This window comes from Blennius ocellaris, assembly GCF_963422515.1.
Source record: "Blennius ocellaris genome assembly, chromosome: 8".
In the NCBI taxonomy this organism is placed as follows: Eukaryota; Metazoa; Chordata; class Actinopteri; order Blenniiformes; family Blenniidae; genus Blennius; species Blennius ocellaris.
In genome coordinates, this window is record NC_137657.1 from 13126721 (window position 1) to 13268523 (window position 141803).

The 141803-nt window shown below is 42.7% G+C and overlaps 10 protein-coding genes across 15 annotated transcripts in view; 6 read left to right on the forward strand and 4 right to left on the reverse strand.

Annotated features, from left to right (window-relative positions):
- The window catches only part of atn1 (atrophin 1), a 12939-nt gene extending 7373 nt beyond the window's left edge, over window positions 1–5566 (forward strand). The window contains exons 7-10 of one of the 2 annotated variants that reach the window (XM_080500733.1): window positions 1–1316; window positions 2757–2924; window positions 3044–3224; window positions 4797–5566. The exon at window positions 1–1316 is cut by the window's left edge and continues 197 nt beyond it. In XM_080500733.1, coding sequence (XP_080356859.1) covers window positions 1–1316; window positions 2757–2924; window positions 3044–3224; window positions 4797–4830 — 1699 coding nt within the window. In that variant the 3' untranslated portion in view covers window positions 4831–5566. The remainder of the gene's footprint in view (window positions 1317–2756; window positions 2925–3043; window positions 3225–4796) is intronic. The other variant, XM_080500734.1, reaches the window with a different exon arrangement.
- Window positions 5567–15010: 9444 nt separating this feature from the next.
- On the reverse strand, window positions 15011–16280 carry LOC308133944 (uncharacterized protein). Its single transcript, XM_080501508.1, has 2 exons — window positions 16080–16280; window positions 15011–15948 (listed from the first exon to the last, which is right to left on the reverse strand). The coding sequence occupies exons 1-2, from the start codon at window positions 16240–16242 to the stop codon at window positions 15248–15250; spliced, it is 864 nt and encodes a 287-aa protein (XP_080357634.1). The 5' UTR covers window positions 16243–16280; the 3' UTR covers window positions 15011–15247.
- Window positions 16281–17885: 1605 nt separating this feature from the next.
- tpi1b (triosephosphate isomerase 1b) lies at window positions 17886–21655 on the reverse strand. The gene is made up of 7 exons (XM_080501182.1): window positions 21448–21655; window positions 19524–19647; window positions 19335–19419; window positions 19114–19246; window positions 18882–18967; window positions 18712–18799; window positions 17886–18612 (listed from the first exon to the last, which is right to left on the reverse strand). Exons 1-7 carry the CDS (start codon window positions 21554–21556, stop codon window positions 18494–18496), a joined length of 744 nt encoding a protein of 247 aa, XP_080357308.1. The 5' UTR covers window positions 21557–21655; the 3' UTR covers window positions 17886–18493.
- A 1963-nt stretch (window positions 21656–23618) lies between these two features.
- lpcat3 (lysophosphatidylcholine acyltransferase 3) lies at window positions 23619–40030 on the forward strand. 2 transcript variants are annotated; one of them, XM_080501465.1, is made up of 13 exons: window positions 23619–23952; window positions 28361–28468; window positions 30806–30912; window positions 31161–31254; window positions 31436–31473; window positions 32401–32579; window positions 32711–32819; window positions 32921–33007; window positions 33317–33480; window positions 35829–35976; window positions 36317–36472; window positions 38312–38456; window positions 38571–40030. In XM_080501465.1, the coding sequence occupies exons 1-12, from the start codon at window positions 23868–23870 to the stop codon at window positions 38429–38431; spliced, it is 1395 nt and encodes a 464-aa protein (XP_080357591.1). In that variant the 5' UTR covers window positions 23619–23867; the 3' UTR covers window positions 38432–38456; window positions 38571–40030. The 2 variants fall into 2 exon arrangements, with proteins under 2 accessions (XP_080357591.1, XP_080357592.1); XM_080501466.1 differs by lacking the exons at window positions 23619–23952; window positions 28361–28468 and adding an exon at window positions 30502–30588.
- A 2595-nt stretch (window positions 40031–42625) lies between these two features.
- clstn3 (calsyntenin 3) lies at window positions 42626–67749 on the forward strand. The gene is made up of 19 exons (XM_080501190.1): window positions 42626–42739; window positions 43683–43749; window positions 47032–47154; window positions 48677–48887; window positions 49078–49286; window positions 50416–50565; window positions 51289–51474; window positions 51576–51863; window positions 52902–53014; window positions 55017–55176; window positions 55912–55971; window positions 56108–56256; window positions 57395–57543; window positions 62488–62714; window positions 62860–63021; window positions 63643–63788; window positions 63969–64104; window positions 65414–65598; window positions 65708–67749. The coding sequence occupies exons 2-19, from the start codon at window positions 43683–43685 to the stop codon at window positions 65855–65857; spliced, it is 2871 nt and encodes a 956-aa protein (XP_080357316.1). The 5' UTR covers window positions 42626–42739; the 3' UTR covers window positions 65858–67749.
- A 1002-nt stretch (window positions 67750–68751) lies between these two features.
- Window positions 68752–79133, forward strand: pex5 (peroxisomal biogenesis factor 5). 2 transcript variants are annotated; one of them, XM_080501566.1, is made up of 16 exons: window positions 68752–68924; window positions 70673–70829; window positions 70945–70983; window positions 71289–71406; window positions 71525–71710; window positions 71897–71981; window positions 72335–72425; window positions 72722–72844; window positions 75011–75094; window positions 75652–75771; window positions 75960–76103; window positions 76283–76353; window positions 77104–77331; window positions 77429–77594; window positions 77693–77850; window positions 78798–79133. In XM_080501566.1, exons 2-16 carry the CDS (start codon window positions 70716–70718, stop codon window positions 79042–79044), a joined length of 1974 nt encoding a protein of 657 aa, XP_080357692.1. In that variant the 5' UTR covers window positions 68752–68924; window positions 70673–70715; the 3' UTR covers window positions 79045–79133. The 2 variants fall into 2 exon arrangements, with proteins under 2 accessions (XP_080357692.1, XP_080357693.1); XM_080501567.1 differs by lacking the exon at window positions 72722–72844.
- A 1797-nt stretch (window positions 79134–80930) lies between these two features.
- On the forward strand, window positions 80931–83376 carry cdca3 (cell division cycle associated 3). The gene is made up of 7 exons (XM_080500384.1): window positions 80931–80991; window positions 81312–81364; window positions 81468–81621; window positions 81721–81838; window positions 81951–82862; window positions 82949–83016; window positions 83144–83376. The coding sequence occupies exons 3-7, from the start codon at window positions 81487–81489 to the stop codon at window positions 83234–83236; spliced, it is 1326 nt and encodes a 441-aa protein (XP_080356510.1). The 5' UTR covers window positions 80931–80991; window positions 81312–81364; window positions 81468–81486; the 3' UTR covers window positions 83237–83376.
- Window positions 83377–85484: 2108 nt separating this feature from the next.
- Window positions 85485–87490, reverse strand: gnb3a (guanine nucleotide binding protein (G protein), beta polypeptide 3a; the record flags this gene model as incomplete). 2 transcript variants are annotated; one of them, XM_080501076.1, is made up of 8 exons in its annotated part: window positions 85485–85591; window positions 85695–85911; window positions 85992–86193; window positions 86292–86358; window positions 86453–86615; window positions 86814–86896; window positions 87111–87249; window positions 87434–87490. In XM_080501076.1, 8 exons carry the CDS (start codon window positions 87488–87490, stop codon window positions 85485–85487), a joined length of 1035 nt encoding a protein of 344 aa, XP_080357202.1. The 2 variants fall into 2 exon arrangements, with proteins under 2 accessions (XP_080357202.1, XP_080357203.1); XM_080501077.1 differs by having other exon boundaries at window positions 86814–86877; window positions 87101–87249.
- A 7170-nt stretch (window positions 87491–94660) lies between these two features.
- On the reverse strand, window positions 94661–104243 carry p3h3 (prolyl 3-hydroxylase 3; the record flags this gene model as incomplete). The annotated part of the gene is made up of 16 exons (XM_080500488.1): window positions 94661–95155; window positions 97017–97157; window positions 97278–97353; window positions 97903–98020; window positions 98112–98262; window positions 98337–98432; window positions 98509–98636; window positions 98730–98809; window positions 98898–98950; window positions 99028–99117; window positions 99509–99651; window positions 99740–99871; window positions 99953–100145; window positions 101186–101344; window positions 101488–101672; window positions 103955–104243. 16 exons carry the CDS (start codon window positions 104241–104243, stop codon window positions 94982–94984), a joined length of 2208 nt encoding a protein of 735 aa, XP_080356614.1. The 3' UTR covers window positions 94661–94981.
- Window positions 104244–106864: 2621 nt separating this feature from the next.
- Window positions 106865–120663, forward strand: usp5 (ubiquitin specific peptidase 5 (isopeptidase T)). 2 transcript variants are annotated; one of them, XM_080500668.1, is made up of 20 exons: window positions 106865–107090; window positions 108357–108485; window positions 108636–108702; window positions 109229–109356; window positions 110162–110307; window positions 110898–111082; window positions 111174–111268; window positions 112695–112888; window positions 113923–114009; window positions 114733–114820; window positions 114961–115086; window positions 115174–115327; window positions 116020–116182; window positions 116270–116358; window positions 116552–116737; window positions 117029–117172; window positions 117251–117393; window positions 118949–119099; window positions 119207–119291; window positions 119805–120663. In XM_080500668.1, the coding sequence occupies exons 1-20, from the start codon at window positions 106983–106985 to the stop codon at window positions 119896–119898; spliced, it is 2562 nt and encodes an 853-aa protein (XP_080356794.1). In that variant the 5' UTR covers window positions 106865–106982; the 3' UTR covers window positions 119899–120663. The 2 variants fall into 2 exon arrangements, with proteins under 2 accessions (XP_080356794.1, XP_080356795.1); XM_080500669.1 differs by having other exon boundaries at window positions 116552–116680.
- Window positions 120664–141803: the final 21140 nt, after the last annotated feature.

Below are 141803 nucleotides of genomic sequence, written 5' to 3' on the forward strand. Positions count from 1 at the left end.
GCACTCAATTCCCCACTCGCTCCTCATACCGTCCATGGGCGGGGCATCAGCAGTGGTTGGAGGCCACCAGGGGGCCCTGGGCATTGGTTTAGGAGGTCCATATTTGGGCCCCGACACCCCAGCGCTGAGAACTCTGAGTGAATATGCTCGTCCTCATACCATGTCTCCTCTCGGGGTGGCGAGTCGCGCACAGGCGCACCATCAACAAATGCATCACGGCCATCCTCACGTCCACCCGTCGTTCTTCCTCCCTCAGTTTCAGAATCACGCTTTAGCCCACCCACATCACCTTCCCACCGATGCGGCCACAGCGGCGGCCATATTGGGCTTTTTATATGGTGGCAGCCTCGAAGGTGGACCAGGCGTTGGTGGCCACCCTGGGATGGCAGGAGGCCACGTGCACGGAGGGATCGGGGGTGCGGGATTAGGGGGAGTCGGCTTTCCGCATGCCGTGGCCGCCCATCGAGATCGAATGAAGCAAGGGTTCGAATTTAAGAGTGACGAGCGGGTTTACCCGCCAGGGTCCATGCCCGATCCTGCAGCGCTCGCTCTTGCTCACTCTCACTCACACGCTCACGCGCACGCCAATGCCCATGCACACTCTCTGCTTCTTGGCGGCAGCGCAGCGGCAGCTAATGAGGTGTCACTCTATGGCACTCCCCCTCCTCCTGCTCCACCTGGCCCCCCGCACCTCCAGAACCCAGCCCTGGCCCAAATAACACGACCTCCCAACCCTCCTGCCCCACAGTCCCTGTCCAATCCGCCCCCTTCATCCCTCCTCCCATCTTCCCTCCCCTCTCACCCTTCATCTGCCCCGCCAGCTGCCCCGTCAGCCCCCGCGGCTCCTCCGCCAGCTCCTTCTCAGCCCGCTCCTCCGACCTCCAGTGCCGCCTCACTTCATCACCCGGTCCCCCATTCTTCTTTTCCCAGCTCCCTGTCCTCTCACCTGCCACCAGCCCCCGCTGCCGCCGCTCCCCCCGAGAACTACCCGACTCCCACTCGCTCCCCTGCCTCTTATGAACGAGAAAGGAGCGGAGAAAGAGAGCGGGAGAGGGAGCGGGACCGGGCAGCTCTGCCGGCCTTTGGGGAAAGAGAGCGGGAAAGAGAAAGAGAGCGAGAGAGAGAGAGGGGAGGAAGTGCTGGAGGTGGCGCAGGAGGAGGAAGTGGAGGCGGAACAAGTGGAGGAGGCGGAGGAGGAGGAGGTGGAGGAGGTGGAGGAGAGAACCTGGGGCGCCTTCAGATGTTGAACGTGACGCCCCATCATCACCAGCATTCACACATCCACTCACATCTTCACCTGCACCAGCAAGACACAGGTACCAACTGCTACTAACTATGGTGTCTTTGTCACCATTAACTCTCATAAATGTTGTGATTTCACATGCGTGTTAACCTCAACAAAGTCACAGACTCCTTTTCTAAGTTATAACATGTACACATTTACTCTTCAGAGCCGTAGAAACGCCTAAAAAGAATTGTGACCGAATTGCACTGCATGGCACGTTATTTCACTCGTGAGTCTACAATAAATGCCAACCTTCACATGTATATGCGTTCAAAAATAGCATTTTAAATAATTTATGTAATAGACAATATATTTAGTAATTCATGACAAAAAATAGCTCGCGGTACCACTGACAAGCATAAGGAATGAGACAATACTGAAATGAATGAACACACTTCATTCATCCTGACTCCAGTCTAATTATTATCTTGTGTGTTTTTATGTGGGGGTAGCTCAGCAAGATATAATATCACTGTGACTGCAGCTGATGCTGGTTATTGTTTAGTCATACATTCAGGCTTTTACAATGTCACGTTCATTTTTTTTTTTGAAATACTATTTTTATTAGACAAGAGAGCTTTTCGTGTTCCACGGTTTAAAATCTACACTTGTGTTATACAAGTCTTAATACAAATCATCAGTCTCAAACAAGATGAGCTCTCTCTATAATTATCAGGACATGATATCAGCTTAATTTTTTGTGATTTTTCTGTGCTGTGGTGCAGATGACTATATATTGCATTTGCACTCTTCCAAACCCAACATTTACATTAGTCAGATGTATTTTTAAGACAATCAACCAACCTTATGATTCCACTCTCTGGGCTCCAATACTGCAAGATTATCAGTTATAAGAAAGAAAAGAGCATTATCAAAAGCACAATAGGTCCGCTGCAAAGATATATTAAGAATTTTTTTTTTCTTTTCAAATCTTTTTATTATCATTTTCTCTCTCTCTCTCTCTCTTTTTTTAACAACAGAAGAAAAAGGTGTACAAGCGGATGGGTTGAAAAGTAAGAGGGTCATTCAAATGTAATGCATGTTGGGAACAAGACAAATAAAGACATAAAAGACATTATCAATTGAGCCCAATCTGCTTCTACAGCTGAAGTAAAGTCCATGATGGTCCCGTTATCTCTTCCCACCCTTTTGTGAAAACTGAATTCAAGACACAACTAAATAAGGAACACAAGTAAATAAAGAAACGATAACAGAATTTGACGGAAAAATGAAGACGGCAATAGTTAAGTCACAACTTGCAACATAAATTGCATTTATGTCGAGACAGAATAATTTTTTTTATTTTAAGAAGTGGTATTTTGAGCCTTATTGTGATAATTAGCTACTGTGGGAGAGACTTTGTGTTCCTCTATTGGCAAAAAGTCTCCCAAGAGGTTTTCTACATTGTTACAAGATGCTTGGACTCCTATTAAATAATTCCTGTATTTCCTATTACATCACTGGCATCTAGCGGCGGGCGGGGTTCACCCCCTGATGGACCCGTTGACGTCGGGGTCTCCTTTGGCACGCCTCCCCTACCCAGGAGCCACACTCGGCACTCCCATCCTGGCTCACCCCCTCACTGACAGCGAGGTGCTCCGCCAACAGCTGTTCGGTGAGGAGAAGGCTCCTCGTCCATGTACTCGTTCAGTTTTCTTCCTCTAAAAACAGAAAATGTTTATAATGACTCATTTTGACGCTGGTGATGATGACTAAACATAGTGCTCCTCCTTTCTCCCCCCCCCCACCCGACGGTAGGCGCTCCTTTCCGTGACCTGCCCCAGCCTTCCTCCCTCACTGGTCCCATGTCAGCAGCCCATCAGCTCCAGGCCATGCAGCAGGCCCAGAGCGCAGAGCTGCAGATCCAGAGACTGGCCCTGGAACAACAGTGGATCCACCACCATCACCACCACTCCCTCACCCAGGACGAGTATTACAGGTACAGAAATGAACTACTGTCCCAACCGTGTGTCCGTCATTGGAGACAATGAATGTTGCCCTACGTGTAATTGTGCCTCAATTTTTGTTTATCTGGTTGATTTTTCTAAAAAAATTAATGATATGTTCAACTTGGAAACTTGTAAACTCGTGTCCAATCAGATCTTCAGGAGGCTGTGGGTATTTATTATTTTTTTTTATTTCCTTTAATTATAATACACAAACAAACCTTGGAAAAGCATTTGAATGCACTTTATTGATTTTGAAATTTACTTGAATGCATCTAACAAAACCTTTGGCGATTTGTGTGTGGCTTATAAGGGAAAGTATCATTTCAATGCAACTTAGATTGGTTTTAGTTCTTTAGTTTTTTTGGTATTGCTCATTACAACAAAATTATGTCACACTGCTTTACATTCAAATAAATTATAGAACATAAAATCAACAGTGCCACAAATGACTTCTTAATTTCTTATGAGAACCTGTCTGCATTGACTTGTTGCGGTGAGGAGGCAGTAAAGAGAGAAACAAGCAGATCAGCCAGCAACAAACTGCAAAATGATTATCATGGGACAAGAAACCATGAATCCAAGCCTTTGAGTTTAGATTTTATGTTCTGGGTATTTTTGGTAGTATTGTGTGAAGACTTGTGCGTCTTCCTCAACCTGCCATAATCAAAAGCCAAGTTAATATTTTCTATGTAGCTTCATTTATAGGTATTCACTGGCTCCACTTGAGAAAATGGTGAATATTACATAAATACACATGAGGTAGGGAGGCTGTACAAATATTACCAGTGCCGAAAATGCCTGATATCACTTTCATAAATGAACCTGGAGGAAAACATTCAATCATGTAAATGGTTTGAGGCTTTAAAGCTTTTTCTTTTTTTATATATATATATAAACTATAGAGCAATGACTGTGAGCAAATATCATGGTGCTGCACCGTGAATGAGTGAACAGTTTTCGTGACATTTTGCAGCCCCTGGCCTCCCCAGAAGCATCATAATCAGGATCCGACATGCTATGGGTGATGAGTGGACAATGTGGACAGCGTGTCCCTACTTCTACTAAATTACCGTCGGGAGGATCCCCAGCAAATTGTCTTTTGAACTTATAAGTCAGGCAGGGCTTCCACCTCTCCTGCGTCAATAACTCTAATGCTTAACTCACTTTGCTACATATTAATGAGTTTATTTCACTTTCACAACAAACGGTATTGATGTGTAAAAATTCTTTCGCTATGAAAATTCCTTCATCTAAAGGCCCATAACGATCAGGTCTATTAATGCTACTTCAGATTTTTCATCATGTAATTTTGAATTACACAGAGTAATAAATTGTGCATTATATTTAAATAAAACGCCATTTAAAACTCTACTTATTCCCTATTTTTTTTTAGCCATGATTTATTCTTAAAATACTGGGAATAAAATGTCATAGGAAAACGTGTTTCATCTCAAGTCACATTCTGATGTTAACTTGTGTAAAATCACATCACTGACAGTAACCACAGCCTCGCCTGAAGTTTCGCCTCCACCTTAATGTGACTTTGTCCTTTAACTTTCCAGTCACCTGAAGAAAGAGAGTGACAAGAGCCTGTGAGGGAGGGGCACGACAAAGAGCGGCATGGAGAAAACCCACGAGGAGATAAGTGTGCAAACGAAGAAATAATTACAAAAAAACAAACAAGCAAACAAACAAACAAAAAAACTGCAGCAAAAACAAAAGCACTGAAAACAATGAAGGGAATAAAGACCTTTTACAAAAGCTGGACTAATGGACGGGGAATTTGTGGAGAAGGAAAACAAGAAGATTTTGAAGGATTAGCACGAAGAGGGAGGAGGGCGTGACAATGTTGCACACAGCCTCTGCTGACTGCACCAGACTCCGGCGCTTTCCTGCATAATGTTCTCCAAACTCCAGTCCTGTTTTTGTATTGTGCTCTGTACAGTATATTAGATGGGGGCGGCAATAGTGAAGTACGGTATGTGTAAAATACTCGATGCCAGAAGGAATGTGTACATGAGTCTCTTTTATGTCATTGCATGTAGCTATAGGCGCTTCTTCTGACCTGGTGGAACTTTTGGTTCTATTTTTAGTAATTGCCCCCTCGTTTGTATCTGAGGGGTGTTGTATATGCATGAGACCAGCAATTTAGTGTTCCGTTATGTTTTCTGATCAATAGTATTGTTATTATGATTAATGTCGTCTGTTTGTTGATAATGATATAATTATATATACAGCACATATTATTTGTATTATTTTTTTACATTTTCATGGTATGGCAGTCGGTTTTTATTTTTTATTTTCGATTTACCTTGTGAAACAAGATGCAAATGAAGGCAAAAAAATCCGGAAATAAATTATAATCTTTTTTTGCTAGTTACTTGACTCTTTATGTGTGCATAGCCCCCCCCCCCCACATACATTCGGGCTATTTTCCCTGTCTTTGTTTTATACAAGTCACTCATGCACAAAGCATATCAAATTCCTCTCTCTCTCTCTCTTTTCCCCCCTCCCCCTCTCTTTTTTTCTGACTCCCCTTCTTTCTCTCCATCGGGTCCCTCCCTCCCTCTCTGTCTTGGTGAGTGTAGCTAATAGGAGACACATGGGATGAGTGCGAGACATGGGAGTTGAGTCGCTCCAGTGAACACCAGCCACCCTGTAGAGCGAGCATTCCTCGCCACACTGTAAAAATGAAAAGAAAAGAAAACATAGATAGAAAGAGAGAGAAGGAGAAGCGGAAAAGAGGAAGAAAGGAGGAGCTGTGAGAGTGTGATTTACAGCCACTGCTGAGGGCTCAAGGCTCTGTGTGTGTGCGTGTGTGTGTGTGTGTGTGTGTGTGTGTGTGTGTGTGTGTGTGTGTGTGTGTGTGTGTGTGTGTGTGTGTGTGTGTGTGTGTGTGTGTGCCTGGCCAGAGGACTCGCCTTCAGACAGATATGGATCAGTGCATACGGCCCCTAACATTCAGAGACTTGCTCAGTCCTGGTTTCCAGATCCCGCTAAACAAACTTCATATCATTCCAGCTTTTTTAAATTTCTTTGATTTAATCCGGCTGAATTAATTATGTTTGCACCTCCCTCCGACCATGAAATAAAAACCAAAAATCCATACTTTGATCTGACACTGATTGATGGCGTTATAATTAGATATATAGTGCGGAGGACATGAGGTGGTATGTAGGTTGTGTGTCATTATAAGTCACCTTGAATAAGTATGCCAACATAATGTAAAGTATCTTCCAGCAGGACAAATCTGATTTCCGCTCTTGGTGACATCACATCTGGGGGTTATTCTTAGCACTCCATCAGTCGTTTTCTCAGGGAGAGACGAGAACATGTAGGAAGGTGTGGATGAAATACATGAGAGCTTTGTGTGAACACAGGTTTCTATTTGATACGGTTCATGGTTCCACATGTCTGGATATTTTGGACGTATTTAAAAAGGTTATTATTAGCAGCCGTTGTTTTTCAAATCTGGGACAAATAATGTTTATTCTTTCGCCGCGATCTACTTTTAGTTACGACGTGGAATGTCAGATAACGTTTATGTCACAGAGTTTTGAAGAGCGTCCACGTGGTTTCCGAAATTATTTTTCGTCACGATTATTGACAAGGACCGTATTGCAGTGGCACAGAGCTGAGGATACCAGCATCACTTGATAGTATATGTGATCTAACGCATTACACAAATAAACTGCTTAAAATTCATCCCTCACTACAGAAGGAAGCTGGAAGTCTAATGTACATTCATCCCAACTTCTTTAGGACTGGATCCAAGAGTCACAAGAAGCGAGAGCTGATCCCGGCTTACAGGCAGAAGGGTTCCGGTCACCAGGATATCACAGGGCAAACACCGAGGCAGACATTCACACGTATACTGACATTGACAGGCAACGTTCATTTTAGAGTTTAATGCAGACATGCATATTTCCAAAACCCATAACCTTCAATTTTTTGCAGCGAAAGCGTTTTTTTGTGTGTTTTTTTTTTTTACACCACACATGTTGTGTCATGGCATCTTGGATAGGTGTACAATAATTTCAAATATGTAAAAGACGGATCGGTTGCCAGTCCATCACAGTGCAACATTCAAACAAGACACCAATTTACCCAACTAAAATCTGATAAACGCTCAGATGTTCCACCAAGCAATCTCGACTTCTTTGTTTGAATCACTTGAAAGATTGTTCTCAATATTCATGTGTAAATCAATCAATCGGTCCAACTTACTGTGTATATTAGGACGATTGACCCGGTCATAACGAAACAAATCAATAAAGGATGAGACAAGCATGGAAAAAAAAAAAAAGAAATCTAAAATGTAAATCAAAAGTGATTATCACTTTATAAGAACTTTGGTAAACAAAAAAGGATCCAGATATGTTTGAGAAAACAAGTAAACACTATCAATTATTGAAAGCCAGCGACTCCACTCTGTCTCTCTGGCTTCTATCATTAGACACACATGTATAATCTAATGAGATCCAGGCCAACAGGACGGTCAAATCTTCTGCTTTTAACGGCGCTAATAAGCTTCTTTTTGCTTGAGATGAGGGGGGGGGGGGGAGATTTTGATTAAACTTTGTATTCATTTCTGAGCTTGTAGTTTGCAGAAGTGTTTGAGCTGGGCTGAATTATACTGAGGGTTTGGCAACCCCAATAACACACATGAGAGGAGCGGAATATTAGAAACGCCTTTCAGTATAATGCGATCCAGCAGAGAACAACCCCCCCCCCCCTGAAATGAGCGTCGTCTTAGAAGTCATATTCAGATGTCAAAAAACTTGGTGGAATATTTCATTTCCACATTGTCTGTGTTTCAGAATGTCAAAGGCAATTTTATTTAATTTTTTTCATATACCACACCCCAAAGTCACACTAATAAAGGGGAACTTCCACTTGAGCAAATCCTTCAACATCAAATTCATCTTCGGGAGCGTCGCTAAAAGCCTCCCGTTGCTGCAGACGCTGCACAATGGCCGGATGAGAAGTGACTGTTTTGGCTTTTTCACCTCGTCTCCCCTGAACAATCAATCTCCTCCAACCTCGTGCTCTCTCCAGTCTGGAGAAGACGATCCCAGTGGGCCACCTCAAGGTGTCGCGGAGCATCTTTAAGTGATTGTAAACAACAGACGGGGGTGATGAGAGAGCTGGACCCGGGCCTCGCGTCTCACTCCACCGCACATCCGCTTAGCAGCATCCTGCCACCGACAGCATGACTAAAAGGCCTCTTTAAATCAAGTGGCCTGATTCGTACAGTTGTGTAGCGGCACTGGTTTTGTTAGAAGGAAAACAGACTGGAAGTAATTATGGATTTAAAGTCGCACATTTATCCCCCCGACAACTGTGGAAGACAAAAGAACTGCAGCTACTGAAGTTAGGATGGCGTCGTGTTCACCATCACCCGACATGGAAGGTCTCGCCTTGAATGGGTCAAAATGACACAAAATGCACCCATACTCTTCGACTTACTTTGCCAACCTTTTTCTCCACAATCAAAAAACTCAATATGCATATTTTATTTCCATAGTCTTCCTGCTTGAATATACCTGAATCCTCTGCAATCATGTCAAGGCGGCCCTTTTCCAAACAGCGTGTGCACAATTGTTAGGCAAGTGAGTATTTTCACTCTATATCGTAATGTCTATGCATAATAAAGCAACTCCAAGCTGTATAAACCTGAATGTCTATTGGATTTAAGCAGACCATATGATGCCCAAGGAGATTAACACCCTGAAGCATGTGTGAATAATTATTAGGCAGTTTTTGTTTTTTTTCCTCGGGCCAAATGAGCCAGAACGGAGATCTAACAGACTCAAAAATTGTAAAAAAGTATTTTTAGGGGGATGCAGCACTCTTGAAATTGCCAAGAAATTGGGGCATGATCACAGAACCCTCAAATGTTTTGTTACAAATACCCAATGAGAACCATGTTGAGAGAAAAAGACACAAATTAGCTGCCAAAGGTTTGAGGAGCATCAAACAGGAAGCTTCCAGGAACTCATTATCCTCCCGTGCTGTCATATTCCAAAAACTGCAACCTGTCTGGAGTGTCCAGAAGTACAAGATGTTCAGTGATCAGAGACTTGGACAAAGTAAGGAAAGCTGAAGCCCGGTCATCTGGATCAGTTTGGGAGAAGATAAAGAATTGGAAGTGTTTCGTGTAGTGTGTTGAGACATACAAACTTATGAACTCGACATACGTCGCTACATTAGACACTGGAGACTCACATGAATGTAAAGCTGTGACACATTCAACCATATGAGACTTACATGGCAGCGAAAATAACTGCAGAGATCATCTTGAACATATTTCGTTCACTTGGAACTTGTAGAAACAACCAAACCACGAGTATGGAAGAAAAACAATCAGCTGTACAGAATAATATCTTGGTGACAGAATTGCCTGTATTCTAACCTGAGGGGAATCTGAAAAGCTCTGATGTAGCCACTGGTTTAAAGTAATTGAAAACACTCCTTTATTTAAATACAAATCATGTGGGAAAAACCTATTTGCTGTACACGAAATGTACTTTCCAGTTTACACAACATACCAGCAGGGGCAGGTTGTTTTAGTTGCAAATTTTAATGCAAGTTTTCTTTGATATGATGGATTACTGTGTAGTTTAATTATTATAAACATTCAATGTGCAGTGTGTTTCAACCTGCTGCCCTATATAACACGGAAGCAAAAGTTGTTGTTTTTTTAATTTGGTGTATTTATATATATATATATATATATATATTTTTTTTTTTTTTTTTTTTTTTCCAAACATTTGTGAAAATATATTAACCAAACTATATAAATGCAGTGACTCTTGTGTCTAATGATGTATTTTTTCCATCCCCTCCTGAGCTTGAAGTATTTCATGATCTTATTCATCAGTACCTCACCGAGGGCCACACTTATGAAGTAATAACTGATTTATTGTGTACAAGGCACAAAGTACTTGTTAGGCTCAGGGGAGCTTCTGTCAGACTCTGAAACAGTCTTCCTTCATTGTCAGAAGACATGATGTGACTTGCCTGATGAGAGCGCTGGATCCAACTGGAACCACTTGAGATGCAGATTTGTCCAAATACGCAACCATTTTTTTTTTTTTCCGGACTGAATGAAGTTTTGCATGTTGATAGATACGACAAACCAAACGAAAACCTTTTTAAAATCGCCAGAAGTGGCTGTATTGATGGTTCCTGAAGACGAAATTTGTGACTCAGCAAAAAAGAAAACGTATGTTTGGCATCTGAACAACCAACCACTGCATTGAGAGATGGTGGCCCTGCTTTAAAAAAAAAACAACCCAAATATATCCAGTTCATATCTTCATGTTTTTATTCAGGCCTTTTTGTCCCTCCATTTTGAACTGTATGTGACGACACAGTGCTCACTTGTTGTACCTACCTGATGCTGTTACACAACAAACAGTTTGTCATGATCCATATTAGTATAATACATTTAGAAAGACATCGGTTGTTTACAATAAAAGATACAACATTATACAAAAACGACTGTGTTCCTACAGGGACTCCATTCTCGATGGATCTATTTGAAGGAGAAGCATCTCTTCAATGGCAGCTATGATGACACAAGAGTCAGGCAAAAATAAACTGGATAATTACGAGCAATGTTATCATATAAAATCAGATTAAATCATTGTCATTTATTAAAACTAACAGAGATCATTAATCTGCCTTTTGCACAGGAGACGGTATATATCTGTTTGATTATTCTCCATGCTTTTTGTTACTTCTGACGCTAATGCACATCCCATTTTATTTAGTTTCTGCTTGTGGTGAATGAATATCATCCAGGTTGATGTGTCCGTCACGTCGGTCTCATATGGTTGAATGTCTCTGCAAAGCTTCACATCCGATGGCGATGCTGCTTCAGCAAAATCGTGCTATTGTGGCTACATCACAACTGTGATGAATACATAGCGATGCGTCGTGCACTTGCTTGCTTCACTTACTTCTCGGATGTCTTTTTGACTGACATTTTGAACTTCACCTTCTCTAAAACTGACTTGATCCATTGAAAGCAGCCTCATACAGTCATTTTTACTGTGACTTTTTTTTGCATTTGCACTTTTCTTTTGGCTGTTGTGTTGCTGCTCCTTTGGATTCACTCGGGGCTTTTGTATTGCTGTGACCTTCGAGGCGTTGTGCTGATGAGATAAGACTGACTCTTGGATCAGATGGATGGGCACTTGGCTGGATCAGTAATGGATATAGAGCTCAACTACGACTCAGATGCCAGCAAGGTGGAGGTGGGGCACTGGTATGGACTGGAATCATTCTGGTTTAAGATGAACTCAAACAAAAACCTGAACACTGCCGGTTTCTTGAAAAGACAAGTATGGATTAGACCGAAATGAAAAAAAAAAAAACCCTCCTCTCCAAAGTATCTTTGGTGTCTAAAGCTTCTCTCAGAGCAAATACGGTGTCGGGTTTGAAAAATTAGGTGAGCAGCATGTTGTTATTAAAGACGGAGTAGTTTGAAATCAAACATTTATGAAGTCGAACACATATTTTTTAATAGCACGGTTTACCACAGGATTGGTGGTGAAGACGAAGGCAGCGCAGAAGAAGAGTGAAAGCTTTTGATGCTGATAAATAATTTCACAGACGGTCTCGAATGAAAAACAATTTCCCTCTCATAAGGATGTTGGCAGCCGGAGGAATCACTAAAGACTTTAAATAAGAGCTACAAAACACTGTGGACTGACACCTTCCTCTGTGGTACTACAATCAGCTGCAGACAACACTTTTTTTTTTTTTCAAGATATGTGATCAAATAAAACTGTAGAATGAACCACAGAGGTCTGACATTTTCATTGTTAACCGGTGTCTTTTTGATTGTGTTCTAGCAGAAATGTTTGTGTCTTCAAAACATCTGATGCCACCAACATAAGGTAAGTTAGTCATTGACCGCAGGGTTAATTTGTATTTTTACATCGCTTTTTTGGTGATCCATGAAGATGTATTATTAATATATTCTGAAGGGAAAAAAGTTGAGAAAGGAAAACATAAAAAAAAAAAAAAAAAAGTCTCCCTTGTGGAATCAGGGTCGATCGCCTACAAAATCTTAATTTTACTCTTGAATACTCAATTGGTGCTTCGCAACGCAAAACACAAACTGAAAGTGCAATCCATTTATTAGAGTGTGCAATTTCAAAACGCTGTCAGTCAGGCCCTAAGTGTCAGGAAACTTTCTCATGGTTCAATTTACCTCTTCATCTTGCTTTCATCGGCGAAGCTAATCACTTCCCTTCGTGAAGAACACACACATGACCCCCCAATTTCCACGGTCAACATTATTGTTCAGTTCAAAATGTCCACTTGTTTACATTGAACCCTGCCACAACTGGCTTCTCGGCACGATTTCAGTATTGTCACTGACCAGATGGTCTGTTTTTTTGTTGTGTTTTTTTCAAAATCAGGATATATATCAACTTGTCATATATGCTTTCAAAATTATTCTAAGAATCATTGTCACCTAGAATATGCTGTTGGTCCAGTATAGAGGAAACTTGACTGCCATGAAAGCAGTCAAGTTTGGGTTTAAATCCAGCTGTGGTCATGATTATTTGTTGTTGTTGTTTTCATTGTGTCGCGTCATCCAGAGGTCTTGTTTGGACATTCATGTGACGTCCAGACAGGACATCCATGCAATGTTTGGGAAAAACATACAAAATAAACTTTCATTCTGGCTTCTCTGAAGACGTCCTTTGGAGGTGTGGAAATAAAAGAGGTCTTAAAGAGGTGATTTGGACCACTCTGGACAATAGATGCCTCTCCCAAACCGTTTTCATGTTTAACACTGTGCATCCCGGAGAATCGAAATTAAGATCTCAGCATCTTCATCACTGGTGAAAATGTAATCTCTTACACATGTGACAATTGTGTTGTGGTAAATTGAATCTGTGTAACATACATGTTAGAGGAATGAGTGACCAGGAGGTTAGAGAAGCTGACTTTTCATTAAAGCTGTGTTGTGCTTAAATACTTTAAAAAAATAAATAAAAAAAACATCAGTTAACAGCCAGAAGTGTATCTGCCAGGTCTACCTGTGAGTTTGGCCATTGCCATATGCACAATCAGCCAGGACAAACAGTGTGCTACCAGATCCCCGCCCAGAAGCCAAGCTTTAATTAATTCATACCACCCACTAATAGTCCCTCTTTAAGACCCATGGCCGTGAGTCAGTGGAGTACCATTGGCCACACAGATGTCCGTCCACACAGAAGGTGGGTGGAAAGGTAAAAGGTCCACCGACTGTCAAGGCCTGCTGGCACTCATACAATGACTCTGTTACTCTACATGCAGAATATCTGAATATCACAGTGATTCATCATATATGACTGTAAAGCTTTGTGTAATGTAGTCTTTAATAACCTTTAAGTGGAATTGCATCTTATTTTTCTGGTGTATTTGTATTCTTTTTACCTATTTACTTGTATAATACACATACATAATGGAACACATCCCGACACCAAAACAAATCAAGAGTAATTTATCATAGTAAACAAATAAATACTTGGGAGACAAACATCTTTTGTCTCAAGGCCTTGGTATGTCACAGTCATACATATTTAAATTTGGCGAGGGAACGAGTATGATTGTCAATACTCACATCAAAATCAACAACATTTTCACAGCAATATTTTATTCTTCAATGAATACCATCAAATGAAAAATTAGATGTATCAACGGCCCTAGAAATGATACTACATGTGTGGATTTTGCTTATACGCATAATTCTCCCATATTCGTCCAATGAACTAGTCCACTCGGTCTGGAGAGAAGCGGCACCGATTCTATTCTGGACGGTAAAACTCCTCCGCCTCAGTATTTGAAGCCTTCGAGATGAATGGGAGGAGCACGGACCAATCAGAGACCACCTCTCGCAAGGTATGTACCACGTGTCATCAATTCACCAATCCCATTGATTGTTACTTGGAGTGACGCTAAAACAGGAGGAATTTGGTGGAATTTTCATTCCAAGACGCTGTGAAATTATACATGCAGAATCCACACAGGTAGTATGATTTCTCATGATATAAATCATTTTTCATTTTCAAAATGTTGAAGAATGATAGGAAAGAAAGGATATAGGATGAATCAGCAAAAAATGCCATTCAGAAAAGGGAATACTGTCAAGAAGCAAAATCTAGTCATATGAAATAGTGTAGTATTTAGTCATCCAAGAATGCATTAGAATGCACCATTTAAGGTGTATTTCTTCTAAACCTTCCCAGAGGAAGCCTCCCCCTGGACCCCTCTGGCGCTGGTCGTTGCCTATATATATTTTGGACGCTCACGTTTTTGTGGATGGACTCCATCAACAAACCATGTTTCCAGCAACACCTACCACAGCCCCAGATGAGTGAATTCACACATTCATTTCGTATGTATAGGGACCACTTTGCATGATAAGCATTTCCATGCTTTAACTGAAAAAAAAAATTATTACGATAAGTTTATACAACATGTATTGAAATATTCACACGTGACTGCTAAAATCAACACTGGGAAACAGAATCACTTCACAGATGTATCCAAACACTGGGGAACCAAAACAGCCCGTCCGCACGTTACCAAACGAAGTGGATTGATGTGAAATTATGAATGAAAAGCTGTGACTGCCACCTATCGGCGAATTGTGCAACTTCCCTTTTTAATCCTCTTCTGCACCAGAAGGTTGAATAAATGAGCAAACGTTGTTTAGTCAAAGATTTTATTGTGAATGAATACATGTCACATAATGTGTCCATTACTTTAAAAAAAAAAATGTAGTCAAGTTTATTTGTTCATTTAGCAGCTGCTACTAGTGTTTGAGTACACAAGGCTTCATTAGGTCCATGCACATTTACAGTGGTACTTCATTACAAGACACGAGACACACTTAACTTCCTACTTCCACCTCATTGCAGTGAAAGTGTACATAAACATACAAGTGATCACGACACAACTTAAAACTACTGCAGAGTGAATGCATCGCCTCCCTTGCGAACACTCAGACAGAATCATTGTCCTTCTTGTGCACGATCCTGATGTGGCGGCCGAGAGACTCCATCCACTTGAAGGACTTACCGCAGTACGTGCAGACAAACTGCTTGCCCTCCGTGTGGATCGTCTGGTGTCTGTTCAGAGCGCTTGTGGTGACGAAGCTCTTCCTGCACAGCTCACACCTGTACGGCCTCTCGCCCGTGTGCGTCCTGATGTGAGCGGCCAGGTGGGAACAGTTACTGAAGCGCTTCTCGCACACGGAGCAGCAGTAGGGTTTGTCCCTGACCTCGTCGCCACCGTTGTGGTGGTAGGGATGGAAGATCAACGCCGGGTCGTGCAGGCCGGCCTTGAGCCCCACAGAAGACGGGATGAAGTCTTTCATGTCCGAGTCCAGGTCGTCCAGCTGCACCGCGTCGTTGGCCACCCAGAACTCCCTGTGGCCCTTCGTGGGCTCCTCCTTGACCTGCGAGGCCTCCGGGTGCTCCTGGTCCATACTGGTGCCCTCCTCCTCCTCCTCCTCCTCCTCGTGGACGACGTGGTCCTCGTTGACAATGTCGTCCTCGTCCTCCTCGTAGTGGCGGGCCTCGGGCGCGTCGTCCGCCGCAGAGGTGGCCTGATGGAGCAGCTGCTGCTGGGCAGGGGGGAGAGAGTGGTGGTGATGGGCGTGCTGCAGCAGCTGGGCTCCGATACAGCTCACCGACTGGGGTTCTGAGGCAAACACACACACACACCCACACAAAGGGAATTCCGCTTAAAAAATAAACAACAAAACAAAAAACAAAACACACAACCTGCACAGAAACCTGGCTCCAGAGAGGAATTTGATGGGAAACACTGACCGGCTTTGAGGATCTTGAGCTGCATCCTCAGACGAGTGATTTCTATGTCTTTGGAGCGACAAAGCTCCTCTTTGTAATCGATCATCGTCTTTTCGACCGCCGCGAAGATCTCCTCCGCGGCCGCAGACAGTCTCTCGCTCAGGAAGGCTTTCAGCGATAACATGTTTAGACTCTTTCGCAAGAGATGAAGTGGCTGCAGTTACGCTCGGAAACGTTTTTTTTTTTTTTTTTTTTTTCCGGCTCCGTCGAACGTCACGCTCCGCTTGTAAACACGGACGTGAGGCGGCAGCACGCAGAGAAGGCTTGAACGAAGAGCCGCTGCCGCCCCCTGCTGGACGGGAGGAACGACAGGAGGGGAAAAAAATAAATCTGAAGATTATCTTATGGGCAATGCAAGCTTATTGATATAGCACCATTCATACACATTTCATAAAACTTTACAATCTGGCAATATGTCTCGTGTCCTTTCCACATGTTTTATGTGGATAATGTGTTCAGTATTTATTCATATTCTCTCCCAATATATCGGCCTACTCTTAAATGTTCCCGCCATTTTGTTTTACTTTCCTTCATACCTGCTGCCCCCCCCCCCCCCCTCCATATTAGGTCAGTACTGTGGATGTTTCGACACAGCGAGAATGCAAAGAAGATAAAGAAATGAAGAAAAAAGCAAATATTTGGTTAAAAAGCAAAGGTTTACTCAAGATAGACAATCCGATTGCATGAAACCCACACTGAAATGTTGACCTTAACTTGAGGCTAAGCCGTCTGTTCAAGGAAGAGTCTGATAGCTCCGAGACATTCGGACAGAAAAGACAGAATTGCCTCATTTTTTACCAGAAAGAAAGAATGACTGTGGAATGAGCCCAGAGTACCCAGAGAAAACCCACACATGCATGGGGAGAACATGCAAACTCCACAGAACTACTGAACTTAAACCTGGAATATTCTCACTATGAGGTGAAAATGCTATCCGATACAGAACTTTGTGACCTACAATATTACCAGATGGAACAAAGGCCTTTAAACACCCATGGCAGCTTCCTCTCATGAGTTCTAATGCCTTTAGTTTGACTGACTCACACCTTGTAGTTTAAACATATAATGCAAGACTGTGCAGGTTGGATAACAAGGTGTCTTGAGTAACTCTACCAGCAGCTCGTCACAAAATTGTCATTCAAATTGCATAATGACAGTAGTGTTTATTGTGCTTTAGGTTATATTGATTTACATTAGATTAAAATACGACATATCATTTTTCAAAGTTTGATGAACAGATGGCAGTTAGATTGAAACCTTGGTACAGCCTAAAAGCTTTTTCTACTAGTAACCTTGTAATTGAAAAGATTACAATCCCCCCCCTCCAACTGCTAAATGTTTCTCTGCCCGTTTTAGTTCAGCGGCAGGATAAATATAGAAGTGGAGCACTTCAACTGCATGGCATTGTCTTAACAGAAGATCATGTCTGTAATGAGATATTCCTTTCCCGCCATCCGAGGAATCCCACTAGGATTACTTCTTTTTCCACAAGTGAAGACTGAAGAGCTGCTTCTAAAGACTTTAAACACTTTGCAGGTTGCAGTGCAAAAGGTGTTTTTCCACATTTGATTTTAGAATTTCACTTGAAGTCTTTTACCGATGTGCGTAATTATTTTACACAATTTTAAGTTATATGCCACAAGTGTATAAATCTGACAAATTAACAAAGTTTTCAATCATAATAAACTTTGAGCTGGACAAAAATGAGATTTGTGTTTTACCAGAAAAATTGAGAAGAAAAAAAGAAAAAGTCACCAGTCTCCGAGATAGTCTCTAATCAGTTTATTATAATGTTTCCTTCCAGCCTTCCTACCCGTACAACATTCGGCCATGACAATATGATTAACATGAACATGTAATCGACACATTCATCTCGGTTTAACGACTCGATGAGAGCAGATCATGCACGTCTACAGGGAGGTAAAAGCCACAGAACATCATAATAGCACAAAGAGACGTCGGTATAAAGGAAAAATAAACTCCTGATTGACATGAGCTGACGCCGGTTTACACAGAAGTTGGTAAATTTTTTCAAGTAAAGGTGCGGATTTGCCCGTCCGCCTCAAGATGGAACTCGTCAGTCTTTACAGCTTGAGCACTTGGTGTGGAAGTTGGTATGCACGAACCTTTCTCAGTGGACTTAACTCTTATCAGTGCAGTACAGTGCACGTGTCAGCCTGTCCCTTTTTCTTCATGACATAATATATCCCACAAAACTCAAAAGGAAAAAGGAGGGAATGACAGCAATACACAAATACTTTTGAATAAAAAGGGGGAGGAGAACTAAGTGCTGAGTGTAAGGGGGGGGGGGGCGATGGTCTGGGATCGTCTGAATGAGTCGGCCTGTCTTGGTCACGTTTGCAGCTCTCGGGCTTTTATGCCTTGGCGTTGATGATCTCGATGAACTCCGGCTTGAGGGAGGCGCCGCCCACCAGGAAGCCGTCAACGTCCTTCTGGGAGGCAAGTTCTTTACATGTACCTCCAGTCACGGAACCTGGGAAGAAAAGCAGAAGTCAGAAGAGGTACGGGTGGAGAGGCGGGACTTTGTTGCTGCTTCTCCCCCCCAAAAAAAAAGAAAAAAAAAGAAACTGACCTCCATAGATGATCCTCACAGAGTTGGCTACAGCCTCAGACACGTTGGTCTTCATCCACCCCCTCAGTTTTTCATGGACCTCCTGAGCCTGACGCGTCACACGAATAATGTGTCGGAGGCAGTATTCGTACGAGGAACAGGTGAAATATTAATGGATTACTGAGATTTACCTGCTGTGGGGTGGCGGTCTTGCCGGTGCCGATGGCCCACACGGGCTCATAAGCAAGCACCACCTTGCTCCAGTCCTTGACATTGTCTGTGAACGAGATGCGTGATAAGATTACATTTGGCAACACTTCCGATCCCCCCCCCCCCCCCTCCATCCCCGGGGGAGTGTTGCAACATTTCGACGTCATCCTGTGCACATGAACCTGAATAATGAGACACTGGGGAGCCGTGTACCTGCGATGACCTTGGTCTGAGCAAAGACGACCTTCTCAGTGATTCCTGCCTCCCTCTCGTCCAGCTTCTCGCCGATGCAGGCGATCACGCTGAGCCCGTTCTCCAGAGCGTGAGCCGTCTTCTGGCCGATCAGCTGAGGACAGAGAACAAAAAAAGTCAAGACGTTTTTAATTCTCAAATTCTCAAAACCGAGCGGTTTAAACGATACCGATGGGCACTACCTCATCGCTCTCTCCGAAGACGTGGCGTCTTTCGGAGTGTCCCAGGATCACCCAGTTCACGCCACAATCCTTGATCATGGCAGGGCTGAAGGAATATCAGACAGTACAAAAAACATTCCCATTAATCTGCTGCTCCATGAACCTCGACGCTATTCATATTTTAAGTGTTGGAACTAATGCATCACCCACCTGATCTCCCCAGTGAAGGCGCCTTTGGCTACTTTGTAGCAGTTCTGAGCCGCCACACCGAACTTGGCATCCAGCTTGGACCGGGCAAAGTCCAGGTAGATTGATGGAGCACCGCACACCACATCTATAAAAGAAAAAAGAAAAAGAAAAGCATGCTTAGATTACAATAAACAGCTTTCCAGTATTTTTCTAGATAAAAAATAATGACACTGTAACATTTGCTTTTTGCAACAACAACCATGAGAGAGGTGCAAATCTATCACTGTCCATTTCTGCACAATTTATGCTGGTCTGGTTTTTTATTTTTTTTCCCCGACAAATGAGAGTCCCTCGTTCTGTAGCTGAATGCAGTGAAAGCCATTGTTCAGCCGGCAGCCAAAACTAGAGCTTGAACAGGGGGTCCATTCTCCCACCAGACAACCATGTTGGATGACTGCCAAACAAGACTTCCCCCCCTCAGCACTGCACTAACCCTTCAGGGATTCAAAAAGCCCATAATTAGAATAGCCGATGTTAAAATAGATGATCCAGATGTCAAACTTGCAGTCAAATATAAAGAGGGAAAAAAACAACTAAAGTGCATCTTTTTTCGAAAGCAAACTCATAAATCTCAAAAAGGACGGCATATCTAAAGTTTAGTATTCTCAGGGGGAAAAAAACAAACAGTATACCATTATAATATGTGGTTACAATACATTAAATGTCCTAGGAAATCTAAAAAAAAAAAAAGTTTCTCCGTCAGCAGCAGTACAGTCTGCATGGGTCAAACACAGTAAAGTAAAGTTTAGACACTGACATTCACTATGTAACTATATCTTTGGGGTTATGAGAGTCTATATTAAACACGGGCCAGTAAAAGGTCATTTCTCCACGGCCACAGTGAGGTCCTCCTGCATTAAAGGTCTGAGTTCAGCGACTGAAAGGTCGCCTACATTCTGTAGAGGTCAAAGGCAAGTCATAAGTTCAGAGACTGTAAGAGGGAGTTTAAATATCCACCATTGGGAGAGAGAGGAAAAAAAACCACAGCTCGCCTTTGATTTTAGATTGGGCAGTGGGAAAAGCCTGCTGGAGCCTGGTGCTTTTAGTGGGTGGGATCCATTATTGGAGCAAGGTCCAAGGAGAGTCTTTAACAGTGACAGTCTGAAAAGATCAGGCCTGTGCACAAATTGTAGTCCTTAGATTAAGGCAGACTTCAAGACAGGAGAAACAGGCCTGGACACGCGTTGCATCTCGTCTGTGTTCAGTGCATCATGCACTGATTAAAAAAAAATGGGAGCAGTGTTTTCCTAAAGCTGCAGCAGCTGTCTGTTCAGGTCTGCAGTCTGTTCAGGTCTGCAGTCTGCAGACAGCAGCAGGGCCGCTGTCTCCTGCTGCATTCAGGACGCACTGGAATAAACACAAACTCTTCTTTTTTTTCTTACTCACGTGCAACTTAACTGCAAGCAAATCCATTCGGTGGTGTTTTTGCGGCATCCGGCATTATATATATAAAAAAAACCAAAAAACGTTCTTTAATCTTTGATCTCCGGGCTCCTCACCCCGTTAAAAAGTCATTAGTTACAAGCGATGACAGTTCAACGACGAGACGGACGTGAACGCATCACGGAGGCAGCGCAGCCTGCTGGGCTACGTGCGGCTGCAAACGCACACCCACCACCGACATGGAGAAAGGGAAGGAAAAAAAAACTGGATCGGATCGACTGTCATCTTTGTTCTTGCATTTCTGTCTGTACGAGCTCCCATTAGCTCTATTAAATTATATTAAAATCTATTAAAACAAACCACCTGTTTTAGTTAAATACGAAATTAAATGAAATGGGTGGGGGGGGGGGTGGACCAGTTAAATCGAGCTAAAACATTGCACAAACCCAAATAGGGGTGTATGAGTGTAGTAATACCAATAGAATGATTGAAATGCACCTACCGACGTTGGGGTCCACCTTGCCTCCGTTCATGGTCTGGATGAGCTCCCCCAGGCTCTTCTTGTCTCCGTTCATCTTCCAGTTTCCACCGACGAAGAATTTCCTGGACATGTTTGCAGGCGTTTTCGAGGGATTTAACTTGAGAAAACGGTGTCAAAAACAAAAAAAATGAGCACACTGGGGACCTTCACGTCTGGGGCAGGAGAGCGGACGTCAGGAAGGCGCTGTGGGTATTTATGAAACTAGAGAAGTTGACCCCTCCTCTCGCTCACCGCCATTGGTTTTGACGCGACACGCCCGTGAACGCGTCTCAGCATTTGAGGAAGGGGGAAGAGCGAAATGTCATGCTGCGTTCACGTGCAGTGCGTAAAAAAATTATGATAAAAAAAAAAAAAAGTTTCCCTGGAGGCAAACACACATCGATCCCTTTACATCAGGTGAAGGTGAACAATAATACCAGGATTAAATATAAGTAACGAGGGAAAGATAAGTATAAAAAAAAAAAAAAAAGATTTTTTTTTAAATCAAATATGTCAAATGAGAATAATGAAAAATTATACAACAGGTTACTTTTTAAAACTCAGGTCTCAGTTGTGAAAAAGAAGTGGTTGGATTGGCAAAAATGTATTGCCTCGCGTATGGTCAGAGACACTTGAGAGACGTACCGTACAAAACACATTAGGACAGTCTACAGTGGAAAAACAGTGAAGGCAAGAATTGATTCGTGACTTCATCCACTCTCACCAGGCTGCACTCTAAATGCACTCTACCGCCATACTGTCATAGGGTCAATTTTAGTTCAATCCATCCATCCATGTGTGTAGGATTGCAGAGCACAGAAGCCAATCACAATGGCTGAGGGATTGATACAGACACCCCCTGGACAGATCAACAAGCAGAGAGACAGTCAACCATACACACTCCCATGTACCTCTAGGGGCAATATAGGGTCACCAATTAACCCCCCCCCCCCCCCCCCCCCCCCCCCCCACACACACACACACACACACACACACACACACACACACACACACATATGTCTTTGGACTGTGGCAGGAAATCAGAGCACCCGGAGGAAAGCCACTCACATAGAGTCAGGGAACATGCAAACTCCACACAGAGAAGCCACAGAACACCCAATGCTTTTAATAAGTCATATTTAGGTTAATTTCTTTGCTAAAAAAACACATTCAACAGCACGTAGAAAGTAGTTTACAGAAATCTGGTCAGAAATGTATCCTATTTAATGTCTTTTTAAGCTGGAAATGATGACATATCTTTGATTTTGCTTGAACAATATATTTTATCAAAATATTTCATAATGTGTGAGTAACACAAACGCCTTGTGGCAATCGTACATTAGTGATCCAAATTATTATTATTATTATTATTATTATTATTTTTATTACTATTATTGTGTGAATCCTGAAGGCATTCACACATTAGTGATCCAAATTTTTCTTATTATTATTTGGACTCCTTCCGGGATTCCGATTTGAACCATTCAAATATCAAAATGTGCAGCTTGTTCATGAGATGGGTGCTATGCAGTATGCTTTTTATTTCTTTAACCATTTCCAAATAAATCACAAAAAAACTATGTAAAAAAAATTTCCTTACAAAGTGGATGGGAGAAGCGTAAATCCCTTATCACTTCCTTCAGCTTCATTCAGCTTTCATTTTCTTCTGGAAATACAAACCGCCTGGTTTATAACGTTTTACCAGCTATTTCTACTTTCTACTCGAGGCAACATTTATCATGATTAGAAAACAAACTTTTTCGCGAATTTTATCCAAAGATGTGATTGCTCACCGAGTAAAATCAGAAACTTTTATTTTCCTAAATTCCCTATTCTTTGCAGGGAGCTGAAACCAACTCCTGTGTGAACGCCAGTGGACATCCTTGATAAATCTCTGATCTATCGCAATACAATAACACACTCGTTTTACACACAGAAACCATAACCATATATATATATATATATATATATATATATATATATATATATATATATATATATATATATATATAACTTCTGGTTTTTATTGATGTCGTTCCTCTCGGCGGCCACGTGGGGGCAGACGAGCCTTGCTGTTGGCGTAAAGCAGCTTTTTCTTCTTCATAATTTTGGTGCTGTTGAAAACAGTTTGGCTGAGAGTTGCTTGCTGCGGAGGGAGTCCCGCTGTCAGCTCCAACTTTTATCAACCCCACTTTCTAAAACCACTGTCGTGGCCGAAGACTGGATCGCGAGGCCAGAGGGGACGGACCGGAGGAGGAGGAGGAGGAGGCTCGCAGGGCCGGAGGAGGCTGCTCCACGCCGCGGCCTTTAAAAAGAGGTGCGCGGAGGCGCTGGATGTGCGCCGCGAGTTGGTGGAGTTCAACGGGAACCGTCGCGAAGAGACGTTTCCGCCCACAAGAAAGATGGCGGCTCCCTTGCTGGAGAAACTGTCGGAGTCTTTAGGATCCCCCGAGCCGGCGGTGCGACTCATTTTATCCATCTTAATCGGTGAGTGTCGCCTTCACAAACGGCCACGGGCTGTTGGGGTAGTTTGGTGACACCTCTCCCCCCCTCCCTCCCTCCGGCTGGGAGGCAGATTTGACTGTCCCTGGTGGAGCTAACGTGACGCTCAGTCTGAAGCCAACTGTCACCCAGAGCCACAGGCTGCAAACACAATAACATGTGTCCCTGCTCTCGCATTCGCTTCCCTTTTTTCCTCACGAATTGTTAATTTACCTGGCCGAGCGAAGAGGGAAAGGCGCTTTCCAAAAACAACAGCCGCTCCACGTCGGGGCAGTTGTTTTTAGCCGCACTGTTAGCATGACTGTGAGTAGCAGCTGCCGTGTTTGGGGAAGTTTTGACAAGGCAAAGGGGGAGTGAGAACAGGCTGCCAGAATCTACCCCCCCCCCCCCCCCCCCCCCACAGGAAGACACCTCCGAGGGGGGTAAAGGGCTGAGGCAAGGTCGTTTTGACCTCCTAATTAAGTGCATAAGTTTGCCTCCAGTCCAGTCGTCGTGGCTTATGACAGGTTGTAACACGTTGCACTTCAGAAATTCAGAGTGGTTGGGGTGTGTTTTAATTAAGATTGCAGCATGGATCTTCTTTCACACACCTCCAACAGGCTGGCTGGCAGTTTGATTTGTTGTTTTTTCTTTTTGCCTTCAACTTTGCTTTGGACAATGTTTATCAAAGACGTTCACAGCAGGGGAGTCCCTGGGGGACATTTACCAAGGTATTATTCTTGTATGACGATTTTCTTCTTTATTATAGGAAAAGGCACTTGGCACTTCATCAGATACACCCATGTGGTCCAGTACAGCAGCTCTGTCCTTAATCTTTATGTATTTTCCAAACGTTATGTGTTTATATCTGTCCTGAAGGTCAAGATCAAAGCTTACATTCAACAAGTTTCTCAGGTTGGAGTTTGCACACATATATATATATATATATATATATATATATATATATATATATATATATATATATATATCACAAAAACATCTGGTCCTCTGACGTATTCAGGATTCTTAATACTGTATTTTTATGAGGTAATAATATAAAGACGTGTTTCTAAAACAATACATATCAGCTATTCAAGTTTTACAATCAACTTTGTCTTTTGTATGAAATTTTCTACTACTAAAATTGCTTTATCAGAATACATTCCCCCACTGCTTCCTTAAATATATTCTCTTGGCCTTATTGTGTCCAATACTACGGCTCAGCCGTCTGTTTTTGTCTTCACAAAGGTCAGTTTTCATTATTAATTTTTTTTCCTCGAGGAAAAAGGTTGTTTTATTTTAACTTTGTTAATATTTAAACTTGTAGTTTTGTATTCGAATTAAGAGGAACTTTTAAAAAAGAAAAATGTTTTCATGGAATGATTTTTTTTAAACAATTTGTCTGCTTAAAAGTTTCATAGTTTGTATTTAATTATGGGATGAAGAAAAAAGTGTTTCCTCCCTGTGATGGACTGGTGGCCTGTCCTGGATGGAATCCTGCCTTCACACCACATTCAGTGAGTTTCAGCAGGCGTACCTTGGCGTTCTGCAGAGAACGCTTGGCGTAAACAAAACACAATTAGAATAGTCTTGTATGATTCCTAAAATCACTGTATTGTAAAAAACCTTTTGTCGTCCATTGAAGCAGCTCTGCTCGGCATTGCTCGTCTTCACAAAGGTCACAATGTTCAGTTTTTGCTTTACTTGAATCTAAATGTTCATCTCCATGGTTGTAGTTTGCGCAAGTTTCACGCCAATCTTTTATAAACAGACACATGTCTGTGACATTTATCCTTTATCCCTGTTATACCTACTCTAATAGACACGTTGTAGCCATATAAAAACCTTTTTGACAGCGTCAAGGCAAACTGAACATGATGTTCCCTGCAGAGGCGACAGTCTTTTTTTTTTATTTTTTTGCTGTGAGGCAACGGTTCTGAGGGCTGCTTGTCAATGCATGTTATACATGCAAATAAACATATATCCAAATCTTTACACCACAGCGTGCCTTGTAGTGGATTGGTCCACTCCCTGTCAACCAACTAAACATGATGCATGCGTGGATGTACGTGGATACAGAAAATTGACACTACATTTAAAATGCCATAACTTGTTGCAATTTAAGATACAAAAAACCCTCCAAACTTGAATATTTCCTTTTCATCAAAATTTTGAGGCATTTTTCTTTTAAATCGGCAAATATGATCTCATAATAGCTTTATAACTAATACTATTTATTTGACACTCATCAATCAACTGTTAAGGACTAATCTAAAGTACTTTGGCCCTAAATTCTGTCTATAACAAACACGCGACTCTGCCGTGGAGAGAGAAATGTGGACTGCTTTGTAGTTGGAGGTATTTCTAATATTTCTCTCTATATAATTCCCTCGCGTGACAAAAAAAAAAGTTCCTCAAGACAATGCAGCCAGTCCAAATAAAATAACTGTTTATTAAGCATGTCGTAAAGAGTGAGGTTGAATAAAATGCGGTGACAGCTGAGGTGTACTGATGGACGACTGCTTTCACGTAATGACTTGAGTCTTTCCGATGTGACATTATGTAATGGTTTAAGAGTCCAGACACAGACCTCTGTCCTTGCGTGTCGGATAATATTATGTTGTATTTATCAGAAGCTGGCTGAGTAAATTATTCCCAGAAAGTTTATTCCAAATAGTTTGAAGGTAACAGAGTTAGAAAACAATGCGTCAGTGGTGGGCCTCAGACAGCGGGAGGATCTCTATTGGGCGAGGGTTGGGGAGGGGGGGGGGGGGATTCCACGCTGTCCTCTCTGAACTTTGCTTTCCAACACATGGACACGTCTGCGTGGCCGCCTATCAACGCCGCGGCCGGACGCAGCCATTCGCAGCAGACTTTGGCTTTTTAACCCGTTCAGACCTTTGCAGCGAGCCTCGCCTCAGTGTTGCTTCATGCGCGTTGCGTAATGATGTGGCGGTTGTATGGTAACCGTCGAACACGCGGCACCTAAATCGGCCTGTCAGCGTTTTTTTATTTATTTTTTTCCTTGCGCTGTTGGATGTGATTTGTAGGTGACGGCAGCCTCTTTTGGAGAGAAACTAAAAGAATCAAACACTGCGTCGGACCATAATCCAACTTTTTTTTCGTTATTTTTAATCTTGAAAAGCAGACATAACAAGTTGGTTTACATGCCTTCGCTTGTTACCGTTTTCACAAAAGCCCAGTGACTCAGGGGACTCGGATAATTAGTCAGACACCAGGTTTACACCCGATTTGTTGCATTGCAAACTTTTTTTTAAAAGGATAAGGGCGGCGTTGTGCTACATGTTTCTAATGTCCACAAATCCCATGAAACAAAACAAAACGACAACAGTGTGGTAATGTGTTGCTCGGTACCTTCTGACTTCCCCCTCGCCGTGTCCTGAGCCTCAAGTTCATTCTGTTGTTCTTCTTTTACCGATCAGAAATGTCTTAATTTGATCTCAACTAACAAGCCCAAAAAAAAGCTAAATGGGTGTCCAACCTAGCAGCTATTTCACAGGGGGATTATCGTCACATGCAGCATGATATATCTTTTATTCATCTTTATTGGACTCGGTGGTGTGAAACGGATCGCAGCTTCCTGTGGCAGAATCCTCTTCAGGGTACACGCCTTCGGTCAGTCACGGGGTCAACTCAAAAAGGATGGGACAACGCTGATCATTTAAACATAAAAAAAAAAAACCGTTTTATTCATATCATCAGAATCAACCAATTGTTGGCTATGGATTTCCTCTCTGAAATAGATTTGCTTGCAGTATTAAAATTCCAGTTCACTTTGAATATAAGTAAGAATTCAAATGTGAGGCAGTGATTTCTAAAGTGAAACTTGAGCTGTCATCTTTTTGAAATTGTATTCCTCCGAATGACCTTCTGGGGGGAAATAAACTACCAAAATATGCTCTACTTTTGATTTTCACTTCTTATAAACGACACCAAAGTAATAAAATGGCTTGATGGATGTACGTTTTTTGTAATGCACGCGAAACGCGAGGGAAGGTCGTCGTTTCATTTAAATAAATGAGAAAGGAACTTTGTCTTTCTTTGGGCATTTTAAAACGAGCATTGTGCGACTGGAACAGAAAGGGAAAGCTTCAAAACACTGAATCTTCTGGGCCCAAGGTTTGAGGTTCCGTTCATCTCACGCCAACGTTAATTTCCTATAGTGATCAACGGGGCGAGTGTTTCTTCTCTCACTGCTTATCTTTTCCCTTGAAATACCAGGTTTGCAGCAACACATGCTCACTGGTGTGTTTGTGTGTTTACATCACAAGGTCAGTGCAGTTGTTACCAAGAGGGACTAACAGCTTTTTTTTTTTTTTTTTTCTCTCCTCATCTGATATGAAGCTCTGAACTCTCACCAGCCTCCCTCTTGTGCTTTCTGTGTCCCCTGCAGGCTACCCCTGCGCCCTGGTGTACCGGCGCTACTTGTTCCACCAGCCCGCCACCGTCATTCACTTGTTCCACACGCTCTCTGGACTGGCTCTGGCAGCGTTCAACTTTGGTGAGATTGAACGTGTGGGAGATAAGGAGCCGCGGAGACTACAGATGCATTGTTCTGCTTCTTTTCTGCATTATTGATGTGGAGTCGCTCCCTTTTTTTTCCCTCGTCAGGGCGTCCTCAGGAGCTTCCTCGTCAAACGCCGCAGAAAGTTACTCACTGAAATGTCGTCCTGCTGGTCCATCAGCAGTGGAAGTTGCCATTTACAAATGGTCCCATTACAGTATTAACTGTTACACAGTAGCGTACAATGGGCTCTGTGTAATGAGTTACTTTGGCCATCATAAGTATACTTCTGAGCGAATTCATATTCAAACCTTTTGATCAGTACGAGTTTGTTCTCTTATTTCTTCAACGCTCACCACAGATATTGAGTGTTGACCTCAGGCTTCTTTTCACCTCCGACTTCCTTGATGTTACCCAAACCATTTACTTCTGCACAAAGCGAGGCTTTGTTTATTTAGAAATATGCACGCTGTACTCTCCAACAGTCGTTTTCTTCCTCTTCTTGCCGGTTATGCATTATTCCGCTTCTCGCGTGTTTGTGACTAAACGATTACGAGGCCAAAGCAGGACAGTCGTTCATCGGTTTGAATAAGAACAAGTTTTTCCAACTTTCTAATCTCAAAGTGATAAAATCTTCTCGAGTCGACAATCTGCTCGTACTGTTCAGTTCATAAATTTGATTCATTGCACGGAATCTGAAGCGAATGTCCCTAAAAGTTTCATCTGTAGAGTAATCGTACATTGTTCTGACTGGAGACAGAATCTATTAAAAACGTCTTCTTTTTTTATTTTACGAGTTCAACATTATTGTTTCAAAATGACAGCAGACAAATGTTTTTGTACCCGAATGCATCGTTGCGGGTTGTGAATCACAGGCATCAACCTTTACCGTTTTCCACATTTCAATAAGTTCAAGGTCATTTATTATATATTTATGATACAATATCTCACTAGAAGGGCTTCCTTGAACTTATTTTGAATGCACGACAAACTCTCTCTCCCCCCTGCAGAAAGGTCCTGTGTGACTCATAATCTGATAAATATCTTTACACACTCAAATCGAGTCCGACAATATCTGATAATCATGTTGATCTTTGAGCTTCTGAGACGGGAAGCTAAAGATACTAATGTTTTGCATCATGACTCAAATGCTATTCGCAGGCAATCATTTAAATCCAGCATTTAGTTTGTCCCCAGTCTGATACAACAGTCAATTGGTGTTGGTGGAATTTTATGCCGCTGCACTTTGAAGAATTTTTCATCTTTCAATATGAATACTTTTCTAAAAACCTCAGAATTCTTTGACTTGAACGGAAAAACTAGAATTTCTCTTGGCCTTTGTGAATGATGAAGACAATGTTACCCACAGTGACGACTTACTGCGAGTTGGACTGCCACATATGTACTTCTAAATGGTATTCCAATCCAAATTGGCGCCATCAGCAGATTCCTTGATGCAACTATTGCTTTTATATGCTTTAGATTCAAGCAGTTCTTTAACCTTAAACTATAAATAGCTCTTAGAGATGTTAACACTGCCAAACATTTCTTGTTTCCAGCTTCACCACAATTCTTTAAGCTTTAAAATGTCTTTTTAATCAAATAGTAAACTCATTATATTGCAATACCAGTGTTTTGATTTAAAAAATAAATAAATTGCATTGTATGGATTTCGTGGATATTTTAGTTTTCTAACACGTTTCACGGTTTATTTACACCCCAGTGACGGATTACCTTTTCGACAAATTGTCCAAATTAGGGTTCAAACATGAAATGAAGTTTCAGCTGTAATTGATTTTGATGGCATAAAAACGCATCACCATCAAATAACGACTCTTTTTAATATTCTTACGAATGAACTACTGTAATTGCATTTAAAAAGAAGGGGCGGGGAATGGTGTTAAGTGTTTTCTTTACACTAGTAAATTCAGTGAGCTCTGCGTGAGCAAACTGTCCAGAATACTAACGTCGGTGTAAAGTGTGTCTTGTCGTGGCGTTGAGAGGAGAAGTGGATGGAACTTCCTCCTGGGAGTGTGGCATGCTGGAGTAAACACAAAACATTGATTTCTCTCTCTTTCCTTTTATTCTTTTGCGGCTGCACTTGGATTTTACAGCAGGTCTGTGGCATTATCTTCTTCCTTTTTTTTTTTTTTTGAAAGGCTTATTCCAGGTCAAATGTGCTGTGTTGTGTGTCTGCGCTTCGTTTTTTTTTCTCATTTCTTCTGCCAATACTGAGCTGCAAAGAAGAAATGTTCCTACAGGGCACACCTGACTGCACTCACCATGATCCCCATTCCCCTTGATAACCCCGCTTTTTTTACTTTCCCCCCCTAGGACCTCAGCTCTGTCACTCTGCAGTATGTGTCTTTGTCCAGTTTCTGATGTTAAGGCTCATGGGAAGGACGGTAACAACTATCCTGAGCAGCTTTACCTTTCAAATGGTGAGCTTTATTTCCACTTTTCTTTTTTTTCTCTCCATGTTATCCACGTGCCATCTCAATGTGCTTTATAGCGCTCGCTTCTCTTTTTGTCCTCAAATTGGACAAAAGCGATTCTGTGATCTGTTAAGTCCCTCATTAGCAACAATACTGACGTTTTTAATGCTGAAATGTGCCTTTTGAGTGTTATTTTTGCGATATTGTTGTGTTGCATTGAATACGACTGATGGCCCTGGTTGTTTACTGTTCAGGTGTACCTGCTGGCAGGGTATTACTACACGGCGACGGAGGAGTACGACATCAAGTGGACGATGCCTCACTGCGTCCTCACTCTGAAACTCGTCGGTGAGTTTTACTGGAACTCACTTCTCAGATGTGCTCTCGTCATATTTCGTTTTTGTTTTTTTTCTTCACATCCTTCTTCGTCTTCGCCAGTCGACGGGGGGAAACCTCCTCATGTTAAAGTGCCCCGACCGGCTGGAAGTGAACATAGTCTCTGATGTCTGTTTGCTTTGTGTCTTTACAGGTCTGGCTTTCGATTTCTACGATGGTGGGAAGGACCCTGTGAGTGAGCCGCACTTTTTAATTTATTTTTTACCTCTGCATGCTCAGTTGCTGGTTCATTTAATAAAAAAACAAAAAAACATTTTCTTAACAAACTAGTTAATGTCGGTTCTTCAGTCAAGTCTTCCGAACACTCCAGTCACTCACTTTAATGATCTCACCAGAGCTTTTAAGGACGATTGGGGGGGAAAAAAGGACTGGAAGGATTTCACAGTTGAACCAAGTAAAAACTGACTGCAGGCAAATGCAAAGCCGCACAAAACAAAAGGGCTTTGTTTCCGTCCAGAGCTGGTCTGACCTTCTGTTCTGTACTTTTACAGGCAAGGTTCGTGTGTTGAGCTGTAAAAATGTGCAGCAAAAATTGATCTCTCCATCATTTGTGAATCATTAAATGATTCTTTTGAAGGGTTGTGCGACAGTCGGGGTAAGATTGCTTTTGAGCGTTTTGTTTCACCATGAGCCTGGGATCTTTAGACTATTTGGTCGTCAGGATGACTTCAATGAAGAAAGAAGAAGAAAAAAAAAGTCTGGTTCCCAATTATACAAACCATCCCCCCCCCCCTCGTTAGGTGTTTACCACTCACTGTTGCCTGACTCCACTTTACCAGCCTTTTAATTTAAATTTGATCGCGACGTGATCGTCTCAAGCTTTCCCCCCCCCCCCCCCCTGCTTTGAATACTTCCACAGCCATTTGTTTCATTTGAATGCAGCTAACACATCTGTGACAGCTGTAAATTGCCCATTTTGTTGCGCTATCTCATTTTCATTCTAATCACCGCTTCTGCTGTTTTCATTCAGTTGTTTGTTTTCCTGTGGAAACCCCTAAAACGCTGGCGTTCATCTAAACCGTATCCTGAGTTCACACGTGTGTACGTTTCTATTGTTTTCACTTTTCCTCTTGTCTTGCCAAAATCTCTACACTTCAGTCCCAGTTGAGTTCGGAGCAGAAGAAAGGAGCGCTGCCTTCAGTACCCTCGCTCCTCGAGGTGACCGGCTTCTCCTACTTCTACGGCGGCTTTCTGGTGGGGCCACAGTTTACGCTGCGCAGCTACCAGCAGCTGGTGGCGGGGGAGCTCACCGACTGCCCAGGAAACCCCCCCAACAGGTAGAAGAGCGATTGGAAACAAATGTGCTTTTATAGATCTCTTGGTAAAAATAAAGGGGAGGAAAACGATTCCATGTGTTACTGCCCTTCAGTTAACCTTTTGCTTTCTTATCATGTTTGATTTTTTTTAGTGCTATACCAGCTATGAAGAGGTTCGCTCTGGGTTTTCTCTGCTTGGTGATTTATGCAATTTTTAGTCCCTATTACCCAGATAGCTACTACTTAACGGACGAGTATGAGGTGAGAATAATAATATGGTTGCAAATATTAGAGGGAAGGAGATTTGGATAATTTTTTTTTCCCCAAATGTCTAACATGTAAATCAATTTTTCTTTCCACAGGCTCAGCCATTCTGGTATCGCTGTGTGTTTATTCTGCTGTGGGCCAAAGTCATTTTGTATAAATATGTCAGCTGTTGGGTTATAGCGGTAAGTAGGCTCTTTATCTACAAATGAGTACTTGGACATGTTTGGAGGCGAATACCTTTCTGGGTCGTCCTCAAAAAATAAGCCTTGATTATATGAATCTGAATTTCCATGAACCTTCGGTGTCGGAGAATCGTCACTAAAACATGAGGCTTTGCATACTTTTCCATTCACGCCGATGTGCATCGTTAACTTTAAGCCTCACCCTAATCGGCTTAGGTTAATGAGTGCACGCCCAAGTTTGTCCGGTTCCTGTGCTCTGTGGCCTTTTCTTACATAATCGAGCGGCATGGATCCGTTGTGTTTCCACAGGAGGGTGTATGCATATTAGCTGGGTTGGGGTACAATGGCGTGGTGGGCGGTCGGCATCAGTGGGACGCCTGTGCCAACATGAGGGTGTGGCTCTTTGAAACGACGCCACTGTTCGGCGGCACCATCTCGTCTTTCAACATCAACACCAACGCCTGGGCAGCAAGGTCAGTGTCCAGTCTGAGAATCGGTGCCTCTCTCTCTCTCAACTCAACCCTGTCGTAAAAGTTAAATATTTACACAGACGATAGTGGCTGAGTGAAAAGAGTTGACGTGTTCGATCAAATCTGCATATGTGGCAGTCCATTCGCAGAGCCGGTACTCATACCCCGAGCCCCCCCCCCCCCCCCCCCCCCCCCCCCGGACCCACTGCCTCAATACCAGAAGAGTCCTCCCAAGAGAGAGGAGGAAAGTTTGAGGCTTTTAAAAGTTTAGAAATCTAAACAATTATAGACACTTTATCCAACCGCAGCTTCAAGCCATGAAATTCTCCGAATGTGGGACACAGTGTGATGACAACCACGGTGCTCAAAGCAATTTATTGAACACACACTTTATTACATGGTCCATTTCAGCCCGAATGCATTAACCACCTACACTTACTTTCACTTTCCGCTCGTCGTTGCTGCTTGAGATGCGGCGAGGACAATGAGAGAGGTTGCTGGGGAAAGGCGCTCCGAAAGGAAAAACGGCAGTCTTGATGAATTGCAGAAATGCAGAAACGGAACTCGAGCAGAGGCAGGCATATGAAGTCTTTGCCCATGGGCGAGATGACACTGTCTAACTGGTCGTTGGAGCTCTCAAGCTTTTGCTGAATGCAGCTCAGCCTTCACACTTAAATGCTCTCATTGTTTAACCCACAAAAGGAGGATTTATTTATAGTTGCGTGTGCGCCACTTCGGAGCAATAACTCAACATGCGTTTAAGCAGGTCAATATTGAATGGGTTTAGTTCATAATGCCACCGACGTGAACCTTGGTTTTTCCAAGAAAGAAGCTAAAACATGTTTTGTTTTGTTTTGTTGTGCTGTTAAATTCCACGCAGCGATTGACTACCAGTGTGTGATGTTTATAGTATGGTTCAATATACCATATGAGGTCAAGTGTTCAGAAAAGGTGAGAGGGAAGCCAAGCTCGATATCTCTAATCAGGTTTCCATTCAAACATAACAAAATTATAGACTTCTCAGAAAATGTGCAATCTGAACCTCTAATTAACATGATTTTTCCTCCCACTTCTGTTAAATTAATATTAAGAGCCACTTCACTATCGCAAACAGCTGGTGGGTTTAATTCCCCTGTGCAAAGCCATGACATACTTATGAAACAAGGCTAGTATCACCTGAGATGACGGAAAACAGGATATTTTTCTTGTAATAATCTGAGGAAGGTGTGTTTCCCCAATCACTTCACATGGATCCCAGGATTCAGCCGTCTGTTTTCATCCAACCCAGCACGTATGCTTGTTGTGCTAACGACAGGACGACGTCACTTGTTTGATCAAAACAAGTGAAGTTTTGTTTCTTATCCAGCAGCAGCTTCACTTAAACAGATCCCAAAAGCCTTCATGGTAACTAATCTGTTTGAGGCATCACTTATAATGTTAACAGTATGCCTCGGGGGGGGGGGGATGGAAGATTATTTTTTGCGTTTGAATCGGACCTTGTTTGTATTCTAAAGACTCTAAAAAAAAATCAATATAAAGAAAGCAACCAAAAAAACACACACACATGAACACTTAGCCATTAGGAAAAATGGCCAGTGCTGCAAACCCTCCAATAAACAACCTCACTAGGCAATCGAAGCAATAAAAAGTGCAGCGTATGCTGCATGCAGTGTTGTGCTCCGTGATGAAAAGGCAAGATCCCAATGGGAGCTTCCAGTCCAGATCCCCTGGAGGAAGAACTCACTGCACCACTCAGCAGAGACACAAACCGTAGCGTCTCGTGGCACATCGATCGGTCCTTTATTGTCTCGGTGTTTACCCGTTTGCTCAGAGCACGGTGTTACGTGTGGTACAGGCCATAATGTACATCTAAATCTAAATTCGTACGACCATAACTGCTTGTGTCCCAAACGCCACACCAACTGAGAGAGCATCATGTTGCCATGGCTACTGACCACATCAAGTAAGCACTGAAGAATTGGGAGAGATTAACAGTGGCGACAGATCGACTCTGGTTTTCAGTGGCTTTTTGCGTTTCCCAGTTTGCCGCTCGCTGCACAAAGGTTTTGAGTTTTACAATTTGCTCATTGGAGACCTTTTAGGTCAGACTTGTGGAGGCAGGAGACGCGTGTCCTCCATCTTCTCTATCCACTGATCTGTAAATGTCGGCTGTAAAAAGCTCTTTGGGACAATCCAGTTTGTTTCCCAGTGAACACAAACTTGCCACGAGGATAGATGATAAAGCCTGATTTATCGTCGTTCGCCACGACGATGGCGGACGGCCTCTTCAGCTCGTCTGATCAAAATACGGTGCTGCGTATCTCATATTGTGTTCGTTTCCTCGTCTCTAGACATGTATTCAAGCGGCTGAAGTTCCTGGGCAACAAGACTCTGTCTCACGTGTCCACGCTGCTCTTCTTGACGATCTGGCACGGCCTTCACTCGGGATACGTCCTGTGCTTCTCTATGGAATTTTTCATCATCACTGTGGAGAGACAGGTATGCTGCAGCCCCGAGGCAGTAAAGAGAGATGGGCAACTTAATGATTATGTGCTGAAGCCACTGTTTTCAGTGGGTGGTTAAATTGTTTTTAACAACCGTAGGAGACCTAATTTGTCAAAAGCTGCCCCTGTGCTTTGTCTGCCTCGTATAAACTATTGTTGGATTTTTAGCAAGGGACTGCCTCGTCCTATTAATGGCATAATACTATTGATCAAATGCACCTCTCCGCTGAAAGTACCTGTAATTTAATAGAGACTGTGCTTTCCAGGCTTATTATAGAACCATTCTTGTGCTGTATTATCATAATCTTTGTGTGTGCGTGTGTTGTGTGTGACAGGCCCTGGCTCTAGTGAAGGATAGTCCCCTGCTGACGAAGCTGGCCAACAGTCCACTCTACCCCTTCATCTATATTGTCCAGCAGTTTATCCACTGGCTCTTCATGGGCTATCCTCTCGTGCCATTCTGCCTCTTCACATATGACAAATGGCTCAAGGTAACACACAAACCACATGGGTACAAAAGGACACGTGTGCTTGCTCTGATTTGTCTCGCGACACTTCATCCACAGTTGAGGAATCGAATAGAGACGCAAAGAAAAATGACATTTGGAGAGATGTGCAGTGTAATCTCTCTCTCGGTTTGGTTTCCTTTTACTGTTAAAGCTGATGGAGCAGGTATGATAGGGCAAAAATGAAATGTATGCTTCTCGGTAAGAACAATGCCACTTATGAAACCGCTTATAGATCAGCATGGAATGATGACATGAACACATAATATATATAAATGTTATGACTCTCCTGAATTTACCATCCACTTCAAAATGACAGTAGAGGCTCCCATTCTTGCTTGAAATTACCTTTAAGGAGGCAAAAGTGCCTCATCTGCTTAGTCAGATGCATTTTCATGTTTTTTAGGTTTAAAATGGGGAGATTTACTGCGGTTGTTGAGCAGTGCCGGTAGCTGCTTTGAGGAAACGACTCAGAACTTTGCAGTTGTTCAGGCGAGGCCTTCTTCCATCTGCTGAGTAACTGCATTGTTTCCTCGGGATCAGATGAGAGGGTTCGGCTCCGTGTGTAGGATGAGGACGACCAAGTCGGACATATGCTCTTTTGAAAGAAAAAAATGAATATTAAGTTATCAAAATCTATTTCTTGCTACTGTTGATAAGACCTGGTCAGTGTGGACGAGGATGGCATCTTTTTTTTTTAACCTCTAGTTTTTAACATCTGTTGTAATGAACATCAGTCGATGATGTCGTTGGAAGGCAGTCGGCAGTTACCATGGGAACCAGTACATGAGCAACCTCACCTGTTTACATGCTCCGTGACACATCGAGCCCGTCGTGGACACTCTTAATGATTTGACCACGCCTTGGCTCTGGTGCCAACTGATCACTCTGTGGGGGTCAAAGCGATCGCGGACGTATTATTTGAACAGCATGTGATCCACCCGCGCTATCGCCGTGGTTACCGATCAATCCTGATCGATGTATTGGACACGCCTGGTCTCGATTTGAAATTGCAGCTTCATGCAGACACACGGTCTCTCCAAGCGTTTTCTTTTAAACTCGAGGGAAGAGAAATCAACTGAGCAAAGGTGTCGGGCTCACAGCTGGTTAAAGGTTGTTGCCTTTTCGATCTGGAGGTTTGTCACATGTCAGAGGGCTGCAAGGCAGCTTGTGACGCTGCAAGAGATGTTGACATTGTTAGTTATCCACCCCACAGTGCCACGGCGTTTTGTGTCACAGCAACAGAAGTTATTAACTATTCTTTTGTTACTAATGCAACAAAACACAGGTCTAAACCCGGGTCGTGTTCCCCGATCAGTGATTTCTGCTTCCCATTGAGAGGAAAAGCAGACATCAATAAATCTAAATGACGTGTTCTCAACGTTTGGCCACCACGAGTCAGTTCGTCATTCTTAAGCTTTTAAAAAACTTACAATGTCAGAATCCCCAAACCGTACCACAGCAGAAGTTGAGCCTGGCCGTGGCTGTTTTTGTCCAGACGAGCCTTCACGTCGTCCAGCTGCCCTCAGTGTCAGAACCCCCTGCTGTGCCAGAGAGGCCGTCCAGTTAAAGAGTGTTATCAGCCTTTTCTGTTCCGCTTACAAGAGATGGTCAACAACAAAAAGGCACAGGTACACACAGAAAAGCAGATAAAAAAAAAAAACAACAACAAAAAAGGTGTCTGCAGGAACTGGAACAATTTAAGTGGACAACACAGGTGTTTGAACTGGGAGAAGTGGCTTCTTGACAGGAAAAACTGAGATGTTTATGCCAGGATAATGAGTTGGGCTTTCTTTTTTTTTATTGTTGTCGTTTGTGTTGCAGGTCTATTCTTCTGTCTACTTCTGCGGTCACATATTTTTCCTTGTCGCCTTCTTAATAATGCCATACCTCCGTAAGGCGCTGGTGCCTCGGAAAGAGCGGAGTGAGAAGAAGCAGGACTGAAACCTCGGTACTAGAATTCGACATGGTGAGCCGGAAGAGTCCACACATCAAATGCTCGAAGCTTTTTTTTTGTTTGTGTTCTGATTGTAGAACCAGGCAACTTGATAAAGTGTTCAATCATTTCTTTGCTCTCTTTCAGGTCCGTCTAAGGCTGAATATCCTCTGAAGGGAACTGTGACTCTCAAGGAGCAGAACGGAAAATATTTTACGGCCTTTAGTAATATATATATATATGTCCATGTAAAAATAAATTTCTATATATTTTTGTGTTTTCAATGGGGAAAGGGTGGTTTTATAAACATTCAGAGAAATGTTTACAGGAAATTACCGTTGTGCCACATGGGGTAGTTGTGAGCCAATCAGGAGCAGTTTCCTGTCCGTTCATTTTTGGTTTTTAATCGTGAATACCATGAGACGCGGAGAACCTGGGACGTACATGCTGTCAACACAGAATTGCACTCACCAGTCGCGGGTTCAGAGTCTGTCTTTTGGCAACAGTTTTTTTTTTTGTTTTTTGTTTCATGACTTGTGTACCGTGTGTGTGGTACCCACGTTCAGCAGCAGAAAGATTTTGCACGAGGGCACAGTGCCCCAGCACATGGCGATTTCTCATTTAATAATACTTCTATGAAGCTTTCTGCAGAAGGACACGGATAATAATTACAATGATAATCAGGCGATTGCTTTTGTTTTTCTTTCTCTTCTTTTTTTTTTTTTTTTTAAATCCTCCTCCAAATGGCTGCCAGTGGTTGTAAAAGCACTGTAAATCACACACTGTACACATAACACCCAACTCAAAATGGCCTTGTAGTAATGAATGTTTATACAGTACAATTGTTCCAGTTTCAATCTGATTTGTGATGAAAGCAAAGAAAAAAAAAAGATTTTATAGAGTTTTAACAGCTTTTATGAAGAAGAAAAAAAAGAGGACATTTTGTAGTTTTGAAGATTTCCTGAAACGATTTGCATTGTTCTGCCATTCTTGTTTACTCCTCTTGTTTAGTCTGTGCCACTCCTCTGTCCGTCTGCCTTGATTCAGACCCGGCCCTCTCTGAAAGACACAGACAGTGAATAGTTTGTACATTTGATAATTTTTTGCTTCCTCCTTTTTTTTTGTTTGTGTTTGTCTTCAGATAAAACCCTGTCTGCTGGGTTTTTTTGTGTGAAGATGTTTAATTATAAACTGGAAGCAAAATAAACCTGTGGGGGGGGGGGGGGGGGCTCAACTGCTCAGTTTCACCTATGACCTGCAGCAGGTGACAATTATACAGTGAAGTAAGAGCATCTCATCCCTCGCGGGACGTTTTCTATTACATTTGTGGAGACGAGGTTCAAAGCTGGACTATCTGATCCGTGGCGTTGCTGGAGGAACCCCCCCGCCCCGCCCCGCCCCAGCCCAGCCCAGCCCCCTCCCCACTCGGCTGTTGCCGTCCTTTCACTGACACTCAGGAGGACGAAGCTCGCTGCAGCAACAGCCCAGATTTGTACTGATATTTATACATGACGCGTTGATTAATTGATGTGAACTGCTATTTCCAGAGACGACTCTTTTGCCTTACTCCAAGCAAATGTACAAAGGAAACCTTGGGATGTGGGGAGGGGGGGTGGGGACGGTGTGGGTAATTTTAAAATTACATTTTGTAATGTTCATTAAAAATGCTGCATTTCAAAGCAGGACCTGATGTTTCTTTATGCGTGCCTGTCTGTCCTGCCTGAGTTTCTGTCGTGGGAGAGGAACCTTTACCTCTTCTAGAATGTGATTTGTTCTGTGACGTTGCCACTCATTGAATTGTGGAAAATGAATTAAGCCTTCATATAATTTGGACAGGTTGTGTAGGACTAGACTTGATAACTGACCGTGCAAAAATAGTGTTTATTTTTGCCCCGATGGAGCTGAACGGTGTGAGAGAATCTAGATCCGTCTGTTAAAAAAAATGGATCACAAGTATAGGGTGTTTATATTTTAATTTCTTAAAAAAAAAAAAATATCTTGAGATACTTGAATTTACTTAAAAATACCTTGTAATTTTAACATATAGCTATTGATAGAACATTTGTAGTACGATTACATATTTCTCTATATGCAAAGGCAAATCAGATTGACCTTCCAGGATACTCAATATGGATTAGCATGCATGACAAATTTTTTTTTGCAATTTAAATCAAACAGTCTGATAAATGTACAGTTTAACAAGTATATTGTGTGGGCACATTAGAAACAAGGGTACTCTGACACCTGCTTCCTCTGGGAAAGCTGCCTGCATAACAAACACAGTGCCATGGTGCTCTGTGCAACGCGACAATCATTTTAAACATGTGCTTATAGGCCCTTGAATAACAATGTAAACTAGTCGTTTTCATCAATTTACAAAAGCCCCGGAGGGGCTGCAGACATGACAAGAAAAGTGGACACGTTCAGGGTAAAATACTGTGTTTGCTCGTGCTACTTTTCCCCTTCAACATCTGAACAACTATATTTTCTTTATTCAATAGCATGGCTGCACAGTGGTGTAGTCGTTACAGTTTGCAGAGTTTGCATGTTCTCACTGTGTGCATTTTGTCCAGTTTAAAATCATTTGGTCAAACGGGGTGTGAATGTGTGACTGTTTGTGTGTGTGTGTGTGTGTGTGTGTGTGTGTGTGTGTGTGTGCGTGACCTGTGATGGACTGGTGACCTGTTCAGGGTTTCGACCAGCCGGACCAGTAAAACAGTGCCATAACAACCTTTAACGTGTAGTTTTAAAGTTTTTCTTGGTTAAGGTGCAGTGTACGTGATGAAAATGTTGATATTTAAAAAAAAAAAAAAAAAAACAATTATCAGCAAAAATGTCAATATCAACATGAACCCAATCTTATTTGGAACCTTCTGGTGCAAAGTACAATGAAATATGCAAAAAAGCCAAACAAAAAACAAACAAAAACAACTTCCCCTATAGCTCTTGCATTATGCATGTTTTTATAAACTCACCTTGACAGCATGACTTTGAGGCTGATACTGTGTATCACTATTATTTTGTCGCTGTTTTTTTCCTTTTAATTGAATTCTTCTGTGCTTATACTATATTAATATTCATTATTGCTTATTTAAGGTTTGACATTTTAACTTCTATCTAGTCTGTGTGTTCTATTGTGTGCGGGGCAAGGCTACAAGGAATCCCCCTCTTAAAGTACTTCTCTTCTCTTCTCTTCTCTTCTCTACTCTTCTATCTCAGCTCGTGTCTCAGTATTTATACAGTTAATATTATTTACTATATATGCCATATGTCATATATATATACATATATGTGTGTGTGTGTGTGTGTGTGTGTGTGTGTGTGTGTGTGTGTGTGTGTGTGTGTGTGTGTGTGTGTGTGTGTGTGTGTGTCGTGTCGTGTCGTGTCCAGGAGCACGGGGGCTAAAAAAAAAAAAGGATGACATGACGTCATGTTGCAGTGTGCTGCTGGAGGGCCTGAATCTCTCCATAAGAGTAACATGAGGGGGAATAAATGTAGGAACTGTTAATAAAACGAGCGCAGCGCGTGTCATTAGACCGGGACCACCGGTGCTGCTGAGCACTAACGTGACGGGATGGATGTGTGTGTGTCGAGGGTCTGAGTCACTGTCAATGTGTGGAGAGAGAGAGAGAGAGAGAGAGGGCATCAGTCTCTACCGGGGGGGAGAGAGCGAGAGAGAGAGAGAGAGAGAGAGAGAGAGAGAGAGAGAGAGCGAGAGGGCATCAGTCTCTACCGGGGGAGAGAGAGAGCGAGAGAGAGCGAGAGAGAGCGAGAGAGAGCGAGAGGGCATCAGTCTCTACCAGGGGGGAGAGAGAGAGAGGGAGGGAGAGGGAGAAGGACGCAGTGTGGGCGGGTGAAGCAGCGCCGAGAGGGAGGGGACGACGCCAGCGTAATATTCCCACCGTTTTCCTTTTTTTTTTTTTTTTTTTTATTTAACCCTCCTATGTGCGGCTTGAAAAAACAAGGACATCCATCGGTCTCTCTCCAGCCTCCTCCTCTTCCTCCTCCTCCTCCTCCTCCTCCTCTCCTTCCTCCTCACATCTCATCTGACGAGTCGAGAAAAAAAAAGAAAAGAAAAAGAAAAACACCTTGTCATTTCTTGGGCGTTGAGAGCCGCTTGTCTCCTTCCTTCTTTCCCCCACCCGGACGTTTTATTTATAGTTTTTTTTTTTTTTTTTTTTTTTTTTTTAAATAGAGTGAGGGGGGGGTGGTGGTGGTTGTGTTTGTGTCCGAGCCGTGCGGCAGGGGCGTGAGAGGCGGATGCTGCGAGCGTCGCGGCTGGGTACCAAGACCAGGAGCAACACCGAACCACCACGGTAATGTCACGTCGACAAGTCTCCCTCGAGCCTCGCCTCCCTGCGACGCTCTCCTCCCCGCGTAGTGTCACGATGTGGGCCGCCATGTAGCTCCGGACGGAGAAAAATGTGTGTCAGTCACTGTAATGTAAATGATGATTGTCGCATAGCATGATCCTGGTTCCTGGATGCGTGTGTGTGCGTGTGTTTATGTGTGTGTGTGTGTGTGTGTGCGCAGCCTGAGCAACCTGTGCTACAGATGTGTATTTCGTTCCTCTTCCACGTATTTCATTTTTGGGTTTATTATTCAGTGTATGTTGTCCCGTAGCCTCTCGAGGACTGCAGCAAAGCAATGGGGGGAGAAAAAAAAAACTAAAAATGTAAATGTAAAGGTTTCATGTGCCAATGAGAGCTGAAATCTCTCCAAGGACTTATTCCTTCTCAATTCTGGTTCAATAACTCATTTCTTAAAAAAAAAACCAAGCAGGATGAGGAGACGCTCTAACACCCACACAGCCGCTTGCAAAGCCTCTTCCAGTGACACAGTCATGACCAGGTATGCGCTTTACTCCACAGGCATGTCGGCTCTCATACGGAGACGCGCCATTACGGCATCTGGATTATTATGGTTCATTCATGCAATTTCCAAATTTAGTCCATCCATCCTATAGTGTCTCTTTACATGCAGGTCTCCAGATGCTACATGCATGACACCTGAATATTGATGCTCTTGCACGAGCGGTGATGTGAAGCCCCGTGTGTGTGTGTGTGTGTGTGTGTGTGTGTGTGTGTGTGTGTGTGTGTGTGTGTGCACCATCTGATAGGCCTGATCTGCTCCTGTCTTGTTACTGTACCTGTCTTCCTCCGCTGCTGATCAGTTGTTGATGCATGTACCCCCCCCTCTCTTCTCCTCACCCCACCCTGTTGCCCCCCCCTCTCTTTTTCCTCCCTTTTCCTCCCTCAGATGGACAGAATGAATTGTCTCTCCTTCCTCCTCCTTTGCTTGACTTCGGTTGCCACTGGCAACAAAGGTCAGTCCCTCATGCTTTTTACTGTTATCTGTGAAGTATTATGGTTTACATTGCCATGGGAAGCATGGAGATCTATATCTTGGGCTGTTTCTTTTTTTGTTTTGTTTTTTTTAGTTTTTTTTTATCCAAGGCCATGGCTGCTTTGTCCCGAAATGATCCTGATGACTTTCTGTTGCTTCTGCATTACACACAGCTGCAGATCCTCACTCACATACGCATTTGAACCTAACTATATAAAAAATATTTAAAAAAAAGCTTTTGGGTTTGCTGTCCGTGACCCAGCGTGCATGCGCCTGTTTTTCCAGTGCTGTGACTGTGATAAGACGATAAATCTGTTTCCCCGTACACGGCACATTCATCCTTCCTGATAACCACGACTGTGATTCCACATCATTGTTTCAATGATTATCATGCTGAGAGGAGGCGAGTGGAACGAACAGGGTGGCGGGTGAATGTCAGAGCAGGAGCTAGAGGAGAGCGGCGACACAGGAGGAGATGAGGAGACCGAAGGAGATGGAGTGTCAGGAGAGAGAGAGAGAGAGAGAGAGAGTGTAGGGAAGAGAGAGAGACAGAGACAGAGGAGAAGGAGCCGAGACAGGAGAGGACGTGCCGAAAAAGATTCAGGTTGATAAGGAGAGAGGAGAGAGGAGGAGGAGGAGGAGGAGGAGGGGAAGAGGGCGATGGGAGAGTGAGAGGTGGTACGTGAGATCAGGTGACATGAGAGAGAAATGAAAGAGAAAAGTGTGACATATTAGACCATTTCTGTGTGTGTGTGTGTGTGTGTGTGTGTGTGTGTGTGTGTGTGTGTGTGTGTGTGTGTGTGTGTGTGTGTGTGTGTGTGTGTGTGTGTGTGTGTGTGTGTGTGTGTGCTGTGGAGTGATAGAGTGGCAGAGAGGGGAGGCGTGCCAGGGGAGACAGAGAGGGGGAGAGATGGAACGAGATGCTTCTCAATCTGTAATCCCGAATGTAATCCACAAGCCTGATGCTCAGATTAATGCTATATAGCAGGGCACGGGAGGGAGGGAGGAGATCAACTGAGGGGACAGAGGGCAGGAGATAAATGACCAAAAAGGAGACACACACAAGTACTGTGGAAATGGAGGAGGAGGAGGAGGAAGATGAGGAAGAGGAGGAGGGAGAGATGTTGTCAGCGGCCAAGGATAAATATGTTTGATTCGGGCCGAGTATTGAATCTAATATTTCATCCGTCTCAAGCTAAATTTGCACTGAAAGCTGCATGGTGACCTCGGTCAGAGCTCTTAATCATCAGTCAAATGTTCGACAAAGATTTAATAATCATTTTGAGAAATTTAGATCTTTATGTCACGTCTCATCAAGGCACTTTATAAAGCTGGTTATTTATGTCGCTTTGTCATATTAATCTAATTTCCCAAATTTTTGTCGTAAAATATTTGCATGGACGAATTAGACAATTGGGATTTTGTAAATTTTTTTTAAGGTGAAAAAAATAACTGCAATAAATAGCACTTTATATGTTTCAGGTCCAGGAAAAGCCAGACGATATCTGAAAAGTATCTGTAAATAGTTCATCAAGACTGATATCTCATATTAAAATGTTCTCATTGATCATTTTTATGAAAAAAAAGAAAAGGAAAGTAGAATAATTTCAAACATTGGGTGCTGCAGGATAAGCTCATGACTGACATTCAACAACGAGGTGGTGTTTGGCATATTCACGTTTTATAAATGCTGAGACAATCACTTATTTGAATACATACAGAGAGATGTTTGTTTATTTTACAACAACTCCAAAAGTGGGACAATATTTGGATTAAATGCTCAGAACAAGGGATCAACATCAGAAGTAAAACTGCATCTTGACTTGTACTGGTTCGAAACATGAAATATAATATTTGAATAAAGTTCAATGTTAAGTTGCCTAAAGTTCGCATGATGAGGAAATACTGGAGCTCAGGCATCTAAACTACTTCCTGCCTCCACCTGCAGCCCTTGATCCATTTTTAATTGACTTCCAGCGTTCATGATTTACCCACATTGGATTGACACTGCCAGCTTTATACACTGGAAGTGAAACACGATACTGACCCTTCAGATACCAGCAGTGGACTTGCTTTTAATACGATTTGATTCCTCACAAATGGATTTGAAGAATCACTTTTATAATCCAGTTATTGATAAGTACAACCTCTGAACTTCTTCCACCGTTTGACTTTGAAACGGCTTTCCGAACCACGTCGGCCACGAAATAAAGTCACCAGACGATATCGTCTAATGGCAGAACGACATAAACCCCCCAAAACAGAATGTCACGTTAAAGAGACCAACGTAACGGGGGAGACACGTCTAACGTGACATCACGTTGGCTGAAAACTAAAGAAGTTACATGCACCCGATGTTACAAAAAAAAAAAAAAAAAAAGACGGATCTTATCCTTCATGTTATAACTTTAATTCACGCTTCACATTCTAACTGTTCAATGTTGTGGAGCCGCAATCACATTTAGATCCAGCGGCCATTTTTTCTCTCTGTAGACGACACGGCAAACAATTCGATCCAGTGGGATTTACTGGAAAATTCACTTGCCAGGACAACAAAGGCCTTTTCTCCACACAAGAGTCAAGCGCCTCTGTCTGATTTGAAACTCTGGCTTTATGCGCTGGGAGATTGAGGACAACAGAGCGAGGACACTGGCTTTTGTTTTCCTCTCTTTGCTGGGGCGTAAAATCATCATCCTTCTGGCTCATTAACTTGGCCTTTGATCACTCAGCAAAAGAACATTCCGTGCAAGGATGAATAATTAATTTGCAATTAAAGGTTAAACTCACAGTAAACCTCAGGCATTTGATTTTGACACTGCTGTTTTCGGAGCACGTGATTGTGAGGAGCCATCGGCAGGCCCCCGCTCAGCTGATTGATATGAGTAATATATTTCTCCGTTATGTGTGAGAGAGGGACAGATCTGACTGGGTTTAATTATTCCGCCAGCCGGGGAAAAGGTGTGCGGAGTGGCGCTTGACATGAGCGAGCGGAAGGTGGCTGATGTGGAGAACGAGGCCACATCTCAGTCTTAATGTGATTGTGTCTTTTGTGGTCGCACATTTGCATACATTCTGTATTATTATTAAAAAAAAAATTTGTCTTTCTTTTTCACCCCCCCCCCCCCCCCCCCCCCCCCCCGCTCATGCACACTCTCCCCACGCCCTCGCCCATAACGGAGTGTTTAAAAATAGACACATCGGGTCCCTCCTAATTGCTCCATTTAACCCAAAGCCTCTTTGGTCTCTCCTCTGTGCGGTTCAGCCAATAAGCACAAGCCATGGATCGAGACGGAGTACCAGGGGATTGTCATGGAGAACGACAACACCGTGCTGCTCAACCCCCCTCTCTTTGCCCTCGACAAAGATGCTCCACTTCACTATGCGGGTAACACCAACTTGCACGACTGTAGCGCCGGAGGAGCATAAAGTTGGATTTTGAAAGAAATGATCAGAGATTGTTGAAATAGCACGTTTATTCCTTGAAGTAACATCTGATCACGTATTCTGACTGAAACTGAAAAACCACATTGATTTTGCAGGCACATTAATAATCGTGCCACTCGTTTTTTGGTTTTTTTTTTTGTTTTAGTTAGGAGCCATCAGACCTCTGCCATTTCTAACCATATTTCCCAACAGGCTGTCTAAATATTAAAGCAAATGTATTCAGTCACAGAGGCCACTATTTTTAGACCATCATAGTGTAATTCAAGCCATCATTGCGGGAGCAGTCAGCAGTCCTCTGCCTCTGCAGCCTGGTAAAAATAAGGCCATATAGTGTTTTGCACTCAGGAGTCCAGGAAATAACCACATTCAGACAAAACTATGAAAAATCAACGGGGAATTATTCAGGAGCTCCCCTCAAATCTATTGGGCTCATGTTAAGGTAGAAGTGGAAATCAGCTGTTTGAGCATGAACCTTTGACTCATGTCAGGGTTTTTTTTTTTTTTTCCCCCATTCATTATATTTTCAGTTACAGCTGCAGTCTGTTTCATTCTCATGACTGCCTGGGTGACATAAAGTACCACTTAAAGGAATATCCACATAAACTGTGTGCACATTTCTGCCGTAAGGATCGTTGGTATGGACTGAAATCTACTGAATGTTGCAGCAAATCGCCAGTTAAATGAAGGAGGCGTTACCTTAAGTAGTAGTGCGTCGCTGCATTATGTTTCCATTCTCGTAATATCTCATGCAGGATGTGTTTCACCTCGATAGTAGCCTGATTAAGTTGAAATGTAAGTGATATTGATGTAGGTATTGGAGACGTTACAGCACTAAGATGCTCAATTTGAAAGTTTAGAAGCAGTGTGAAAACTGCTGGGGAGCAAAAAAAACCATGAAAAGCCTTACAGTAACAACTGAGGAGAAAGAGAGGCACAGACCGCTGAATGTCAACTTGTAAAATGAATTATCAGTCAGAAATCAGAAGATATGACAGAGTTAAAAATATCAGTTTATAACAGTGAGGCTTTAGACTGTAGAAGACCTTTTTGACAGACTATACTTTGACTTATCGGGCATAAAAAGCTTACAGTGTGTGACAAAGGCTTATAATGCCTTCAAGATAATAAGTAAAGATTACCTCATCCCAGCTCATCACTTTTGTATAAAGTAAGTCCCCCTGGTGTTTAGGACTTTGCAGCGAAAAGCGAGAGTTTCATCAGTCGAAAGAGAAATTAATTAGAAATTCATGTCTGTACAAATCGGAAAGTTTCAAAAACTCAAAAAAAGGAAGCCATTTGTGTTGTTAAATATTGTCCATGGTTAAGGGAACATGGTTTCACAACTGAAAAAAACATTTTGAGGACGTTTTCTTGTCACAGAAAGTCAAATGCAGTTCTTTTCCTATATGGGAACTCGCTTCGTGGCGTGACGTGACTCACGCCGTCTCCCGCGCCCCTCTCAGGTGAGATCTGTGGCTTCCGGGTTCATAACGGCCCCTCGGGTTCCGGCACGGTCCAGTTTGAGGCCGTGGTCCTGGACCGCTCCACCGGGGAGGGTCTGGTCCGGTCCAAGGAGCCGCTGGACTGCGAGAGCCAGCGAGAGCACAGCTTCACCATCCAGGCCTACGACTGCGGCGAGGGACCCGACGGAGTCAACAGCAAGAAATCCCACAAGTGAGACCCCTGTCTTTCCCCTGTTTTTGACAGCAATGCATGTTTCAGACAATAATTGCATCATCAATATGAAGTTTATCTCACTTGGTCCTGCAAAGCCCACCAGCCTTGACTATTTTCTGTTGTTCTCTCTCTCTCTCTCTCTCTCTCTCTCTCTCTCTCTCTGGCTTGCCGCTCCTCCACCCCTCAGGGCCACCGTGCACGTTCGCGTGAACGACGTCAACGAGTTCTCCCCCGTGTTTGTCGAGCGTCGCTACGAGGCCTCGGTCCCAGAAGGACGTCTGTTTGACCGAATCGTACGCGTGGAGGCCCTGGACGCCGACTGCTCCCCGCAGTACAGCCAGATTTGCTTCTATGACATCATCACTCCCAATGTGCCCTTCGCCATCGACAACGATGGTGAGATGGCATTTCGTCTTTTAGAAAACCCGTAGCCCTGTTTGCTCTCATAAACTCATCATTTCGTGAGCGGAACCCGACGGGCCCGTCGGGACGCCGACGGGCTCGTCGGGCTCGTCGGGACGCCGACTTCCTTATTCTGCTCGGCGTTCAGCCGCCAAACTCTGGATGTTCTCAATACATGAAAAACACATGAGATGCTGCTGAGATATTGATGCCTTGCTTGGCGACAGAGCGAAAGATTTGCACGCGATGAATACCCCTTGCCAAAGGTAGATACCAAAACATTTTGAGATACGCGGTGTGTGGGTGGATTATTGTTCTGTCTCTGCACGAACGCTGCAACAGCTGTTGGGTTTAACATAGCCTCCTTTTCCACAAGGCTCCTCGTAGAGTCGATAGATTCTTTGCAGAGAAAAAGGGACAACTGTTACAAATTGTTGTTGTGCCCATTGACTGGTTGGCGTGAGATCAGTCGAGGCTGTTTTGTAACGTGACACAGCAGTGGAGGTCTCGATTTTAGTGTGACTCTGCGAATTCAGCCTCGAATTGGAGGGTTTTGCAAAGATTGAGTGCCCCCCCCTCCTTTTCTTTTTTTTTTGTGTCAGAGTGATATGGCCACACAGAGACCTTTTGTTCCAATCTTCTCCGGATGCTGTCAGCTTTATTGTGTATTTTTTTTCCTTTATTCCCCCACTATGCCCTGTCTCTTTTATTCCTCCAATGCTCATCTCACCATGTCACTGCGTCATCTCTCTTACCTATTGCTTGTCAGCTGGCATGAAGGGAGATGTCAGCCTATCACAGACACTCACTGTTGATTTACCTTCATCCCATCAACCAAAAAAAAAACAAAAAACAGGAAAAGCTTTCAGTTTTTATCCTGACCTGTGCTGTTTATGTTCCACTGCTTTTTTTTTTCTTTTCTTTTTTCATCTTTAAATGTGGGACAAACCAAACAGAGTACTGGTAATACGGTAATGCGCCTGAGTCTCCTTGAGCTTGGCTATTGATTACACAAGCTTGTTGTTGATGACTAACCCTCTCTTTCTTTTTTCTTTTTTTACATGCTATTCTTTGTCTCATTATTTTCTCTTCCTGTCTTTCTTCCTCGCTCCCCGTCTCCAAGGTAACATTAAGAACACGGAGCCTTTGGATTCGAAGCGGCAGCGCGTTCACACCTTCTGGGTGACCGCCTTCGATTGTGGAAAGAACCGAGCTCAGGCTGACGCCCAGGTCGTCGTCACGGTCAAGCCGTCCTGCAAACCCGGATGGATCGGTAATCGATGTCACAGAGACGCCTTTCCCCCCCCCTCTCCTTACAGTTGACTCCCGTTTTTTGGTTTTGAGTCAGCGTGCTGTGTGGGCGCTGCCTCCTGAATGAATCACTTGGAATTTGAAGACATGGTTCCAAAGATTAGAATGACTAAAGCTTAATATTTTTAGACCTTGCATATTGCTGTCACACTTTTCCTCTGGGTTTGATATTTCAGGCAGAATAATCAGCCATAACTTACTGACACTCTCTTTAGATGTTTTATTTTAGCTTTATAATCATGCAATTGAATTTTATACACTTATAAAATAATTTATGCAATTTCTGAGCTGCATTATTGTGTCTTGAGCTAAAAGTTAAATAAACATGGATATATATAATATATAATATATAGATGGACACAGAAATATGACTTTGTATGAATGATTAATGATAGATAGATAGATAGATAGATAGATAGATAGATAGATAGATAGATAGATAGATAGATAGATAGATAGATAGATAGATAGATAGATAGGTAGGTAGGTAGGTAGGTAGGTAGATAGATAGATAGATAGATAGGTTTATTTACCAAGGCTGTTAAAAACACCATTAAAAATGATGCGCACTATATATATAAATATACATAAATAATATTTTTTTACAAATAATTTTTAACAAATATAAGTTGCAGGATACCAAGCGTACAAAATAATGGTGTTTATTGATGTGGGGACTTTTCAGGATGGACCAAGCGTGTAGAGTACACCCCGGGGTCGGGCAGCATCCCCCTGTTCCCCAGCCTGCATCTGGAAACCTGCGAAGAGACGGTGTGGAACATCCAGGCCACCGTAGAGCTGCAAACCGGTCACATCGGGAAGGGCTGTGACAGAGACAGCTACTCAGACAGATCCGTGCGGCGACTGTGCGGTGAGTTCTGTTTTTTTTTTTTTTATGCCTGAAGACACAGGGCCTGGTGGATGTCCACATTTCAATATTCTTCCAAAAAAAAAAAAAAAAAATGTCACCAGGTGCTGTGCGGGGAGAAGTCGACCTCCTGCCACCTCCTTCCCCTGCAGCCAACTGGACCTCGGCCCTGCCGACTCTCCCCTCCTCCGACTCGTCCCTCGTCTTCTCCTTCAACGGGTCCAACCACGTCGCCGTGGTGCCCGACGCGGTGGTCTCTGCTCTGTCGGGCGACCACTTCACCCTGCAGCTGTGGATGCGAAGGGGCGGCGCCAACATCCAGGCTGCGGCCACTCCGACCAGGGGAAGCCGCAAAGAGGAGGAGACCATCGTGTGCAGCACCGTCAGGAACGGTGCGTTGTCAGAGGCGGAGCTCGTTCTAGATTACACGTGTGGTTCAGATGCACCAAGCGCCCACAATTGTAACGATCTGGCTTTTAGATTTTCCATAATTGGTGGTAGTGACGTTATGAATGTTCCCAGCAGTTTTCTCTGCCGTCAAGTGAGCCCGCACTCAAATTTAACTGCGCTTTTATTAGCGCCTTTACGGTAAAACGCAAGCCAGCGTACAGCCGCAACGCTGGAAGAAAATCCTTCAAAATAGAACCCCTGAAAGCAACGACAGACAGACAGACAGATAGATAGTCTGTTTACAATTTGTTATGAAACACAAGTATTCATAGGTTTACACCCAAGTTCACTCCAGTGCATAACTAGGCATACTCCTTTGTTACTACAAGAAATATGAAAGAATATTACTGTAGAAGTTTGGAGTAAAAGTAAAGTAAACTTTAAACTTTACTCTTAAACTATTGGCAAGATCCATTCTGGTATTGGTAGGACCCTGACATGGCCCTTTACTTCAACTTCACTTTACTTCGATGAAATGTGAAGCAATCAGACAGAACACAGTGGAATGTTTGATAAGAAAAGTTAAAATCACTGTGGCTTCTTCACTTTCTCACCCACTTATGAGTCATTTAACACCCCCGAAGGTTGTAATTTCAAAACACGACCTGCAGGGAAAATGATGCTTGAATGAGCGAAAATAAACAGTTTATAGCGACAATAACGACCATCAAGGTGCTCTTCAGAAAGACACTTAACCTCCAGCTGCTCTTGCTTGTGCAGCCAAGTGGACAAAGAAGGAAAACTGAAATACTGTAAATGTGCCAGGAAAAAAAAAAAAAAACGACACACCGTGTTATGAGGTGAATGTTCTCAGATATGTGACTCAGGAGCAGCACCACTTAACGGCAGCATCACACAGAGATTCAGATCTATAATAAACCCATTTCACATTGTTATACCTGTGGTTATTTTGCTGAGGGAATGAGGAGAAAATTGGAAAAAAAAAAAAAGTGTTTGACAGGAACTCTCCTGCTCCACAGATGACTCCATCTCCCACTACTCCCTCTCCGTCCACGGCTGCCGCCTCTCTCTTTTCTACTGGCCTGACGTCTCAGCCGCACGGCCCGTCAAGTTCCTGTGGAAACTGGAGCAGGTACTGGGGGAACTGCAGCGCTGAGCTTTCATGTTTTCGCCTCACATGGTTTCTCTGCGTTTTCCACCTTGAAATCAAGCTCAAATGGAGGGAATTCAAAATTTTTTTTTTTGGTTAGTTTTTTTTATTTCTGTGTGAAGCCCAACTTCAGATCCCCCCTGTCTCACAGGGGTCACAACTATCATGTAAAAAAGAAGAGAAAAAAAAATCAACATTGAAATAGGCTGATATGATTTGATGCAACCTTCAGACTTGTCTGAATAAAAGAATTGACCTCATATTTAAGGTTTTCTTAATTAATGCATTTTACATGTGAATTAGTCCAGGAATCCTTAATATATTTGAGTTTTTCGGTCATTATGTATGGATGTGGTTTCAGTATGAGCGTGAGTGTTGAAGTGTTTTTTTTTGTTTTTGAGTGAAGCCGCTGGCCCCAGACAGATTGAAGTCCCATGGATTACAGGATGCTGAGCTGATACACAGAAGATTTGTTAAATCCCCCCTGTCTGAACCGCGTTATCTTATTACCTCACTACTTCTTTTCTGGCCCGTTTTTTTTTTTTTTTTTTTAACTCTCATTCGGGTATTGTTTTCCTCACCGCATCCGTATAAAGATCTTTAATATATGTGCATTCAACTCAACATAGCGTGTGTATTTCTATATTTCTGTTGCCCTCAGGTGTAAGTTTCTTTGGAGCTTCAGCTTGTTCTGCCCAACTTTTAAAATAATATCAAAATAAATAAGATAAACACAAATCTATTCTAAAACTCTTAAAATGTTTGATGATTTGAACCCCCAAATAAAAAAAAAACTTCTTCCAAGAGGATGCTAATTCCTATAATAGGATTTTAGCTCTTCTTGTTTCCAAACCCAGTAATCATCTAACGAGCCCTCAGCATTAATCTCCTGACTCCTCGGAGGGGGGGCGATCCATCACTTAGGAGCTAAACTGCACATAAAGGAGTTAAAATGGGTCCTAAAATAAACAATAACCATCAAAATTAATGTAATATTAAATAGTACATCAGTGAAACGGTGGACTACTGATCACACCCTCTGACATGGATGGACTCAAACACACCATATAGATCAGGTACAATCAAGAAGAGCTTATTCCATCCATCCATCCATCCATCCATCCGAGAATGAGAGGAGTGTAAATAAATAAAGCACAACTGCTTCTGGCATGTATAGTTGAGGTTGAATATGAATCGTAGGACTTAAACGCAGAGAAATGAAGTATGCGTTCTTGCTTTGCCTTTCTTTCAACTCGCCAAAATAAGAAATGGCAGACAGAAAAGAACTGCACAAGACCAGGAAAATACTCTATAATGTCTTTCACCTGACTGACTCAAAAAAACCCACAAAAATTCTTCTCAGACCTGATGTTGGAACGTCGACCAGCAATAGCAGTGAAAAGACGAAACACACATGCAACAGATAAATACCTGGCTGGATAAAAGACAATTACTTGTAGTGAGAGAAGGTCAAAATACATACATGTATTTCTTTTCATTTTCAGGCTTCGAGAATTTCAGCAAATGGGCCAAGACTGTGTTTTTGTCCTTTTTTTTTTTTTTTTTCTCAAAATACCTTTCAATATCTGGTAGTTATTAAGTGTTTGTGTGTGTTTTTGATGATACTGAGACGTTCATGTTCCCAATGTGTGACACATCTTGCGTGGACTTGGATGCTCCGAAAGAGCGGTTAGAGTTGGTGGTTAGAGACTCTCCATCTCTAACAACCCATAATCACCTGGAATTGATTCTATTACCCCACAAAGCTAAGTTGCTTGAAGTGGTATAGACATGACTCATAAAAACAGCCTGTGACGCCACCAGATCCTGTCCACGGTTCCAGGAAAGGGCGGAAAAGGGTCACGATATGTTTTTAAAACATAAGAAACTTCAGCTTTGTTGTGAACAAACGGGACATAATACTGTTTTTTTTTTTGTTGTTTTTTTTTATTAATCTGACTTCATGTTTTTCTCCGACCAACAGGTGTGCGACAGCGAGTGGCATCATCTTTCACTCAGCGTCCAGTTTCCTTCCGTGACCCTTTACGTGGACGGCGTGACCTTCGACCCCGCCCTCATCCACGACAACGGCGCCATCCCGAACCCCGCCCCCCGCCAGAGGATGTTCATCGGCGCCTGCTGGGGTGAGACGCCGACGACTCTTGCGCAGCGGGTCCGTGGCGGGACAGGTTTCACGTCTCGCTCCGGCTTGAAAAGACAGATTGAAATTCCTCGGGCAACACGGAGGCCTCGTGCTCCTTCGCTTTCCCCCCGTTTCACCCCTCAGTCACTGAAATGTCACCGGCGTCAAACGTCGGCGGGGGAATGGAGGCGTCGGTCTCTGGCAGGTTACAAACCCCCCCCCCCACCCCCGCGAAGCATCACTTTGCGTCACGACTTCTCTCTTCACCGTTTTCACTCACTCATAGTTTGGTTGAGGCATTTTGTCTTTGAGGGATAATAATGTAACTGACTTATCAATTATTCAGGCCAGCAAAACAACAGAAGGGCCAGACAGCTATTAGCCACTTAACACCCCAACCGCTGGCTAAAATGGGAAGCAGCTCTGGCTGCCAATTATCAGTCACACCCACACACACACACACACACACACTATTGCCTGCGTGGCAGCTGCTGCTGGATAATGAGGAGAAGCTGCATTTTTGAAGATTGTCTGCACTTTCGTTCCTCCTCACTTTGTGTCTGCTTGTTTATTTATTCATGTATACATCTTATACGTTCCCATCAATCTCCGGCTCCTTGAGATTTCGCCTCAGTCCCTTGTTATACCTCGCAACGTTGACACGTCTCAGCGCCAACTTATCGTCTCGTGTGTTCCCCCTATTCCCTTTCCCCTCTCTGGTTTTTTCCCCCTGCAGAGCCTGAGGAGAAGCAGAAGGAGATACTGAACAACACCATCCCAGAGGGTAGAGACTCAGGTGACCTCTTTGTTTCACACTGTTGTCGGCGTGAGGGTGTGCAGTCTGCCGCTCGGCGACGTCACTCTGGTGTATTTTTAATGTGCGTGTCAGAGGCTAACCGGCAAACGACACCGTGTGTGTGTTGACACTTTAGTGAAGTACGTGGGGGGCTACCACGGACTGCTGTCCGGGGTGACGGTGCGTCCCGGCAGCGTGGAGCCTCACAGCGTGGTCGAGTGTCTGTACGCCTGCAGGGAGGGGCTGGACTTTGGCGACCTGGAGACGTTGGGATCTGGCATGAAGGTAAACTGCCCGAGAGCGCGGCAAGCTGCCATCAGAGTCTGGCTTTCGGCCGGCGTTTATTAACCGTCCACCTCAAATGTCCTCAACTATAAAACAGCTGCACTGTTCATTATGTAGTTTCTCTCTATACACAAGCTTTATTCATCAGTCCATGCAGCTGCATGTCTTCGGCAGCCTGATGCTTGACATTGTTTCTATTTTCTTTACCGGCAATTCGACGATACTCCTATATAAAAAAAAATATCAACCCTAATAATACCAACCCCCATTCGTTGTATTACCACATTGCCAAGTTGATATCAGTGACACTTTTAAAAATAGTTGGGACAGGGGCCATATTTATCATTGCTTATAATCGCCTCTTCTTCTAATAACAATCAGTACATGAGAGATGCAAATGGTTTTTTTGCTCAAATATGCAACCACAAAATAGTTGTACTTCTTGCCTCTTACCATTATGAATTAGCTTTGTTTCAGGGTGTATTTAATTTTATTTGGGGGTGGGTGTTCTGTTTCTCCACATTGTTCAACTTACTTTCTGTGGTTTGTGTTGATAACTAATGATGTCTAATAATAATAATAAATGATGTCTGTTTTTAATACAAGAGCTGCTTGAAAGCCCAAAGATCCCAAAGCATCCAATGTTGACCTTCAGAGTTTCTTTATGTTGCCTGCATTGGGATGATATTAGCTCTTCAATGTCTTGATTATTTCACATTGAAGATTTACCTTTCAAATGTTTGATCGTTTTTAGAATTTTGCAAATAGTTTATAATGCCCAGAAATACATCTGACAGTTTTCTACTCTAAAATGCAAATTCTATTCTGTGTCAGGCCACTGACTTTATGCAAACTGATCTTACAGGCAGCAATAGGTTCCTCTAGCTTGTGTTGTCCTTTCCCTAAGACCTCTCACTGCCAAGTTCCAAATAAGAGAATATTTTCAACCGTGGGTTTTTTTTTTTTACTATCTTATATTGTGTTTTCCAATTCTCATCGATATTTTACACGTCATTCCATCTTTTTGGAAGTCATGGCTGTACTTGTAGAGGGTGGAATTGTAAAAAAAAACCAAACATGTGGTGCTTTCATGCACACATGAAGTTGCTTTTCTGAATGTGTTCCTTTGACCTTCCAGGTGCACGTGAACCCCAGCCAGTCTGTGTTGGTGCTGGAGGGAGACGACATCGAGAGCTTTAACCGCGCCGTGCAGCAGGTCACCTACAGGAACTCTCTACGCTTCGCCACCCCGGGAGTCCGCCCTCTGAAGCTCACCACCTCGCTCAGGTACCTCGGCACGCACATTGGACAAAGACCGTTTCACAGTGGTGGCGTGAGCATCGCTGCAGATAATGGCGGCGATGATTTCACAAACAGAGCGCTTCGTTTGTGAGGCAATTTCCAGGCAGTAATTATGAATCCTCAGCGAGGGAAACCAGATTCACGTGGCGAATAACGGGAAACAAAACATTTACTCTCCGAGTGCTGTTCAAACATCATTTGTGAGGAGCGGGGAAACTAACAGACGCTGTGGAGGATGACACAGGAAGAGAGTAATTGACACCGCAAATGTAAATTGTAACTTCAGAAAGCTCATCAGACGTATGAACTGTTTAAACAGCATTCCTGAATTCTTTTTCTGCCGCAGTCAAACGAAGTGCCACTGCCTGCTTCCTCATTTGACATTGGACTCATCGACCATGGACCTTGTCTCGGGCCGTGGCGTGATAAGAAATGGTGCAGGAAGAAGGAGCTGATTATAAAGAGATTAGAATATATCAAAGCAGGAGATGACAGGGATATCTTATCTCTTTTTTATATTCCTTACACTGAGCAAGGTTTTGTTTGATCGAAAGAACTACTGGATCAAAATGCTTTTTTCTATTGTAAAGCTGGCCTTGTTCAAAAATCTAATTCAAGATTGGTTGTTTTTTTTTTTTTTTTCACTTTTATCTTTTTTTGAGAGCAGAAATTAAATTAGTTTGAGTTTGGACCGACGTTATACTTATTTTATTGTATTATATAATAACACATAATTACTTCTTTTGATTTTGCGGTTTTTCAAAAGTAATCAAAATAACCAGAATATATATATATATATATATATATATATATATATATATATGTATATGTATATATATATATATATATATATATGTATTTGAAAGTGTAAAAATGATAAGTGAATTGCAACTATTCAACAATTACCGGTAATAGCTCTTAAGTTGGGTAAAGGAGTTATTTCCTCCCTGGAGTTTGACCTGGTTTATAAATAGACACACTGTTTCTGCATGTCATAGATTTCCTTTTTAAAAAATTTTTTTAAAAATGTTAAATGCTGTTTTGATCAAATATACAAACTGCCATTTTTCATTAGTCTACAGACTAATGATTGTCATTAACTTACCATTGTCAGTTTGGAAGAAACGGATAAAAATGTCAGTTATTTGAAAAACTATAAAAAAAAAAACTGACTTGCTTTCTCATGATAATAACGGGATTAAATGCAAACAGCACGCTCTGATGCAGCGGTTATGTATCCTCAGAATAACGCTGTGCAGCTTTGCACAGTCCCAGAGAAAACCTCTCACACTGCTTCAGCGATCATCGAGCTGAATCACCTGGCTGTGAAATAAAAAGTGCACAAACTGTGATTCCGGGTCAGTGCTCAGCTCTGCTTAACAACTGTGAACTGCCTCTCTGGCTTTAGCAGTCACTTTTAGCTGATTAAATATTAATACAGCCCGGGAAGTACAGTCGGTTTAGTGCATATACTTTGTGGTATATTGTGTATTCACAGTCAAACTACCAGCCTCGCCTAACCGATGAATCACGTTTTATCAAGCTCTCAGCGGGTGCTCAGTATTCCTGTCCTGAGGGACTGCTGTTTTAGTCGCCTGCTTATAAGATTTAAATGATTATCAGCCAGCGGCTGCTTTTGAGAGCCCAAACATTCAAGGTCATGGACAGATTTTTTATTTTTTTTTATTTCTTGGGTCTCCTTGCTCAAGTGTACCATAATATTTGTTTCCTTTTTTTTTTTTTTTTTCATTTACTTTAACGTGTTTTATTGCGTGTGTGAAGATTAGACTGATTTGAGGCCAGGAGTTACCCAGATGGCTGAACAGCAGGCCCTTCTGGAGAGGCCGATAGAAGCAGCTGCTCACTGTGATAGTGAAAAAATAACACACACACACGCACATACGTACACACACACACACACACACACACACACACACACACACACACACACACACACACACACACACACACACACACACACACACACACACACACACACACACACGGTGCTTAATCCCCTTTCAGATATGATGCAGAATTTTACCGCAGATGAATGAATATATGTTCGGAGACTGATTCGCTCTTCCTTTCTGGCAGGAAAATTAGATTTGTAAGAGCAGAGCAGTTGTGGTTTGACATTTGCTTGTTTCAGATTTACAACGGACTAAAGTTAACAGGATCACGAGAGAAAACAGAACTGGACTGACAAGATGCTGCGGTGGATGCAGACAGGAGCAGTCAGGCACGATTTCGCTAATGTGAAAACAAGAACAGGCCAGTCTGTTTGCAGTGCTGCTTCGTAAAAAAACCCAGCAATAGTACTATCTGTTCTACTACTGAGACTAACAATAATAATACTAATCATACTATTATGTTTATGAACATTATTTCAAAACAGTGTTTTTTCAGCGCGCTGTGTAAAAGGCATGGAGATCAAATTGACTGTAGTTCGTCTACGAGTCGCTTCTGTTTCAAGACATTTCACTTTTATTCATGTAGTACCATTCACATCCATCCCCTGGCACTTGACATTAAAAGAAATTCTACAGAAAAATGTGACAATCCCACATGAGCAATTATAGTGAATGGTAGAAAGTAAGACCCCCCTCCCCTCAGTACAAGTGAGAGGCCTGCAGGAGATCCAGATTCAGAGCTTGAACAGGGTGAAGTTGGATGGGATAGTAAGAGAGAAAAGGATCAGACAGAGAGCAACAAACATTCTGGCATCAGGGAGCAAGCTGATCAACAAACCGCAAACTTGATGGAGGGAGGAATTGCACATGGCACACTTCCATTTCCACAGCCAGAGTTCCTGCAGGAAGGCATGGAGAGGGAATAGAGAGAGCACACACACGCACGCACGCACGCACGCACGCACACACACACACACACACACACACACACACAGCATTCATATGCACTGTCGACATGTGAATTTGAGTTGAGAGGGAAAGAAAGTCAGAAATTGAAACTTACAGCAATGTGGCTAAGCAATAGTGACACACATGTACTGAATTAGCTTCCTAACTGAACCTGAAGCTGGTTCATTAAGAGAAAAGACTGATAGCTGAAAGCTCTTCCTCAAATTCTACTTCAAGAAACTGTAGGAATGTGGCCCTGGTGGGAAGAAGCTTCGTGCATTAATGACAGAAGTTTAAATCGTAATCAGGAAGCCGGTGGAGAGAAACATGAAATATGAACTCTCCCTCTGTTAGTTTGCAATGGTAGGATTGTTTCCCAATGTTTGGCGGGAGAGTTTTTTTTAAATTGCTTCTTATCTGCAGATGAAAAAGACATCAAATATTGTCAGCAGAAGCAATGCAGATAGAAAAGATGCACTTTAGGTTGTTTTGAATTACATCCCATCACCACTCCAGAGTAAGATTTGAAAAAAAAAACTTCAAAACGTTTCAACACATAGCCATTCATCCACTAAAACTTTAAAGGCAATTTCTCCCTTCTTCACAATGAATCAGTGACACTGATGCTGTCACACCAGCTCCGAAACGTTTTCAACCGCAAACACGAGTTTTTGAGCCAAAAAGAAATGATGCCGCATCCATTTTAATCACAGCAGAGCGAGACGGCCTCTTCGCTGAATGTGCCGCGCTCAGCAGCCTTCTGGAAATGGAGGTGGGCTGTATTTTAATAGGCGATGTGGTTCCCGTACAAGGACTTTGCTTGTAGAGCGGTTCAGAGCAAGGTCTGGGGCGCGAGGTCCAACGCTCACGCCGAACTGCCGGCAAAAACAAGCTGCGCCGCGTGTAAAAGGAGGCGCCATGTTGTTATGAGGGAGAGGAACTTCGTTGGAAGAGCGCTGACTGTGTTACAGCGATGAAGCTCACCTGTGGGGGTGGAGGACACTTAATGTGTGAGGCAAAGCGTTGGCCTCGATCCAATACTTGCAGTGCAGTGATACTTCAAAATAAATAAATAAATAAATCAACCACATGGTGGTACTGAATACAAAGTCGGGTAATTATCGTCAGGTGCTGGAGTGATCTTCAGTCTCGGTCCTCCAGGGCCGCATTCCAGCACCGCTTCAATGTGCCCTCGCTTCAGCACGCCTTATAGTAATAACTGGCTCATCATCGGGCTTTTCTGCAGAGCTTCATCGTGACACGTTCATTAAATTCAGGTGTGGGGGGGGGGCGATGGACACACGCAGGACGGCCAGGAGTGCCCTCCTCCCCTCATAGTCCCTCAAAATCAGGTCAAACGTGTTGATTCTCAGGCGTCAGCACATCTTTATCATTTTAGTTTGTTTGAAAAGTCATTTCAATGGGCTGAGTGGAGAATATGATTATATATGAGTGTGATTAAAAGGTAAATCAGGCACCTTCAGTACACTGGAGTCAAAACACTTCAATGATAAAAACCATACACATATAGCCAAATAACCGTTTGTCTGTGGATCCCAGGAATGGTGTCTTTTTAATTTATTATATTTTGTGTATTTCTGAAAGTATATAAGTCTGCTAGACGTATTATGATTGCATCTCAGAGAAAAACATATATGGTGGCAGCCATACTCACGTCCCCAAAACAGATCTGAAGGCCTTCAGTGACCGGCCCGGCGAATAAACTGACAATCCAGTCAGTTGATTAGCAATAACTGACTCGATTATGCTGGTCAGAAATAGCAAACATAAGCTTGCCACTCAATGTGCGTCGTGCCAATCACAGGTAGCCGTGAAATGTTGCCAGCCGTGCTCTGTATTGATTTGGTTTAGGTTGTGGAGCCGAAGCAACAGCAGGTGGAGTAAAATTGATTTCTGAAAATTGTACCGTTGCTTGAAAATGTCTCTTCTTAATTCAGACAATAGTTGCGAGGACACTTCATTCCAATACATAAGTAAGTTTCTTTTAGCTCACACCCAGAAAAAAAACGGAAAAAAACCCCCCATTTCGTCTCTGTTTCTTGTCCAGATGTTTCAACGAGGAGAGCTGCCTGTCCCTCAAACAGCTGGAGGGGTACCTGGTGGTCCTCCAGCCAGACGCCCCCCAGATCTCCCTGTCCGGCGTCGGGCTTCATCTGGCCCGTCCCGCTCCCGAATTTGAAGGTTCCCGCGGCGTCCCCCTCTTCCCGGAGCTCCGCATCGTCTGCTCCCTGTCCCACGCCGTCAACACGGCTGCGCAGGGGATGGAGGGTGGAGGTGAGTCACCGCTTGCACGATTCCCCCCCCCCCCCCCCCCCCCCCCCCCCCCCCCCCCACTGCTCTTCTTCTTCAGATGTTCAATGTGCACGGCAGCAACCGGCGGCGTCATAATTGGGCGATTGTGTTTGAAATGGCCTCTCAGCTCTGATGTCCGACGCGGTGGCCCACACTCTGGACGGCTGCGAGGTCCAGCCGCTCGGCGAGGAGCTGAACCCCGACAGGGAGGAGCTGCTGGTAGACATGGACGTGGTGCGAGAGCGGGGACTCGAGATCATCAACACCACTGCTTACATCGCCATCACAGGTACAGCCGCGTATATAGGTCACCGAACTCATCATCCGGAATTGTCCGCACGCAAGCAATCGTTATCGCTAGAGAAATTCTCTGTGCCTGTTTTATTCAGGAAAGTCAGCAAACACCTAAAGTCACACCATTTGTCACTATGACTCGGGGGCAATTCTCGCCAAGATCACACAGACTTTTCACAATTTTCCACTCTGAAGAGGATGATTATCATAAACACATGAGTTGAAAGCATCTTCATCGTGAGACTTTGTGCACAGTTGAGGAATTCCTGCCATTGTTTTCATGCCTTCATACATCGTATGAGCTGTTGAAAAAAATACCACTGAAATATCCTAGTGTGCATTTTGTTGCAAATCGTGTAGCACACGGAATTGTTATGGAGGTCATGTAGCAGAATATACATAACAGCTGTCCTGAGGGTTGTGTCTGTCCGATTTTTAAATGCCTGTCAGATCATAATGCAAAGCTACTTTTTTTTTTTTGGTCCCTCATCTCACCAGTGAACATCCCATAGTCTCTTTTTCTTTTCTCCTGCTGATTTAAAAAACTTTTTTTTTAAACATTTGTCTTAATGCTGACCGCTTCTTCCTATTTATTCCCTGTTTTGTTTTCATCCAGGTGCTGAATCTATCTCTGTGTATGAAGACGTCCTTCGCTCGGTCCGGTACCGCCTGGCCAAAGGCTCGGCCCGCTTTGAGAGGCGGTTCCGCCTGTCCTGCTCTGAGATGAACGGCAGGTACACCAGCAACGAACTGACTCTGGAGGTGTGTTGATTTATTACTCTCGTCCTATCGTTTGTAATTGACCTTTGTGGAAGACAAACTTTATCAATGCCAGACATCAGACCTTTCACGAGCGAGTTATACACTCTTATTCGCTATTATGAAAAGAACCACGTGTCGCCGCAAAGGTAAGCCTTTCTTCTTTGTTTTCATTTCCTGTAGGTGAACTTTCTCCATTCCTTGGACAGTTTATATCACCCGTCCCACTTGCTGGCCTCCCAGCAACAGTTCCTCCATCCGTCCCACCATGCCGGAGAGCTGAGTGGACACACCTTACCCAATCCACACCGCAACTCAGGTGACCCTTTCTGTTTTGACGAAATATACAAAAAAATTTTTTTAATTTAGCCGGCGAATATATTTCCCAAAGTGATTCAATTTAAAAACATGAGCTGGAGCTGAGCTGTGTTTATAAGAAGCAATCGGGATCAAGGCGAGAGTAACTAACACTCCGCAACAGGTGCTTCGTGCATCCCTTTCTTTCAAGCAATCCGCAGCAGGCAGACATGTTTAATTCACAGTGAGAGCTTTCAAACTTTTTTGTTGCAGCAACTTCAAAGGCACGGCCTCTTTTAGGTAAAAATCCTGGCGCAACGGACTTCAAGAATCACTAATCAAAAGGCCTAGCGGGGATAAAAGGCTGCAGCAGTTCTCTGAGGTGCTGCCTGGACATGCAGACGTCTGAAAGTAGTCACAAGAAAGTTTAGTTGAATTCTGTATTTGATGTGGAGTGAGTGCAAGAAACTGCTACCCCTCTCTCATCTCCATTCCTGAAATATCCAAAAGCACATTGGATTAGTAAGAGATGCTACCTGAATGTTCAAGCAGGGATGGTCTGCAGCCTGTTAACCTATTCTAGAGTCACAGTGTGTATTGGTGAGGTTCTTATTTCTGGATGCTAAGAGATATAGGAGAGAATTTCACAAAAACAAAGTTTGTTTAAGGATTTTGGTGTTGACTATTTACCTCAAGGCCTCTTAAAGATGATTTTTTTGTTTTGTTTTTAAAAACACAGCTCGCAACTATACTGTCTAATGTAAAGAGCTTAACGAGAACGGATTAAAAAAGTTTCTTGGTGACTATTTTTAGCGAAGAATTGTTTAGAACAAGTGGGGTATTTCCAGCAGCAGGCCTTTTACAACCAACTGCAATACGCTATAAATCACTGTGGATTAAATGTTCAGTATATAAGATTTCAGTAATACCAATTTAGACATCGAGGGGCCGTAGCGGATCACTGCTCTTTGGAGTTTTGTAATTTTTTTGCTTCTAAGAGCATCTTGCTCATTTTATCCTTATTAAACTTCCTGTTTTGGGGAGGGGCTGAATGCAGCAGTAGTTGGAGTGTAACTCATCGCACCACCTTGTGGTGAAAAGTGGAATTAGGAGACTGATTTGGTTAGCTTAACTTCAGTAGTTCCTATGGCACTAATAATAATTATTTTTAAGTTGCTTTTGACGACCGATATTACATACTGTACCTTTAAGGCCACAAGAAACGCTACATGGGGTGTAAAGCAAAGGTGAAAAACGTTTGACCGTTTTTTGAAAATAATAAGACGTTTCAATTAAATCTGCATTTTCCGTTTTTCTGTCTTTTATTACAGTGGTGCCTGGAGCAGCCACTGTCATCATAATGGTATGTGTTGGTTTTCTGGTTGTCATGGTGATTCTGGGAGTTTTCCGAATTCGCTCCATCCATCGTCGAGGAGAAGGGTCCAGAGGCGGAGCTAAGGAGGGCAGCAGCCAATGGGATGACTCTGCGCTCACCATCATCGTCAATCCCATGGAGGTAATCGTGATTCATGTGCTCAACACAAAAAGACTGTATCTTGTTTGCTCATGTTGTTTGTTTGTTTTTCGTTTTTTTCCCAAACTGACATATCCTTGCTCTCCCGCAGTCCTACGAGTCTCGCATGGGTATTTCCGCCGACACAGAAGGGGAGGGGGAGGAGGATGAAGAGGTTGCGGAGTCACCTGACGATGCCAGCGACGACCAGCGAATCATCATCAAGAAAGAGGGCAGGGACGCAAATGCCCGCCGCTACTGAGCCACATGTATCAGTGCGCCAGTTCTCATGGAAACCACAAATCAGCTCACCAGTCACACACTCCGACACTTTTAATATCAACTTCTGCTGACACCACTAGTATAAGGAATGTATGCTTACAAACACAATGCACAACACGGTCACCGTAATACTCTCAATAGGTACTCTGCGCCATGATTTTCCTTTCTCCAACGAGGGACTGCTATTCTCCACCTAAATGTTTGATGGCACAATGTATACAGTTAATGTAACACCTGACTAAACCCCACTTAAAAAATGATGTGTGGTGCACCAGTTCTTGTATAGTGTAACACCGATTGAATGAGATGTTGTTTAAAGAAAATGAAAAATGATTGTATTATATCTTTTGTTATTGAACACAGATTGAAATCTGTATCAAATGTAAACTGGGGAAAAAAAATCGCAACACGCCGGCCTTGAGCAGATCCGTAGGCAATGATACACGCCTTGATCCCAACTCGCCTCTGAACCTCCTCATCAGACTGACTTGCCAAGTCTGTGCACAAGCTCTTTTCTCACTCTTTGCGTCTTCTCTTGGCACATTCCTTCACCACCTTTAGACAAAGAGTGAAGTCAGTGAGGTCAGACATCATGGTCACTCAGTCACAAACCCTATAATCCGACTTATACTTGCAGGTGTTTTCCTTTTTGTATTTGTGAGCCTTCATCGCCTCGGCTGTAGTCTCTCTGGAGCCGACGAATAAGATTCAAGGACTGATCAACGATTCACCTCATCCGCTGCACAAGCCGCGACTTCTGCAATACTCCACGAATAGAGAGCGCGGGTGTTCAGTGCATGCACGTCGCTGTGGCTTCTGCTTCATGCTGGAGCGTTTGCAGAGTCGCGGCTTGTGCTACAAAATATGAAAGCGTCGCCGTGTACAATAAAACTGGTGTAACGTGAGGTCTGACCCCCTCCACATGGTGACTGCTGGAATGTCTCTCAATGACCCTCACTGAACTGTTTCACTCACTGCACACTGCTCCTACTGTAACTACGGGATATCACATGCAAACACACACACACAAACACACGTACACACACTTCATAATGCTACCCCCTGCTGTTTCAGAATGTCCGCTCAGCTTGGGCAGTTTTGATTGTATTGATTGTAATGACTTTTCTGTACATACAATGATGACTATTACAATATTATTGTTATTACTATTATTATTGCAGCCACCGTTTCTCTTTTTCTGCACATTTTGAGAGGTAGCTGATTATAATTTATGCTTTTTTTTTCTTCCATTCGAGCAGTCACCTTTACAGCATAAGAAACCAGTATAACAATAATAATAATAATAGTAGTAGTGATAAGGATGATAATCCATGGCTTGATGAGTGTCTCTTAATTTGTGTGTAATATTGTTGTAATTTAAGAACTTGTCAATATCTGAATCACAGAAAAAGGAGGGCACATTGTTGTGATACCTAAAACACCTTTCACGATTTGCATCTTTCGCACTTCCAAGGTAATTTTCTTTCCCTATTACAAAATTAGACTATTTTTTTATTATTTGTTTTTCTATTTGCTTTTCACTCCATCTGGTATTTTTGGTTCAATGAATGTGCAACTGTGTGCTTCTCCTCACCTTCCCCTCCCCCTGCCTTTTCCCTTCACCTCACCCTCACTCTCCCTCTGTGTCTCTTGCTGTCCGTCTGTGTAGCCTATCAATGTGCAGTGCTAAAGCTGTCAGTAAATAAAAGCCTGTTGTTTTTGAGTGTGATGTTAAGAAGGAATAAACATTGCATTGATGAAGAACTTATATTATTACTATGTTACTATTGGAAGGTTAACTGTAATTATTGATACAATGACAACATGGATTATGCTGACTTACTGTTATTGTAACTAACTGTCAGAAAACATTACAAAATTCATAATAAAAACACTATATGAAGTCTCCATGAGAGCAATTTCTTGTTAGAGGAGAAGCTCAAAAAAAGCGTTAATCGTATATTGTCCAAATCTGATCAAAACATGCATCTCACAGTTTGGTCCAATTACCTTCTTTTTCTTCTCCCATTGTATATATGAGGCACAAAACTCCTTTACATTATACAGTACAAATTTCATCCCATGTTTATACACTTAAACATTGCAGAATTAAGCTTAGGGTGCTTGCCCCCGATAGTCAAACATTTCTGTTTTTAGTACTACACAAAATAATGTCAAAGGAAGGTTCAGTGGGACTGTGGGACTTTGTTTTTTTGTTTTTTTTGTCTATTATAAACTCGGACAGTTATGTCATCTAGGGACAATTTAGGGTCGCCAACCAACCAACCAACCAATTGTATTGGTTTGCACGGAGGCATAGGGGTTATTGTGATGGAATGGTGACCGGCGTGTATCCTGCCCTCACTCTTGAAGTGGGATTGGCTCCAGCCCCCCACAATCCTGCACAAAAGTAAGCAAAGATGGATAGATAAGTACATACAGTATACATATTCAATATATGTACAGATACACATATTTAAAAATCCTAAATAATCTAAGAAAAAATATCGGGGGAGAATGGATTTAAAATTTGAGTGATTCATTAATTCTTTTTTTTATATTTTTTATTTCTTTATTTTTTACTTCAAATGGTTTATTCTATGTTTTGATTTCAGAGTGTAATTGAGACATCAGACAAAGGAGGCGGTTGGTTTAAAACTTTAAAAAAACAAAACATTTTTATTTTTTATTTTATTGTTTTTAGTTCTAATAAAAGATGTAGTTGGGGGTTTTGTACAAGGATTCTACGCACACCTCTGATATAATGCACGTGCGATACTTACGTACGTCCAGACTTACGTACGGATGTTGAAGAATACGTAGCGTCAGGAGACACTGCGGGCGGTGGGTGAAGGGTTTTGTGGGTCATGGAGGAGGAAGGTAAATAAAAGAGGAGCGCTGCTACGGCACACACGGCACTTGGCTTCGGGACGGTTCGCCGGGGCCAGTTTGCTCTGACGCGGGTGCAGGAGCGGGACACGGAGTGGACGGATAGACCCGGAGAGAGGAGGGACTGTCGGTCGGCTCCAAGCAGCGTCTGTCGGGCGGTGAGATGAACATCACGTTAGCCGTCTCCCATGCCTCCTCTCCGGATGCACACTGTCGGCGCGAGCTCCACTGGCCCTGCAGCAGCTAGCCTCGCGGCTAACGCTAGCCATTCTCGCTATTGTTGACAGGCAGGCGCCCATTAACCCCCCGTTTATGTCCTTTTATTCACTCATTGGTTAATTACCGGGTTGCTAGCGACATGTAGAGCGGATTTCTCGAGCCGTGGGACTGTTTTGGACTAGAGATACGACGCTCTCCGGGGCTTTGCACCAGTGCTCCCAGTCCCCCCTTGTTGTCTAGAAAGTGCACGGTTCAGCTGAACGACCTGCTTAAAAAGTAGGAGCTTCTGCCACACTTAATATTTTGCAAGAGGCTTCTTTTTCGATTGACTGCCTCTGTGGCCTTTCTGTGGCGAGTATTAATAACTAGGTGTAATCCTCTTACTTTGACCCTAATCATAATTCAGCAGCAGTGGAGATGCAAGAGGCCTGGATGTGCAGCTTCACCTGCAGGAGAAAAGCACCTGTCCACCTGTGGAATCTGGTGACATTTACTCTTAAAAGCACCTGGAATTCATTGCACGCGTGGATAATTATGTTTTCGACAGTTCATTGTGGGGAATCATTGCGTACAGCTCTTAAGAGATTAGAGCTGGAAGAGAGTAGGTCAGCATTTGTACTGTATATCATCTTTTCATGCATGCACTTTTCTATATAGGTCAGAGAGGTTGGTATCCTTCTTCAGTTGGCACATCTGGATCTATTAGTCTTTTGATAGTCAACTGGCTCATTGCTTGGGAATGTTCATTTGATTTAAATGTTATGTAGATGTATCGATTTGATTTATTATTTATACCAATAAGTCTCAAAGTATTAGAATATTCCATAATATTTTATGCTTTTCTATTTCTTTTTTTTTTTTTTTCTTTTTTTTTAAATCAGTGGGCTGTCACAACAAAAAGAAAAACCTATTTCAACTTTTTAGTTGCCACGCTGTGAGTGGAGAAATAAGTGACGATATTCTAATTTTCGAAACTGTACTTGTGTGTACCACTGGGGAAATTAGAGATGGAGAGTAGGCCAGCATGTGCAGCAGCTTGTCATCCTTTATCCCATCCACTGTCTATAGGGCAGTGTGGTGAGCAGTAGCAGATATATTACACACATAGAGACATGTTACACAATAACAAACTGATGGAAAGTTGTTTTGTTATGTCTTAACTCAGTCATAAATATCTAGAATATTTCACAATCCTAGTTTTCTTGTAATCTAAAAATTACTTTTTTTGTCATCTAAAAATGCTTCAAACATTTTATATTGGTGTTGGATGCTGATGTTGTTTTTTTCCTCGCTGTGCTCGCTGCTATTTTAAAATAAAATTTATACTTACTGGACCGAGCAAAATGCATAGTGGGTGTCTGTGCCTGCTGGCCCATCATATCCTCGTTATTAATGGTTCAGCAAAAGTTGAAAAATGTTACGAAAAACAGCAGATGGAGCTCAGATGTGTTTGTGTGATACGAAGCTACTTGTGCAGAATGAAATCTTTAAGCATTTCGCCTCACTTGGCCCGTCAGTCATCAGAAAATGCCAGAAGCGGTTTTGCAATTGGTGTTATTAAGGATAATCTAAAGTTGAAATTGTTGTTTGAAGGACGTGCATGTCACGGGAATTACAGCTCATTTTCACCTTTTGGGATCATTGTTGATCAGAGTTTTACAGCCGTTCTTTCTTTTTCCCTCCAAAGTTCTCAGGCGGTCTTATTGGGTTTGCCTCGTCCGTGTGTTGCCATGGCGATGCGGGAGTTGGTCGAGGCAGAATGTGGGGGCGCCAATCCCCTCATGAAGTTGACCGGTCACATGACCACGGAGGGGGGTGCATGGCGGCACCGCTCAACACCGACGGTCAGTAGTTTGTTGCAATCGGAAAGTCTTCATGTTTACCTTGAAACTGTGTGTAATAACATGTGTAATAACAAGATATGGGACCTGTTGTCATCAACTTCTCGTCTCTTTTTAGATCCCCCCGACTACCATTGAAATTGCAACCGAGGAGGAGGTCAGTGGTTCTTTTTTTTTTTTTTTTCTTTCCCATTTCCAGTCCATTTAATTTCAAGCTGAATAAGTGCTTTCATAGATATTTATTATTACGGAACACCTGCTTCAAATGCAGAAGCTTGATAGCTTACAATTTATTCTATGATGGACTGGCATAGTAACCCCCCCCCCCCCCCCCCCCCCCCCCCATTACCCTAACTTCATATAAATGGTGTCAAAGATGGCTGGATGTTCAGCTGTTTTTATCCTTATTTCACTGCAATATCATGTCTGTGGGTGTTTTCTTTGGTTGTTTTTTGTTTTTAGTTGGTGAATGAGTTCCTCCAGGAGCCCCCACGTCCCCCCCACACGTTCGATATGGGTCAGCTGTTGGAGGAAATGCAGCAGATTGACCAGCAGAGCTACAGACAGGCTCCACAGAGAGGTACCTTTCACTATCGCTGCAAACTAATTTCACTTATCTTTTGCTCCGGGGGGGGCTCATCGGTGCACAAACTGCTATCGGCATCTCACGTTTTCCCGAATATTTTTCTGTTCCGCAGCCCCAGACGTTGCAGCGTTGGCGCTCTCCGGTGACTGGGCCTCCGAGTTCCTCTCCAGTTCGGACTCGGCCCCCGCACCTGGGCTCGTCTCTGCCGGCGACGCCGCGGACGGCGATTGGACGAGAGAATTCATCGCTGAGGCAGCAGATGCAGACTGGACGAAAGAATTTATTGCCGAGGCAGCAGGTAGCTGCGGTTCGCTTTTGTGCTTCCTCCCTTGAAATACCTGCCGTAACCAAATGTGCAGTTCACGTTTCCGGAGGCGTCATCAGCTTTTTTGTTCGGCTCCTTCTGACATCAGAGCCGCCGTGCGCAGGACACGTTTGTCCTGCTTGAATGACTTTGCCAACATCTTTCTCTCGTGTGCTCCAGATCCCGGTCGCTGGGCAGAAGAGTATCTGGAGCAGTCTGAGGAGAAGTTGTGGCTGGGGGACCAGGGAGGCAAGGAGAATGAATGGTGAGGCCTGGGAGGTTTGTTGACCACGCTGGTGTAAAATGGCCCGTGTGAGTGCGGCGACACTTGTGGGGAGTTGGAAGGTTTAATCACGCCACCACGTCCAGTCTGGACATATAGGGCTCATGCAGTGGAAAACAATCTCGAGCAGGAGGTGAACGTTGATGTTTTGCTCTGACTCGTGAGTTTAATGATCAACTCAGTGCTGTGGCCTCCGAACGCAACGCTGCAGAGACACAACCTTTCCCCCCCCGGATCGATTTGCTGCAGCGTGAAAATGGTGCAATAGTATATGGTTCTTGTTTGGTAATCTAATCGGCCCCCAAGTGTTGACGATCTATTTCTCATCGCCGCAGGACAAAGGAGTATCAAGCAGGAGAGGAGTTGAGGCAAACAGCCAATGAGCTCGTCTCAAAGGTCGAAGATCCCAAGTTACAAAACACAGAGGTGAGCAGCGGAGCTTTCTGGGAAAAAAAAAATCACTGACCTTTAATTGTCATTCTGTCTTACATGTCTATCATAAGCCATATTCTTCCTTTCTTCTTTTTAACATTTTTGTAGAGCACAGTGTGTTGGTTAATTATTGAAGATTTCTCTAGATGTGTTTTTAAGTTGTAGTTTGTGAAAGAGTATGAGTCTGGATAGGAACTCGCACTGTGTTAGTTTAAACATGGTAAATGCTTTTTTTTTTTTTTTTTTGGTCATTTTTTTTTTTTTTCTCCCCCCTCCCCATTGTTGTGTAGTTCCTGCGATTCATTAGGCAGATTGGCGAGGGCAGTGTGACAGTGGAGAGCAGAACAGACAAACAGCTCACAGATAACGCTCAGGCTGAGGAGGCTCAGACCTGGGCCTCCAACCTCAACCAGGTACGAGTCACTGCCCACTGAGGAGTCGACTGTTACGAGTGCCGACACAAGTGCATTAGGGAAGGCTTCACTTTCAATGTGCTTTGTGAGTCACCCACCTCCACCCCCCCACCACCCACCCCCCCTCTCTCTCAAGTATCTGACGCAGAGTAACATTTTCCACTAATGTAACCAAAAACAGCCACAACTCTGCCAGTAATATGAATCTCATGGCTGCAACAGCATCACACATGGAAATTGTTCCGCAAAGAGAAGACGTCCAGTTTCGAATGTGTGCAACCAGGTTTTCCCTGGCGTTCCAGTCTGCTGAGCTCGGCCACATTTGCTCTGGTCTTAATGGTATTTTTTTTGGCATATTAGTTTATAATCTTGGCAACGATCCTTCTATTTTACACTTACTTACGCTATCATTTGGTACACCTTGCTCGTTACTGACTCGGACCCTTTCTAAACTGCCCTTCATTCTTTGTGGTGAAGTTTCAGCAGTTTTCCGGGAAAAAAAACAAACCCTTTTGAGATCTTGTAGTCTGTACTGACATGATGGCATCACACAGTTCATGCATATTTGCCACCAATCCACCGATCTCCACGGATTCCTTTGGATTGAGATCAGATGAGTGAAGGGGATTTCAGTTTCAGTGAGCTCATCGATATGTCACATCCATTTGAATTAAGCTTCATGACAATGTGCATGGGCAAAGCCATAGAAGGACTGACACACACCCACTCGGCTGCTGCTCCTTAAACAATGCGTGTGTTTAAAACCATTACAAAGCCAGGCTCTCCCTGAAGCATGCTTCAAAAGTTTGATTCAGTCTGCTTTCTTCACACAGTAGCAGAAGTCATTAAAGCAGACTTGTCAGTCGTCCCACTCCTCCAAATTGTAGCGTCAGTTCCCTGTTTTCAGTTGATAGGATTGACACAGGTCTGCTCTTCTGCTGCTGCTGTCGCTCGTCTCCTTCCAGGTTGGACCAGCTCATTTCGCTGAATGTGCACATGGTCTTTTTCATATGTTAGCTTTTGCTGTTGCCGTTTTCATTTTGAACCAGTCTGTCCATTCTCGTCCTCCGTCTTCCTTCGAGAAAGCGTCTTCTTGTTCACCAAATATTGTCTCACGCCGTCCTTTATAAATGCCAGTAGGTTACATTCAAAGTCATGAAAATCCCCTCTTCACCCCATTCTCATGCTCAATTTGAAGGTCAGCTGACGCTGATGTGCCATGTGATTGGATATTCATCAGTTGCACAGGTGTACCTAATGCTGTGGGGGTAGTAAGTGTATCTCTATTCTTGAAGAGACAGAAATAAAAATCCATCTTGGAAGACTAAAATATCAATAAATAAAGACGAGACTCTGCTTCCTCTCTGTGCAGTGCATGCCTAACTGTCATTCCTGTCTATGATGATGAAATATCCATGTCCATCTAACTTTGACATGTACTTTTCCCCCATTTTTTTTTTTTTTTGACCTGCCCTTAAACTCTCGGCTTACCATCGCCTCGATTAACAACCACCATTCATCCCCCCCCCCCCCCCCCCCGCTCTGCTACTTGATATTGCTCCCACACCACCCACCCTTCCAAAACCAAAAAACCTCCTCACCAAACTGCTTCCTCCCACCTCAAAACATTGCCCCATTCCCCACCGTCACCCCCCCCTCGCCTCCCGCCATAGTTCCTGATGGAGACTGGGGGAGGGAGTCTTCCCTTGGAGCCCCCAGAGAGGAATAAGAAGATTGACAATGTTAAAGCTAAACAAGCAGAGCAGTGGGCCAAAGTCGTCAGGCAGGTAGGACCTCTGTGGTCGTGGCAGCCATAGGAACTAGATTTCTAGCCGTAGTCACTATACTTTAGCCCATCTACCAGTAGTGTACCAGTATACTTTTTGTTCTACATGTACACTCGGCATGTATTTTTCTTGCTGTTTAGTGTATTTTATATAAGACCAAAAAAACCCATCAGGAGATAAATCGGGGCGACATTAGGAAGGAGCAGGAACGCCTCTACTGACATCTCTCTGCCGTCATCTTTGCGCTCTCTACATTCACCTCCCTCTTATGTTTTACCCCAATTCAGTGGTTTCATCTCCCAACTCTGATGACACTGGAATTAGCCAGCACATGCAGATGCCTGTCAACCACTGCCATTGCTCTCCATTGCCCATTCAGGTGTCAGAGGAGTCGGCTGAAGCCTGGGTAGACGAGTTTGCAGCAGCAGGGCCGGATTTCCAACAAGCTAAAGCCGCAGTAGAGGTGAGGCACGAATCTAACCAATCAAAACCTTAAACTCAAGGTAACGTCCTATCACGTAAAGGTCAAAGTGCAACTTTTATGCTTGATGAGCATACATCTGTAAAAGATGCAGTGTGGAATATTTTAGTTCAACCGAAATTAGTATAAGATGCAATACATGTTTCAGCCACAAGATGGTGTCTTGATTCAATCAAAAAAGAAACTGAAGAAATAGTTGAAAACAGCTGAAGCTCCTGGCTTTTACACAGCACTGCAGTCTGTCATCAACTTACACTAACCCTGTCTTTGACAAGACATCTAAATTATATAACTTTATAATATCTTATTAAAATAGTTCATTTTGATCATAATGGAGAGCTTTTCTCAAGTGGCGCACACTGTGAAGTGTTTGAGACGTACTGATCTATGTTGACCCACATGGGGTGGCTAATGTACCACAGAGATTTGAAATTTTACCAAAATCACTTAATTCCACAAAGCTACAGGTCAAATATGTCTGCAGCTTTACGCCTATTATGAAAAGACTCTGCAGTGATGTGTGTCCGTCCCCTGGTCAGAGCGATGTGGACTTCTGGGAGAAGCTGCAGCAAGAGTGGGAGGAAATGGCCAAGCGCGACGCAGAGAGCCATCCGTGGTTGTCCGACTTCAATCAGCTGCTCAGCAGTTCTTACGACAAGGTATACTGGTCCTCTTCACCGTTGGAAGATTTGAGCGTTTCTGCACATACAGCTTGGCTTGTCGTCGTCCCCGACGACTTCCAGAGCTCTGGTCGAGCCGGACACCTACTCGAGAGTCTTTGTCGGTGTGTGATGGAACCAGCGTTTTGTTTAAACTTGAATTTTTACCCAACTCGTTTGTCTCGCAGGGCTATCAGTTTGAGGAGGAAAACCCGTACTTGTCTCACCCGGACCCTCTGTCAGAGGGAGTGAAGAGGATGGAGGCGGGGGACATCCCCGGTGCAGTGCGCTTCTTTGAGAGTGCCGTCCAGAGGGAAGCAGACAACCAGCTGGTGAGACTCAAAACGCGTGGTTTCCTTTTGAAATTAATTTATTTTGTCAATCCTGCTGTCAAAAATCATCTTACTTGCAATTTTGTTCACTTTTTCTTTTCCCTAACATGAGGCGGTAGGAATTTAACTATTGTGTGTCAGCGTTTTTGTGTGTTTTTTTTTTCACCCTTTAATTGCAGGCTTGGCAATATCTGGGAACCTGTCAGGCAGAAAATGAGCAAGAATTTGCTGCCATCAGTGCTCTCCGCAGGTCAGATATCAGAAAATGGCGACAAAACCTCTTGCATGAATTCACTGCATGTTTCAGAAGCACTTCATGATCTTTATCCGAGTCTACTGACACTAAGAAGGATTTGCCACGGGAGTTTTCTGTGCATGTCTCATGTTTGATTTGTAAATAGGCTTTTAAGATGTTTCACATTTGTTTTAATAAGACGTTTTCATTTTTGTTTTAATCAAAATAGTTATTCTTTTTAGTGAGAATGACATTATAACATGGCTGTGCACACAACGTCCACTCTGTCTCAATAAAAAGCATTGCTGTCTTCTCGGTCAAGGTTTAGTCTGTTCATGTCTGTCCTCGGGCTCGGCTACTACAGAACTGCGAATATTATTGAACCTATCATTATTCTGTCACTTTTTCTTTTCTTTTTTTCTACAATCCTAAAATGTACACTACAAAAATTAAGATTAATGACATGAAACACAGTTCAGATTTTCATGATTGACAGACTAAAATAAATAACAGAAAGACTTGTAATATATAACTTTATATGTATATGAAATCTCCCTCTATATATATATTTAATAGTTTAATTTCTATAATTAAAATGAACTTTGTAGTTATTGGAGATGCACTTGTAATTTGAGCAAAGAATTGTCATTCTTAAATTGAATTTGGCATCTCCATTTACAACCAGCGCCGTGGTTCCAAATGAACATTTGATAAAGGGGATTAAAACTCATGGTCGTTCACCAATTTGACGTCCCCTCCCTCCAGGTGTATCGAGCTGAAGAACGACAACCTGACCGCCCTGATGGCGCTGGCGGTCAGCTTCACCAACGAGTCGCTGCACAGGCAGGCCTGTGAGACTCTCCGCGACTGGCTGCAGCACAATCCGACGTACCGTCCTGTGTGGGAGCAACACGAGCAGGAGCGCCATAAAGACGGTGCCGGGGAAAGGGAGAAGGAGAAGGAAAGGGAGCGCTTTGGTTCTCTGCTGCCAGAGTGAGTGCCGCACTCGCGTCTGCGTTTTTTGTCGAGAAGGCACTCTTCTGATCAAAGTGTTAATCTGAGTATTGACTCCTTTTCTCCCCAACCGTAGATCTTTGTTTACCGACGTCCAGTCTCTGTACCTGCGGGCGGCCAACAGTGACCCCTCCCAGGTGGACCCTCAGCTGCAGTGTGGTCTGGGAGTCCTCTTCAACCTCAGCGGGGAGTACAACAAGGCAGTGGACTGCTTCAGCGCCGCCCTCTCCGTCACTCCGCAGGTTGGAGTCGAAGCCAACGCCGAGCCCCTCGGGAGTCTTTACGTCGTGTGCTATTTCTGTGTCTGAGCCCTGGCTCCTCGCTCTTCTTTCCCTACAAGGACTACCTGCTGTGGAACAAGCTGGGGGCCACCCTGGCCAATGGCAGTCGCTCGGAGGAGGCGGTGGCCGCCTACAGGAGAGCTCTGGAACTGCAGCCAGGGTTCGTTCGCAGTCGCTATAATTTGGGAATCAGCTGTGTTAATTTAGGAGCACATCGGTAAGTGAGCACTTCTTCACTATTGCAATATACATTTGTTGTTGGTAGTGTTTATCACAAAGCAGATTAATTACATAATAAAAAAAAAAATTAACTGTTCCATAAAATGCTCAAATGACACTATTAAAAAGCATAGAAACATTGTCACAACAGTTTTCTGAGTTCACTAATCCTGCAATATATATTTTAACAGTTAAGCCTCTCAATCTGCTAGAAAAGACACTGAAGTTGAAGTTATTTTATCAAAAGCGATTGAAGTAGTCCCTCTTTGTGTGATTTTGACGATCACACAAAGCCTGAGCTTTATCTGTGAGCTGTTTGACAAAAAGCTGTAAAATCTCAATACAAGCACATTTCCTCATCATGACAGTGAAATTACACCTTTACCTATACAATAATGTCCAGTTTTTATTTAACTTTCAGTTGCAAGATGATATTTTTCTAGTTCTGTCTGGTTAGGATGGATCAGATAGAATTGTTACTAATTGTTGGACGCTCTAATAATGTATATAGAGCATGCCACTGGGAAACTATCTTATACAAAGTGGTTGCTGTTGCACCAGATTGCTGAAATTATTCATATTCATATTCATATTTAATTGTTAAGTGTTTCTTCTAATTAAATGAGAAAATAGTTTTTGATTTCTTGTTTCTTTTGTAGTAGAATGCAGTGTTTTTTATTTCCACTAGGGGGCAGAGAAGTAAAGAAATACATTTGACTGATGCTGAAAAACAGTTGTCTATTGTGGGACACCGGTTATAATGTTCAGGATTGTTTTTAATTGTTATTAAATTGTACCTACTCTTCGCAATGGAGGCTAAACTGAATTGTCTGTTTGCTACAGTGGCCTTTGACCCCGATCCTTTTAGTATTTTATTTTCAGTTGTTCCGGTGTTTCGGATGTAAATAAGGGAAGTCCATCATCCTTCTTCCTGTGTGTTCGCAGAGAGGCAGTGGAGCACTTCCTGGAAGCTTTGTCTCTACAGCGCCAGGCTGCGGGAGACGGGCCGAGTGCCGCCAGGGGCCCAGGCGGCGTCGCGGCCACGATGATGTCTGACAACATCTGGTCCACCCTGCGCATGGCCCTCAGCATGATGGGAGAAAGCTCCCTGTACGCCGTGGCGGACCGGCGAGACTTGGACACGTTACTGGTTCACTTCTGCCAGAGGGAGGCCGACGGCGGGACTGAATGAAGGCCGGCCGGGGGAGGGCCGGTCGAGTGTGAATGCGGTCTGCTGGGAGGGGGATGTTTGGGCGACGAGGTGAAGAAGACTTGTGACAAGTGACGATTGGGGGTGGAGGGGTGGAGGGGAGGGGGGGTGGAGGAAGACACTGTGAAAAATCTGCCCTATTACACATTATCAGCATCGTGTGGTCATGTGTGTTTCAATGAGTTGCAGTGTTGGTGGCGACGCAGCGATCCAGCCGTGTGGTTCACAGGTCTCACTATTCCTCCTTTTTAATCTGCGTTGAATGAAGGTCACTTTCATTTACACGATTGTGTCCTCGAAGAAGAAGAAGAAGAAGCATGAGTCAAGCCCTTCTGTATTCAGTAGCCAGTGTTGTTATGCGAGTTGTAGTTCCGACACTCGGCGCTCTCCCACTTTCTTAACAGTCAGTACTCTCTGCGCTTATGTAGAATAAAGGTACAATATTGCTGTGACGTTGAAGTGAGCGCTGCTTTCATTTTCCGCGGTGCCCTAAAAGGTGGAAGGGTTTTACTGGTTCACAGTCGAAACACAAGTCAACAGTTCTCCATCTCTGTTTTTGTACTTTATTTAAATTTTTAGTAATCCCTATTCTGCCAGTGCTATGGACAACCAGCGGGACTGTTACTGTAATAAAGAGGTATGATGGGGTTGGGTGGTGAACATTTATTGTACGTTTTAATGATTAAAATCATATAACTGTTCTTGTCATTGAGAACAATTTCTCTGGACTCTTCTTTCTCCTGATCTTTTTCATATTGCTCTTGTAAAACAATTTGCTTCATTGTAAATTAATGTTATATGCCATAATGTGTACTGTAGCATAATTGATGCACTACAATTGTTTTCAGGCTACTTATATCCTGACTGCAATGTTTAATATAATGTTCAGCAATAAAGCTTTGATTCCAATAAACTGTGATATTTATCTCCTGAATCCATGAATAAAGTGACTTGGTTTGGCTGCCAAAGCAAGAAATATGTTTTTAATCAGTCTGGTAATGGGTGGCAGAGGGAATTTCAGAGTTGGAAACACTTGCAGAAAAAACTACTCGTGTTGAATTTTTACAGCAACAATACATGTCATTCATTAAGACATGAGTTTATATGTGAAGGCTTCAGTATGCTGCCAGGAAATTTCCTTTGTTTATAACTACCAATGTCAATACCATTATTTATAGCATCTTGCATTACTACAGCTGTTGACGTTTACATCTGTGCATATAATCAGTATATGGATGGATTTTGTAAAGTAGACGTTGCATTGTTCAACTACTTTCTTTATAGAGATCATATTGGCACCCAATTAATTGTTACTGGTTACCCACTGGACTTTTTCTTACTATAATAAGTTAAATTAAAACAGTCATATGAAAATAAAGACAATATCAAACACGGAAGGAAGTCAAGATATTGAGAGAAAGTTTAAAATACCAATGCAATTTTTGATGTTTTGGCCTGATCCATAAAAGTGAACTATTTCACTTTTATTGGTGGAATAAAAAAAAAGATCAGCTGTGAATATATAATTTATTGTTCCTAATATCTTGAAACAAAGGTGGAAATATATCCCTTCACGGATTGGTTCTTCTCGGGGAGGTTTTGTGATGATTCAAAATTAAAACTGGCAGGAAGAGGTCAAAGGTCACTCCACTCCACATCATTTCGCCACGCACGCGTGAAAAAAACAGGCGTCTCAACGTTCTGATGGGTTATCGCCTGTCTGACGCCCCGCCTCCTCTCGGCGCGCCGCACTCTGAGCCAATCAGCGTGGAGGAGGCGGGTCGAAAAAAGCGCTGATTGGTCCATTCAAAAAGCAACCCCGCCATTTAAATCTCCTTAAAAGTTCCATGTTTGTCCTCCACTGTGTTGGAATAAGTGAAAGGAGGCTCACGCACGCTTTTCATCCTCCGTCTTCACGTCTTCTTTAAGGTAAGAAAACGATTATAACACGAGAAGCTTAATTCATGCAAACGTATTTATTTCACATTTTCCGACAAAAACGTGTGCAATACATAATAAAAAGTGGAAGTGTCAAGCTAACGTCCGAGACCTCAGGTTTGCTTGTAACTCGTTCTGCCTGCAGCATTTTCTTTCTTCAATTCATTTTAAAATTACCCATTTTGGCGATTAAAGCACAAATGTCATGTGGATGTAGCCTGGTTTCTTGTAAACACAGACGGACTTGATTAGACAAAAATGTGATTATTAATAAACCACTTTCTATATTTGACTGTTTTCCTCTGCTGCAGAACTATTTGTGGCCAATCACGACCGCCGCTTGCTCGTATTGAATCATTTACAGGTAACATTTCATTATTTATTTCACATGCATTGATCTCTTGCACAGTACTGTCTGCTTTGACTGTCACTCAAGAAGTATTTTGTTGTGTTTACCTGTGAGCCAGGCATTTCTACATCGGCAACATGGGATCAAGTGAGAGCAAGATGACGGCACACGAAGAGAAAAAGGCAGAGCAGCCGGCTGTCAAGAAGACTCAAGTCAGTCATCTCATCGATCCGCGCTCTCCCTCAACTGGCATCGACCGAACGCCCATTCAGGTTGAGCAATCTTGTCTGTTTACTACAACTTGACATGTAAACAAAGAGGAAATGTGTGTTTTTTTAATGAAAATTTCTTTCTTGTTTTCATCTTTAAAGTTTGACCGTGTGTCCAAAATCCCTGCTGAAGTACAAACTGAGTGCCTTCCAGCATTCAGTGATCCTCGCTCTCCTTCTACTGGAATTACCCGCACGCCTGTCAGAGAAGTCATGCGGGGTGAATATTTTGTTAACATTCATTTTGCAGTTGGCAGTTCTCTGTGGGGGGGAGAAAAAAAAACCCCCAACAATTTTTTGTGAAAACAATTTTCATCCATTTGTTCCTTTAGCAACAGTTGGCTCCTTCGCTCGCCGCCTGGGCATGATTTTCCACCAAGAAGCAAACGTCAAAGTTGCTGAAGGTTCTGTGAAATACATCAGTGAGTTTCTGGATGACGGCAAGGTCGTTAAAGGCGAGGAGCTGGCTGCCACCGAGCCCCTCCTGACTCAACTGCCTGAGAACTATGGCGCCCTAACTGAGCAGGCCAAGCTCCCTGTGACGCCCGGCGTGCAGACGCTTGACGACTTTGTCCTTTTCGAAGAGCCTCAGGTGGAGGTTGTGATCGAGGCCGAAGCAGATCTCGCTCTGGATGATGCTGAAGAAGCTAAGGAGTCTCCTCTTCACAAGAGACTGAGCATGAGCTTGATTGCTTACAATGAGGGAGAAACCTCGTCGAGCGTCTTCGCAGAGGTGCATCGTGAAAGTGCCTCCTCTCCCGAGCCGAGTGTGGACGTGGGGCTCCTCGGGGATGGCCTTGATCACTGTTACGCCCTCCCCTCTGTCGCCGCTGAGCCAGAGTGCCCTGCCAGTCCTTCCGTTGTCACCGATTTCCCCACTCAAGTGTCTCCCGTGCAGCCGGAGGAACCAGGGAAACTGTCGTCCTCTGAAGTGACAGAAGAGCCGGTTAATGTGTCGCCTTCGCCTCCTGAGACTTCCCCAGCAGAGCCTCCAGCAGTTTCTACCCCAGAGCTTCCGCAGGTCTGCACCGGCATCCGCTGCCCATCCTTTGACTCAAAGAGTCCAAGCCAAGTGGTGTTCAAACCACAGTGGCTGGGAAAAGGCTTCGGTGCCACTGGGATGAGGGCCAAAGGAGTGCAGGGCCACCGGGGAAAAGGATCCTCCTCTCCTCTCGCTGTTCGTGTGGCTGTGAAGAACGCAACTAATGAAAACAAGGTGCAATCTGGAAAACGGAAGCAGAAAGGTGTGTGCAAAGTTTGTCTCCTCTTTGTTACATTATTAGCCGGTGGTTGTTGTTGTTAATGTTTTCCTTTATCAACTCTTTAAAAGGTACCGAAGGTCGCTCCCCTCTACAGATCCTTAAAGAAACCAACTCACCCAGAGATCAGCGCTCTCAGGTACAGAAAGCAGACCTGTATAAAACTATTCAGTCCCTTATTGGCTCAAAATCTCTGACTTGGCTGGAGGGGGAGAGAGAAATTTAATTATTGACTGAGATACGTTCTTGTGTTTCTCGCTTCAAAGATGAAGGTGAAAGTGTCGACTCCAGACAAGCAGAGGCTCGGGCAGACGGAGCGCCGGGTGCTGGCAGTGTCTCTGGACAAGGAGAACCGATGAAGCGCTGCAGTGACCTGAACACAGTCCGTCCTTGTTTTACTCACACTCTTTAAATGTGCTTCTATATTTGCAGTTTCTTTTCAACTGATTCGTGTTGTGTATATATTACTTAAGATGCTGCAAACTCCCAATTTCCTCTTGTTTTGTTCATCTTGTAAATATAAATAAATGTATTTGCATTCATCCCTCAGACTTTAATTTGTTGTTTGTACTTGTCTTTTTCTTCTATAACATTTCTTGCCAGCTTTTCCAACTTTTCAGGAAAGGAAAAAAAAACATTTTATGGGCTTGCATGTGTGCATATATAGAATAATAGCTAAAGAAGTTGTTTTTTTTGTTTTGTAAAGATTGCACATCTTTTCTTTCATACAACTGATAACAAATCCAATCTCTAGGTCATGTTAAACCGTCTAGCTTGTCTGTTTTTTTAAAAATATATATCTGTTTCATACAAATATGAGTCAGGCGGCTGAAGATGATCCAACCAAACATGAAGCCGCGGGCTGGTGACTTGTCACTGTGTTCAGGTACTCAACCATTTATCAACAATCAAAATTCTGAAAAGATTCAGTGTGCGAAAGCAACTCACTAAGCAATCTGTTCAATTGATTGAGGAAGTAAGTGAGACTTTGTGTAAGAAATCCAAGCAGTCACTGAGAAAACATGCAAACTTCACTCAGGAGTGCAAACCAGAAGTGTTATTCCAGTGAGGAAACACCGTTGTCATAGTTCAAACTCGTGCCACATGAAATTTATTTAGAAATGAACTTGTTTCAAGTTTATCTGTGGATTTGTCTTAGCTCAATTGCGTATTCTTAAAATAAAGACTTTTGATCATTCTTTTCAATTCAGTGTGAATACAGATCTATACAATTGAGAAAAACTATTGGCAATCTATATATTATAATAAACCTTTATCTTCATTTACCACCTGTGTTTTTTTTTACCTGCCGAAGCATCCGTTTTATTTTTGTCACGATGACTCTTCAGTTTTCTCAGAAAAACTATCAGGTGCATGTGACTGAACCTACATTCAAAGAAAGACCCTGAACGTTGCCTTTTTTTTATTGAGTGAAAGAATGACACAGTTAAGGTCCACATTTCATAAATTGACACTCAAGACTTGTGTAATGAAGAATCCCAAGTTTATTATGTATTATTGCTCATTTGCACAGCGTGTATCCAGAGTAGGAAAAGAGACAGTCCAAATTCTAGTAAGAGCTTGGATTCAGTTTTTCTTTATGTACACAAAACTGTCCTTCAAGTTTATCTGTTAGCATGCAGAGGAAAAAAAAGTTAAGATCCTATATACAAATTCAGATGTTCTGCTCATAAGCGCACTATAGCTGTTGTCATCCATGTAACATTCATACAAAGAGTCCTGTCCTGAGACAAATGGGTCAATTATTATTATTATTTATTATTTATTTTTTTTGTAAGTGCTTAGTGAACCATGACAACCATTTTATTATCCCATCTGTCACTTCAGCAGTTTACCCAAAGCACTTCTCAGGTCTCGCTAGTGAGGGGTCAGGCCAAATACTCTGACCCCAAATCCTGGTAAATATTGTCCACCGATCACATGCAAAACAAACACTAATGTAGACATCTGCAAACTAGAACTCCATTTCGGTTTAAATTAGAAAATGAAAAAAGAAAGTAAATGTAAGCATCTAGGGAATCTACTCAAACTAAGAACAAACAACAATCTGAAACAATAGATGCAAACGATCATATTATTCGTATGGTGTAACTTACGTGTTGATATAAAACACAGCGTGATCATAGAGTTTGCGTGACCCTACAGAGGCTGCGACTTGACATGTATTTAATTCTATCTAATCCAGTGTGCTACCATTTCCATTTGGCAACTGTTCTGCTTGGGTGATATTTGAATTGCTGCAGGAAGTGTGCATATATTATCAATTTGAATCACAGAATAATTATCTATTGATAGGAATGATATTTTCTGAGATCCCCACCCCCTTGTCCCACTTTAAAGTTCCTCCATAATGTGAGAAGAATGGTCGGGGCGCGATGTGACAAAGAGAAGAGAAACTCTTCACACCGCAACCCCTCCCCAACATTAAATTGGACTTGGCACAATTGAAACACCTTCTTCTCATCCTATGTGGCTCTTTGTCCCTCATCCCTCCCTACATCATTAATTACTTTCCATTTTTTTTCTTCTCTATGTCCAAGGCAGGTTGATATCTGCTCTCGATCTGCTCGCACACGGGGAACAGCTTCAGTTCCATATCTTGAGGAAGCTGTCCCAGGATCCTGTGCAACAGGCCATGCCGTCTGAAGATACTCCGATGCAGCTGACTCTGTTGTCGTGACCAGCCAGAACTCCTGGACACAAAAAAACCCGAACACAACGCAGGATGAAGAAAGTGTCGTGGGTCTTCATGTGTGAGGAATTGCACTTCAAAATCTGCGTCGCTCGTTTACTCACCCACTCTCTCGGCTTTGAGGGCATCCCAGATGTTGACGTTGAAGTCGTCGTAGCCGGCCAGCAGCAGGCGTCCAGACAGAGACGGAGCCAGGGAGGTCACGCCGCACATGATGCTGGAGTCCTGGTAAGTAATGAGGTCCTGGTCGGCTCGCAGGTCGTACAGTTTGCAGGTGGCGTCGTCTGATCCCGTGATCACCGCGTTGCCGTTGGGGAAGAACTGGGAGAAAGAAAAGAGGTCATAAAGTACAAGCAGCTGGAGCTCGAACACAGAAGAGAAGTAAGTGGAAATCTTCTCACCCCAATGGCGTTGATGTCACTCTCGTGGCCTCCGAAGGTCTGTCTGCATGTCGCCTCCCTGATGTCCCACAGCTTGGCCGTGAAGTCGCACGCCCCTGAGATGAAGAACTTGAAGTCTGGAGACACAGCCAGAGACATGCAGTCTCCCTGGTGTCCGGCAAAAACTGTCTTCTGGGTCCCCGTCTCTATGTCCCATAGTACGCTAGAGAGGAAGCAGGGCGCAGGACAATATCTGTTTTAGTCTTGAGTACAACACGTTGTACTGTCTTTGCTTTCATAGAATACACGTTGAATTCTTACCAAGTGCAGTCTCCTGAGCTGGTTATGATCTCACTGTCGCTGAGGAAGCGACAGCAGGACAGGTAACCTGAGCGACCACAAAAACACCAGACGAGGTCCGTGAACACAGGATGCAAGTGTCACCAAGACATACGTATGATCCGAATGCTGTGTTGTCCCACCTGTGTGTGCCGCCAGCTCACGCATCACCTTCACGTTCCCGTCTTTGCCCTTGAGGTTGTAGATGGAGCACATGTTGTCGAGACCGCCACAGGCCACCAGGTTTCCTGAAGGTGCGTAGGCACAGGTCATCACCCATGATGACTTCAGGGGGATGGCATTCACCTGGGCACACACGGAAAACAGAGACACTTGTCTTCAAAAAATACAGACTCTGGACATCTCGATAGATCAAATCAACAAGATCTGCAAAGCTCTGGAGCTTGAACGCATGAAATCTCAAGGTATATGAACAAATCATGGTTTTCATCTGTCTGTTTCCAGTTAGTCACATCAATGACATACCTTTGCTTTTATTCTTACCTTGTTTGTTGTGATACTGTCCCACACAATAAGTTTCCCATCTTGTGAAGCACTGACACACAGCCTGGTGGATGACAAGTACACTGTATATTAATAACTGGCCATGTCTTCCTATCAATTCAACCATCATAAAGCAAAGTCTTATCGTAACAAATCAGGGATTGGCTCCCTTATCTTTACTTTTACTTTTGCAAAAAAAAAAAAAAAAAAACTCTAATCAGTATGTCAATGACAAATAGAGAATAATCTATTACATCTGTGTATAAAACAAAATACTCTGTATTTACTTTGAATCACCAATGGACCAGTGCATTGCATAAATCTTGGCAAGGTGACCCCTTAGTGTTTTCCTGGTCTTCAACTGGACACGCCCTACCACAGTGATTGAAGCTGCAGCTTCCTGCAGCGAGGTGTCCTGAACGGCTTTCCGGGCAGCCTGGGGAGAAGACAAAGCATTTCAACGCCAACGAAAAAAAACAAACAAACAAACAGTGCAGCTAAAAGTCATATTTTGCGTGTCTGGGTACAGCTGAGAATATTTCCAAATGTTTTTAAATCAAGAATGTAGTCATACTGCCACTCTGATGTACTATGAATTTAAATGGATGGGGCCTACTGACTGTGATCTGGTCTTTGAGGCTGTCTGCCTCTTTTCGCAATTGCTCCATTTCACCCATGGCAAATGGTTGATAGGCACTGTCACCAACTGAAGACGAGGAGAGGTGGCAGGAAAGCCAGTTATCCTGAAATAAAGAGGCGAAGAGGAGAAACAACAAATACACAGATGAGTTTACCAAGAAATCCCAACAGAAGTTGTGATTCTTACCCATATGTCCCAGCTGCAGCCCGGCCTGCACTACAGCTCCATGCTGCAGTTTTACCTGCGCCACTTTTCGGAAGTGGACGTCCTGCCGAGCTCAAACCTCCAAGCAAGTGCTATTTTGCAAGTCAAACTGGCCCTCGTCTACTTTGCAAAGTTTCGTAAATATGTACAAACACTCAGCGAAAGCCACAGGACACGCCTACTCAGGAATTGTGCGTGTGTGTGTGTGTGTGTGTGTGTGTGTGTGTGTGTGTGTGTGTACAGAGACAAAAGTTGACAGTACGATTATTCAGAAGTGACATTAGCAGAGAAAGTTTGCTCTTCAGATGATGTGACAGTTGTGGTGAGACGTCCTCACCCTGAAGGTACACACAAACCAGTATGTCCTGTCATAATGCCGCAAGTGTATCAGCTCCCAGCCAGTCGCCTCTCACTCAGCGCTGATCGCTGGCGCTTGTGCCATTTAACAGTCAAATGAGCGCTCGCCTAATGTTGATGGCTATTAAATTTGGTGCTGCCGTGATTAAATGTGCAATGTTTAGCAGGGAACCAATCACCTAATGGTCAAGCTCACGCAGTGTGAAAAATTTAATCAACACACATGCGACAAAGGCGGTCACAATCTCAAAAAGGAAAAAAACAAAACAACCTCCCCAGAGTAGTTCAAACAGGGGAAGCGTGACACATGACACTCATTTCATGGTAAAGAACTAGAACACAACCAACCTTAACAAACACCCTTCTTCTTCTAGTTTGCCCATGTGGACATTACACCTTTAACCTATTCTAGCAAAGCAACTATCTGTCTTGGTGTTATGTCCTTCATCTTACCTTGGAAACTGGAAGAAGCGAGTACTAGTTGGTTTTATCGTCGGCGTCACTGCAGCAATCCTTGTCTCCCTGTCATTCACTATTTGAATGAGTGTCCCTGTCGAAACACATGACCCAGTGTATTTGCCTCTAATTTGTTTGACGTGAAAAGGAGAGGAAGGGAGTGAATGAGGGAGTGACTGTGTAAGAATTGATTTAATAGTTTGCACTGGGCTCTATCTGTAATGCGACAGTAAATAGATGTTTGGGTGAATAGGCCAAAATAAAGATGAAATGCTGATCCAAGGCGGTGCAGTAGTCCTGAACACCGCAGCAGGTTCCGTGTGGGCGTGCCCCCGACACACGGCTGATGTCCAGACCTTCCCTGAAGTTTAGAGGATTTTAGGTCTTTGCTCCAGATGTGGAAATTGTTTCAATTGTGAGTGCTGTAATGAATGCCTAAGTGTTTTATAGTTGTGCTATTACCCTTTATGCCATTCTGTTCCTGGGACCCTACCACTGTTCCGTGTGATTAAATGACTGCGAAGGGGGGGCTGGTAGAGAGTGAAGTGCATTATCACAGCCGGAGAGGGAGAAGGAAGCAGAGGGATGGGGGAGAGGGAGTTAAAGGGGGTGGAGGGTAAGAGGCGAGGCAGGAGAGTGAGTTTTAAATCCTACTGGCTGAGATTTTAAGGGAAGCCTTTTGAATCAAATCTGCTCTCATCCGATTACTGACTGCTCTTTGCATCTGGATAAGAGATGGAGAAAAGGATGGAGGGGGGGGGGGCAGATAGTGAGATGAGAATAGGGAGGGGGCAGATGGAGGTGGGGATTGGGAGAAGGTGGGATGTGGGACTGGACCAGTGAGTCTGAACTGAAACTGTGGTTTCGTTTGCACCTTCAGCCCAACGATATTGATGGGAAGTGACACTGTGTACAAGAACAGTTTTATTTTCTGACGCTTTATATTTACTTTACATTATGCAAAAGCTGGTTTACACAGAGCGAACACACTGTGGGGGTCAATGTAACCTTGGGATGACACACATATAAAGTTTGAGCTGCACCTGTCATTACAAGGTAGCTATGACATGATAGATTTGGGTTGATTGGGTAATGGTGAGTAATAATAACATAGACTTAGATAGATTTTACAATATTTTTTATATGATTTTTTGCACAAAGTTAATAATTTCTGCAGATATTTACCATGACGTATAGATCACTGACCTTGACATATCTTTTACATTTCAGACTTTTTATCAATCAAAAGTTTCAATGACTTTCTTGAACTTAAAGGGTGTCACAGTATACCATACAGGTAGTATTTTATTATATGTATTCCTATTACGCATGTTGAATCTATCTCGTCATCCATTCATTTCTGTTTTTGAAAGTGTGAGCAGCAATTTTTACTTTGATGCGAGGATTATTGCATCTCAAAATGCAACATAACACAGATTTATCATGCAGATTATGTCCGACAGTTCGACAACAAGAGGAATTAGATTTTTACTCAGATTATTGATCAAGCAAAACCAGCACACGATGCTGATCCCTTCTAAATCTCTTTGAATGAGGATTAAAATAAAGAAAAGATAAAACACAAACAAATGTGTTTCAAAATCACTTTTGGCATCTCCAGAGTTGACATTCTTGCACAGTTTTCTGCCTTAATTTGCAGTACGGCACACCATGACAGCATGGTATGTTTTGGGGAAAGTTTTTTTTTTTTTTAACCAGTGTAAGAAAATAAAACTCAATTGGTAAATGTGTTACTGATAACTGTGACCCCCAGCACTGACCCCGGTTATATTGGACCCTGACAGTGTGATCCTGAGCAGCATCCCACTGCTGCACAGGGACAAAACTACAACAAAGTGTGTAAACAGAATAATCATATGACCATCCACTCACCCAAAAAAAAAAAAAAACGAGACTCCTGTCAAGGTGTTCTCCTAGATCTCTGTTCGCTCTTCTTCAGTGGTCTCCTTTGGGTTGTGCTCATAAGTTCAGCCCGCCTGGTGCCACGCTCTCCTCCACTCATTCACTTTTGGTATCAAACACAGTGTGCTACTGCTCCGTCACTCACTCTGTCCAGTGCTCCTATGAGGAACAGATGAGGATTGGAGGGATGAAGGGAGATCAGTGATGAGGGGATAAACCCTGGGATGGACAGAAAGAGGGGCGGGTGTGTGTGTGTGGGGGGGGGGGGGTGGGGGGGGGGGGGGGGGTGCAGTGGGGTGAGGTGGAAGCAGGAGAGACAGAAAGGGAGAGGAGACAGCAAGGGAAGCCAAACAAGGTGCAGAGCATGGCTGCGGGGTCACAAGACATGAGCCGGGGTGAATCCGAATCAAAAAACCAAGAGATGGAAATCATGGAGGGGAGGGGTAAGAGGATAAATAGAGGACCTGGGAACATGGCTTTTTATGGTGCTGAGGTAGTCGTTAAAAGATCTTTTACTGAAAGGAGGGTTTTGTGTTTTGTAAACCTGAAGTGAGGCTAATATTAGAAAGTTTACAGGGCAGATGCGGAGATCAGACTTGGTGAATGGAAACCATAGAAAATTCACCATGCAACTATATCATCTCACCAATGGCCTAAAAATGACATACACAACCCTTTTCACGTCCACAATGCGACGTTGGGCATTTCCGACTTCATTGTCTCACCTGTTTTGCCCCCAGAGGGTCCCTCTGGTTATATGAAGGTCTGGTGGGACATCTGCATTAAAAACCCAAGAGCTTCCACCTTGTAATTGTTGGTGGATGGTGTGCACTCCACAGCTGTTGCATATTATCTAACAGTAAATCACCTGTATTAGTTATGAAACAGCATCACTTGCACTTGTTATAATGAGATGGCATTGTCCGTAAGGAGGCTGGCTCTGTGAGCCCACATTGAACATAAAAGGCCAGAGATGAAACGACCGAGAAGGAAGCTGGTTTTAGATTCTTACACAAGTTTTGACGTCAATCAACTGATGGTCGGATGAGTGTTTCTATAGGTACGAATGATCAAGAGCTTTAACAGTAATACCTGTGCTTTAATATTACAGAACAACAAATATGGCATGCTCCGAGTAGTACTGCCATACATGTCTTTCAAGTGTGGCTTGTTCACGGGCTTTCTGCAGAGCTTGACGAGGGAACCTTTATTATTTCAGGTGTTTGAAGCAGTAAAACATCCAAAATGTGCAGGGCAGTGACTTATATCAGGTTTGGACTCCTCTCCTCTGCTGCTACATTGGAGTACTGGACTGCTTTAATGTGTATCCAGACGGTGAAATAATTCTAAATGATTAATTGCAAGTATTCATTGATTTTTATGATATACTTCCATGTTCCACTTTACTCAAATTAACTTACAATTATCAGTAAACTCAATCAACATGTTTTTATTTCTCTATAAGCCCAGACAATTTGGTTTTATCATTTAAAACCCAAATACTTTGTCCCAGTGTTGACATCCATCAGTTCTCAGACACGACAACTAACCTTTCTTTCATTTAGTGTTTTACTAATATTTAATCATGTGTACAGTACATCTTGTCCATGACATTACTCGTATTTACACTGGAAACTTAAACTTTGGTTATTTGGAAATAATATTGTAATAAATCCTTACAGATTTTCTCTCTTTTCACCTGGTGTACTGTTCAAAATCCTAGGAGCATTTTTTTCTGTTTTGGTGAGGATTGTTGGAATGCTGTAATGTAAGTGAAGTGCCTTACATGATCAAACACTTTGATATATACTTATTGAACAAAAACAACAAATATGTTGCTTTTTTTTTTTTTATTGACAATGGGGAGAAAAAAAACTCCAAAACAAAATCAATCCAATGAAAAAAACAGACATTTTCTTTACTGATACTGCTTTTTGAAAAGTGTTTATTTTAATCACACTTTTCCACACACTTGGAGATTCTCTTGACACAGCCATCACATTTAGGTCCTTATCAAACCCACTGAAATCTAGAAACACATACATTTTAAGGAAAAGTAAAGGTTCAGTTTCTGCCTGATGAATCTCGCCCACTAACAGATCAAATCAATCACTTTATAATATAATGACGGCTCCGAACATGTTTTCCCCTTTTTAAGCCCAGACTCCATATAGTTTATGAATTCTGGGACCCACATCAGATTCTGAATCCACACAAGTGCAACACAATAGGTTTGACTTCTGACCTTCCAGTTGAAAGAAGGATGTCCTCTGAGAGGCAAGAGGCCAACAATAATGTAACTGCTTCTGTGTGACCGGTGCTTTCCTGCACTGTAATATTGATGCTTTTTAAATTTATTGAGCTACATTAGATTTCTGCCGGACATTTTCTTTTTACAACATAAACCTGCAAATTGCATTTTGAGGGTTATGTCATGCGTGACAAATAAAGAAGTTTTAAACATGGTTTAAGTATCACAGGCAGCACGGCGGAATCACGAAAGCACTGATACAATACGAAGTCTTTGTTTTAATGGCCAATTTTTGATCTCCTTTAAAGTCATTTAATGTCATTTAATGTCGTCTCTTTTAATGTAATTTCCCCCCTCTGAATTGGTGTAGATATATTCAGCGTTGTAGTGAGAAAAAAAACTAAATGTAGAACTTTAATCGCTGGAGTGCGATGACGACAACGGTGCTGACCCTGGATTTGGAGAAATGGAGTCGGGGCAGAGGCTGGCTGTGAGATGGAGCGTAAAACAGAGAAAACCAAATAGAGAAAAGGGGATTTGTTGGCAGACACACAGACAGAGGACAAGAGAGAGAGAGAGAGAGTTTGGTATTATGGGTTACTATTTTAGACCAACACTGCTTTGATCCACTGTAATATTTCCTTTTTGGCAGTTTTAACATCATATGTAAACAGTAAATATGACTTTTTTTTCCATTTTTAAAACCATAATAGTGATGAACTGGGAGTCAACGCCAGGAAAGAATGTGCGATAGGCAATAAATCAAAACATAACAAAGTTGACCTCTCTCCATGAACAACACAATTTAAGTTTGGCTTTTTTTCTTTTGTTTTTGTGAACACAATATTTGTTTCATAGAACAAAGACGACTAAAAGACAGCTTATTTTGTTTTTGTCTCTAAGTGACATAAAGTGTCTCTGACCTCTTGACCTTGTTTTGAATCAAAGGGGTGCAGGGTGGCAATGGGGCTGAGTGGATTAACTCATAAATGTGTCCTGCTTCTAGTAGCAGCTGTGGCATGAATATAGAATATTGATGCAAATGTTGATCCTCGTTGCTGATTTCTGACTCATTTTTAACTAACAATCATGCAGATTCAACACGAAAGGCCAGAAATTAATTGCAAACAATGAAACAATAAATGACTGTTACTCACTCTTCGCACTGCAATCAGTTGTAATGATGACAGGAGGCCCTGACTACGGTTTTATAACCACAAAGGCCTTACATAATTTCTGCTAATCATGTAAAATATAGAAATATGACATAATACGGCTGTAATTTTCATACCTTTCCGCCGACGGTATAATTAGAACGGTAGACGGCCGGGGGTGCTTAATGTGACGATATCAAGATGCATTATGGAAAAATAACACCTACTTATGTGAAGATTAATGCAGACTTTTAGGGGACAGCGTGGTCTCAGTGTGTGTGAGGGAGGGAAAAGGTTAAAGCCGAGGCTCCATTAAAGAGGCCCGTCGACCCAATTCTGCAGCAGCAAGGGATTAAAACACGGGGGGGAGTGAGAGTGTTAATATGGGCCATAAACAGCACTTGACTCAGTACCTAATGCACAAGACTGGATCAGAAGGGGGGGGGGCCTGAATGGGGGCACTGGTTGTAATGGGGGGGGTTAAGATGGAAGTGGGCGGTCGAGTGTCGCTCAGCTGAACGTGAATGATTAAATGATCTCTCGCTGGATTACTATTCCATATTCTAAATGGGAGATTTTTTAAGCTTCATAAACAAATGCACTCATTTATGAGGGATTAACAGTAATCTCTCTATTTCTATCCTTTTTTTTCCCACATGCACCTCTTTCTCTCTGTGTTCCCTCCTCTCCCTCTTACTACCTTGAACAGTGGGCCCATGACGCTAATGTCGCCGTTACAGTCGCTGGCAGTGAGGCCGATGTCTGATTTCATGTCTCGCTCCACGTTCCTCCTCCGAGCAGCTCCCACTGAACAAAGTCATTTTTACAAACTTAGTCAAATAGAGGCACATTTATTATTCACTTTATTTTCTTCATTTTTTAAGTCAGTGATGAATTCCTGAAAGCGGACATAAAAAAAAAGAAATGTACCTGGTTTCTCTCATTTACCTTCATCATATACAGTATAATTACAGTATATACACACACGCACATGCAAACTGTAAACAAAAAGGCTTGAAACCCGGAGCTCCTGAAGATCACGAAAAGTCCCGTCGTACAAGAGGAGCGAGGTTCATCCGTGTGGAGTTCGGGCCTCATCATCAGGGAGAGGCCGGCTGTTCCGGCAGAACGGATGTGAACAGGAAACCACTTCATTTTCAGTCTGTCGGGTTTGTTCCGCCTCTCACAGCTCATCCTTGGCCCCCGTCACCCTGCCTCTCCCCCTGCTCTTCTCCTTTGACGCCTGAGCGCTCCGAGCGTTCCGGCTCGTGGAGGAGCCGCCCTCCGTCTCCTGCTCCTCCTTTTTAAACTCGCTGTGTCCGTCTGCAGCCCACAGGGCCTCTGCCTCCTCTCGCTCCTGAGGGAGAGATGCAACAAGATAGAGCACTCGGTTAAAAAGCAGGTTGGGGGGAATAACTTAAACAAAAACAAAAAAAAATCCAACAAAGGCTTAAAAGTAACTAGCAACCATAACCAACTGACAATTATTGAAAGGTATAGTATAAAGCCTGAGTTATTGTGCATTTCACTTAGTTTAATCGACATTTGATCCAGTCTGCCGGTGAAGTATTTTTAATTATTATGCAGGGAGGAGATAAACTGTATCCCCCTGTAGTAAAAAAGTGAGAGGTCAGGTAAGCCAATTAATTTTCCCCAATGGGCCCCATGAAAAGAATTGTGCTTCTCATGAAGGTCGACGCTCCGTTTCAATATTGCTCTCAAAAAGAAAGCACGTTACAGAGTCTAGATAAGCTACTGTTTCTTGTCTGCATTCCTTACGTTCTTATTTATCGACATGTTTACTCATGTGATGGCAAATTGAAATGCAGTCTTGGTTCTCCAAAGATGAAAAACACAACTTTGCTTACGAGTTAGATGTCGACTTTCTGCAACCTTTTTTTTTGCCCATGGTTTCGTTGGTGAACGTCTATTACCTCCACGTCTCGACACGGTAGGAAAACGGCCCACAAGCAAGAAACACTTGGACCATGTTCCCAATATCAAATTACATTTTTGCTTGAACCAGGTTCAAACAAGCGTGCCAACCACTGCAGCGCCATGTCAGTGTAATTACAACGTTCAGGCCAGAATTCTCACATTGTTCTGGCAATTTTCTCTTCTGTGGCACAATATGAGCAGCAGCCAGAGGGCAACAGTCACAGAATTAACAGGGTTTGTTGTTTTGTTTTGTTTTTAAATCACAACAACAAAAACTGTTCACAAAATCAATGAAATTCAGAAAAAAAGATATTGGAACTATATACTGCTTCGCAGTTGTTCCTCGCTTAGAATGATGTCACGCCTTCAGACAAAAAAAACCCTAAAACTGGTTGTACCATTCCAGCCCAGTCCAGTGACGCTGATATTGCACCGACTCTTGTCTGAGACTAAATAAAAGTATTGCGCCACATTTAATTTGCATGTAACTTAATGAGCACGGACGACACTGTAGCTCATTTTTGCCTATGAGTAAAAGAAATAATCAAACCATTAATTTAACTCAACAAATGTGCTTCACTGCTTCTTTTCAGAAAAGCAGACGTGTCATAAACAAAAAGCGAGGGCCTGTCGTGGCCCCTGGTTCACTATTAATAGGCAGACATGGAACTTGTACTTGACTGTATTGTACTTCTGAGTCTTTGAATGAACGAGTTTGATTTGAAAACAAACAGGGATTACAACAGTGGCAGAACAAAAGCAATGCAAGATAGCAAGTGAGTGCAAAAAAATCGTCTGTGATCCAGGCTACTTCTCTCATAAGTGACTCTGTTTGACTGCATGACGCTGGAGCTTTCCGGGACATTATAACAACTCTGACTATCTCAACGTCTGTGCTGATCTCATTGAATAAAGAGCAGCTCTTCAATGGCGCTTCTGACAATTCAGTTTGTTTTACAAATGAGTGCACGACAACTTTTCTTTTCCATGTGTGATTATACGAAGTGATGGATTGCATATAATGACACTATATTAAAATGCTTTTAAAGCTTTGTTTTATGAACTGAAAGGATGATCTTGTTTCGCCGGGGGGGCCGCCCTGACGGGCGCCGACAAGATGTGGCCACAGACTCTAAATGAGAAAACATGCAAACAATCAGCAGATTTGCATTGTGTTCCAGCTGGTATTGTTATCCAACACTGGTGTCACGACATCGACGACCACATGACTGCAGAAGGCTGGAGGAGGAGGAGGAGGAGGAGGAGGTCATAATGCTCACCATGTCCCTGTAGAGCTTCTCCTTGGTGAACCACAGAGCCAGAGCACAGCGGCGGCCATTGGTCACCGCAGTGACGCCGTGCGGGTTCACCGGGCCAGAGGAGAAGCCCACCAGTCGACCACAGCCGGGTTTCACTTGGGCCTGGAGACACAAAGGAGAAGAGAAGCGCCCAGTGCTTACAAACGCAAACAAACACGTTGCAATTTAAGACGCTTAATCTCGGAAGATTAAAATCCGGTGTTGAAAGACAGAGCCACTTACCGTTACCGTCTTCGCATCTCTGTTAGTGAAGAACAGCTCTCCGCCGTCAAAGTTGTCATTCAGGTAAAGAACAGCACTGAAACAAAGCGATGCTTATTTAAAAACAAAAACAAAACACGTAACACACACGAGCACATAAAACACGAGTCCCGTTATTTGACTGATACAATCTTGAAAAACAGGAATAAAAAAAAAGATGCAATTTATGTATTTTCTTTTCTATTCCTAATAAAAAAATTATATTACCACAACATCACCTGTCAAGTCAACTGATTCTAGCATATAAATCCTACTAGCCAACACAATTTTGTAGTTTGCATGTTCTCCCTCTACATGGGTTTTACTCCAGTTTCCTCCCACAACCCGGAGAGATGTGTGTTTGGTTAACTGTTGCCTCTTTGGTCACTCTGTGTGATTGTTTGTATTGTCAGAGTGTTTTCCCTGTGTTGGACTGGATAGTGTCTCGTCTTCCTCCATAGTCATCTGAGATCAGCTAGAAAAGGGCCGAACTTGAAAAATAAATGTAACATCACTGGACTGAAGAACTAACAGGTATCACTCTAAAAGCAGCTTCTGGGATTATTTCTGTCAAGGGTCATAGTTGATAATAACAGTGAACCGTTACCTGAGGTCTCTGTGTATGAATGCAGGCGGCTCCCGCCAGCACTGCTTTGTCTGCGGCTCAAGGAGACAGTTGTCCACGTGGACTGGGTGAGACAGGTCCAGTCTGCCCTCCTGCTCCCCTGCGGGGAGTTCAAATCCACAACGTTCACGACACATTTTACAGTATAAAACTCTTATCTTATGGGCTTATTGGCACGCGGGTATTCTCACCTGCAACGGCACTGCGGCAGACCAGGTGTGTGAAGGAGATGTGAAGTCCCGAGGGGCTCCGGAAGTAAGAGTGCAGCAGCACCCGCACTCTTTCACCCAGCTCGTGTAGCAGCATGGCGTCCGACTGGTTCACCAGGCCGTCCTGAGCCAGCTGTGGAGCAGACAGCAGCGAGGGATCAGGACACTTGTCACGCGCCTGCCGGCGCCGGCTCTTCCTTCACCCACCTTCACCGCTCGGAGGACGGTCAGACCCTCGAATGTCTCGTGAGGCGTGTGAGGAGAGCGGCGTCCCCTGTAACCGTCGCCGACGGAAGCCGCCTCCTGAAACGACACGAAGCCGAAAGCGTCTTTGCGTGCATCGGAGTGAGAGGCGCGTTCGTCACGACAGGAAACGTACTGAGGCCAACTGAAGTATCTTGTCACACTCCTTCTCGGTCATGACTCCGTCCAGGACGACTCGATTGGTCCCATTCAGAAGTCCGTCATCCATGGTGATGGTCACACCCGCCTGGTGGACCGCACCTCCTGAGAAGAGGACGGAGACGAGGAAAAGGGGGGGATGAAGTGGGTGAAGGGATACCGTCTTCTGAGACAACACAGACAGAATGACTGTCTCACCTGAAAAAAAGCCACTGTCATCGACTTCCTCCAGCTGCTCTCCTGCTTTTATCTTCTCATTAATTTTCTCTTTTTCAGCTCTAATGGTAAAATAAATAAATTACTGAACATTACTTATACACGAACTTGTCACTGAATCACTGAATTATTATTTTTTTGCTTTATTACCTCCAACTTTCTCTGAGCGATTCAGGCACGACATCCTCTGGAGTCCAAAGGTCCTTCACATTGGAATCAATGATAATGTTCAACAAGAAATCCACTTTTTATTCAGACACTCTACAAAGAACATACTTACTGGGTCAATGAATTTGAAGTCAAAGTTCTCCATACCGAAATACAGAAGCTTCTTTTCCTCCAATGAGTGACTTATATATCCAACAATCTCCTGTTGGGGAAATCACACACAAACATGAAGTCAACTTTTATTATTCTGATTATAAATAATCATCATAATAATAATAAATCGACCTTATATAGTGCTTTTTGAGTTCTGGAGAGCAGCGGCAGTGACGAAGGCTTGGTCCCACAGACAAGGGTGTGAGGAGGTTGATTATGTGTTATGGATTCTGATTATTATTGTTTGTTTTTCATAGTATATGGAGTAATACAATATTGATCTACATGGTTTCAGTCATTATATGACTTCTGTCGTTTGGTGGAACAACGTTGAAAAAGTTGTGTCCTCTGCCTTCCTCTCACACAGTTTCTTGTCTGCCAGAGTTTGTGACCCTGTGTTAACTGCAGCGCTCTGCCTCCATGTCCCCATTCCCCTGTACCTGAATGGGCTGTGCTGCCAGCGACTCTGCATCTCCCTCTAGTGTCTCCTGGTAGAGCTGCAGGTTGTCCAAGGAGTCTTTGTCTGAGGGGTAAAACAGCAGCAGGGAGCGAAGCGTCCGCAATGCTCCGACGACGTCACCAGCTGTTTGCAAGAACGGACGAAGAGTGAGGTCACGTGGTGCTGAAGAGCCACACCGACCGGGCCTTCAGTTTGACCTCCACAGGCTGACCTTTAAACTCTGCAATGTGCAGGTGCTCGAGCTGCGTGGGGAGGTAGTCCTCCTGAGCCGAGATCCTGCCGGGTCGCGTGGCAGCCTGCGTCACACAGTACTGCCGGCACCAGAGCACGGACAGAGCGAGCGCTGCAACGGGAATAAATAAAGACGGATAAATCTCCCTCCACTGATGGTCACAGGGAATTGATCCAAAACGTCCTCCATTACCTGCAGCCTTTTCAAACGCGCCGTCGACACTGTCGGTGCCTCTGTCCTCGGGCATCTGTTGGGGGGTCAACTCACACTGCACCCTGCACTCCTCCATCTGTCGCAGCGTTTCGTTCACGCACGCTTTCCACCGACCTGCCGCCTGCACCCAGTCAGAGGAGGCCTCGTGCTGCAGTGCAGTGTCGTACAAAATCTGACAGAGGAAGACATTGTGGTTACAATAACACTCCAAAAAAATGTGTCCGGGTCAGCTTTTGATGGGAAATTACAGTAAATATAATGCATTCATTGTCTCTCAATTGTGAGAACATTCCTGAATAGTGGAATCAAATATTTGAATTTGATCAATTATCGATAAATACAAGCATTTAAACAAATACACACAATAGTTTTTCAGTTTCAGAGGGGAGGAACATTCTCGAGAATCAACTATGTGTTTACGGAGCATTTAAGCCTTAATCCTGTTATAACAAGTGTGTTTGAACACAAAATGAGTTGCTCAAGCAGAAGTCTTCAGTGAGTAAATCAAGCTCTGGAATTCAGTCCCTCGGGCCATTTCTGCCTCTCTTTCTTCAATTACTACTCTAAAACACTTCTCTCCAAAACCACTTTATTGCTCTTTGACGTGTACGCTTACTTAAAACTCTCACTTTTTATAGTCGAATGTACTTAAAAAAAAAGCTTGAGGCGACACATTACGATAATATGACGAACATTCACAGTAGGTGATTAATGTTGAGTTTCCAAATCCACTTTACAGAGAATTATCCATGAATAAATCCAAATATAGAAGAGTTCGGTAGTTAATGTGGCCAAAGTTACTGTGACGGTAAACAGTCAGTGACGGTAAAGCTGCACGTGACGGTAAAGCTGCACGTTTGATATGTGGAAAGAAATGACTCAAAACAGATAAGTTGAAAAAGCTAAATGACTAAAGGAAAGATCAAGATGAAGAGAGAAGGCTGAATAGGATAAACTGATGAAAACATGTTCATACGGAATCTGCTGTTTTACACTGCAGTTCTTAACTTTCATACAAGCCAACCAAATATAGAAAAAGACATTCTGTCCCATGTTTACCACAGATAGCGGTTCACCTTTTGCTTCTTCTTATTGCCTTGTGATCTTTTGTTTTTGGTGTTATTCTGGTAACTACAGTGATTGGAAGTTGTTTGTGCAGACTGCGTGAATGAACTGGTGACCTTGAATGCGGTTCATTCTTTTCATGCTCACCCAGTGTTTCTCATTTTCTATCTCCCTGTCCTGAAAGTCTTCCTCGGTCACACCCTTCATACGCCTGTACTTCTCGATGTTGTTCCTCATCTCCAGGTGACTGGGGTTCGCCACAAAGTAGGTGTAAGCCGCGGAGGCCGCCTTCTGCAGCTTCTGCAGCTGGTATGAACAAAAAGACAAAGGAAGAGGCGCCGTTTTAAAACACAACCGTCGCCTAAATTACGACGCTCAGAATAGCAGCAAAGACATTCAATTATTCCTAAATGCTAGAATAGAAAAAGTGTTCAAAGTGAACATCTCACCTTGTAGTATGTGACCTGCAGAAAGTTATAAGGGTTCCGGGTGCTGAATTCATACTCGATGTCAGTGGAAACGGGGAGCTGCCCCGCGGGGGTGACGGAGCGTCCCACACAGAACCTCAGACACTCGGCTCTCTGCTGCACCCAGTCCAGCATCCAGAGGTCCCACAGGCTCCCCTCCTCAGAGTCTGACGCCACAGGAAACACGCAGGAGACTGAACTCGAGGAGGCGGAGCCCTGAAGACACTTCACTATTACCTACTTCTATCAGTACCCATCATCTGCATATATGTCACAGGGTTCTGTGATATATAACTCTACTATACTATAAACTATACTATAGTTTATGGTGCACACATGTGCCAAATAGAATAGAATAGAATAGAAATCTGTTATTAATCCTTGTGGGAATTTAAAACTACAAATAGGAACAGCTGACATTTTATTAGTTTTTAACCGTTTGCTACTTTTTTGCACGTTTTGCAAAAAAAATCTTTTCATGCATAAAACATGCGATAAATCTGCACCGTCAGCATTGACAGCATATTAAATCCCTCAAGTTTCTTCTTGGCTTGTCTATGATTTTCTCACCGAGGGCACCGAAATGCTACGGCCACTTGACATAATACGACGCGATAAATAGTGTCACTAGTTGAAGAAATGTTGGAAACATTTCTATTAGTTTTACTCTGTCGCCTATAAACTGAAAGAACAACAACTCTCAGCTATAAAATTCAAATTAGAAATAAAATAGAAGAACACGAACAGTAAAAGCCTCGTGATGCTTTCAGGTCACAGACCTTCTGCTGGAGAAGAAATTGATGTTATTGATTAATGCCAATGAAAGGAAAATGAGAATATGTTCCACAAATTGCTCTTTTTGAGTGAAGAAAGTCAACATATAATTTTCACGACTGCTTCAAGATCCTAAAAAGTTTTGTTGCACTTCTGATGACCAACCAGGACACAATTCATTCTGATGGCTTGACTAAGTTGGTCTCTAAAGCTTGCTAACCGTCAGGATGATTTACTTGTTTAGTATTCTTGTGATTCACGTTACAGCTCGGTTGTCTTGTAAGACCTGTGGGGCTTGGAGGAGGAAAAAAAAAAAAAGTTTGTGCATTGCACCACAATAAAATCAATCCCAAATTGGGATGAGAGCCCCGGGGGGGTCCTAATATATCAAAACGAAAAAACAAACACTGAGCACTTTTATGTTCGGCACAGTGTTTTTCTTTCCTGCATGTTTCTCCATAAATAAAGAGCACCTTCACACAGGACTGCTCCTCCCAACGTTAAGCTTGTCTTTGAGTTATGTGCCACAGCGTCCCCTGGGCACAGGCTCGTGGATTGTGGAGAAAGAGAGAAAGAATCTCTGATCCTGCTGCAATGATGACTGACAGCTCAGATCTTGACCAATCACGGGGCAGACACTAACACCTGTGCAGGTGAAGTGAGAGCGTCCAAAAAGGCAAAATGTAAACCATAAAACAAAAAAACAACAAGTGGTGGTTTTATGAAACTATTATCTTTCCGACCAGTGAAAGGGAACAAATAGAAATACAACTCCTTCATAAACGTCAGATAAACGTACAGTTGTTGACTAGAAAGCCTTTACTTCTTAGTATTGCGATCGCCACGCGATTTGCCATAAACACAGGCACCAAATTAGAACAGTTTTGTTTTGTTTAATTGATATTTCATTTAATTTAATTTAAACGTGCATCTGGAGTTCTCACCAGCAGTGTTTCTTGACTTGCTTGTTTTTTAGTACATTTTGCTTGATTGTTGATTCAGGCATGAAATTATTACGACTATCCTAACTAAGGATGCCTGAATGCAAACGAACCAATAGCCTTCAACTCCCAGCCGGGAAAGCCGACTCGGACATTGTCAGCAGAACACCTTCGTAGAGAACCATTTAAAAGTGGCGACACGTTTGTTTTCTGAGCGATTTAACTAATTTGAGATGCATAAATGTGCCTGGAGAACATGCTACAATAACGAAAGGATAAGCAACTGAGGTTTACTTGATCCCATTTCCAAAACCCAAACAAATCATGGACAAAATATCTCCTGTGGCTGAAGCTGTGTGGCAGACAACCCAAACGTCTACATTTGTTCCAAATTAAGGCAATGTTTTGTATGATCTTAGCAATCTCGCCATATAATATTAATCACATAATACTGTTGCAGTAACTCAAGGGGGGCGGGGCTTAGCCAAAGGTCAGTGGGCCGGTTTTGGGCCCCCCGGGCCCTATGTTATGTTTGACCCCTCTGCTTTAGGGCCTCGATTTGGCTTCTCTTCTGTAGCTGGATTAAGAATATAACAAAGTTGAAGGTGTCTTGTGAACACCTGAAGTGTTCATTCAGATCCGGCGTGACAGAATAACCCCGTTCATGCGTCCCCTGGTTGTGAATCCCATTCACGTGGAGTATAGACGTCATACAAACCGGTCCCCCGGCTCACCCATCTTGTTGAGAGCGCGCGACCCGGCGGAGACGCAGTCATCGTGACACTGCCTGCGGACCGACAGCAGCGTCTGCTTGGTGTCGATGGACTTCTCCAGCAGCTCCGCGGCTCGGCTCCACTCCTGGCCGAAGTAGGCGCGCACCCCGCTGTAGTACACCAGGTCGTACGGCTGCAGGAGGGACGACGCGTAGGGGCCGCTCGGAGCCGCCGAGGAGGAGCGAGGCCAGGAGAGGAGAAGGAGACGACACGCCACGTAGACAGAGGCGAGCTGAGAGTGCAGCGCCATGGTCCCGGAGAGCAGCTCAGTCTGTGGAGGAGAGGAGGAGGAGAGGAGGGACTAGGGAAATATTTAGGAAAGGAAAGGAGTCAGCCCACCAAGATCCCTCCTGTCCGGTGTCATCTCATGAGCTGCGTGCACACAGCTCCTCTTTATGTCCGGGATCAAATCAAATTCATCCTGACTTGTATTTGCTAACTTTCTGGACGAGTTCAGAGGAAAACAACATGGAACTAAGTTTGTTTGAGGTGCAGTATCAATATATCGCCACCAGATGGGGGTGGCGTGTTGAATGGACAATTACTTCACCATTAATTCTACCAACAAAACAGCCAATATTTCCTCTCGTCCCAAGGGACATACGCGTCCTCATTTTTACATCCACACTCTGCTTTTGAGCACAAAATGCATTAAATAATCAAATAGTAAAAAAAAAAAAAAAGAGAGAGAGAGAGACAACTGCGAAATTATTAAATGTCCATCATGATTTGCATTTTTGCATTGTAACAGAATTGAATGTTGAAACTGAATTCAACATTCAGTGCTCTCAAAATATGTAATAAAAAAAAGTGCAGCTCTGTGCGAAAATAGATCTTAAAAGACAGTCAGAAAATAAAAATGCAAGCAGTTGCTTGAGATCAAATGATCTCTTTTACAGTCGAGGCCTGGCCAAAATGGCAGCATTAAAAACAATGATAGATGGTAGACAGAGACTAATAGAAAGGAAGTAATCCTATAAACAAACAAAAAGAGAAAGAAAGTCCCAGAGTACTGCGGATGAGTTATATTACATAGTAAAGTGAGCGATATGAGAGTACAAGGGGGAAGGAAATGGCTGGATGGAGCAGAGAAAGAGGAAACAGATGGTGAAGAAAGACCACAAAAACAAACATGATACAATGAAGACCATGCAAATACAGATGATGATTGTACTATACAATAAAACATCCTCAATTCCAGGCCACGAGGGCCAGTGTCCTGCATGTTTGAGGTCTCTCCGACTTGCAACACACCTGAATGCAATAAAAGGCACGTATTGGGCCTTTTTTTCTTTCTTTTTTAAAAAATTTTTTTACAAGATTGATGATGACATCAATATTAGATTGATGGGTACTGAAGTTGGGAGACATCCAAAATGTGCAGGAAACCAGCCCTCAAGGCCTGGAATTAAAGACCCCTTCTACACACATCCACAATCATGTTAGTGATTTTTGAAGAGGGTTCCAGGCAGAGTGCATGAATGCCATCTTTCCAACCTCAGTCTGTGTCCTGGGGAGAGAGGCAATGGGGAAGTCCACAGTCGTTTCAAGGGTTTGTAATATTGAGATTATGCAGTCACACAAGTAAAAATGTTCTACATTGAAGTTTTTTTTAATTAAAGGTATAGTAGAGGATTTTCTTCTTCCGGGTGGATCATCAAAATAACTGGTCCTCCCAATTGTCAATCATTCTGGTGATATATGACGTAAGCCCGTCGTACGTGCTCGTCCCTGCGCGCAGCTCACTCTACACGGTTCTCATCATGCCGGTGGCCGACCCGACGCATTATTCTCTGACATTTTTACACAGTTTCTCCCCCTCTGGTGCAAATCTTCTTGTAAAGTGAGCTTATGTGAGCGATGCCGACTTGTGACTTGTAAACAGAGCGTGCACGAGGAGAACTGGGCTCGTGCGTGTCTCTCGCACGCGTTTTAGTAGGCGTTCCGTCTCGGGAGCAGGTACAGCGTTGCGCATGTGCATTTTTTTCAAACGGTGGAGAGGGCGGTTCTTTCCTAAAATTCCTGAAAATCCTCCTGTATACCTTTAAACAAACAAATCTTTAATTATTGATCATTTAGAATAATGAATTATAAGTATTTCTTTCTTTCTTCCTTCCTTTCTTTCTTTCTTTCTTATCTTTTTGAGCGGTGGGAATGGTATGGGCTAGCTGGAACCCGCAGATAGCAGTAGTGTAACCTTATGGATGCCAACTGCCATTGAAACCAAGTGATGAAGAAGAAGAAAGGGAAACCATCATCAGGGATTAAAAAGCTGCTGATCAGAGAGAGAGAAACAGCCATTAGGGAAGTTGAGAGCGGTGGGAAACGATGGAGATAGAGAGAACCTGCAAATGGTGCCAATGCAACTTTATCTATGCAAATTGCTGTTAAACCCAATAGTAGAAGGAGAAGAAGAAGTAGTTTTAGATTTTTTTTTTTTAATGGCTTTATTCAGAGACAAAATGCACACAGCAAAAAGTCATTAAATAACCAGAAATTTTGAAAACTAAATTAAGAAAAAAAAAAAAAAACACAAGAAAACACAGCCTTCTTGGCCCAACGTTTGTTGGTGATGTTTTGGGGGCCTTATAACAACTTTTAAAAACTTAATTTGATTGAAGAGGTGGACAGTAAATTAAAAACAATCTCAATATGCATCACGCAAATTTAAAATATGGCTCTTTTATGTGGACAAATTACGAATTTCGATCAGATATCGTGGGAGCTCGTATTCTGGGTGTTACGGTGAGAAGCGCCTCATAGTCTGGGTGTTACGGTGAGAAGTGTCGCCCCTCTGACTGCTGCCAGGCAGCGTCTGTCCGGCCTTCTCTGAACTCACGTCGGCGGCGTCCCATGATTCATTCAGCCAAACACTCTGCACAGTACGGGCCACACAACTCACGCTCATCCGAGCCGGGAAATCTTAGGCTGGGGTTCGAAACTCCGAGGACCAATTGTCCCACTGACAGGCGGAACGAGCGAGCTCACAATGGCGGACGTTGGTGAGGTTTTGAGGTCGGTTTTGTCCACAATTCGGGTCCCGAAGCCCGGGGACCGTGTCCACAAAGACGAATGCGCCTTGTCATTTTCCTCGCCGGTGAGCCATCTTCTCTTTGTAAATCATACCGTCAGCGAACAAACACTCCGGATTTACCCTCCGCGTCCTCAGTCTTGCTCTCGCTTCCACCAAACGTAACGTTTGACCACCGTTTCCTGCACATTAGCGCTCCGTTTTATTGGGATTTTAACGTTTAGGCTAACTAGCATGTTAGCATCAAGCTAAGCTAATAATGCACTGTAATGGAAACTTAGCTGTGGTCGCAACTCGTTCGCTCGCTGTGCTGCTTTGCCCGATTTTGTTATTTAATGTATGGTCACACTTTTTATTAAACGTTCAGTGTTCTGATCTCAATATTTATCAATCAAATATGACACATTACTTTAGTCGTGGACTTTTTAAACATTAAATGAGTGGTGCTAAACACAGATGCTAAGGTTAGCACATATTTAAGTAGCTTCCAGTAACAGATGCTGTGACATGAAGCCCATCAGGGCTGTTGCTGGAAGATTAGAGCCACTTAATTTAAATACAGTGCAATTATTTTAAACCTTATTGTAAGTTGAGGTTGTCAGATTGCACGAGATAAAGCCAGTCATGCTTCCTTTGAACTTTGAAATCTCTGCTTTGGTTAATGCCTGTCTCTGCAGTACATCTGTTTAACTGAATCTTATAAATATATGATAAATCCTCCTCTGCCACCCATCCTCCATCTCTGCTGTTGTGTAGAGAGTGGCCGGCCACTAGGCTGGCTGACAAGTGATGAGAGGCAGGTTACACCCTGGACATGTCTGTGCATCACAGAGCCAACACAAAGAGACAATCCTCCATTTACATCTACAGTCAACTTAAGACTCCACAATTAACCTGCTCTTTGTGTGTTTGTGTTATTGGAGTCAGCCAGAGTGCATATAGACAGAATAGATCTGTTGACCAGCTCTTTGTCATTATTATCATGTAGTGCGGCTACAGAGCTAGACACTCTAGGTGTCTGACTAATGGATTCATATATTAATTCATTTTGGATCAAAGCAGCAATAAAACAACTTAAACCAGCGATGAACGTGCCGACATCAACTGACCTTTGTTATAAAGAAACCCTCATAAATAAAAACAAGTTAAAGTACAAACACTACTAATGGTGATTGAATACTAATTATTAATTACTCTGATATTATTGTGATGTTACAGTGTAATTTGTTTTCCACTCTGGGAAAGACGCATATTCTATTGAGCTCACTTCCTCTTGAGCCGTGTCATGATTCCGAGATGTTGTATAAAGGTTTTTCTCTTTCTTTCTCACAGGAAACTGACGGAGGCTTGTATGTGTGCATGAACACTTTCCTGGGTTTTGGGAGTCAGTATGTGGACAGACACCATGCTCGGTCTGGTCAGAGGGCCTACCTGCACATCACCCGGACACGTAAGGCCAAGGTAGGCATTTCGGTTCACTCTATAATGCATTCCTTTCAAGACAGTGATCCGTTCCACATCATTCAAGAATGTGTTGACAATAAATGCTACTGTCACTTTGACTTTTCCCCCCTCCGCAAAGCTGACAAACATTCGGTTTTATTCTCATAGAAAGAAGATGACAACAACTCTGGCTCTGGACACCCACCTAAGAAAAAGCCCACCAGACTGGCTATTGGTATTTGTATAAACACTAATTATTATTGCTGCCTCCTTAGGAATTTAATTCAGTTTTATGGATGCAGTGCCAATTACGACATGGCCATTTCATGTCACGTGAGGAAAATCCAACAACAATCTCACATGAGCTGTGGGTGACAGTGGAGAGGAAAATAAATCCCTTAAACCAGGAAGAAATGTCAAACGCAACCGGATTTTGAGGTTTCTGCTTTCTGCTTAGACTGATAATAAGAGAAAAAAAGGATCAGACTGATGGCCACAAACGTGTTGATATCAGCAAGCAGGGGCAGACAGAGAAGAGGGAGGCTCGACTACATCAGAGAGGCGCATGCTGCTCATGACAGGCAGTGTTGACCTATTAATGTATGGTGAGAGAACATTATAATTCAGTGTGATCTGAGCCAGTGGTAACTACAGGCTTTATCAGATAAGTATGGTTTAAGCCTGATTTTTTTTAAACGTAGGGATTGTGTTTTCATCTCTGAAGCAAGAATGCGCCAACCCCAATTCTTGGGTCTCCGCAGGGATTGAAGGAGGGTTCGATGTGGAGCAGGAGCTTTATGAGGAAGATGTGAAGGTGGTCATCCTCCCAGACAGACAGGAGGTGACTTCAGATGATCTCACCACCATGCCCGATGTTGTGAAGGAGCGGGTGAGTTATCCGTTTTCACTTTTTAATTTGAGGAACTGTATGTTCCGATGGCGGTCTGTCTCTGTTGGCCCAGTGCCACTACGCCGCATGGCTGAACCTGATATGTGTGCGTCATTGTATGAAATGCCATGATGTTATAATTTTAAGAAAATAAAAATCATTGCAGTGATTGAGGTTGTTAAAGTGTCGTTGTAATAAGTCATATCCTAAGAGGATAGTTCAGAAATCTTCAATCCTGATCCTGGGGGGGGGGGGGAGCCCTGCATACTTTTAATGTTTCCCTGCACCAAAATATTTAATTTCAATAAACATGCCATCATAAAGCACTGCTCAAATCTTGGTAAAGAGACTCACTCAGGGATACAGCCTTGTCAAAACCATGTGGGCCGTGGCTTTGTTTCCCCTGGATCATGAACGCTTACCTCTTCATGAGGCATCATAATGCATGACAATATGGAGTTCCACATGTGGGTGAGTGTTCTCCCATCAGAGTGTGATCCGCAATAAATGCGTTTCCAGCGGTGTCGTTCAAGTAACTGATTAAATACATGTGGGAGAATGAAAAAGGACACGCATTTAGACCATAAAGGTCGCCTTACATAAGTGCTGCAAACAGTAAGGCATTCATGCAAATCTTGCTTCAAGTCCTACACCAGAGGTTTTGCTGTATATTGAACAATGTACAAGTGGGATCACATGATAACAAAATGCAAAATGTCCGTTTGTTGTTAACATTTACAAAAACGAAGGATTTTGAGCTCTCAGGTTTGAGTTTGATCCGTTGCTTCTTGGTTCCCGCCTCCAGGTGTCTCTGTCAATGGCAGGTATCATGGCAGCCGACTCAGTGTCTCACGCCCTGCAAGTTCAGCAGTGGGATGGAGAGGTGAGACAGGAGTCGCGGCATGCGCCTGATCTTAAACAACTCGACAACGGAGTGAAGATCCCTCCCAGGTGAGACCACGGCTCTCCAGTCGTTGCGTGTGCCATGCTAGGTCATGTAGATCGGAGGTGTGTGCTTGTGGGCCCAGAGGGATAGGCCTTACCCAGAACGACCCGCAGGAAACGGCATTGCTTTACTTTTTTAGCTTCAGAAGTTTTTAGCGTTCAGACCTCCCATGTTCCCATCACAATCTCCATCCACACAGAAAGATTGTAGAGTTGCGTGCCAGGTCATTACGTGGGACTGTGTTTATGTTATTCAACCAAGTGTGTGGAGAACGGTAAACCGCTCATTACAGTCAGGTGTATTGAATCTCATCGAGACACAAACTGTGAGCCTCCATTACCAAGAGTGCTCATCTGCTCACAACCTCCGTGGCTTTAACGTTTCCTCACAAGTGATGAAATGTCACATGTCTGAATAAACATGTGGCTGTTTAATTTCCTCACCAATTATCAGTTATTGTAGCGACATAATGCTGTTCTGCTTCCGATAACAACATTTTCAATATTTCTCCTGCCACTGAAAACGGGAAAAAAGAGAGGGTAAGAGCAAAGCGGTCTTTTTCAAGAGTTAATGACTTTCCTTCCCTGTATCTTAGCGGCTGGCGGTGCGACGTGTGTGACCTCCAGGAGAATCTGTGGGCGAACCTGACAGACGGCAAGGTGCTGTGCGGTCGCAGGTACTTCGACGGCTCCGGGGGCAACAACCACGCCCTCCTCCACTTCCAGGAGACGGGCTACCCGCTCGCCGTCAAACTGGGAACCATCACTCCAGATGGAGCTGGTGAGCAGAAACGATCCCGACTTTGATTGGCGGTGGAGTTTTTGCTCTCGTATACGCGTGTCATTAACACGGCTGTTTTCTCAATGTCCAGACGTGTATTCCTACGACGAGGACGACATGGTGCTGGACTCCAAGCTACCTGAGCATCTCTCCCACTTTGGCATCGACATGATGACCATGGAGAAGGCGAGTCTTGAGTTTCTGCTGAGTTTGAGGGAAACCAACCTGAATAAATATGCTTTATTATTCATTCAATAGCCACTGCAAAGCATTTGATCCATCTATTTTACTTCTTGGGTATCAATATTCAGCTTCAGATCAGGTTCTTGTAGACAGAAATATTGATCAGCGTGCTGCTTTACAACTGGAGTTGCGAATTCAATCTGAGCTATTGGATTTCTCCCTCCTCTTGGCCGACAACCAGAACTCTCTGCCTCGCTCTGCTTCATCTGATTGCTGCAAAGTCGGAGCCAGTGATGTTAAAGAGGATAAGGAGAGGGTTTTATAGTAATATCACTGGGTTTCCATTCGTTTTTTGTTTTTTTTAGACTGCGGGTGCATAAAGAAAAATCTTTACTTTGCTCTGTTTGAACAAAGTAAAAAAAAAAAAAAAAAAAAAAAATATATATATATATATATATACCGGTATATAAAAAGTGAAATTATTGAAATGGTAAAAAGCAGAAAGCTTGTTGGATAAGTGGTTGCAAGAACATGACCTATAAAAGTTAAAATTCTGTAAAATTCTAATCAGAAGTGTTGGCCTTGGCCTTGAGCCAACACTTCTGATTAGAATTTTACAGAATTTTAACTTAATTTGTGGGCTTTGAATCCTGGATGTAAGAAGAGAGCAACCCAAAAGCTCTTCACAACATCAATGAAAAGTATATACTATTGTTACAATGATTTATAATATTAATGGCTGATCGTCAGGTTAACCATATTGACAAATAGGATAAAATACAATACAATACAAAAAATTCGGAGGTATTTTTGACTTTCATGTCTGAAGTTTGAAAGAATAAAGCGAGGCTTCAAATAGCGTGACTGATTTATGCACAGTCAACATTTGCATTGTATTCCACTTCCTTTAAATGGCTCCTGTCTGTGTCTTGCGTCTTTTCTGATAAAACAGCATAGAATTATCACTGCGTAGGTTAAAGCAGCAGCGTATTCTCGTTGCATTTCCCTGCTGTTTCACACAATTTCCTTAACACCTGTTTCACTTACGACTTCCTGCTGCCGTTCATTTATTTTGCCACCTGTTTCTCATCTGCAGACCACAGACCTCACAGTTTTCAATCCGAAGATCTGCATGCCGCTCACTGTGTCCTCTAATGTTGTTTCTTGTCTTCCTAATGTATTGCTGCACAAACTTAATGATGTTGCAGCCGGCAGGGGGCGAAGGAGTCCCGCTCGAGTAAAGAAAACGACAAAGTGCAAACACTCAAGTCTCTTTCGCAGCTTCTTGCTCATCCGCTTGAATGTTGTCGCTTCATCTTAGAACGTTGCTCTCACGGATTCCCTTCATGATTCGCGGTTGTTGCAAATAACAGAAGTGAAAAATGAGTTTGCATTCATTTCCAACTCCATATTCTCTGTGACCGAACAGACCGAGCGGACCATGACGGAGTTGGAGATCGCCGTGAACCAGCGCGTGGGGGAGTGGGAGGTGATCCAGGAGTCGGGCACCACCCTCCGGCCCATGTTCGGCCCCGGCCTGACCGGCATGAAGAACCTGGGAAACAGCTGCTACCTCAACTCTGTCATGCAAGTGCTCTTCACTGTCCCGGACTTCCAGAGCAAGTGAGTAACTTTGTTTTTGACATTCACACAAATAATAACAACAACGACAAAGACCGAGGAACAGTGTCAACAGAGTGAAGGAGGGGTGACAACATTGAGTCATTAAATTGGACACTACACAAGTTTATAAAAGGGAAAATACACAGTTTCTTTCGCAGAAATTGATTTCTAAGCATTTCCGCTTGAAGTCAATAATAGGTACTCACTTAAAGTTAGGAAAAAACTACTTTTTGGGTTTTATTTTGAAATATTTCTGTGTTTTTCTAAATTATTTTCACATTATGACACATGCAATTACAAGATGCCTCTCAGACATTTTTTTTTTCCATTTAAAGGCCTGACACTTTGAGTGCTTCTTATCTTTTCTAGAGGCTTATTTCGTTTTGACACAATTTTGTTTCCAAATGCATCTAGTAGGTGAGCTCCCATGTTGAACATGAATATTGGAGACTCGGGTTGCCTGGCAACATGCTTTGCACTTACTCCCTGAAAAAAGAATTCATGAATGTCAAAAATGTCAATACAATTTTCTCCCACTTCTGAATTTAAAAGTAAAGACTGTTTTCATGCCCCAGTTCTGTGTTTCTGTTCTCGCCTTGCTGGAATCACGCTGTTAACGTCTGCAGGGGTGTGAATGATGTCCCAGCGACTTCCAAGCAGAACTACAAAATGTGTGACTGATAAACATTTGACAGCATCTCCTACTTTGTCATTGTTTACCCAGTTGTTTTATTTTTTTACTGTGAGGCAGGATAATAATAATAAAAACAAAACTGGATCCGTTTTTCTTTTTTTGTTTAGTTTTTGTTCAAATTCCATCCATCTTTAAGAGGTGATAGGCAGCAACATCATTTACACTCCACTTGCTGTGCCTCGTGGCAGACCACGTTACATTATGCATCACAACTTGTTCTTTATATCAATACGTGTTCCTCGTTTGAATATTCATGTGGAAAAACTGAAACCCTTCAGGTTAGACAGCTTAAAGTCTTGACGACGAATGCAAAAATGGAGTTTCTCTCCTTCCCTCGCAGGTACGTGCCCAACATTGACGGCGACCACGTGTCCAAGATAATTGACGAAGCGCCAAGCGACCCGACCCAGGACTTCAAAACTCAAGTGTAAGTGACAAGACTCCCAACACGCCTGTACCCAACTCTCTAAATCCTGCCAGTGGCACCAGGCTGGGAGTTTAGTTATGCACTTTTCCTTTATGCAAGAAAATTCTCCACGAGCCATTATTTCCGCTTGAGCATTCTTGCCTCCTTTGTCCTGCGCCGTGGTGGAAATGTAGCCAACCTGCTCCGTAAATGAAGAGAAGCGTCACACTCGTGTACCGTAGTCGTGTGCCAGCTGTCAGACAAAGCTGATTATGTCTGCCTCTCCTGACAGCTCAGTCTTAAAATGTAATATTTGTCTTTTAATGTGGCTGATCCCCCCCCCTGAACTGAAATGATATCAGCAGGGTTTATACAGACTTAAACTGACACCTGGCATTGAGTTGTTTAAGCTTCATGCGGGAGGGGAAAAATATAAATCTTACTTCTATTCTCTCTCATTTTAACCTGCAAAAACACATCTATACTGCTCAAGTAAAACGACACCATCAGAATGCAGTTTAGTGCATCATGTCGGTTTGTATTAAATGGTTATCTTTCTCTCAAACAGAAACTTTTCTAAAATCTCATCAGGTATGAGAATATTTTCTCTCAAATTAGAAAATCCAAAGTGATACCCAAAAGCCAAAGATATTTCCAGGCTGGTGTCCAAATCCCGTTCTTGTGCTCAGTGCTGCAATGCCACTGGATGCACAGTGACGTCGGCTTCGTTTTTGTCTCTCTCAGAGCCAAGCTCGGTTACGGTCTGCTGTCAGGAGAGTATTCCAAACCAGCTCCAGACCCCGGAGATGAAAACGGCACACCTGAACCCAGGGTAAGAAGGAACACTCGGGTTGCGGTGAATTTCCAGGTCTCGGTTTGGCCTCGTTTTCAGATTTACTCTGAGAAACGAGCGACTTTTTGTGTCCGATATTGGCTTTCTTAAAGACAAATCCTGTCGCCGATGCTTTACAGGGAGACCAAATCGGAATCGCGCCACGAATGTTCAAAGCACTTGTTGGGCGGGGCCACCCGGAGTTTTCCACCAATCGACAGCAGGACGCTCAGGAGTTTTTATTGCACTTCATAAACATGGTGGAGGTACGCTCGCACTCGACTTCCTGCTTCCCCCAAACGAGCGCTCCGTCAGCTCTGCTTCAATCTGAATATTTTAATTATTTCTCTCAGAGAAACTGTCGCTCCGGCTCCAACCCGTCGGAAGCCTTCCGGTACCTGGTGGAGGAGAGGATCGTGTGCGAGCAATCGCAGAAAGCAAAGTACACACAGAGAGTGGACTACATAGTTCAGCTGCCCGTGCCTATGGACCAGGCGACCAATACAGGTGAGGAGCTCTAATGTGCAAGTATACAAGCAAAAAATGGCACTAGTGCCGAACTGACACACGTCCGGTGCTGCTCCTATTACCTAAGAGCAGGGTCACTAATACAAGATCAGGAAAATGTTTCCTGGTCTGACAGGCCTTGATATTTGCTGTGACACCTCCGGTGTCGTTTTCATCCATTTCAGTCCTGTAATAGTGTGGAAAATGTTTCGGTACACTTTGGGCCTCTTCTGATCAGACGAGCGTCGTTTCCATGCCGCAGCGGTGTCGCCGACCGCGTCCATCCTCTTTATGGACACAGTGTACCGCTTTCTGACGGCTATTTAGAGCGGGTCACACTTTCCAAGAGCTCCGAGCTGAGCATCACTCTGCATCTGGGACATGTTGAAAACCCTCCATATCCCACATCTTGTTTTAATGCAAGCACTGGAACACCAGTGAATTTGTCTAGAGCAGTGGAAATAGTAACACCCATTTACATTTATAGGCAATGTCTTTATCTTTATCTACCTACTTTAAATATTTGCAAACTACTTTTAAAATGAATGACACAATGACCATTTAACAAGGATTCAGTCAGATGTCATCAACATCCTCCAGGTGAATAACTGACAGTCAAAGTTTACTGTGCTTTATTTCAGTGCTTATATTTGTTTTTGTGTGTGTGTTTATTTTTTTTTTTCCAATAACAGAGGAGCTTCAGGAGGCAGAGCGGCGCCGTGAGGAAGGAGACACATCAGCCCCAACAGTGCGGGCACAAATCCCCTTCACAGCTTGCATGGCGGCCCTCAGCGAGCCAGAGGTCCTCACAGACTTCTGGAGCTCGGCTGTGCAAGCCAAGACCACCGCTACCAAGTACGAGGACAGCCAGCGACTCTCTAACCTTTAGTAATTACCCGGAAGCTATCTGATCTCTTGTTTTTTCCCGCTGTAATTTGTCAGAACGACCCGCTTTGCCTCATTCCCCGACCACCTGGTTATCCAAATTAAGAAGTTCACCTTTGGCCTTGACTGGGTGCCCAAGAAACTGGGTAAGCAAACATGTTATTAAAGCAAAACACTTTTTTTTTTTTTCCTTTCCTTTTTTTATATAATATTTACTCTTAAGACTTTGTGAAGTCTGCTCACTAACACAAACTGGGCCTCCAGGGTCTGTGAATACTTTGAAACAGTGAGCGATACACCGCAGTGGATGATGGGTATTTTTCTTTTTCCTCCCTGCAGATGTGAGCATCGACGTTCCCGACACTCTGGACCTGAGCGCGCTGCGTGCGACCGGCCAGCAGCCAGGAGAGGAGCTCCTACCTGAGGTGGCCCCGCCCCCACTCATGACCCCAGACGTTGAGGTTAAAGGTATCCTGGGTTCCCATGGCAACGATGAGGACGACTCTCTCTACTCCCCACTGCTGTGTCAGTCTGTCTGTCATTTCTGCTCTTCTCCAGTCCCTCCTCTCATACGTCCACCTCGTTTCCTTCTTTTCTGATTTCGGCCTTTTCTGTTTCCACGAGTTCGTCTGTTGTCTTTTTTTATTTATATTTTGGCATTATTTGATTCACATTTTGGAGCGAGAAAGACATGATTTCATTTTTCATAGAATATGAGTTTTGTGTATTTTCAACCTCAGTAATTTATTTACTTTTTGGCGCAATGAGTTTAAGCGCATCCAAAGTAATTCAACTCTTCCCCCTCAACACTCTCAGCTCCAGTCCTCGACGACTCCACCGTGTCTCAGCTATGTGAAATGGGATTTCCACTGGAGGCCTGCAGGAAAGCAGTGTACTACACTGGGAACACTGGAATCGATGCGGCCATGAACTGGATCATGGGCCATATGGACGATCCAGGTGCGTGAACCGATGAGGCTACGTTATAAAGCGCTATGGTCAGTCTGTCTCATCACCCCTGCTCTCGACTGGCCGCAGACTTCTCCGCCCCTCTGGTGGTACCGGGCTGCAGCTCCGGGCCCGGGACCACGCCCACCGAGAGCGTCTCCGAGGAGCACCTGGCGACCATCGTCTCCATGGGCTTCAGCAGAGACCAGGCAACCAAAGCACTTCGCGCTACGGTGAGGAATCGGAGGGGGGGGGGGGTTTCCTGATGGTTTCCACGTGAGCTTCCCAGACTTCAGGAGTTAAGAGTTCGGACGCGTGTTTCTCCAGCACGTCCAGCAAGTCTTTCCCAGAGCAACCGTGAAATAAAGTCTGATGGGCTTTAGCCTCATGAAAGATAACTTGCCCCTTTGACGAAGAGGCAGAGTCAATGTCACACCTCATGCCCAGAACCAATCCCGCTGCTTCATCGTTGCTCATTTGATCAGGTTATAAAACTCTGTGCGGAGTGCAGAAATTCTCTCTGGTGTGTTCCCGTTACCCGCAGTTTACACTTTCATCTGTAAGTAAACAGGACTCATTCTGAGCAGACACTTGATTTCTGACGTTTCTACCCTGAACGTTTCTACCCTCCAACTGTCTCGCAAATAAAAAGCTGAAACTCCTCCAACGCGGAGAACCTGCCATATTTTTTCTGCAAAATTAAATACAGGCTCGGTCTCTGTGCCGATCTGTATACCCACCGCTTCACACCCGGCCGCTCAGGCTGAGGGAATTAAAGCCGATCCAGTGAAACGTCAAAATCCGTCCACAGGCTATGAATCGGTAACAAAGGATGTGATCAGCGAGGAGATTTCTGTCCGGTTTTAGTTTGCACAGTCCTGCGGTCAGGTCCGTCTTCGTTTTGCAGTTTGTGATCTGTGCGTAGTAGCAGGTTTTCAAATTCTTTCATTAAACTTGACTCCCTCACTGCACTGACAAGCCATTTATTTACCTCCGGGGATTTTATTATGCACTTTAATTAGCTACCATGCATCACAGAACAAAGCAGTTCTGATAAACAAGCGTCGCTGATTAATAGCATACTTTTTTTGGTGGGGGGTTTCATCTAGCGGCCACAAACACTTTGAAGTTTTGAAATGTTTCTTATGGGATTAATAGACAATTTTTAGGTTTTTGTTCGTAGGCTCAGGTCATTAATTCCCTTCGTGTGTCATTATTACACATCTGAAGTCCATGTGGCATTTAGGATGAGATGAATCTGTCCAAAGGCAAATGATGATGTAATGAGAACGCCTGTACTTTGTGTTCTCAAACACGTAATGTTTGTAACAATCCACACGAAATAATGTTTCATAGTTGAGGTGGGTTTTCATTATGGTCCACGCTCCAATCATGCACTCAGCCATTTACTGACCGTACACAGTGTGGAGTTCATTCAGTCGTATGTCGGAATCTAAAGTCCTCCTCACCTTCACCTTCAAAACAAAAGTCTTAAGACTGAAAAGGTTGGTTTCTCATTGGTTTCCGTGTACAAACGCATTCTCAATAGGAGATTATAGAAATCATCTTCCTGCCAAAAATGCGCCCATGTTGAGTCAGAGAACTAATTTTTCCGCAGATGGTGGGTTTGATGTTTCATTTCTTGTATGTTGCTGTGAAACGTCACAGTTGAGCATCACTCTGGTTTCATTGTTGCAATCGGGCAGCGTCATTTCTGGCTCTTTAGTGAATTATCGCAATATGAAACTTGAAATGTTTTGAGTTAATTCATTGTAATTTCCCGCTCAGAGTAACGTCCTGCACCGGGCGGTGGACTGGATCTTCTCTCACCTGGACGACCTGGAGTCCATGGACGTGTCTGAAGGAGGTCGCTCGGCTGCAGAGAGCGAGAGCGCCAGGGAGCCTCCCCCTGGGCCTCGAGTCAGAGACGGACCTGGCAGTGAGTCCAACAATTGGCACCATGAAATCCGGAGTATTTTGTAATTTAAACATGAATGAACTCATACGTCGGGTTTTGTTTTGGGGTTTTTTTTGTCTCCTCTCCAGAATACGAGTTGTTCGCCTTCATCAGCCACATGGGGACGAGCACCATGTGTGGCCACTACGTCTGTCACATCAAGAAGGACCAGCAGTGAGTGTGCTCTGAATTATTGGTTAAATCGCCTTTTGAAAGCCTCACAGGGGAGGGAGGCATTTAAAAATCAATTCATATTGTGAAAGTGAATAATCGAGAAATTCAGTTTAATTCATTAATTGTTTATTTGAAAGGAAACAACAGTGAATCACAGTTTGGAGGTATTCATTAAATATGCTCTCCGTTTTGTAATTGGATCATAATTTACCTGTCAGGGCATAAAACATGCACAGTTAGTGTGATAGAAGCTTGTGTCCATGTGGCTCAGCAGGGGGCGCCATACTCCAAACATAATTTCATCGCTGCTGATTTGCTCCATTATTAAGATATTATTCGAGTGAGAGAGTTTTATATTCACAAATCCTCTTCTCCCACGGCAAGCATTTTTTTTTTTTTTTTTTTTTTTAGTTTCTATTAAAAAAAAAAACGAGGTCTTTTGTATCTGCAGGCGTGACATTATTTAATCATGCCGTCATATGGTTGTTAACAGCAGCTGTTTGTGTTTCTCAGGTGGGTCATCTTCAACGATCAGAAGGTGTGCGCTTCAGAGAAACCCCCCAAAGACCTGGGATACCTCTACTTCTACCGCAGGGTGCCAGAATGAGGCGCAGAATGACAACATTTATAGTTGCACTCCAACAAGCTCTTACAATTCAAAACCCCCGGCACGCTTCACAACTGACAAACATGTAAATAAATCTCTGAGATTGCATATATACACCCTTAAACTAATTGGTGCAGATGTACAGTTGAGGTGTTTTTTTGGGGGGAGGGGGTAGCTGTTCCTTTTTCTTTTTCTTTTTTCTCAAATCCACCGGTTACAAACCGCAGGCAGATTTAACTGTTCAACTTCCTCGAGTCAAACTGGGAATCGTCTTGAGATTTCGTCAATCGCTGGGTCCAGCCTTTTTACTCAGAAAAGGTCTGCGTATAACTCCGAACCTGCTTCAGGGAACGAGTCACCACCTGCCAGAGGTGCTCTGGCGGCTCAGACCTTTTCTTGTTCGTTCATAGTTCAAGTTTACGTCGACAATATTCCGACTATTGATTCCCACTGCTGTCAGTAGTCACTGCCCCTCCCTCGCAAAGTATGTTTGTTCCCGGGTCTGTTAAGAGGAGATCGCAGCTATGGTGTCCCCATATGTTCCAAGCAACAGTTCAATATGAGAAAATGTCAAGTGAACCAATAAACTACGGCTCAACTTTGTGTCGCATAAAGAAAATAAAATAAGTCAAAACACCAAATCACTTTGTTTTTTTGTTAAAAGTTTGATGAGGGTTATATCTGGGTGATTCTTCTATTATTTTGTTTTTATTTTGGAAACAAATGCTTTGTTACTTCTGCTGTGACAAATAAAAATAAAATGTCTTTCTGTCCATCTGCCTCTCGTGGTTTCACTTCTGCAGGAACCTCCGGCCTACGATCACGTCTCTTCTCGGGTTTCCCCGCTAAGGATTTCACGGCGTGTTTTTTTTTTTTTAAAGCAAATGAAGTGATTCTTTCATATTGTTGAAATCCTGTGCTGGTTTGGTTATTTGTACGTTAAAGCCACCATGCAACACTTATTCAGACATCCAGAGGTTTCAAAAAAAAAGTAGACTCCGTGTATCGATTGCTCTTGAATTGGACTCCGAAGGCAAAGTACTGTGGTTTAAAATGTTCAGATGCTCTTATAAACTACTCAAAACTCACTTACTTGTAGAAATGATGTTCCGGTAACTTAAAATACAAAATACAATACTAAATATGAAGTACATTATGAAAGGAGTTAACCACTTACAAATACTTTCAGTAGTTTAGGTTACTTGTACTGTTACAAGGTAGGGTTTGTAATTTTGTTCACGATTAATTTACAATGTTCATTTGATAATATAACATCTTGGTTTATATAGCCAATAACTTCTTTAAAATAATCTCGAGGATTCTTGCTTTATGTTGGTTTGTTTGACACATTGTGGTTTTTTTCTAATTCAATTTACTGAGAAATGTTCTTTTATCCATTCACCTGTAGCCACAACATACTGCTAGAATGACAATGCACTTTAAAACTCACTAATACTTGAAAAAAAAAATGTTGTCAATGTTTTGAGTTTTTTGTTAAATAACTTGTTATAAAGTCCCATTTCAGTAATGGCTGTGAGTACAAATGTGCAGCATTACTCATGCCTTATGAAAAAAAAAAGGTGCAATGTAAACAAAATGCAGGAGCAGAAACACGAACACTTGTGTTTGCATCGGCCTACAAATCTCAAAACTGTGGCTTTTCTCTCGGTGTCTTCCGCCTTGCTGCACTTGTTGCATCCTTGGCGCTCATGTTTGTAGATGAAGTGAAGACAGGAGATATTCGAACACTCTTCAACGACACAACAGACCTCCCACTGACTCAAAAATAAAAGGTAAGATCTCTAACTTTATTGTAGAGTTCATAATGTGACATTATGATTTGATTAAATATGTTTTCCTTGGAATCACGTTACTTTTATAACCATATATGATTGTTCAACTGATATTTTTCCATTTCTATAAAAAAAAACATCTTTGAAAGTTAAAGTGAGGTTGTTTTTTTAAAAAATTTCTTTCACAGTAAAGTTGCACTAAGATTAAAGTTGGTCACAATCTGTCACATTAGGAGTTTGATGTATCTAATACATTCGTAGTAGATTGAATCGAGTTGAAAATGTGCTATTTGTGGCTGTGAAATGAATTTTGAGTCAAAATTCATTCTTCAAACCTTTGGGAATGGAATATGTATGAAATATGTAAAAGTTCATTGTGTTCACTTAGAATCTCCAAGTATTTTTTTTTTTTTTTTTTTAAACCATTTCCTGATTCACTTGGCAACAACACTGGGCAATAAAATGCTGTTTATGAGGCTCACTCAAAGTTTGAATGGCCTTACAGGAAACAGTTTGTCATGCATATTTATAACAGTGACTTGAAGAACCAGCTACATCATGTGCTCGGGTTTTCTCAGACATTTCATACATGTTAATGGGTCGGTAGTGCAAGTTTTAATTACATTTTTATTTTCAAATTAAAAAACATTTAAGAGGAAAAAGAAAGTGAGTAACAGAAGCTGCGTGTTTGGAAAGTGGATGAGATGTTCTACTTCGCACATTAAGCGTTCCCCATTTTCATTTTCTCTTCCCCGATTTTGCCTCATTTGTTTAACATGTGACTCTTTTAAACCCCCTCAGATTCCTCCACAATGAAGACGATTGTTTGGTGTGTGTTTGGTGAGCGAATCTACTTCCTTGAAGGCGACTTTGCTGTCGTGTTTGTAACCTCGATACAAACATGGACCCCCGCTGGGTTTACAAAGAGCTTTTAATTAACCCGGAAACAACTCTGAGTGGAATTGTGTGCAAACCTCTCTGAATCCCAGTTAATAATTTATTGTCTCCCGCATGAGGCCGTAGTAGTTCGTACTCTCATCTCGCGCCGGGTTCCTTTATTCTCCCTGTTTGTGCGTCTAAATTCTCTTGAGGTTTGAGTTCCTGACTGTATTTGAGTCTTTCTTGTGCTTTATACATCTTAAAACCAGAGTTTCACCGACGTCTTGATACACTGAATTCGATGTGGCCTCTTGTTTTTGAAGGATACTAAATGCCATTCGTGTCCCTATACAAGAAAACAACCAGAACTTCGTATCAAAAGAAGAAACACTCGGTTTTTCAATGCGGTGTCGTCTCTGCAGTGCTGAGTGCAGCCTCCGCTGCAGCAGAGGTTGTCGTCACCCATGTCGGGCAGAATGCCATCTTGGATTGTGGAGTCGACGCATACCGCCAACTGCTGACTTGGAATCAAAACGAAAAACGTATCATTCGTATCGATGGGAAGAGCGGCTCGCGTTCCACAGGTACTCAGAAATCCAGTTCACGTCACCATTCCACTGCTGCGTCGGGCTGCCACGCTGAAATATTGTGCTTGTTGTCTCTTAAGGAACTGCTCCTGTTGTGACCAGGTCAAAGGTGAAATTGGACACAAAACTAGTGATTACTGGAGTGACAAAGGAGGATGGCGGAAAGTTCACGTGTGTGGCAGATGGGAAAACTTATCAACATACTCTTGTGGTGGTCTCAGGTAAGCATCAGATCCTAGAAAATGTCATTATGTTCGCCAAGGACGTAGTAAAGTAAATTGTTTATATGTCTGTTAGCAAGATTAGTGAAAAGTGCTGCACAGATTTTGTTGAAATTTTCACCACAGATAGATATTAAGCTATGGAAGAGTCCATTCAATTTCGGAGGTGATCCAGAAACCCTTTTTTTTTTTTTTTTTTTCGGAGTCCACGTCAACCTTTGGCGGATGTGAGAAATCTCTGATTGCTCTTGTTTTTGCAACTACTTTCTGGTTTTCTATGTCCGAGTCATAATGGTTCATCACAGTCCCTCAGTGATAGCCAGTGTTTCAGTAATACATCGAGAAGACAAATGTTGTGAATGAATAATGGAAAGAATTAAATGTGAAATGTCAGCAGGGGGATGATCAATCAGAAAAAAAAAAAAACCTATCAAGAGTCATTTCTTTTGAGGAGGGTCCACATATGATGAAAGGGAGGGCCAATTATTAGGTTTTCTAAGAAAGAGAAAGTCCAGATGAACTGTTCCACTAAAAATATCTGCCTATGAGTCTTATCTTGTTATGTAACCAGATTGTGAAGGGCTATAATTCAATCAAAGACAATTGAATTAGAAGGTGAATTAATAGGTGAAGGGTAGTTGCTGGGGGAGGGAGAGGGAGGGGGGGAGGGGGGGTGTTAATGATCCTGCCTGCTGAACGCTGGGAGCGCCACTCCAGCTCCAAACCTCCTTAATAACTGTTGAGTCTCCACTCTGCTGAATTCCTCTGATACACTGATTCTGTCCTCTCTAAATCCTACGTGTATCACCAGTTCAAATTCCACTTATACCCCCCCTCCCCACAAAATTACATACTTTTGGCTACAAGAATAAAACTCATGGTGTTTTTTGAGCTGTACTGGGGACACACGCACAAAAAATCCCCACTTATATTAACATGAATATATTTGATATAACTGTCAACCTGTTTCATATGTAGCTGTCGATTTAAGTTCAGCGTCAACGTCACAGAGGTGCACATGATTTTCTCCCCTGTCACTTTGTGCCCTCTCACCTTGTCCCTCCCCTCCGTCTGTCACCCCCTTCTCCGGGTCAGCGTCGGTCGTCCCCTCTCGGGTCCTGCAGCCGGGGAGTGAGGCCACGCTCCAGTGTCAGGTCAACGGTCTGGACCCGAGCTGCCCGGTGCAGTGGAGGAGGCCAAATGGACAACTCACAGGCTCGAAGGAGGTCCAGCTCAAACCTGTTGCCAAGTGGGATGAGGGGATCTGGCAGTGTGTGTTCGGTTGTGATGGGGAAATGTTCAGTGAGAACGTAGCCGTCACAGTGAAAGGTGAGATGCTGAGTGTGTTTGTGTACGTCCAAGATCAGCATGATCACATAACCATTAATCTCTTTATCATTAGATGTTGTAGTGGTGTGGGCTGTATCGGGAAACAACATTTTGTCACTGATTTTGACGTGTTAGAAACAGTTAAATCAACGAACATAAGCACTGGGCAGGTTTTGAGGACTTGAACCTCGTCGGGAATCTTTTCTGCCCCCATTAAAGAGGGACCTAAAATATTTAGCAGCTGGTCATACTGTTATGACGGATCTGTTCCGAACAAATGTGTTCAATAGCATTATCAGGATGTGCTTTTTGTTTTGTTTTCAGAGCCGACGAGTGCACCCATAATTCCAAACAGCTCAGAGGCCCCTGGTAAGTTATCGCGTGTGAGCTGTGAACACTGTGGACACCCCGTGTCATCACATGTTTTTTGTCTGAAATACATGTATTACCCTCCATATAAAGATAGATGATCTTTTTTTTTTGTTTCATCACGTTCATCAGGTTCAAATGTGACAGACGTCCCAGCCGAAGATGGCGGCGTGCAGCTGCTGGGCCTCAGCTGGTGGGCGTGGCTTGCACTTGGAGTCGGCGGCCTGGTTTCGGTTCTCCTGGTGGCCTTTGCCGTCGTCTTGTGCCAGAGGATGAGAAGAAAGAAGCGGGTAAGTGAGAAAACCATCTTCATGTGCTGCTCGGATGGAGGTGAAATGAGGGAGAAGGAGTTTCTGGAGCACAACAAAAAGCCACAGGGTAAACCCCCCCCCCCCCCCTCCTGTTTTTCTTTTTTCTTTTTTTTCTAGAGTAAATTTGTGAGGATGAAAAACGTCACACACCCTCTGAGACCCAGGAAGTACTGCAACTGTGACCGGTAAATGTTCTTAACTTGCTTCTATCTAATAAGAAAATCCCTCTCCCCTCTCTCTCTCCAATAATCTGTTCACATTATTAGATGCTCCCTCATAGGCTCACTTCACTTTGTATGAGTGACTGTTTGACCTTCATTTTCACTGTGGCTTTTACCAAGTACTTCATTATTGTGTTGTAATTAGTGTGAAAACTTCTCGTCTTTACTCTCTTTATCACAGCCCAACAGCTGCAGCAAAACCGCAGCAAGGACGCCGCAGAGAGAAGCCATCAGCCCTCCCTCTGTAACCCCAGCTAATGGAGTGACATGAAAGGCAGATCGAGGCGAGGGAGAGAGGGAGATGCAGGAAAATAAAGAACGACTGCGGGAGAGGGAGAAAGTGGGAGTGAGGGGAGGGAGCGGGAAAGAGATGGCGATAAAGAGAGGGCGAGTGAAAGGGAAGCCGGAGTTGGATATGATTTGAATGTAAATGGACTTTTGATGAAAATAGCAATCGCGTGTAATGATGTCGGCACTTTGAGCTTCCCCCAGTTAACGCCTCACGGTATCTGTCTCTGCTTCACCTGAGTCTCCCTCCCCTGACTGCCCGGCGCCGCTCACATCCACCTTTGGTATTTGTTTTTCACAGTGTTGCATCACTCCTGTAGTTAATCCTGGAATACATTATGAAAGTGTGTGTGTACACACTTTGAAAGCTACTTTTTTATTTTAAATTTTTTTTTTTAACCTTTGATGCTTCCAGATGTGTTGGGTTTTAATAATGTACAGTGCTGTGCACAAAAAGTTCCAAAGTAAAAATGCTTTCAAAAAAACTCTTAATTGTTGATTCTTGTCACTCATCACCACACGTGAATGCAAATGTAATTAAATGTACATGATTCTTCATTTCACTGGGGGAGTGTTTGGCCTGTGACGGTCTGGAGAACCCTCCAGGGTGGAGCCTGCCCCCCCCCCCCCCCCCCCCCCCCCCCCCCCCATCATCGGCTGGGATCGACTCCAGAAACTGAATAAAGAGGCATTCAAGGTTGGATGGAGAGACGTTCATCTAAAGCACCGTGCAGGAGAATGACAAATATGATTGAGACTATTTTACTCAAATCAGCAAATCAGATGTCTCTCTTGTTGTTGTTGCATGATGGAACTTTTCTCACATTTTCTAAATGTTTTGCACTCGACCACATGTGTTTATGCCAGTGCTCATAAACAGAGTTACTCAAGCGCTGTTTCAAAATGTTTAAATTTTTTTCTTCTTCCTGTCAATAAACCACAAAGGCTCCCACATGTAAAATTAGCTAAATTATCATCACGAAACACAGCGTGTGTCTCCGTCAGTGAGATGAAAATCAACAAAGCATCAGTGAACACAAAAACAATAATAGGAATCTTTTTCTTCCCGTGGATCCCCAGTGCGTTAAGGTAAGTAGTAGTGCTATATGCATTTAAGTCAAAGTGATATAAATGTTACAGATTGTAATTTTTATGGTCTTTTTAAACATAATGCCAACCGTTGCCTTTAATCCTTGTTTATCGTACATTAAAATGCTTTATAAACTGTCTGCGAGGGTCCCAAAGCTCTGGATTCATCATAAACTGGTGCAGTAAAATGCAGGTGTTGACATGAATGCAGCACAAGGCGATATGCATTGAAGTGTCGCGTAAACACCTGCTTGACAACATCACCAACGGCCTGCATACTGTATATATTCATGTGTTTAAGGTTAAAAAAAAAAAGAAAAAAAGAATCATGACGAAGTTGAAGTGAAGCAGTTCCTTTTTCTTTTTGCTTGTTTGGTATAGTTTGCTAAATACATGGTTACATTCAGGTCAGAGGGAGGGTTCAAATTAAGCAAGAAGCCGTCACATCAGAGCCTTGAGAAGGTCTGCAGGAAATGAATGTAAGTCAACGTAATATCCCCACAACCGGAGTGTGTGTTTATGTGTGTTTATGTGTGTGTGTGTGTGTGTGTGTGTGTGTGTGTGTGTGTGTGTGTGTGTGTGTGTGTGTGTGTGTGTGTGTGTGTGTGTGTGTGTGTGTGTGTGTTGGAGCCACCTGCATACAAATGTCACAGCTGAACTTGTCACTGCACCGAGAGCATCACATGTGAGTACCGCTGAGTTTTCTGCACTTACATGATTCTTTTTCACAAGGTAACAGCTGATTCCTATAAAAAACAAATTAAAACAAAGACAACATACGTCAGCGTAATGATATGTGAAGGGAACAAATTACTACTACAGGTGACACTTTTGCCCCCAAATTCAAATCTGGTGTCAGATCTGGCCACATTTTTAGAAAACCTTCAAAAATCTAAATCAAATCAGAATCAAAAATCACTCTTAAGGCGGGTTTCTGTCAGCCTCTGTAAAGTCCTATAATGTATGTGTCAGCAGCATTTTAATTTTAATAGACACAACTTATCTCAAATATATGTTCATAATAGGCCATTAGTCACATTTTGCCAACACATTTAAGTGATAAAAGGACTTGAATTTATTGACGTTTTCTGGATTCAGTGATTTTATGATAATAAATGCCTCAATATTTTTTTTGTCCTATATTTTCTGAAAGATGAAAACGTATTTAATATAAATGCAACATACAACTGGATTGAGCACTGATGGATGCTATTGTGCCAATCTTAAATAAATGGCACATAAATTAGAGTTTCTGAAGAGGATTTGTGAAAGTGAATGGTTCAGTTAAATGTATGGATGTTTTGGAGGAGAGGACGTTTGACCTGCATGTTGTGTCTATTAGCCATGAACAAGTTGAACCATGCAGTGTGCCTCCTATACAGAACAATATATTCAAGCAATAAATATGAATAGTGTTTATTAGGCACCCTAATACATATAATAATTAAATCCAAGTAAAATGACTCATATTTAAACCTAAAAAGTCTTAACTGGTTCGTTTTATTGACAACCAAAACAACCTTTTATTTTTTAGTGTGTGACATTCAATGATGTTTAAAATATTGCAGGACACTTTTTTAGGGTAAAAAATCCTCTGTGTTGAACAGTTCGGGTAGAAATATTACATAAATTGTAGCCACAGAAAATGTCTTTACGCTTGTCTCAATGTTTTACAAACAACAATGGTGACACATGAGATTAATGTGCACACTTTTAAGACACCTCTTTCTATAACCTGCTATATCTGCTTTAAAGTTTGAGGCATGAGTGTTTTTTTTAATGATCTTTTTTTTTTCTTTTTTTAAATCAAACAAACCAGTTTGCGTCTCAGGCTTATTCAATAAGTCGTTTGCAGACTTCAATTGCCAAAGTATGAAAGACTCGGGTTCTGCATTCATGGCAACTGTTCTACTTTGTGACAATATGACATTGAGCCAGCATCAGTTGAGGGCCCTCGTGGTGCAGACGCCTGAAATGATGCTGCTTGCATAACTGTCCTCACTGAGACAGACCTCAACTTATTCACCAAACTCTGCCTTGTTTCTGTCTCATGTCAGACAATCTTACATAAACCTCACGGGGCCTCAGGCTTTCCCACCGTGTTCCTTTAAAAAAACAAAACCTTTTCTTTTGAAGTTAAACTGCTTAAAATAAGTATTGTGGCACCACTGCTGCCATGCAGCTACTGGAAACAGGTAGAACATCTCCTCTTTTGATTGAATGGCCGAATATGCTGACAAGGGGAATGTTGGAGAGTCCAAAACCGATACTACATGTATCGCCACAGCAGCAATATACGGGTGGCAGGGGGGGTCTGGATTCTATTTCCTTTGGAGGATTTTTCTCATTATCGTCCTTGTGAACAGAGAAGTGGTGTTTCTGCGCTTTATGACAGCAGCAAATAAAACTGAATGCTTATTATGTCAGCTGTGATTTTGCAAAGTTGTGTTGGTTCTGCTAAGCTCTTTGAAATTAGTCGTGGCGGAGAATTGACGACACTGTTTGTTCTTCCCAAAGATTGATTAAATGATTATGTAAACATCAAGTTTTCTGTCCATCCATCCATCCATCCATCCATCCATCCATCCATCCATCCATCCATCCACCTTCTAAATAGCCTATCCTGTTCAGGGTCGCGGTGCGCTGGAGCCGATCCAAGCTTACTATGGGTGAGGGAAAGTTATAGTTATGTTAAGTTTTAAATAATGACAAGATATTTATAACACATTTGTGGCATGGCAACAATTCAGAACTGCACAATTATGTAAAAAATGTGTGAGAACTCATACTCAAAGTCCACATTCTATTAATCTGAGACCCAAAGTTGTTTCGTATTTTTAGCACGTGGTCACTAGAATTTTACTAAGAGCTGTTAGTAGCTCTAACTAAAACAAAACGTGGCAAAAAGAGACATGATTGGAACATAATTACCATAAATGTATTGCAGAAGCAATGTACCGTATATACTGTATGTGTGTGCATTTTACGTGAAAGTTTTAATAGTTTACTTTTTTTTTTGCTGTTTTCTCTGCCTGATCTTGTGTCTAACACTTGAGATATTAAGTTGCAAATTTACTTTATCTTTTTTAACACTTGCTTTAGAGCTAGGACGGCCCTCTCCATTAATGGTGATTTACCAAACAGCCACCTTCTAGCAGACTTAAATAATAATTTAAAGAAATTTTAGTCGCTGATTTCACGAGACGAGCAGTCCTAAATGGCTGTGAGTTCACTTTATTGAGTCAAAAAGCATTTATCTAATAATATCTATCGAAATATGGATCTGGTTTCACAACATGGAATGAATAATTGTAATTCACGTTCTGGTAAAAATGTAGTTAATCAACTGTTTTTCCTGTAAAAGTTTTTGGAAACTGTCTCTCAGGCTGAAAGTTGTGCAGGTTTGTTTGAGAGGAACAGGCCACGTATACTTTAACAAGTTTAATTTGAGAACATACGTGGGCCGCACAAAGACCAACGATTTTGCGACTGAAGCACATTGCACCTATTTCTCCTTAATTTTGGATTCTGTATGAAAGAAAATGGGAGCAACTCTTTGCTTTAATTAAAAAGACAATGTTCTCTTTTTGTCCGCATGTTCACCCAGTCGCAGAGAATCACAACAAAAGTAAAGAGCTGGTATTGTTTATTTGAATGCGTGCTGAAGTCCTGCACCTCACAGATACCAGCAGGCCTTTTTTTCCTCATGGCTTTGTTTGTTTCACGGGCTTCAGTGTGCTCATTAGGATTGAGTTTGGATGAATGACTTTGGCCGGTCAATAACGTTCCCTCACTTGACCATAAAAGCTCTTCTTTACAGCGCTGTGTATTGTTAGCCTAAAATTTATGCAACATGCATTTAAAAAAACAACAAAAAAACAACAACCCGCCACCGTCCATCACTGTATGTGTAATATTTTTTAATTTCACGTCCACAGATGGAGGGCAAAGGCAAAATAAAGCTTCCCTGTTTGACTTCTTTTGTACTGGATCTTTGCAAAGAACAGACGTCAATATACTTATTAATTTCTTCTTCCTGGAGTTTAGTGGCGAGCAACAAGTCTCTAGTTCTGCCAGAATTGACATCCGGAGGCTTAATGGGTGTGTTTTGTTCTCCTCTGTAGGCCTTTACCCAGCTGTGTCTCCTTTCCTCATGAAAACGTCTGTGCACCAGGGGTGTTTTCTTATGATACAATAGGATTCCCTCTCATTGGCTTTATAAATACCTGCATTACTCAGTTCTCTGTTGCAGTGTCTCCCTCAAATGAGCACATACATGCCATAATTCAAATTGAAACCAAAATCACAGGGCAAATATGTGTCACTCCTCCTTGTAGCACCGGGAGTGGGATTCAATTTGGCAAATGTCATTTTCTCCGCTTGATTTGTATAAAATATTTATTTTGTCATGAGCACTAATGTCAGTGGAAAAAAAATAAAGAGTTATATAACCACTTGATGAATTGAAAAAGAAGGAAGGAGTTACAAATCTGTGTCATATCATGTCGAGCGCCAAGCAGCAGCTTTCGTCGGCTGCAGCCGTCGTCATGTTGATTTGAGTTTTCGGAGCAGCAGGAGCGCTTACAGAGCAGCAAACAGGTGCAAACTGATCCCCCGGTACGAGGTTTACACATTTAAAACAACAATCTTCATTATATATAAACCCATCATTTGCTGGGTGGTTTCCCATCCTGTAAACTCCCCTCATGTGCTGCTTTAACTCTGCAGGCTTTTCGCAGGGACGTTCTCCAGTGGAGCCGGGTTTTTAAATAACTTGTAGATGTTGATGGATCACTGACCGGTCTCAGATTGAAATGATGCATTTTCTGGGTTCACGAAGTTGTCATCTCATTTATTACAAGAGCACATGCGCTGCCCCGTGCTGCCGCGTGTCAGCCCCGGTGCTTTATTGCCTCACAAGTGGATGTGTTCTTAGGAAGCCCAGAGTGCCGTGCAATAAACCAGGAAATGAAGCGTGATGGTTAAATTGCTCCGAGGCTGTTACGACGAGGTGGAAGCTGTTGTTGATGCTTGCACCTGTGTGAACGACGATAAACACCGAGCACGGAACATTAATGCACTACGACTGTGCGTGTCCATGCAAACTTATTGTTAAAAGATTATGTGTCGAGATAAACCCGCCTGAGATCTCGTCGGTTTGCTACCTTCGAGTAAAAAAGTAGAAAAATCGGAAAAAAAAGATTCATCTGCTTTTATTAAAATTGTTGTCAAACATTGATTAAGATGCCTTAAACTTGTGAATCTGTCGACAGACTATAATGCTTTATATTTATATGCTACATTCAAAAAACCAAGTTAAAAAAAGTGCTTCACATGAAAACACAATAGGAGATAAAATGTAATTTAAAACAATGCAATATAAATGAAAATAGTCGAGGTGGAATGACAGATGAAGATAGACTATACTTAATTGAAATGTGTGTTAAACAGAGGTCTAATAACCCACGGTGACGAGCCAAGCCGGATTTTCTCTGGCAGATCTTTCCAGAGCGACGAGGTTCTGACAGAAAAGGCCCTGTGGCTCCTGGTTTTTAATATCGTCGTGGCTATCAGTGCCAGACACCTGCCATAGGACCTCAGACTATGTTTCTGTTCATATGGCGTAAAACATTCAGTGGCCAGCAACGTCGGAGGCAATAACTCAAACCTTGAAATCAACTTTAAAATCTTCCTGTCGCCAGTGCAGTGAAGTGAAGCCAAGATTGGAGCGATCTGCTGTGCTATTTTGTATTAACTGAAGTTTGTATATGTTTGAAGTGAATCGTAAAGGGAGTTGCAGTAATCTGATCAAGTGATGAATGCATGAAAAATTGTTTCTGGATGCAATGTTTTTTGGGATTTTTCTTTTTCATTTTTGTTGTTGTCGCTTGTAAAAACATGATTGAACGGTATGTTGCAAAGGTTTCCAGTGGACAGCCATGCAAGTTATTACGCCACACTGCTGTAGTATATAAACCTCAACGGATCCAGTTAAAAATGACTCCTATCTGATCTGTACTGCATTACAGAAAGATATCCGGTAGAGCTGAATGTTGCCTGCACAGCGAGAACAAGAGGAGAGGGCCCAGGACAGACCTCTGTGGCACACCACGAAAAAAAAAATGTTCAACATTAAAACTACAGTCACTGATATATTAAACTTGAATATAATACTTAAGAGATAGAAACAATAGCAGGCAATACACAGTCCTGGAGTTCCCAACCTGTTTCTTCAGCTGTTTGAATGTAGTTGTAACCCAAAGTGACTGAAAATTATTATTACATTTCCCATAAAATTTGTTTTAAATTGTAATAATATACACGACACACTTACAGCTAATGGAAGTGTCAGCACATTTCTGATAATATGCCCATTTTTTGTAGCGTGCCATGTTTTGGGTGTCTGATCATAAGATTTGCCTGCAAACTGAACAGAATGATTTTATATACTTTTACTGATATCGAGTTTTCAATTTAATTTAATTTTCAACATAAAAATGAAAACTATGAGTGGGTTTGTACGCTGAGACATTTTTAAGATAGAATGGATGGACGATTGTCTTCACCCTAGTCGATATTGGTTAAGACAAACCGTAAAAAAACACTAATATAATATCATCTGAAACTGCCGCAAAGATGAAACCACCCGTGTTCAAGCTTTGCTGAAGTTTCCGTTGCTGCCATGTTCCGAACAATGAGATGATCTGGTCGCGTTGATCGTCTCGATTACTCACAGGACTGTAAATACTGCAGCAACATGAACAGTAAATACATGTTGTTGTTGTTCTGTAAGTACCGTGGAACAGTTCAGCTTTCAATCCACGTCAATCCTTCGTCATGAACCTCGTCGGCTGAAACTGAGCGCAACTTCACCGTGGCAGAGCGCTTGCAACGCTGTTTTTAAAAACAACTGGCGAACAACAGTGGAATGAAAGTGTTTTGAACTTTCCAAATTGATTGGCTTGTTTGGAACATGGAAACATACCGTACCATACCATACCATACCATACCATACCATACCATACCATACCATACCATACCATACCATACCATACTATACCATAGCCTCACCTAATCAGTTACTATCATGTTACTTACAATAGAGGGGCAATATATCCTCTCACAGTGGCTGCAACAAGCACTACAATCCTCCATGCCTGTCATAAAACTATAAATACTTGTTTATCTGAAGGTGTGAATTACCTTACATAAGACAATTCATGCATTTCTAACAGAATCCGACAAACAGCAGTGGAGCCAGACGACAGGTGAAGATGGTGTCGGCGAAGTGATGCGCGAAAAACAGACGGCCATTTTTGTGTTTATCTGCTGTTTCACATTCATGAGTGTCAGGTTTCACAACAGTTTTGAAGGAAGTTCCCGTCATGATGTAACGCACGGTGTCTTCGGGCTTTGGGCAGAACGTCGACCTCTTTTCCACTGACATTTCATTTGCTGGTGAAACTAAAGCGAGTCTCACACTCACGCACACTAATATCCTCTGCACACTCGCACGTCGTCTCTGTGTCACCCTTTGTGCGACAATCAGAATAAGTGAGGCACTCAGACGGAGAGCGGCTGCCGAGGGAAACCCTCACAACGGAGGGAGAGGAGGTAGAAGATGTGCTTCTGAAAAATGTGAATCACCCTTAATTCTGGCTGGTGGCCCACACTTTTTCCTCTTTCAGTTGTGACGGCATGTGGCACAACACGCCCTCGTTAGGCGAGTGACTGATGAGGGAGTCCTCACTTTCAGGTCTTTTCCACCAAAATAACACAAACGCATCAAATGAGAGAGGAAAATCAGGCATTGAACTTTATCTTTTGCAGCAGATTTCATGCCCCCACGTCTCTTTAGGGGAAGAGAAATTATTCGCACGGAGCCTCGGTGTCAATGTTTCAGCGTCGCCACCTTGACAGAAGGATTTTATTCTGTGAGCAAACAAACGGCTCGTTTCATTTGGAGCTCGGAGGGAAGAGAAGCAGGTGTGAGGAAGTGCCGAGACGGGCGAGGAAACCTCAGAGAGACACATGAGACGTGTGCGAGATGTTTGTTTCGTCCTTGTTGTGGTTGGCGTCGGTACGGCAATCATTGATCCCAGATAGCTGGTGTTCGCTCGCATCTTTAGCTGCACGCAGAACAATCAATAATCTTTATTCATACAGCACTTTTCAGATAGGAAACGTAATTTAAAGCACTGTCTAGAAAAAAGCTATTCCCCCCCCCCCCCATGCATGTGCGTGTACGCACACTTAAAATGGAGTAGAAGGAGCAATGAAATCCTTGTATTTTAATTATATTGTGAGAAACCTAGTGTGTTAACAGATGGAGGAAAAAGAATATTCCCAAACTGACTGTTGGTGCATCTGTGCTTTAAACATTTATTATTGGCCCTGAATACCTGCAAGTCTGGCTTTTGATTTGCATGAATTCTCTCTTGGATGAAGCGCCGACGAACAATCTTCCAGCTACTCGGTGTAAAAGACACAATATTAAACTCAAGACAACTGTGGACACATTTTGGATTTACTTTTTGGAAACTCTCGCAGTCCTTCTGCAGTGAAAACTATCATCCAAGGATTTACTTTACCAGCATCTACCTCGACGCGGTAACAGCATCTATCCAGGGAGCCGTGTGCATTACCTCTGTGACGATAAAGAAAAACAAGCTCCGAGAGATGAATTCATGCAGCAGAAATACACAGACGTTTAGTTTTTTTTCACTGTTGTGTTGAGAGCAGTCGTGACTCTACAGCAGGTTGTGATCAGAGTTCAGCAGGCGCAGATGTTTAGTTGCGCCACAGACGTCCAGACCGGGTAAAAGTATGACCTGCTCCACACAGACCTGCACTGTCTGGTGCTTTTTCAAATAACTTATAATATATAAAGCTAAAAGCCAAACCGTGGCGCTTATAAAACCTCATCGTTCTGGAGGATGAATACTTTGCGAAGCCAGAGAGATAAAGCCAAACTAATGTTTAATTTGCAGGTTTGATGTCTCAAATGCATGCATTTGCTTGGTGAAATTTCACCAGTGTGGGTTCTCCTGCCAAATCTAATACTAATATCGCCAAAAGAACATTTAAACATGAGCAAATGAGAGTTTTTGGTAAAAGCTGTTGCAGCCTGTTTGCTCTTATCGCTCACAAATGTACGTGGGAGATAATGGCGTCGGGTTTTCATGGACTCACCTGCAACCATCACTTCATTATCGATCATTTATACAAAGCATCTTCAAGTACATGAAAAATTACATTCAGTTTCTTCTTTATTTAATTTATTTCAATTCAAAGCAGTAATTATTTTTCTTGGGTTTTAATGTTTTACTTGATACAGAAACTTCAAACAAAAAGGAAAAACACAGCGAAAAACACACTTCGAGCAACTTCAAGAGAAAATCTTGCCTCTGTTTTTCTTTTTACCTGTTGTAAAATTTGTGTCACCAGCTCAATGTGTTTACCTCTCAGAAGACAACTAAAACAAATGCGACTTCATCAACCTGTTGCAGGATTTGTCCGTCAGTGCAGGGCCATGTAATTACAACTTTACCATTTCAACATCGATTTATTGGTTTATTTCACCTGAACATATAATCTCATCTTTTTTGTGTGTTTTCAAATTCAGTCAGATAGAATGCAGCAAACGTCAAGTAACTTGAGGAAATATATTTAATTCATTGTGTTGTGATTGTTTGATTGAACCATTGAGCAGAGAAACAACCTCTTCTGCTCCTGAGCTCACTGCTTCAGCAGCTTCCCCTCATGTAGTCATTCAATTATCTTCATGATATTGAGAGAGACATTTTATTCATGAGTGGGTCAGTGCGGAAAAGCCCGAATACTGGAACTTGAGTTTAGGAACAGAAAGATGTTAAACGTTGTCATAGGATGTAATGTTGCAATTTATTTTATTTTTTCATTTACCAAATAACACATACGGAATCTATTTGAACAGTAAATTCTTTCGAACCCAATTCTCCTGCAGATCCCATATAGTTATATTTCATGTGAATAACATGCGCTAACAATTAGCTCAGGGTGTTTACAACAGAATTTGTTCACTTTTTTGGCGAGCTGTCTGGCCGAAGACAATCAAGTTTTCAATTGTTTATGCGCGTCAAAACTCATCGCACATCAGCCGCGTGAATGCCAGAAGGTTTAGACAAAAGCATGATATGCATTGTCATCAATATTGAATTTCTACGCTTTGAATGTTGTATTTACAAATATACTGGGCAGATAAATTCGTCCTACTATGCAGCTGTCCAACAAAAACAACCCCCAGACTATTCCTGTTTTTCTCATCCTTCTCTCCGAGTGTTTAAATGTTACTGTTTTAATTGGCGTTTATCAGCTGCTTCTCTGAAGATTGGTCCAGCTGTTCATGCTCGAATTCTCGCGCGCTAATTATGTATCTAAATCAGTACAATTATACAACCTGGGGGAAATTACAATAAATTAGGCCGTAAGCCGCTCGCATGTGTTCTTGAGAACGTGTTAAGAGTAGATAATGAATCCAGCTCACTAAGTTTGTGATTTATGGTTTCACCCAGCGACTTTAACAGCAAATTTCATTCTATTTGTTGCCGTATTTGATAGATATAAAAGTAAAAACAGAAAGACTCAAACATAAATCTCAAGCCGTACCGTTACATTATCATGTGTTTTGTTTTGGGTTTTTTTGCTCTTTCTTATGGTATCGTGCCGCATTTTGTCATAAACAACTGTGAAACAGTTGTAGTTGCTAAACTAAAGTTTCACAAAGAGATCTGTCCCTCTTTGGCCGTGACGTCCAATCAACTGCCATCGTTGTGATTTTGGGTTTGCTTAATGTCTACGTGTCTTTCTCCAGACCAATTGGCGCGGAGGGAGGTGCATCGCCTCTTAAAAAGAAAGTTCGTTCGATAAAATATACAACATTTCCACCAGATCACTCAGCTCAGAGGGGACACTCGGCACTTAGGTAATACTGTAAGTACTCCGCACGTTACAAATCTTTACAACACTTTGAAAGATATGTACATGTTTGTGTGAATAAGATTAAATATTATCGCTTCCTCGTTGGACATCTTGTTGGGATCTTGTTGGACGTTAAGACGTTTAATATATTTACATCCTTAAGACTCAGGTATATAACAGCCGTGATTCTGTGTGAATACGTTATAAAATAATGATCGTAAAAAAAACATTAAAAAGCAACAGTTGTCATTACCTATGAATACCATTTTTTTTAATCTACTTTCATAGAATACATTTTTATATTTTTGTTTAACGGCTTGTGAAAAAACTCTTTGTTAATCTGTCAATTTACAAATATTAAATGCAATACCCAATGTATAACATCGCAATAAACAATTCTTACACATGAATGCTCAATATATAATATATCAGTAAATAATGTACAAACAATACTAACACCCTTTAGTGCAAAGATTGTTTTGTTTTTGTATATTTTCCTTTATATATTTGTGTTGGTAGTTCAAACATTTTTAGAAGCCAAAACTGTGTTAAACTTTAAAAAAAAAATGAAATTATACAATTGATGAGATTTTGTGAAATTCACACAACTTGTTATGAAGAAAAATACACTGAAGTAAAAAGTGTAATCCGTCCTGCCCTGTGTTTTTCTTCTTGCTCTGTTGCTGCTCCCCTCATTTTATTCTTCACCTTTTTGACCCCCCCCCCCCCCCCCCCTCTGTTTTTGCCGTATTTGTTGTTGAAGGAAAGAGAACGTACAGGATCCTGGGTTGAAGCGATGACTTTCTCTGAACGCGTTCGTCACGACTTCTTCTCTATTATTTCATCTTTGTTACAAACTCTGCCCTCGGTTTTATACGATTTTGCATCATAACCTTTTTTTTTTTTGCCCTCTTTAATTAAAGTACTCCGGTCAGCCAAATCATTAAGACCACTGACAGGTGAAGTGATGGACACAGGTGATGATTCTCTCCTGGCATATATTAGGCAGAAAGAACATTTTGGTCTTGACAGTCACAGCTCTTCCTTTTTTAGGCAAGTTGATATAATGTTAGGATTTATAGAACCATTTCACACTTTGTTTTACTTTTACACATCATGGTTTATTATCCAACATCCTTTTCACTGTGTAACTGCTTTGTCGTCAGCTCTGTCAGTACAAATGATGAGGTTTTCCTGTTTTTCTTAAGGTTTTTTTTCTTTTTAAAAGCCACATTCATATTTAAACTTTTTTTTAAAAATCCTTACAATGTGTTGTGTGCAGCATGCTTCCACTTTTAATGAAATTGGATATTTATCCTGAGGCATTTATGCATATGGCGGGCTGTTTCCACGAACATAACAATGATTGCTTTGCGTGAATCAGTTTTCTCCTCTAATGAAAAAAACAAACAAGAGATACACTAAAGTCATTTCACATTTTGAACTTTTTATCTAGATCGCTGACATCGTGTGGAAAACTCAAACCAGGGACATTGCAGTTTTTATTTGTACAATATCAATGAACAGACACATATATAGAGATATTTTGGAAATCTTGTAAAGTTCTAAGTTTCATATATTGCAAAATATTAAAGGCAGCGAAGACGCCGATGATGGCGCCCCCTAAATTAGATAAAGTGGGATGGAAGGTGTTTAAATGCTTGAATTATTAATTTTCTAAATTTAATATGTCGTCTTCTACATCAGCTTGGACATTTAATTATATTTTATTGTAATATTGTTGAAAATCTCAGCAACTAGCTGATCTCAGTCTGGTGCGCTCAGCGGCTCAAGACCCACAAATTACTGGGCAAAAACCATCTGAACTGTCTCATTTCATTCACAGTCCTCCAATCAAAGTGATTTATTGATTAATCTTTAATTGATCTTGATGTTTAATAGTGAACTAAATGTAATCATCCTTTTTAAAATAGTGATGCATAAATCAATGCTTTCTAATAACAGCCTGGATTGCTTTATTGGTTTAAGACTTTCAAGGTTTACGAGGATCGAATCTCTAAATGAAAAGATATATTTTATACACTTATACCCAATTAACATGCTGGCATACATTAGGAAGAATTATACTAATTGGAGTAGGTGTTTCATATATGTTGGCGATATCGACAACATACATGAGATGAGCAGAACATCGAGAACCTCTCGTGGTAAAATCATCAAGCTTGATATGGCGTTAAAGAAATTAACATTGAGTTGATTCAAAAGCTTTGTGATAAACTCAAACAAAAACTTAATATAAAATGATCTTTGTAAAGGGAATGATTTCTTGAATTTGTTTTAACAACAAACTACATTGTTGTGATTATAAGTTTGCCTAATAAGTGTTTATAAGGCGTATAGATGTAAAATCTACGTAGTTTCATTTTAAACAGCCAAATTAGCTTTTCCCTAAAGACGCAAAGGAGAAATCCAAGCGAGTGATTAGAAAAAAGAAGTAATGGATGTGTTTCGTCAATAACAGAACATTTCAAATACTTTCAGTACCCCCCCCTCACATACAGCGGTGTGTTGATGAAAAGGAGAGAAGCCGAGATAAAGAAGTGAATCACAGAGACAAGAAGCAAAGCATCGACTTTAAACCACACTCTGAGCGCTGCCGAACGCTGTGGTCTCTCTGTTTTGCCTTCTGTAAGCGTGGAGATATCCGTCTTTCGTGGAACACGGGAGGAAGAGAGGGGGCGTGAGAGGCAGGGGGTGGAGGGGAAAAGGGGAGGACTGGGATAAGAATCTGCACCTGAACTAAATCAAGTCCTGCCACAAGCCGGCGTACGTCTCTGTGTCTCTTCCCCTCCGACGTTTGTCTGCCTCTTTTAATCCAAAGCCCACCACAGACCGCCTACTCGCGACTCTCTGAACTCTTTGTCTTTTATCTTCTTCAATCTGTGAGAATCTGGGACCACCACAAACCCCCCGCTGCTTCCTGATGAATAATTATCTGCAGCAAAACTGACATGCGCATGTATTTGTTTTATTCACTCACAGACGTCTCCACGATGTACGTTCATAAAATAGGGTTTATTCATTGATTGCGCTTAACCAAAACTAATGAGAAAAGATCCATTCAAAGACTGTACATTCTAAATAACTGCAGGTATTACAGCTCCCCGTATCACGTTAAACAAGATGTTTAGAATGAGTGCTGTGACGTCTGCCTTGGATTTCTCATTGGAGTTATTGGCTTGTAAATTTAGCACCCCTGTTAAACAACCTGTTTCGTTGCCCTTTAAGTTATTTATATGAGCTTTGAGGTTTGCGTCACGCACAAGATGAAAAGAAATCGTGTGTTTGGTTTCACTTGGGTTTGAGGAATCAAACTCCGAGAAGCCATAACAGATCATGGTCTCATACATCACTACTAAATACCTTCTTATATTAGTGACAGAATACCTAATGAATATCTAAAAGGTCTCAAATATAAACAGGCATATATAACTATGTCAAGGCTATTCTTAAAAAGACACAATTCTTATAAAGTCAGAGTTCAAAACATATATATATATATATAAATATATAAATATATATATATATATATATATATATATATATATATATATATAAATAACTGTTTGTTTAATGACAAATTTACGGTTCATCTCAAATTCATTCTTCATTTGCATGCTAGCAAAGAAAGCAAGCAATCCATCAGAAGAAGTATAGTTTTAAAATCCATCAATAAAATTACGTAATTACCACAAAAACAGTTTGAATGCTGTTCCACAGGGCTCCATACTCGGCCCACCTACACAACAACAAGCTGCAAAACTCTCCCTTAGCATAAAGTGGAATGTCACAGCTGCACAGGTTTACTTTTAGTGATGCGCTGCACATTTCACGCCTT

Coding starts and splice junctions, on each gene's coding strand:
- usp5 (XM_080500668.1), top strand. CDS start 106,983: ATGGCGGACGTTGGTGAGGTTTTGAGGTCGGTTTTGTCCACAATTCGG. Junction 108,703..109,228: donor GCCCACCAGACTGGCTATTG/GTATTTGTATAA, acceptor GGGTCTCCGCAG/GGATTGAAGGAGGGTTCGAT. Junction 110,308..110,897: donor GGAGTGAAGATCCCTCCCAG/GTGAGACCACGG, acceptor CCTGTATCTTAG/CGGCTGGCGGTGCGACGTGT.
- clstn3 (XM_080501190.1), top strand. CDS start 43,683: ATGGACAGAATGAATTGTCTCTCCTTCCTCCTCCTTTGCTTGACTTCG. Junction 47,155..48,676: donor TGCTCCACTTCACTATGCGG/GTAACACCAACT, acceptor CGCCCCTCTCAG/GTGAGATCTGTGGCTTCCGG. Junction 53,015..55,016: donor TCCTGTGGAAACTGGAGCAG/GTACTGGGGGAA, acceptor TCCGACCAACAG/GTGTGCGACAGCGAGTGGCA.
- cdca3 (XM_080500384.1), top strand. CDS start 81,487: ATGGGATCAAGTGAGAGCAAGATGACGGCACACGAAGAGAAAAAGGCA. Junction 81,839..81,950: donor TGTCAGAGAAGTCATGCGGG/GTGAATATTTTG, acceptor TTGTTCCTTTAG/CAACAGTTGGCTCCTTCGCT. Junction 82,863..82,948: donor TGGAAAACGGAAGCAGAAAG/GTGTGTGCAAAG, acceptor ACTCTTTAAAAG/GTACCGAAGGTCGCTCCCCT.
- pex5 (XM_080501566.1), top strand. CDS start 70,716: ATGGCGATGCGGGAGTTGGTCGAGGCAGAATGTGGGGGCGCCAATCCC. Junction 72,845..75,010: donor GGGCCTCCAACCTCAACCAG/GTACGAGTCACT, acceptor TTGCCCATTCAG/GTGTCAGAGGAGTCGGCTGA. Junction 76,354..77,103: donor GCCATCAGTGCTCTCCGCAG/GTCAGATATCAG, acceptor CCCTCCCTCCAG/GTGTATCGAGCTGAAGAACG.
- tpi1b (XM_080501182.1), bottom strand. CDS start 21,556: ATGTCCAGGAAATTCTTCGTCGGTGGAAACTGGAAGATGAACGGAGAC. Junction 19,648..21,447: donor CAAGGTGGACCCCAACGTCG/GTAGGTGCATTT, acceptor TTTCTTTTATAG/ATGTGGTGTGCGGTGCTCCA. Junction 19,247..19,334: donor TCTTCGGAGAGAGCGATGAG/GTAGTGCCCATC, acceptor CTCTGTCCTCAG/CTGATCGGCCAGAAGACGGC.
- LOC308133944 (XM_080501508.1), bottom strand. CDS start 16,242: ATGTTATCGCTGAAAGCCTTCCTGAGCGAGAGACTGTCTGCGGCCGCG. Junction 15,949..16,079: donor GCTCAAGATCCTCAAAGCCG/GTCAGTGTTTCC, acceptor TGTTTGCCTCAG/AACCCCAGTCGGTGAGCTGT.
- lpcat3 (XM_080501465.1), top strand. CDS start 23,868: ATGGCGGCTCCCTTGCTGGAGAAACTGTCGGAGTCTTTAGGATCCCCC. Junction 23,953..28,360: donor CATTTTATCCATCTTAATCG/GTGAGTGTCGCC, acceptor TGTCCCCTGCAG/GCTACCCCTGCGCCCTGGTG. Junction 32,820..32,920: donor ACTTAACGGACGAGTATGAG/GTGAGAATAATA, acceptor TTCTTTCCACAG/GCTCAGCCATTCTGGTATCG.